The sequence below is a fragment of the Lacerta agilis genome, chromosome 3, assembly GCF_009819535.1.
Source record: "Lacerta agilis isolate rLacAgi1 chromosome 3, rLacAgi1.pri, whole genome shotgun sequence".
Lineage (NCBI taxonomy): Eukaryota > Metazoa > Chordata > Lepidosauria > Squamata > Lacertidae > Lacerta > Lacerta agilis.
In genome coordinates, this window is record NC_046314.1 from 17,241,659 (window position 1) to 17,385,837 (window position 144,179).

Sequence of the window (144,179 nt, forward strand, 5' to 3'; positions counted from 1 at the left end):
AGTCACACTTCTCTCTGAAGTCTCTCAGCCTCACTCACCTCAAAGAGTGTTAGTTGTGGGGGAGGAAGGGAAAAGGAGATTGTTAACCACTTTGAGACTCCTTAGGGTAGCGATAATGTGGGGTATCAAATCCAAACTCCTCCTCCTCTTCATGTGCATATGCTGCGGTAAGCCTTACATACAACAACCCCTAATAGTGCACACCCACCGAGACCTAACTTCTGAGTAGGCTTGTGCTCTTAAGTGATCGTCGTAACAATTTCCATACTGCAGATGGAGAATTAGATAACACAGGCCCTTGAGTAAGATTTTGGAAGAATCATAGAGTTGGAAGAGAGGCAAGGTTTAAGTCAGGAAGGCTTCTCAGCCGACCCTTTTGGCCACTGCACGGCAGACCCAGGATCTTGTCATTTCACACACACACACACACACACACACACACACACACAACTTAAACAACAACAAAAAATAACGTGAAGAAATAAATTGCTAATATGTCAAGACAGCCCACAACCATAGGCATGCAAGGACACTGGCTGGTCCTGGAGGAGGAGGATGGCTGAGGACCTTCCTTAGCTAAGCTGCCAACTTTTTGTTGTTGTTGTTCAGTCGTTCAGTCGTGTCCGACTCTTCGTGACCCCATGGACCAGAGCACGCCAGGCACGCCTATCCTTCACTGCCTCCCGCAGTTTGGCCAAACTCATGTTAGTAGCTTCGAGAACACTGTCCAACCATCTCATCCTCTGTCGTCCCCTTCTCCTTGTGCCCTCCATCTTTCCCAACATCAGGGTCTTTTCCAGGGAGTCTTCCCTTCTCATGAGGTGGCCAAAGTAAAGCTGCCAACTGGTCCCTGTCTATTTTCACTTCCAACATACAAGGGTGGACTTTGGTAATGTGGTGCCCTGAGTGAGGGACAAAATTTGGCAATCCCACCCACCCCATATTTCTTATTTCCACAGCAATTCCTTTTGGTACCCATATAATTTACCGGCTGCTTTGTGCTTTTCATTTTTTTTCCCTACAAGGCACCTGTTTTTGAAAATTGAAGTTAGCATTTATTTATTTTTGGAGGAGAGGGTTCAAGCCTTGCCTAGGGCACAAAATAGACTGGCACTGAATATGAGTTTCCACTTTTCCCTCCAATGATGGCTCTTTGGACAGGTTCCTTGGCTCTTGTTTCCATTGAGGCATCTGCAGAATTGAAGTTCTGTTCATGTATCCATGTGGTGAGATCCATATAGGAATCCTGAGATCAGAGATGGTCGATCGTGCTGTGCTTTTTTGTGTTTGTGTGTATTCGTTCCGAGCTTGAGCTTGTAGCATGTGTGCAAGTGCTATCCCTGATACCTCTTTCAACAATCTTAATCTGTCACCATTCATTTACCCATCCTGTCGCTCCTATATTAGGCTCATCTTGTGCCACCCAGTGGCAGCACTCTTGCATTACTTTTTCCTTTTGGCAGTGGATTGGTACGTTCTCTGCTGGCAAGTCCTGCCAAATGTTCAATTCCCAGCAATTTCCTAAAACGAAAAGCAAAAAAAACAACACCCAATCTATCAGCTTCCCCTGCCCTATCAGCTGTGCATGTTGCGACGAACCTCCACTTCACACTCCCCCCTTGTTACTAAGTGAATTTCTAATCAGGTGTTCTGGGTCAAATTTCAATCCACCCCACCTGTCCCTCTGAGGTCCATCTGTGATGTCAATTCCCTTTTATTAATAATCTGGGAACCTCTTAGTAACGGGAGTTTTCCTGTCCAGCGGCTGTGGCCGTTTATATCCTCCGCTCTGGGCTTCAGGGGTTAAACTCTTCTTTGCCTACAGTTTGGGGTCTCTCTTTCATTAGATCCCTCACTATATCAGTTGGCTAAGACCTCTTAGCAACTCTGTGGCAATGCCAGGGTTTCCGCCCGCTAGCCCCTCCTGAGGGAACTCCAAGACACTCCAAGACACAAGGTCAGTTTTGTCATTTCCCTGAGTTCACCTCCTCATGAGCATACATAACTCGCTGGACCAAATGAACGGCGATATTTTCTTAGCTCAACAATAAGAAGTCTTTATTCCTTTCAGAACATAACGGTTTCAGTAATTCAATCGTTTATAAGCTTAGATTCATAACAGTGTAAACTCTTTCTTTCAGCATCATATACACATCTTCAACCTATCCTAACCTACCCTAACCTACCCACCACTATCCTGGCGCCACACCCTCCTTCTTCCAGTCACCACTCTCTCTCTCTCTCTCTCTCTAACGGCTGCTCCCTCCTTTTAAAGAGCGGAATCTCCCGCCTTCCATGAGATACCTGCCACTCAAACTGGGGTGCCCATTAACTCATAAAACACCATGGGTTTCTGAAAATCCCTTAACTTAGATCCGTTTCGTTACACACATGCAAATATTGATTGACAGGATTATGGCCAAAAACATAAAGAGAACAACACCAATAATCCTTCTGGTCTGCTACTCTTTGTTAAGAATTTCCCCTAGATTTTGGAACGCCGCTGCTGCCAGGCAGAGCCTCGATAGACTAAGGCAGCTTCCTATTTATGGTAGATACTAATGTCACCCCTTATTTTATTACAGCCTTCCCCAGGGGCGTAGCAGGGGAGGGGCATAGGGGGCAGACTGCCCCATGTTCCATAATGGAGGGGGTGACAAATTATCAAGGAACAATTACTGCCCTACTAGGGCGGTTCATAAAAAACATTTTTAAAAAACACGCCTGCTCCGAAGGTCTTATCTTACTATACTAGGGATTATATACCTACATATGAAATTTCATGCATATCGGTTAATATCTTGACCCTCCTCCACCAAAATAGCTGTCTGTTTGGCTGTTTTCCTGTCATGAAGGCTGAAATTTCAGCTCAGTGGAGCACTTACTGTTCCCAACCCTAACCCTGTGGAAAGCCATCGAATTAGACTTCAATTTGATTTTGAGATGTTCTTAGGAGGTAATTTAATTATTGTTTGATTTTTTTATACCAGTGTTATGTATCTGATGTTAGCCACCCTGAGCCCGACTTCGGCCGGGGAGGGCGGGATATAAATAAAAGTTTTTTTATTATTATTACTTGTTATTATTCCTTTGTAAGAAAATATGAAATAACGTAAAACCATTTTTGCAGGGGGGGGGGGGTTGACAAGAAATTTTCCGCACCGGGTACCACCTGACCTTCCTATGCCTCCGGGGGGGGGGGTTTACAAAAAAATTGTTTGCCCCTGAGTACCAATTTACCTTGCTACGCCCCTGGCCTTCCCCAACCTGGTGCCCTCCAGTGGTTTTGCACTGCAGCTCCCATCAGTGCTGGCTGGCTGTTGTAATCCAAAACTGATGGAAGGCACCCAGTTGAAGAAGCCTGTTTCCTTAAGACAATCTCCCCAATGGAGCATCTGCATCAAACAGGGTTTTGCTCTTGTTTCTTCCCTGCTGCTTAGTGCCTTGCCTCTTTCCATGGGGCGTGTATGTGTCTGCTTCCATGCCTGAATCTTCTCTGTGCTGGGAAACTGAACACGTAGGTGGAGACTTGTAGGGCTGCCTGTGGAAATGATCCATATGACAGGCTTGTTGTCTTGTGTTCTCTCTGTGTGTGGGTTTACCTTGGATTCTGTTTGCCAGACTTGCTTATGTTGACATCTACCCTGCATAAATCTAGGTGGGGCAGGGGAAAGTAGGAAGGGTTTTTCTTCTTTGGGGAAAATATTTTGCTTTCTCTGTATATTACACCACCTGTTACAGACTTAAACACTTACTGTCATTTGGAGAAAAGGGGGGCGGATATTCAGAAACTGCTCTGAGAAAAGCAAAATAGAAAATTCTTTCCAGTAGCACCTTAGAGACCAACTGAGTTTGTTCTTGGTATGAGCTTTCGTGTGTATGCACACCTCTTCAGATACACAATTTTCTATTTTGCTTCGACTATGGCAGACGAACACGGCTACCCACCTGTAACTGCTCTGAGAAAGTTACAGGTAGGTAGCCGTGTTGGTCTGCCATAGTCAAAACAAAATATAAAATAAAAAAATCCTTCCAGTAGCACCTTAGAGACCAACTAAGAAAGCTCATACCAAGAAAACACACACACACACACACACACACACACACACACACGACTACAGTACCCCTCAATAGCAGGACTGGGGAGGGGCATTCAGCCAGAGACAAAGCTGTGGATTCCTGTGGAATTGAATGTGGACCAGCAAGACCCCCCAAGTTAACTCTTACATAGGCCACGTGCTAACCTTATAGTCTTGATCAAGCCATTCCCCCCCCCCCAGACTCAGCAAGACCTCTCCTACCTGCAATATAATTACCAAGCTACTTTAAAGTGTCATCATAATATTGCTGAGAATAAAGCACAGATGTACACAGATGGTGCTGGATACATAAATAAGTACGTGGAATACTTTGTCATTCATTATAGCAGGCGTGTTGTTAATAGCAGGTTATGTCAATGAGACAAAAGGCTGGCCACGTGTGGGGTTTCATAACACATTTATGAATTTATGAGGTGCCCACTTAAAGCAAAGGGAGAGGCCATGGCAAGTACCCCCGCCAACCCCCATTGCTGGACCCCTGTGGAAATTATAACTGGATCTTAAATTTGAAATTAAAACAGTGATGCAACCCTAAGCATACTTCCTTAAAGGTTAAAACCACTTAAAAAAACACCCAATAACAATAACAACACCAATAGGCTCTGCTTCCGAGATATTGTGCCTAGGAGTATATTATTATTCTGTAATAAGTAATTCCTTTTTCAAAAATTCAGTGGGTAGGGCAAAAACTCCTATACATCCATTGCACTTTGGTCTTGCTGTCCCAGCCCCTTCTCTCTCTCTCTCTCTCCCCCCCCCCCCCCGCATCATTTTTACTTTTGTTTCTGACACTCTCAAAGTGCTCCGCAGATATTATTCAAGCTGTTCTGTCTTTTGGCCAGGGATGGGGGCAATGGGTGAGGGCGAGAGAGATAACCCAACTCAGCAGTCTTCAGATGTGCTGACTTAATTCGGGCATGAATTATGGTGAAGATGACACCAAGTAATGATTTGCATGTAGGAAATGCTCGCCCAAGACAGAACTTCCCTGTCACCCGATACATCAAACGCAGCATGTTGCAAGAGAGGCTGTGCATGTATCCGGCTGTGAGTCACACTGATTGATGAATCAGCACAACTTCACAAGTCTTCACAGGTATCCACAGGGAGACCTGAATAGCCCTCCAGCTGAGCCTTTAATTGATGGCTGCTTTCGTAATCCAGGGTTCCTGTGGTGAGTCAGCAGCTTCGTACCTGCAAAAGCCATCCTTAGTTTGGGACAGGGATTCTCTGACTTACACACACACACACACACACACACACACACACACACAAGCACTTTAGCAAAGCATTGCACGGTCTCTCTTGAAATCACATATGCAGGAAAGCCCAGAGCTATTAAATACTTTTATCCAAGAGAGGATTCTGCATCTTTAAAGAAGATATTCAAGAAAGTGCTTTGGGGCCATTCCATTGTCACGGGTGGGACACTTTGACCATGTTTTTTTGGTATTCACACATGTGTAACAATGTAAATATACATAAAAATTAACAACCAAAATTTAAACTATGTTCTTAATAAGATACTGAGCATTTTACTAATTTTTTAATTATTTTTATGGATATTTTTGACAATTTTATTAAATGTTAAAAGTGTTGTCACGGGTGGGACAAAAAAAAGGACATGGATCTTGAGATAAGTTTGATTTATGGAAAAACTCTGTGAGTTGGGAGGTGAATCAATGATAAACTCAGCATATCTGTTTAAATCAATGTTTATTGGTTACAACTATGCAATCAGGAATTAAGTTTAAGAAATTTAAGGATACAAAATTAAGGAAAAAATGCTGTCACGGGTGGGACAATCATCAGAAAACTTTTAACTTGAACACTTCTGTGAAGACTACGTGGGTGGACTTTTGAAAAGAAGGTCCATAAAAGAAACTTCTTTTGTCTTTAGCTTTTAAAAAAATGGTTAGACTGCACGTTTGGAATCTTCCACACCAAAGTCCAGTGCTCATTTAGCATTCTTATCAGGCTCATTTTTCATGGAATGGCCCTTTGGCAACAGTAGTGACTGGACCACGTCACATTCTGGCATGAGAGGTAACTGTTCTTAGCATTCCCCACTTCTGAGCAGATGATGTTCTGGAGTCAGTTGTACTGAGTCTAGTGTCATTTGGATGAGAAGGTACAGGAGACTTCTACTGTATTTGCATGCTTTGCTCTATGTACAAATATACCCAAGAAGTGCACACTGAAAGAAAATATACACTGCTTCATAAGGCAGCCAATTTTGGGAGAGCAACACACCTCTGTTGTTCATTACTCAGGCTAGAAACTCTTCTCCCTCTGCTTTAAATTCATCTCTCTCCCCCTCTGCCCAATTTTGTTGTATCTTCTGCTCCTCCGCTCAGCTGGAGGTATGTCATCTCCGACAGGAATCCTGTTCCAAAATATGAAGGGAAACAACAACAACATGAATGAACGAATGAACGAAAATTGTATACTGCTCTTCATCTGAAGATCTCAGGGTGGTTCACAGCATAAAAATACAAGATACATAATAAAAAAACAACAAAACAGTAACACCCTTCACTCCTTCCTATAAACACATTTAAAAGTATATAGGATCCTCAGAAAGCAGCTGCTGCAATAGCTCCAGCACTGGTGAAACATCAGCAAATTGCCAAAGGGTATCAGGCAGCTGAACGAAGGAATGAGCACCCAGCAGCTGCCACAGCGCGAAGCTCACAATTTAAGCAAAGCAATCAAGCAGGGGCATTTACCACTCGATCCTACCCACATTCAGAAATCAGTCCCATTGACTTCAGTTGGTCTTTTCCCACAGATGACATGCTTTGGATTGTATCTTTAAGAGTTTGTTTCATTTAATCAGTCTTCCTCACTGATGGGTCTGGTATTCTGCATCTGTATCACTCCGCTCCCACCTCCAAAATTATCTAGTTAGAGCTCCGCTCCCTACAAAATAAATCTTCCGGTACACATCAGATTTAGAGCACCTGCTGCCTGCTCGATTGCTGGCATCCCCAGGTAAGGCTAGGGATGCCAGCCTAAAGTCCTGGAGAGCTGTTGCCAGTCAATACTGTAGACAATACTGAGCTAGACCCCATATTCTTGCGCTCCAGTGACTGTGAATTGTGCCTGTACTTCTATGTGCCAATGAAGCTTTGACTTTGGGACTTTCAGCCTTTCCACTGGCCACATGGGATGCTTCTGAAATAGAGGGGTACTTCAAAACTGAATGGGAGGATTTGCAATTGAAGGAAAGGGAAAAGGGGAGAAAGAGAAAACCCTGTTGGGGGCAACCATACCCTTTGCCACGTCTCCAGTTGTTTTTTCAGTCACAGCCTGTGTAGTGGTTGATATGAGCATTGTTTAACGGTCTGTCGCTCTAGCCGAGCAAATTTTTGGATTCACTGGAGAATTTAGATGCAACACATCCCTGATCAGACTGTCTCGCCAGAGTGGTGCATGCTCTAGTTATCTCCCTCTTGGACTACTGAAATGCGCTCTACGTGGGGCAACCTTTGAAGGTGACCCGGAAACTGCAATTAATCCAGAATGTGGCAGCTAGACTGGTGACTGGGAGTGGCCGCCAGGACCATATAACACCGGTCCTGAGAGAGCTACATTGGCTGCCAGTACGTTTCCGAGCACAAATCAAAGTGTTGGTGCTGACCTTTAAAGCCCTAAACGGCCTCGGTCCTGTATACCTGAAGGAGCGTCTCCACCCCCATGATTCGGCCCGGACACTGAGATCCAGCGCCGAGGGCCTTCTGTCGGTTCCCTCACTGCGAGAAGCAAAGCTACAGGGAACCAGGCAGAGGGCCTTCTCGGTAGTGGTGCCCGCCCTGTGGAACACCCTCCCAGCAGAGGTCAAAGAGATAAATAACTATCTGACATTCAGAAAATACCTGAAGGCAGCCCTGTTTAGGGAAGTTTTAACCTGTGATATTTTAAATGGTTTTTAATATCTGTTGGAGGCCACCCAGAGTGGCTGGGGGGACCCAGCCAGATGGGCGGGGTAAAATTAATAATAAATTATTATTATTATTATTATTATTATTATTATTATTATTATTATTAGTTCCCCCGGGTACCATTAAGCAAGGCTGAGGAAGACATCTCTCATGGAACACTAGCAAGCTGTTGCCAGTCACTCCTAAGCTAGATGGATTCAACATAAAGTTCCTAGTTAACAGATTAATGTTTAGCTACTAGGACGCATTTGCCAGTCCCCCTTGCGTTCAGTTCTCAAGATGTACCTTTGAATTTTAAAAAATTGCAGCAGGCACTACAACACATTCCAGTGTCCAGCTGCCACAAATATAAGCAACGTAGCCACTCTGCAGAAATCTGAACAGCAAAAATAATCACTGAATTATGACTATGCATGAAGAGTCCACAGTCTTAATAGAAACCACAGAGCCAGCATAAAATCACTAGCAAAGTCTCTGGGAAAAGGGATGGCCCATGGGATAGCCGTAGGATGTTTGGCTATGAAAAACCTCATTAGGTTTCCCTGTTCCCTTGCAGGAGTGGTAATGGAAAGAAACAAGAGCACTCTGAATAAATGCGAGACCTTAAAAGAAAACAAAATAGGTGTGGCTCTGGAGGTGTAACCTGTGACTCAACATTACAGTCCAGAAAAGGGTGGAAAGCCTTGCAGCAAAATGCAAGCAAGAAACTTGCCAGCACACTGTATATGGTCATAAGGAAGTGTGCTGGTGGTTTTCCCATTACTGAGTTAAAGTAACTACTATAAGGCCAGTTAGGAAATCAGAAATCAGAAATCTTTGTGGTTGTTTAGTTGTGTCCGACTCTTCGTGACCCCATGGACCAGAGCACACCAGGCACTCCTGTCTTCCACTGCCTCCCGCAGTTTGGTCAAACTCACGTTGGTAGCTTCGAGAACACTGTCCAACCATCTCGTCCTCTGTCATCCCCTTCTCCTAGTGCCCTCAATCTTTCCCAGCTGGAGCAGTATCCCTGCCAAGAAAACTCCATGGACAAAGACAACAGGCTTGTATCTTATGTCTGCTAAAACTCTGAGCTCCACTACACAACTAAGTGTCATCTAAATAAATAAGTCAGCCAGCCAACCGACCAGCTTGGATCCAAAGGACTAGTTCCACAGGGAGCCCATTTCTCAAACTGCAGCCCTCTGGTGAACTTTGTTTCAATAGCAGCTTGATGCAAAATCAGGCCAGTGCTTCTCAAACGGGAAAACTCCACTGGGTGTCATCGAGTTGGTGCATGTTTAACAGTCTGGCTGAAGAGTCTGCTTCTATAAAGGCTGGCTGACCAGTGGCCTCCTACAACTTGCTTAAGTACCACTCCTGTATGTCTGGCCATTAGCTCTCCTAGTTGAGCCCAACAGCAACTGCAGTTCAACATTTTGAGGTCCACAGGTTAGTCGCCCCGTTCTTATATATTACTGTAATGTATTTGACAATTTCTGCCAAGTCTTACGCAATAGAGCAGTGACTTAAGGATGCCTCTCTGCTCTGGCTTGCAACTAGGGCTCCATTGCTGGAACAAAATAGAAAATTCTTTCCAGTAGCACCTTAGAGACCAACTCAGTTTGTTCTTGGTAGAGACTCAGCTGGTCTCTAAGGTGCTACTGGAAAGAATTTTCTATTTTGTTTCGACTATGGCAGACCAACATGGCTACCCCCCTGTAACTGGATCCATTGCTGGAGTTACTGTTTGACACTACCAAGATAAAACATCTGAAACATCGGAGTCTCTGGAAATGCTGTGGTGTGGATTTAATGGTGAAAATGCTGACAGACACTTCAGGGAAGGGGAACCTGTAGCCCTTGAGATGTGATTGGCCTCCAACTCCCGTTAGAGCCAGCCAGGTAGTTGGAATATGGGTCACAGGTTCTTCAGTATTTATCTAGAGCAGCCTTACATGACGTGGTGCCCCTCTGGTGTCTGGGACTAAAATCCCAGCAACTCTAACTATTAGCCACACTGGCTAATGGGATTCTAACAATGTCTGAAGGGCCAAAGGCTGAGTGGAGGAGAAGACCCAGAAGCTCCTGTGAGCAGGACTGCACGCATGGAACACTCTCACTGAAAAGCAGGCTGGGGACAACAGTATTTTTTGGCACGTCCCACCTTGCTCCTCTGCTGAAAAGCTGCTCTGGAATGTCAAAGGTGGTAGTACTGAGCATTATAGTAGAAAGGGGAAAGTGACAAAAATCACCTTCTGCACTCTTCCTCTCAGGAGGGCCAACTTGAAGAAAATATTGGGTGGGACCCAGATAAGCCCCGTCCCACATAATCAAACACATGACACGGCACGCACCCCCCCCCCCATTGGAATGGCAATGCCCATCAACTTTGGGGGCTCCCAGCCCCCTCAAATATAGATGAAGCCTCTAATAGACACACAAAGGCCCACTTTTACTGTGACTTCTATAAAGATTTGCTCAGTTTCAAATTATTAGGGTTCAAAGTCAGACAGTTAAAATACTGTTAAGTGGATCTTCTAGCAAATGGAAAACTGTAGAGGTGATTAAAAATTCCACAATTTCAACTGATTAAATCCAGGAAGAATATACTGATAGAAACTTCCTTTGGAGACCTGCTAAACCCTGAAATGAAAGTAGTAATTTTAGTCAAGACTAGAGTGTGTAACCCAAGGCTTTTTGATAAGAATCAAAACATAAGACCAAGCATATTGCATAAAGTTATTCACACATTTTCATTTTGTTGTTTTCTTTACAGCATATTACAAGTGAACATTACATTATTCAATATGAACTAAGAGCAGCCTAGAGGCAGAACAGACCTAAACAGACTAGGAAAAAATGTTCCATAACCAAATCTACATTGGGAAGAGACTGTAGGGGGAGAACATCCTCAAACCAAGAAAGCTTATTATGTGGGGAAAGTATGCTTGATTTCCTACACTACTTCTGCAGAAATATACAACTGATTAGAGAAAGTACTGGTCAGATTAACAGAAGATAAAATATTATTAGAGTATAACTATGCCACTTAGGCCAGCCAACAGGTTGCAGAACAGACTTGAAATGTACCAAAGAATACTGAATTATTGTTTGAAGACTGTTTGAGACAAATGGAAGAAATTTTAACTTGGTAGACTAGAGGTGTTACACACCTCCCCTCACATGAAACACCATATCCAATTGCAAAGTCCCTGGAAAGATTACCGGTAGTAGTTTCCTGTATCTACTGGGGAAATGTTCTATAACAGTCATTAAACTTACATTCAAAAGTTAAAAATAGGGAAAGGAGGAAACTACTATATAAATTCAAATTGTGAGATATACTTGAGTTATTTTAAGGTGTAAGTAACTGTTGAGCCGTTGTGTTAAATTATCAACATACTAAATTTTGTTGTAAGCAAATGTCTGTATGCTGTGATTATATTTTTAATAAAAATGAGCATTTTGTAAATGAGATGACATGTTGCTCTCCTATCTTCTCTCTAGACCTCTCCACAAAAGGTTTTAATGCAATCTATAGTCAAATCACTACTTCCAGCAGCTTTGAGACAAAGCACCTATGTTATGACATCAAAATGAAGTGTTTACACAAAATACTGACTTGAACAAAATACAAAGCACTTTATCTTTCCGAAACTGAATATACAAAGTAAGCTTCTTTCCAAAATATTTTCATAGGCAAAGGATTAAAAAGGATTTTAATTATACACATATGGTCACAATTCTGCCTTAAAAAGGAAACTGGGAAATGTACATAAGGCCGCTTGTAAATGTACAGCTTTTATCTTACTGTTACAGTGTCTTGTTCAGAGAAAAATTGACAGTATCATACATATTTGCTTTAGGATGAAGCTGTCCAAAAATACAGTACTCTTCTGTACAAAAACAAATCGTGCCACATTTAAGATGGAAGAAGCACTGGTTTGTGTGGTCAGTATTTCAGTCCATTAATTTGCCTTTATTCTCATTAATGTTTAAACTGATTAAGTTCCCCAAATATCCATATTAACAGAACAACCATGTTAAACAAAAACATTTCCTCGTAATAGATAAAAGAAAGCTGGTTTGTAGTTCTGAAACCATATAAAGATAGAATCTTTTAAAAAATCAGTCTTGATTTGCTGAAATAAATTTACATTATACAACACTATGTCAGGGCAAAAAAGGGACAGGGGTATGAATATACACTAAAATGCAAATTTTCTTCCCAAAAGGGGTAAAACAAATTACATTTACAGCATGGAGGTTTACAAATGTACATCTGTACAACCAAAGTAAGCGTCACTACTCAATTAGCAAGGCCTGTAAAACATTGAAAACAAGAAATCTGCTTACAAACGGTAAACTTACATCTATTAACTATACTTATATAATGCTTATATTTATAAGGAAGCAAAAAGTTATCTGAATATTTAATCATGCTTTAGATGTTGAGCTATCAAAGTCTCAGTAGGCCTTTCCTTCGCCATTAACTGCCTACTGTTTGCAGCTACCTGTGAGAACACAAAGCCTATCAACGCTTTCAAATCCTGTCTTACAATTGTATATGCAAAGCAAAGCACACACCTTATTGCCCACTGACTGCCTATTATTTTAATGCAGGTTTACTCTTTTCCCAGACAGTACATCGCAGGACCAAAGTACCACCTTGATTTTTATTCCCCTATCTTGCACATCAATTAAATATTTAAGTATATACATGGCTTTTATACACTGCTAGAGAAAAGGGCACGTTACATTAAAAGAAGAAGAAAATTGTTTCCAAAGTAAAAAGGTAGAAACTATTCCTCAATGTTCACATTTTATCATTCCTTACTGGTATTCTTCAGTGCCCTGATTGCTATTTGGATTATAAAATTGTGAACCACCAAAATACAGAACTTAACTTTCTGCAGTATGTTAAATAATAATTATGCAATCATCTATTTTCATCTGTTATTTAAAAAAAGGATTCCGCACAAAGGGGTGGGGGAAAGAAATTTAACTTATTTCTATATACAACTATATAAACATGTGCTGTGATGTTGGGGAGACCTACCAGATTGTGAGCCAGTATATTAAAAGAATACTGTACTTTTTTCCCTTTAAAAACTATTTTATTCAATGACTTTACAAGGTAAAAATTTACAAAATGTGAGAGCTATTCGGATAGTTACATCATTTACAGGCATTCTGTGCTTTGTGAGCCACACAATCTGATAGGTCTCTAATAAGAAATGGCAATATGTTGCAATTCATTCCCCCAAAATATACACATGAATAAAAATTTTTACAAATGCATGAAGAGTCAATAAATAGGGTTTTTTATATAAAAAAAATCACAACGTTTTGAGTTAAGTTGTATGTTTTGATAATTCACAATAAAATTCATCTTCAAGATTTTCTGAATGTGTCCTTAAAGCATTCCATTAGGTGGCCCTCCAACTGGGCCCAGGTCAGCACTGTTCTTCAGGTAATACTTTTCCAGCTTGGCAAGGATATGTTTGCCATAGGTGTATTTGCGCAGGGTGGTAATATGGGGGCGAATCTGCAATAAAAAAAATCCAGGTTTTAATCAAAACATCCCTATCACAAAGAGAGAAGATGATAAACTGAAGTAGAATATTCAAGACATCTTTGTTAGTTTTGCGTTAATGTTTATGAACTCCGAGATCAATGATAAAATCTTCAGAGACAAATAATATTTAAGATGGACCCAAGTGAGGACCAGGCGTAAGAAAAATTACAGTAGTACTTTGGTTCCCGAACGGCTTATTTGTCAAACAAATCGGCTCCTGAACACCGCAAACCTGGAAATAAGTGTTCCGGTTTGCAAACATTTATCGGAAGCCGTGCCTTGGTTGTCAAACGGATTCCCGGAATGGATTAACTTTGAGAACCAAGGTACCAATGTACTACATTTTGATCCACTGCTTCCTAGCAAGGAACTCTTATACTGGGGCAGATATGTCCTCCTACAAACCTTCCCTTCACAAGAATTCACAGGCAACGATGTTCACATCCAAGCTGGTGGTTTGCTTCTCCAAACAAACAAAAGTTAAGCCAAGAACAAAATGTGGTTTCTGAACATGGGTTTGTTTGGAGAGGAGGAATGAACCCAGGTTCAGGCATCACAACAAGCCACACTGTGGAATGTTTCTGGGCAGTGCAAGAGCAGCACCTTGGAGACCAGGATCCAAATCCCCACTCAGCACTGATGCTCAATGGTTTGGGTCAGCCACTCACTCTCAGGCCTAACCGACCTCACTGTGAGGATAAAATGGGAGAATCATGTATTACATATAACCAGTGTTGTTGTTTTTCTAAAAGAAATGTTTAGGGGCACTCCCATTTTCCTACTCATACTGAGGCCAAACTTAGATTCACAAAATGTTTAGGGGTATGTGAACCCCTATGTTCCCCCCCAGAAAAAAGCACTGCATATAAGTAATAAATAAAGCATGGAAAGAGTGAAGCAGGCATTACACACAAGCATGCTGCTTGTTCACATTTAGCTATCGTTTATTTTTAACTATAGTTCAACATTATCTGCAACCAGGTGTGTATTTACAGTCTAGTAAAAAAGCATGGTTATTGTTGAATCATAGAGATGGAAGAACGCCTGAGGATCTTCTAGTCCCTGCAACGGAGGAATATGCAGCTGTCTCATACGGGGATCAAACCTGCAATCTTGGCGTTATCAGCACCACGCTCCAACCAACAGAGCTATCCAGGTTGAGTAAATTATCATTTCCATCCATATTTATATGAACCTGAGCCTCTTGGGCTTGCCGATCAGAAGGCCGGCGGTTCGAAACCGCATGACGGGGTGAGCTCCCGTTGCTCTGTCCCAGCTCCTGCCAGCATAGCAGTTCAAAATCACACCAACGCGAGTAGATAAATAGGTACCACTGCAGCGGGAAGGTAAACAGCATTTCCGTGCGCTCTGGTTTCTGTCAGTGTTCCATTGCGCCAGAAGCGGTTTACTCATGCTGGCCACATGACCTGGAAAGCTGTCTGCAGACAAATGCCGACTCTCTCTGCCTGAAGTGAGATGAGTGCTGCATCTCATGGGCAAGTCTGACTGGACTTAACTGTCCAGGGGTCCTTTACCTTTACTTTTTTCATATGAACAACATAGAAATTTTAAAGAACCTACTGTATATTCTGGCGTATAAGACTACTTTTTAATCCAGGAAAATCTTCTCAAAAGTCAGGGGTTGTTTTATATGCCGGGTGGAGAATCTGCAGTCGAGTGTATCTCAAACTCTATATTTTAACTGGAAAAGTTTGGGGTCGTCTTATACGCCCAGTCATCTTATACGCCGGAAAATACGGTATTTGAAATCAGTATCATTAACTTTCATCCTATTTTCAATTATGCTACTTACAAAATGAGGAATTAAAATGGGAGTTATTGGGGTGTGGAGGAGAGAGAGAAACTGTCAGACACAAAAGCAGGAATAAATCACCCAAAGTTTGCAAAAGCTGGGATTTTTTTTAAAAAAAATTAACGAGTTCTTTCAAAGTCTGGAGCAGATATGCACAATTACCTTGTGCATTATAATCTTTCGCTGAGCAGGTTCAGCCATGTCAATCATTTTCTGAACAACGTAGTTTGCATATTGGTCCTTCATCATGGTGTATAAGGCACTGTGAGGACCGTCATTCTGGCAACACACCTCATCAATAAGTAAAGCTCTTTCCGCACGAGATGCGTGAGTGACACATTTTTCTACCACATTGCTGAAAAAGATTACGGAACAGAATACAGGAAAGATTACAGAATGGAATGGAAGAAAGAAAACATAAAGAGACAAATTAGACCCAGCTAAATATATTACTAAGCATATTAAACGCAACATGTTGAAATGAAATGCATGGTACTTAATTTTTTTTTAAAAAAGTATTTTTTATTAAAGATTTTCTTGATTTACAAAGGTAGTGCAATGTTTCACTCGTATTTTTTCCATGTAGCATTTTTATAAGTCAATTTCGTTTGTTGAGACATTAGGAAGGAAAGGGGGAAAGAGGTGGGATGGGGAGATGGGTGGGGTGGGGTGGGGTGACAATGCTTCTATTTTATTTCATATATGTAGGGTTTGGTGTCAGCTTTGTTTGTGCAGGTTCTCTGTTGTTCACTTGTGTTCCTTTGGCGGTGAGAGAGGTCAGGGTTGGTGTAGGATGTGATTGTTCCATTTGTGGTTGGCTGCGGTGGTCTTTGGTTTCCTGTGTGAGTGGGGTGGGTGAGTGTTTTTGATCAGGTTAGCCATATTGATTTGTACAGTGGTGCCTCGCTAGACGAAAATAATTCGTTCTGCGAGTGCTGTCGTATAGCGAATTTTTCGTCTTGCGAAGCACCAACGAGAGAATAGCGGTTTGACGAAAAAAAGAAAAAAAAAAAATCGGAAATTTTTTCGTCTTGCGAGGCAAGCCCATTGAAAAATTCGTCTTGCGAGACAGCCTTCCGCTAGCGAATGCCTTTCGTCTAGCGAGGCATTCGTCTAGCGGGGTACCACTGTATGCTGTCGGTAGATTTTTGTCATTGTCTTGTTGGGCTGTGTGTGTGATGAAGGGGAACCAAACCGGGGTGAAGGTGTCTTCTACTGTTTGTCCCTGTATCAGTTTCAGGTTACTGGTTAGTTTTTCTAGTAGGGCTGTTTCCCATACTACTTGGTACCATTGGTCCATCCTTACTCCTGACAGGTCTTTCCAGTGTCTGGTTATGATGTTTCTGGCTGCTGAGATTAGATGGATTATGAGTTCTTTGTGTTATAAGTGGGCATTGTTGTCTTGGAAGATGTTTAGTAAGACCAATTCTGGGGTGATTTCTAGCACCTGCTTGGTCATATTACCTATTTCTCATATGATTGTTGTCCAGAACAGTTGGATTTTGGGGCACTCCCACCACATGTGGAGGTATGTGCCTGTGGAGGTGCACCCTCTCCAGCATTTTGTTGAGGTTCCTGGGTATATTAGCGCTAATTTTCTTGGCGTTAGGTACCACCTGTAGATTAGTTTCAGGGTGAGTTCTTTTCTTTTCATTGATATGGATTTAAAGGGGGGTTTGGACCACATTCTGGTCCATTGGGTGGGGTTGATTTTATATCCTATGTCATCCTCCCATTGTTTTTTGATTGCGTCTAGGGAGTTTGTGGGGTTTTTTAATAGTATTTTGTATATTGCGGATACCATCCCTTTGCCGTGTCCCTTTGTCATTAAGATGAGGTTTTCGAAGGTTGTCAGGGGTCTAGTTGCTGCTGAATGCATGGTACTTTATGAGACAACACAACATTACTGTATCATGCTGAATCTGAGGTGCAGATTCTGCTGAAATGACTCCTCCTTGTGTCAGAAGAGGTAACACCACATGCTCATATCCATCGGAGAGAAGTACAACCGCTCCCCATGCCAGTGTTGCCCACTTTTGAGGAAAGGCAATGCTTGCAAAGGGAGGAATCCCAGCTTTGGTTCCTATCACGTGGCCCAAGTCTTTTGAGTTATCCCATGGAGCACTTAGGAGTAGCAATGGCTAAACTGACCCTATTATATTTCAGGTCTGGGTTTGGTCAGTGCCTTAAAGGGGTGACTGCCTTGGGTTCCACAATGAAAGAAAGGCAGATATAAAGGCACAAAAAGGAATAATAAAGCAGTCATTTACTGCCCAATATTAAACAGCAATTAGTAATTTACTGTTAACTATACCTGGCAAATTTATGCTGACTCAGAGTTAGAACCTTCCCTCTGATTTCAGACACAATCTTACTCTTGTCTTCAGGGCGTCCATGTTCCAGCACATGTTGAATAACATAGTTCCCATATTGATCCTGAAAGTAACATACTTAAGTTGTCTCAAGCATATTCATTAGTTTAGCATTTTTTAAAGCACCCAAACACCTAAGTTGAGGAGGAGACCACTGTTACACACCCATGTTTTGGAATTGTAGCATTTTCATTATTGTAATGAATTGTAGCATTATATGGGGAAACTGATAATGCCCAACAGATACTACACCAAAAATCTAATAAATGAAAAGGTTGACATGATCTTTTTTAAAAAAAGAATTTACTTCCAATATCCCCAACTCTGATTAATATTTGCTAATAAAAATATAGCTACACAATTTATTTTGTGCTCCCCAAAATATTTCAGTGCACACCAACCTGCACAAGCTGTTCTGTGTGCTGATGCAGTTCTTCTAAAATGGGAAGTGTTTGTTCAGCAGTGCAGTGCTCCAGAATACGTTGAATTACTCTGCAGCCATAAGGATGAGTTGAAAGCACAAACACCTTAAAACGACAGGATTATAATTATTAACACATACTGCATTAAATTTGCTGTATTGCAGATGAAGATGCCTCAGGTGTTCAAAAGGAGAGAATCCCATCTTAAATTACACATTATTGAAAAACATTCGATGTAAACATGGCTTTTGGAAGGAGGGAGAACAAGCGACTTTTACTTTTTAATATACTGTGTAACATTTAACACAGATATTCGTGGTGCCTTTTCCCTTTGGCAACAAGTTACACGGCATCTATAGGAAAATTCTGATCCCGTTGCACAAGACAGGAACTTTTTCTTCACGTCCCATTACAGAGTTTAATATGTGAAGGGGTCTATATTCTGAAGACCACTGTAGTGGGGTAGGACAGCTGAAAAAAATTCATACCTGGGAACCAATGTGCCCTTTGGTTTCAGGTAGTACAAGGGTAAAGGTAAAGGGACCCCTGACTGTTAGGTCCAGTGGTGTCCGACTCTTGGGTTGCGGCGCTCATCTCGCGCTACTGGCCAAGGGAGCTAGCATACAGCTTCCAGGTCATGTGGTCAGAATGACTAAGCCGCTTCTGGAGAACCAGAGCAGCGCACGGCAACGCCGTTTACCTTCCCACCGGAGCGGTACCTATTTATCTACTTGCACTTTGATGTGCTTTCGAACTGCCAGGTGGGCAGGGGCTGGGAACGAGCAACGGGAGCTCACCCCGTCATGGGGATTCAAACCGTCGACCTTCTGATCAGCAAGCCCTAGGCTCTGTGGTTTAACCCACAGCGCCACCCGCGTCCCAGTACAAGGGTAGACGAGTACAAGGGTAGACGAGTCTAAAAAGCCAGGGACACAAATTTTCATGGCCCTCTAGCAGCTATGGTGGCTCATTTACCAGAAGTAATGTATTTAGCATTAACTCTGGAAGTATAGTAGTAGTAGTAGTGATGATGATGATGATGATGATGATAAGGAGAAGAAGGAGAAGAAGGAGAAGGAGAAGAAGAAGAAGAAGAAGAAGAAGAAGAAGAAGAAGAAGAAGAAGAAGAAGATTTATTTATTTAATCCCCAGCCACTCTGGGCAACTCCCAACAGCATATTATTAATAATAACAACAAAGTGTACCTGTACACTCAATTCTGACCAAACTAAGCCTCCTAGAGCAAAACATACACGAGGAGGCTTAGTTTGGTCAGAATTGAGTGTACACGTCCCAAGTTAATGCCAAATACATTACTTCTGTATTTAGGCTAGAGGGTCGTGAAAGTTTGTGTCCCAGGCTTTTTATACTTTTCTACCCATGTAGCATCGGAAACCGAAGGGGTGCATTGGTTGCCAGATGCCAAATATACTGGCATTATTTAAAGCTCTCGGACCCCACTACTAAAAAATAACCAGGAGTCTTCATGAAGCAAAGCCACTTATCTAAACTGAGGTTCTGTATGACAGGGAAGCTCTTCCCTGTTGAGAACAACCTGGCAGGGCAGAGCAATGCATGCAGAGACTCCAAAGCACATGCCACTCTCAACATACATAGGTAAACAAACTTTTCTTTTCTTTCTTTCTTTCTTTGGTGACTTGCTAGAGTAAAAAAGGGGGGGGGGCGACTAGCAAGCTTTTCTTATGGAGAACAGTATACTGCAACCCCAAGAAGCAGCATACATCCCAGGCTGTGTGTACCTCCTGATGCCAGTAACAGCGAGAACCAAAGGCAGCAAGGGGCACAGTGAGCTTCTCACCCTCATCTGCCTGCCACCCCGCTCATTTGCACTGCCGTGGTAAGCACAGAGCCTGCTAGTGGATGCAAGCAACCATATCCCTGTAGCTGATGAAGTTGGTGACCAACCAGAACTTCTGAATATAGGTGGGACATGCTCCCTCTGAGCAGAGGGGCCTGTGCAGGGCTGGCCCACCCATGAGGCTAGGTAAAGCAACTGCCTCAGGTGGCACGATCCACAGGGCAACGGATCCCGATACAGATCTTTATCCCCCCCCTTTATTCCTGACGTCAATCTTCACTCCCCGCCTCTTCCCTGGCCGAGAGGGGGCAGCCATTTTGCAGTTCGCCTCAGGTGCCAAAGTGTCTTGGCCTGGCCCTGTGTGGCAAATTAAGGGTTGCATCTGACCCTGTGTGCACAGAGTTCTGCTCACATGGTGGAGCTTCCCTTCCCCGGCCTGCTGCAGAGGGTCCTCCAACCCCCTGGATCAGATTTTGAGGGTTTGGAGGGGGGGGAGGGTTTCAGGGGGAGTAATGTTCCAATGCACGAGCAGAACAACAGCACTGGATAGGACCCTAAACAAAGGAGACACACTTAGGAAGAGTATATTTGCAACAGTGTGCTAACCAATGTTATCTGAAAAGTTGTGATTATGGATAGTGACCATTCAGTTAAAGAAAGTAAATATAAAAAAAACTAATTACCTGTCCTTTGAAAGCATCAATAATAAATTGGAGTGACTGGGGCTGGACACATTCTATACATTTTTGTACCACATGGTTTCCATTTTGATCCTTCACGCATTTCAGGACGTGCCCATCGAGCTCCTTCACCATTTCATTCTACAGAGGAGTAATTTGGCATTACCAGGTTACACAGGTCCGTAACAAATTACTTTCCCCACAAGTGTGCATTTCCCAATTATGATTTAACAAGAATAGTGCCTTCTATAAAGAATCAGACTACTATATTGTTACAAGCACGAAACATTTTACATTTGTGGGGTTTTTTGTAATGGAATACAAAAATATTGTTCTAACTTACAATTACCTGCTGGTCAGGTGAGATAGACTCGAGGGCTTTCTGAATTACACGGCAACCGTACATCTGCAGAGCTAATGGGAGAACATGCCCACGAATGCGCGTAGCAAGGGCTAACTTCTGGTCTATGCTTCCAAACTACGAGAGAAGGGAAGGCACTGTTAACAAAAACCAAGCACACCTTTCTGCGTGTTGCTATGAAAGCCATCTCACGCCACTTTAAGAAATTTACATCACATATCAGTGGATTATTCAAACCTGTGGAAAGCTGGAAAGAAAAACATGTGAGCAGCCTTCAACACCCCAAACACAGGAATTTGGAATATAGTCTAGGTTTCCCCCCATCTGAACAAACTCAAGAGGTTAAAAACCTTTGAACAGCTTCCTTTACGCACTTACCTCAAAGAATTTCTGTATGACATAGTTGCCGAACACATCCGTCATCAGCTGATATGCTGCTTGCAGAATCTCACTAAATACCATCTGACGTTCAGCTGGAGTGGCTCTTTCTAATTTCTGCTGTATAAATCTGTAAGCACCAGAATTGCACATAAATAAAAACCTCAAGTTGATTAAAGTCGAATAACTACAGCAAAGTACTAAAAAAAAAAGCTGAAAACAACAGAATAATAAATAATAATAATAATAATAATAATAATAATAATAATAATAATAATAATTTATTTTTACCCCCGCCCATCTGGCTGAGTTGCCCCAGCCACTCTAGGCAGCTCCCAATCGAGTGTTAAAAACAATACAGCATTAAATATTAAAAACTTCCCTAAACACGGCTGCCTTCAGATGTCTTTTAAAAATAGGATACCTGCTTATTTCATTGACATCTGTTGGGAGGGTGTTCCACAGGGCAGGCGCCACTACCGAGAAGCCCCTCTGCCTGGTTCCCTGTAACCTCTCTTCTCGCAATGAGGGAACCGCCAGAAGGCCCTCAGTGCTGGATCTAAATGTCTGGGCTGAATTATGGGTGTGGAGACGCTCCTTCAGGTATACAGGACCGAGGCCGTTTAGGGCTTTAAAGGTCAGCACCAACACTTTGAATTGTGCTCGGAAACGTACTGGGAGCCAATGCAGATCTCTCAGGACCGGTGTTATATGGTCTTGGCGGCCACTCTCAGTCACCAGTCTAGCTGCCACATTCTGGATTAATTGCAGTTTCCGGGTCACCTTCAAAGGTAGCCCCACATAGAGTGCATTGCAGTAGTCCAAGCTGGAGATAACTAGAGCATGCACCACTCTGGAGAGACAGTCTGCGGGCAGGTAGGGTCTCAGCCTGCGTACCAGATGGAGCTGGTAGACAGCCACCCTGGACAAAGAATTAACCTGCACCTCCATGGACAGCTGAGAGTCCAAAATGACTCCCAGGCTGCTCACCTGGTCCTTCAGGGGCACAGTTACCCTATTCAGGACCAGGGAGTCCCCCACACCCACCTGCCTTGTCCCCCCAAAACAGTACTTTTGTTTTGTCAGGATTCAACCTCAATCTGTTAGTCGCCATCCATCCTCCAACCACCTCCAGGCACTCACACAGGGCATTCACCGCCTTCACTGGTTCTGATTTAAAAGAGAGGTAGAGCTGGGTATCATCCGCATACTGATGAACACCCAGCCCAAACCCCCTGATGATCTCTCCCATCGGCTTCATATAGATATTAAAAAGCATGGGGGAGAGGACAGAACCCTGAGGCACCCTACAAGTGAGAGCTCAGGGGTCTGAACACTCATCCCCCAACACCACTTTCTGGACACGGCCCAGGAGGATGTTATGGTCAATGGTGTCAAAGGCTGATGAGAGATCCAGCAGAACTAGGAAACAGCTCTCACCTTTGTCCCTAGCCTGCCGGAAATCATCGACCAGCATGACCAAGGCAGTTTCAGGCTTATGGTGAGGCCTGAATACTGATTGGAGGGATCCAAATGGTCCTCCAGGATATTTGGTTTCTTTACAAGTTTATGAAATTTTAGTTAAATAGTAACTGGTAAGCTACTCTGGCATAGTCCTATAAGGGATTACTGTAAATTAATATTTCCATTATTTATTATGATGAAATCATCAACTTCAGTGGAATGAAAATCCGTGTAAATTGCTTGTGATTCATTACAGAGAATGAAGATTTCTCTTATGTTAGCCTTTTTTAAAAAAAGAAGACGGGGCTTGAAAGCCAGATGGTCATGCCTGCTTACTCCTAAAGTTCCCAAGTAACGATGCATTGTCTGAACAGGCCCATTAAGAAGCTCTAGCTCTTTTCACAGAAAATGATGGAAATTCCATGTGTTTCCCCGCAAGACCCAATTAAAGGGAATGTTCTCCAAACCCATCAGCATAAGTTACAAATACTAACCTAGAGCCATGCTGGTCCCGTGAAAACTCAACTATGTGTCCAACTAGGTCTCTTAGTTGAAGATTAGGGAAGCGATTGTTTCGGAAATCTTCCAGTAACCTACTACGTCCAGAAGGCATAATGTCAGACCGACTGTAACGGAGGCGCGAAGGAGGAAACAACTGGCTGCTGGAGCTAAAAAGACTGGAGGTGTTTGCTGCACTGCGATACTTTGCTTCTGCTCCAGGGGCTGCAGAGATATAGCGACCACTACCGTTGGTCAGTCCTCCTACAATGAAGCAGCCGTGTTAGTAAGAAGTCTTAATTATGCCGTAAATACCAAGAATCTAAATTGTACAAGAAATCAGGAAGACTAGAATAATGAGCATCTTCTCACACTTCACTTTTATTTAATTTTGAGTTAAGTAGTTTCTACGACTAGAAAGGAACAAGCAACTCTTTTAAATATATATATATATAATAATAATAATCAAGGTGAAGCAGCAATAAAATTGAGACAGCTCCAACATAAAACAAGAACCCCACAACTAGCTTTCGGACACCAGTGCACTTTGCACAAAAGAAAACTTGAACTTTCAACAATGGGCAGCTAGTATACACGCTATGCCAACCACAGGAACTAAAGCAATTCGCCAGCTACTCTTTCCGGACTCTCACACTTGGCACACCAAGTTGTATCAACTGAAATCATACTTTGATTTAAATCATACACTGATTTAAATGGGCATGACTAATCTAACTTCAATGATTTTGGTGGGTCCGTTCTATGACTTAAATCGAAGCAACCCGCTATGTAAACAGCGGAAGACCTTCATAGAAAAATAATCTGGAAGTCTGATTTTCAGGTTTTCAGAAGAGATACTCAAAGCCCTGCCTTGACTGCTTTGTTATCGCTTCTCTCAAAATAGCCACGTAGCTCCCGCCTCTACAAAGCACAAGATCAACTGCTACTAAGACATCTTTTGAAAAGACATCTTAAGCCACATTGATTAGCCAGCACTCACCATGCCAATTTGGTTCATGTTATTTGAGCACTAGTCTAGAGACTTACAGATAGTCTACAGCAAACATTTGCTGATGTTACTAGCATGGAACCAGCCCTGTAGGGTAACAGATGGAAGGCCAATCCAGCATTCACTGTGTGGGATGTGAAAGTAAAGTATGGAAACTTGTCATCCACACGTAAATTATATTGGTTTAGAATCTTTGATGCAAATATGGAAAAAAAAATTGGGGGAGGGATGAGTAATTAATTTAAATAAAATACGGATCATATTATACATACAAGTCTAACCAGCACAGCTTAATTTAGCTAATCACTTAGGAAAGGTGATAGAACATTTCCAAGCTGACACTGGGATAGAGCCAGTGTCTGTATATGAGTTGAAGACCACTCATGCAACTGGTTTTTCCTCTTAGCATGCGTCTCCACAAAGCCTCTATGGAGGGCTGGGAGTCCTCCTGAACAGCATGAGCTGCGGCTACAATAAAAAGATTGGTTGCATGAGCTGTTTTCTGCTTGTGCAACCTTTGGATTCAATCAATTGTTTTTTTAAAAAAAACCAACAACAACAAACCTATAGCTACATTGTCAATACTGCACACTTACTAGACCCATGTAATGGCGGTGATTTAGCAAAAGACCCCCCAATTAATCAATTTAAGAAAATAGCTCATGCTGAATTATTTCCCCCCAGGAATAGGAGTGAGGAACCTGGATGCGGTCCCCCAGACCTCTACTCGACACTCAGGACTTTCTCCAGACCATTTTTCGTCATTGGCCCCTGATTCACACCCTCCTTGGGAGTTTTTTCCTGTCCGGAACCTGCCCTGGACAACACCTCTGGCTTGCCCAGGTGGGGGTCAGAGGTCAGTAGGTAGGTGCTAGGGCTGGGCGATATATCAATATAACATCCAAAACTGGTTTAAAGTCCGTATCATGATATCGGTTTTAGCAAATCTGAAGAAAGCCAGGGAGACAGATAGTGATACACACAACAGCTTAGAATGTACATATTGAACAAGTACTGCTCGCAGCGAAAGGCCAGCACAAAGGTTTAGTAGCTTGACTACTATGTTAGTTACAAGATGGGGGTAGGGTCCAGAGAGCCCATTGTGGAAACAGATTGCCCCTTTTTGCTACGTCCCATGTTACTGCAGAGGGGCCAGCAAATGCCCTGGCACGGTTCACAGGAAGAAACACAGGCTGCAGTAGCAAAGAGGCAGTGGGGAAAGTCTCTTTTGTAAGCAAGAGTTTCTTGGATCCCACTCATTGGACTTCACTTATATGAGCTACTCAAATGACCAGATCTCTTTAACCATTGCTTTTATATAGATTTTATAAACAGCCCCTGTTTTCAGAGATATAGTGACAGGTAAGTTATGCACAGGTAAAACACAGACAGATCAGTTTTGCATTTCTTAAACATCCACAGAAGAGGAAAGGACAGAATAGTAGTGAAGCAGCTTGGTGTGTTAAGAATAGAACCTGACGTTTCCTTCTGCCCTCTTTTCTGAAGGTACAGAGAAATAAAAATGACCAGTCCTTGTTCTGGAAGTCAGCCTGCATGAAGAGGAAACTTACTTTGCAGTGTTATTAATATGGACACGTGAAGACTAAATGTTGATTTAAATCTGGGAATACAGGCACTAGGTTCAATGCAGTAACAGGGTGAAAGCCACCAGGTGGCAGCAAAGTTAGCTTAATAATCAAGTGAAAAGAATTAGGTACCATTTCCTGTAATTTAAATGCACAGACTCCAAAGTCTGTATTATTGATCTGCATAAAAATTCTTATTCAGAAAAAGAATTTAGTTTGCACCCATTTTGTGGTGTTATTAGCGCACACAATCAAGGCATAACAAATGAGGAATATCTTGCACACAATTTGTTTTTGTTTGTTTTTTAAACAAAAGCCCATGAATTTAAATCGTAACATTTTTCCATTTTAATTTACTTGATAGCCAAAGTTACTAAATATAAATGTGTGATCAGATTTGCATTAAGCATGTGATCCTTCAGGCTATGAACAAGTTGACTTACTAATCTTATTTGGAAAATAGTCCCTGGAAACAATTTTTTCTTTTAGTTATTTAGCAGGTAGTGGCAGATACAAAAGGGGAATAATCTTGTTTTGGTCTCCATCTTCTACAGAAAAGCTTGCCCCAGTCATTTTATAAAATGTGACATGAAATAATCTGTTGGTGTTTTTACCACCAACTCTAAGAAATCAAACTAGCTAGATCAAGACTTCTGCATATATTCAGGTATGTGGAGGGAAGGCAGTGACAAAATGATGGCAGAAATAATAAACAGCAGAGGAGAAAACAGCATCTCTATATCATGGTGAAGATGAGGGCAGGTAAAGAAATAGAGCAAACACATTGGGAAAAACAATTCATAAAAGGGGGCCAAGAAAGAGCAATGCACAAAAGATAAAATGAGATTTTTATTCCGAGACCCTGCTCACTAGTTTGGGCCTCTGAATTTTCTCTAAGACAGAAAATAATAAAATACAAACAGGCTAAGAAATCCTTTTTGTGATATTGAAAAAAGGAGATACCCAATGTTCCACCAGCCTAAGAGACCTCTGCGTGTAGTACAGAACTTTTCCTTCCTCTCCCCTTTCCGGAAGCCACCCATCAAAATCAGATCCACAGGGTTGCGGAATCCCACCACAGCAGATTTTTGAGGCATGCAGGGGAGAGAAAGGGAAAGCCTTGTTGCATGAGTGGAGTTCTGCTCACAAAGCACTGAGTGCAACCCAGACACATTCTGATATTCTTCTTTGTAGAGCTAACAAAGAACTAGAGAGATGACAGTCCTGATTTGAAGCAATTCAAATCTGATTTTTTGTTATGTTTTAATGTTTTGAAAGCTGGAACAATAAGTACAAATACAGATTCTCATGCAGCATGAATTTTGCAGATTAAATAATGGAGCCTATTCTTTCTCTCTCTCTCTGAATAACTAACCCATTTCTGTACAACCCCAAAAGCTAGCACTTATTCTTGAGAAACTCTCCATAAATCTTGATGGTGTATACCATTTTAGGTATAGTGGACGCTCGGGTTGCGAATGCGATCTGTGTGGGAGGCGCATTCACAACCAGCAGCATTCGCAACCCGCGCCGCTGCATCTGTGCACGCGTGACACAATTCAGTGTTTCTGCACATGCACAAAGCACGATTTTGTGTTTCTGTGCATGTGCGAGCACCGTAACCCGGAAGTAACCCGTTCCGTTACTTCCAGGTTCGGCACAGTGCACAACCCAAAATCGCACCACCTGAAGTGGCCGTAACCCAAGGTATGACTGCACTGAGAATTTTGGGGTGAGAAACCCTCATCTACTGTAACTGTAGGTTTGACTTTTTTCTTAACCTGAGCTTTTGGCTTTTAATCTGAAGCATGCCATTATGGCCTCTTTTAGTGGGATGCAATCCCTAAGTCTGCATCTTTTATCTGTATAACTGTGCTTTTAGATGTTTATATAATGTTTTCAATTGCTTTTATTATAGCCATCTTCAAATCTCTTAAGGGCTGTCCCATAGAAGAGGGAACTAGCTTGTTTTCTCCTGCTCTGGAGGGTAGGACTCGGAACCAATGGCTTCAAGTTACAAGAAAGGAGATTCTGACTAAACATCAGGAAAAACTTTCTGGCGGTAAGAGCTGTTTGGCAGTGGAACAGACTCCCACGAGAGGTGGTGGACTCTTCTTCCTTGGAGGTTTTTAAACAGAGGTTGGATAGCCATCTGTCATGGATGCTTTAGCTGAGATTCCTGCATTGCAAGGGGATTGGACTAGATAATCCACAGGGTCCCTTCCAACTCTATGGTTCTATGATTCTATTGTAAGTTACTTTGAGCCACTATGGGAAAAGTGGTATACTGTATATAACAAAGAAAGAAAACAATCTGCAGAAAATTCAACATGTTAGTAGAACTACAAGCTACTTTTTCATCCATTTGCAAGGAATTCTCAGTTTGAAACCTTATTAGCCAAATATGATAACAAGGCATATTAATTCTACACCTCCTGGCAGTGTGCAGAGGTTCCTTAATCAAAGCATTTTTGTCTATTTCAGGGGTAGCCAACTCCCAAGAGGCTGCGATCTACTCACAGAGTTAAAAACTGGCAGTGATCTACCCCCTTTATATGGGGTTCAGCTCAAGGTTGTTGATCTTTTTTTAGGAAGGAGGTAGGCCCATTTTGGGTGGGTTCGGGTCAAAGTTGTTGAGTTTTTTCCAGGGAGGAGGTAAAACGTTGAGCTTTTTTTAGGGGAACTGCAGTTGCTCAGCTTCTTTGGGGGAGCCAGTGATCTACCAGTGATCTACCGCAGACGTCCAGTGATCTACCGGTAGATCAAGATCTACCTGTTGGACATGCCTGGTCCATTTGGATACTAGGGGTGAAATTTGACACTATAGGTTATTTCCGTTCATAAAACAGGGCATCCCCTTTCTCTCCTCTGCTTCGCAGTCCCAAATCTGCTCCATGGGGTGTCCCCGCAATCTCCCCAACCCACAGCAAATTGAGGGGGTGCGTGTCAGGAAAAAAAAGAGAAAGAGGAAGTTCTGTTGCATGAGCAGGTGTCTGTTCTCCAAATGTATGAACACCCCTGGGTACAAAGCACTCTTCTGCATCAAAGACCTGTAAAATTTGTTCAACTATTTAGAAGCAAAATGTGCACGCTTCAAATTGTCACTGAAATTCTGTACAAAGTTATGCTCTAGGAAATTCACACATCATCATCTGAAAAGCTAACATTTTAATTACCTAGATGATGTTTTAAAATTTGATTTTTAATGTAAAAAGCGTCCACAAAAAGCATCCTTCAGAGCACATGGCTAGACAGTCATAGAGGCATATTAAGAGGTTTTTGTTACTGTACAAAAAGACAGAGTGTAATTTGAAAGTTGAAATTATTGTAATTAAAAATGCAGCAGCTTTTACAGCCTGCTTGGATTCAGGGCCTCTATATTAGATTGCCTCCATTTTGAGTCTTTTTGTGTCTGTGCTTCATGTAGCCCACACTGTACCATCAATGCACAAGATGGAAGTCTCAGCAGACTTGAGACTAACCTCAAGGTATACAAAAGCATTAAAAAATCCAACGGAAAACTCTCCTTAAAACCTCAATACAGCACTATAACTCCTCAATGGAATTGACAAGTGGGTGGGAGGAGGGAATTGACTGAACAGGAGAACAGAGAAACAGACGTCTCTAGTATTTTTTGAAAAGCTGTTTGTTTGCCACACATTTGAACACCTTTTAAGATATCATAACTAAATTTTGCATGATCATTACATGTTTTTAGGTGCCAGGCAAGAACATTCCTCTTTAACCAGGCCTTTCACCATTAAATAATATATGGCTTGTTAAAATTTGGGGCGGGGAGGGAGAGACACTATGATTATTTTATGATTATCCTGTCTATTATGTTTCTGTTTTTATGCTCCATAAAATGTGTTCTTAATGTTGTACGCCAACCTCTGAGATCTTTTGATAAAGGGTGGTATATAGTTCCTATTATTATTATTATTATTTCCTGAGAAGAAGCAGGTTGCCTTCTATGTTTGGATACAACTGGCTGTTGTTTGGAATCCAGATGGCAGATTGGACCTTTCAAAACTACTGATTTTAGCCACTGATGTCAAGCTTCACTACAACCAAGTATGAAGTTGCAGGTATATGTATAAAAAGGGTAGAAAGAGCTATCTCATTGGCTGGATAGATCACTTACTGGTTCACACTGAGAAGCTATTTCTCAATATCTTCAAAGGCTGGAAGACAGAGTTGCCCATAGACAACAATGGAGAAAATAATATAGCTGGGATTGGGCATGAGTATCCAGATGACTCCATCTCTTCCCTCCCCACTATCTATATCTATATGGAGGGGAAACTCCAAGAAGCAGCCCAACAAGGAATTTGTAGGCTCAGTGAGCATGGAATGCTGCCTACCTGGATGATGTTGGATACGGACCTTCAGGTCAAGGGAGGAGGAATGGCATTGAACATCTAATCCTAAACAGTAGCACTCCACAGTGTGATATTTGGGTACATGTTTGAACAAGTGGTCATGTTCAAAGCAAAGTGTGTGCCTGCTTTATTTCTGATCAAGTAGAAAAAGGCACAGAAGGTGTACTGGGTGCAGACTTCAAAGTGCTATGAATCTCACCTTTCATTTTTAGACATTTCAGAATTAAATGAAGTGTCTAATGTATGGTAAAATATCAAAAGCCTGAGGAATTGCTAAATTCCAGGCTTCCAGCAGGCAGGGCTTCATAATTATTATTATTAAAAATAATAATACAAAACAAAATAAAAAATTCCTTCCAGTAGCACCTTAGAGACCAACCAAGTTTGTTCTTGGTATGAGCTTTCGTGTGCATGCAGACGAAAGCTCATACCAAGAACAAACTTGGTTGGTCTCTAAGGTGCTACTGGAAGAATTTTTTTTATATTTTGTTTTGACTACAGCAGACCAACACAGCCACCTACCTGTAATAATAATACACACATCTTTTGTGTCTTCCATGAATATTCAGAAGCACAATAAAACAATGCAGCACAAACTATGCAAATTAAGAACCACTTAATTCATAACTTGCACAGCTATAGGGCAGCTTTTGTTGTAGAACTTGGGATTATCCCACTGCAGAATTTTAAAGCTTTAGCCAGAGTACACCTGGCCTAATCATATGTCATTTACAGGAGAGTAATGTCAAACCAAGAAGAGGCTCAGGTCACCTTTGCTCTCGACTACAGAGAACAAATAATGTCTGATTCAGGATGGAATATAAAGAGTGGTGTGCTACTGAGGCAAGTGTTTCTTTTGCAAAAAAAGCAAAAAAGCATCACACTGAATTCCACTCAGGTGAATCTCCCTATACAGTCGTACCATGGTTTTCGAACAGCTTAGTTCTCGAACGTTTTGGTTCCGTGTGCCGCAAACCCGGAAGTAACTGTTCTGGTTTGCAAACTATTTTTGGAAGCCAAACGTCCGGTGGGGCTTCCGATTGGCTTCAGGAGCTTCCTGCAGCCAATCAGAAGCCACACTTGGTTTACAAATGTTTGGAAGTTGAATGGACTTCCGGAACGGATTCTGTTTGACTTCCGAGGTATGACTGAATTTAGTAACAGTGCGAAGCATTTTGGTAGGAAATGGGGTTGGAAAAGCCTGGGTATATGCACCTAAGTCTCTTGTCAACACTGTGCTTACAAGAAGCTGGTATTTTTCCTTGCATTGTGACAGAAAACCTCAGTTCTTCCTGGGGACAGGCCAAAAGGCAAGATGCAAACCCTACTCAAATGCAGAGCTGCAAGAGAACCTGAAACACATTCCAAGTAAAAATGTCTCCAAGTAGAGACAATATTAAAGTACTAGGCTAGACAACCTTATGACGTACACTTGAAACAATCTAAAAACTTTGTTTTACATTTGGTAATCTTCGTTTCAATGCAGTTAGAACCAACTTAACTTCATGAGAATGGGTTAAGTGCTACCTTCATCTTCTAGCTATCTTATTTTAGGAAAAAATGAACAAAGAAAAAACATAGTTTGGATAATAAAATCTATCTTTTCATTTGGGGCCTATTAGTCCAGTCTCCTGTGCTCACAATGGCTGCCTACTGTAAGCTTACAATCAGGACCTGCTTTATAATATAATTTATTATAAATAAAACACCAATATTTTAGACCGAAGCCTGATTTTAATAAGGATACCTTGCACTTTATAATCTACACATCTAACATAAGTTTATTTAGTACTACTTCTAAATGCAGCACATTTTTAGTACTTTATTTTCTAAATGCAGCCAGGCACTCAGTATAAAACAGGGCCAGTAAATATATGCCCAAACTGCCTTTTTTTACAAGTCAATGGGAAGGACCAAAGAGCATTTATTTAGGTACTGTGCCATTATAGCACAAGCAGATTTATAATATGTATGACATTTTGAAACATGTCCGGTTGTCGTATTTTTGGATCTAACTGTGTGGTAGAGAAACCCTTCTCTAGCAAAATTCCCAGTGCCTCTACAGTTCACAAGCGTAAAGCATACAACTTTAGGTTACACAGCTTACACTAACCTGAAGTTATGTGGCTCACAGCATTACTAACAGGAAAGTACAGAATTGCAAACTGCACAAAAAGCCCCCCAAAATGTATGCAATTCAATCTTTTAAAAATAAGCCTAATACCACGCTAAATAAAACATTTATCAGCATAAACAAAACTTGATGAATATATTACTAATACAGTAGGTGTGATGGAGAGGATTTATTCTAGACTACATATCACTGCTGTTCCCCCTCCACCTGGTTTGAAGGCAAGTTCCTAAAAGACTTCCTGCAAAATCATTCTAACCTGTTGGTTCAAAAAGAAGGATTTTTCAGTACTGCAAACTTTGCATGTGCTTTTCTTTAACAAAGGTATAATATTTCATGTCACTACCACGCACCAAACATTAGCCTAAAGCCGACTCCATGAATAGCAGACATATGTTTAACACAGAAACAAGAGGAATATATATACCTTTTCCTGTCGTACAACAACAACAACAAAACAACCCAATCTCGGTTTGTTTTACTCTCTCTAGAAATTGGGCTTTCGTTTTGATGCGGCAAGTCTGCAGGGTGGTTAGGGGAAAACATGTTGCTCCAGGGGGCTGATTTAACTTTCGGTAACGGCACCCGTTAAAAATTTGACTGTGCTGAGCAACATACTGGGACCCGGCCCGTTATGCAACATTTGGTTCCTTTACTGAAGAGGCAAATTGACATTTAACCCAACATAAAATATTTAATATACATAGAAAAATACATATACACACATACATACACAAACAAAAAAGGGCTTTTGTTTTTTTTACCTAAATGCAAACTGGATGAGGATCCATGTGATGAAAGTGAAGGCGGAGGCGTAAGTGAATGTCCAGGAGTTTGGCTTGGCAGAGGCATGCCTATTGGGCTTGGAGAGGAGGAAAATCCCAGACTATTGTAAAATGGCTGCCCTATGGGTGCTAGGCTGCTACTAGATCTTTTGTACAAGTCAGAGCTAGTAGATAGAGACTCTCTCCTTGTGGCACTACTACTTGCAGAACTGCCAACTGAAGGAAGAAATAAAAAGACCCTATTACATACAGCGTCAACCAAGGAAAACCTAGCCCCAACCTACAGCTGGGTCATAACAGATGTGATCACAATCATTATAACAATCAAAATTATTCCAAAGACAAATTACTGTGATAACCACACATGATTTAATATAAATCACAAAATGAGCACAAGCATCATCCCTCAAATCAGGAAGGATTTTTAAGCAATCGCCAAGTCTCAACACACTCAAGACTTAGTAACATTTCTGAGGTTATTTTGATACACTGGAGTCGGGCTTTGGGACCAATAGTCAGGTATGTCGTACTGTGTTAAAATGAACCAATGAAGAGGAGTATTAATTTGAAATAATTTCCGTAAATGATGTCCCCTTTCCCTCCCAGCTGAATTACTATATTGACAGGAGCTCCTTGTGCCCCGCAACAAACCCCAGCTCAGTAGTGCTACGGGATTTGGTTCTGCAGGAGATTCCCTAAAAGACATTTTGTTTCATGCTACTTCACAATTGCTACTAAAAAAAATTTCCCTGAGATTCCACACTTCTCAGAACCATTCAAATTGATCACACTCTCACTAAGTAAGCACTATTTAAAAAAAGAAAAACTCCAATGACATTTTGAAAGCAGATCATTAAAGGGATTTGAACTGCAACAGCAAAATATATGTGGTCACGTTTAAACAAGGAACTGGGATATGCACTTAAAAAGTATGGACTAATAGTTTAATGATGCACTTGAATTTTATAGGATAAATGCCATACCATTTAAAAAAATCTTAATCTGTAACTTTATGTAAAAGTAAGGCAATGGGCAGATGTTGAGATTACCTAAACATACCTGAAGATACTAGGTAAAACTTTGCTTCCCTGTTTAGCAAATGCGAGCAAATATCTTGAACTGCTTCACCTGTTTGTTAAGAAGCAGTCAAAATTATTCTGCTTTTAATTTAGAAATGCAGTGTATGTCCAAATTAACTGCCATTCATCATTGTGTCAAATTAAATACAGAAGCAGGCTGATGTCTGTCAATCATCTAGGGCTCAAGCAACATACAACATTTGCCTGAGAGGATTAACATCCTACCCACCCATAACCTGGAAATGTGTGGCACACATTTTTGCTATATTCCTATTCTGCTTTGTAGAACCGGATTTTAGCACACTACAAAGGAATAGTCGAGTAACAAGAAGAAATAAGTTGCAGCTAATATTTTAATCCTAGTTTAGGAAAGCATTGTTAACGAACATAGTAACTGAGGAAACGATTTATCAATATGAAGAGCTCTTATTAAAATAGTATATGCATAGCATTTTCAAACATAATTGGGGACTTGAATGGACTTATGTTTATATAATCAAGCCAGGATTACAGAATTAAACTTGGAAATGACAAATGGCTGCAATTAACTAGTCCCAGCATACAAGGCGCACAGGACTACAATAAGGTTATTTTTATAAATGGACACATCTGTATCATACTCAGCTATGGAAGTGAAAAACAAAACAAAACTTGGGAAGTCTTAAGGGTACTCTATATAAAAATGACATGGACATAATTCTCCATTTTGCCATTCATAGCTTTCTGTTGAAAGCATTTTAAGATTTGTACAAAGGGCACCTTTTTACACTACATTATATCTACTCATTTAAAAAATGGAATTTACTGGCTAAGATAAAAACAATCCTACAAGACTAAAAAGGGGAACTGCTTATAACGGTCAAAACCAAAGTTTTATTTAAAAAATTGTTTCACATGGGACATTTTCCACTGTCAGGGTGTGCAAGCACACTTCTATTTTGTAACGTGCGCAGAATTGTGTGTGCTTCACACATACCTTCTTCTATGCAATGCAAACAACAAACTACCCATGTGTGCTTCACCATACATTCAACACTTCCTTCAATAATAAACCAATTTCCACAATCTTAACAGGATGACAAATTCTAGAAATGTGTTTAGGTACTTGTGTTACCAAAGCTGTGAATAAAACAGTAAAGATCATTGTCCAATGAAAATAAAAGAAAATGACTATTCCTAAACTTTTATAAACTAAAGCAGGACCAATGGGAAGGGGAGGGTGGGAATTTTGCTTGCCCACTGCTCAGCCATAGTTGCATTTAAGGGGCATAAACTTTGAAAAGCACAAGACAAATCAACCACAATAGAGAATTGGTTTTAAAAGCTCCAAATGTGAGCTGTCTGTCAAAGGCATCAACACACTCAACCCTGTTTCTCGTGTACAAGGCCTAGCATGCTAAACTGCCTTCCGTTGAACTCCAGATGTACCATTTTTGATGCATGTAGGAAATAAATATGCAAAAACAGGATTTTCTTTCAACCACAGCAATTCATACAACCTGTTCAGTTTTCCTTCTTTAAAAATGTAACTTACTAGATGCGCCAAATCCACTGAGTGCAGAGCCAATGGCAGCTCCTAAAGAGCTGCTGTTTCCAAAGCCAAGGGATGTGCTTCCTGGTTGGCCAGGACCATGCGAAAAGAGTGAACTGCTCTGGGAGTTATTGGTCAAAGTACTGTTGCCATAAAATGAATTGGACTGTAGGCTACTGTTTGTTTGCTGCTGCTGCGGCGGCTGTGGCTGGGCACCAAGGGGCCGGAAAAGGCCATTTGTGGCTGCTGTGAGGTTGTTTGCTGTTCCTCCAGCTGAAGCTGCTGCTGCTGCTGCTGTAAAGAGACATGGTTTTCAGTCATCAGATTCTAGAACATTTCGACTTTAGAAAAACGAGACTACTATTTTCATTACTCTCTCCTATAAAGGCAAGTCATCAGCGAACAAAAGAAATATCCAACGTAAAAACGATCCCTGTTGCATAAGGTGTTAAGTAGACGAAATGATTTTCAATGAAAATACAAGAGAAAATTGTGGCGGGACGACGAAAAGGGGTCTACAAATTCAACAACCTTTCCCATGTGGAAAGCTGTCCTGCCTTGGATGCTATCTCCACAAACTGTACAGAGCTTGGAGAAGGATCGGGATCTCCCACTTGTATGCTGGTCTTTCACAGAAAGCTGAAGGATTAAGAGTAGTTCTTGCTTTCTGCGAAAGACAAGCAGCAAGGAATTAAAAATACCTTCCCTCCTTTCCAAGTCTTCCACTGCACATGCCTCAGGTGCTGTCATCTTTCTCACTGCTTTCCCCCTTTCAGTGTTTGCTGTGAGGGTGAATTTGATGGGCCGTCACTTCCCTTCCCTGCTCACTGTTGAGGGAAAATAGTATCTGAAACCAAGTCAGTATCATATACTCTTTTCCCAGTATGGCTATTCAGTTTTCCCCACTTCTACTTCTTGGGTTATTACAGCAATAGGATCCAGGAACCCTTCTGCCTCATCCAAAGCAATCTCTTGAAAACTAAAGGCACCCTTAACCTTATGCCAGATTTTTTTTGGGGGGGGGGGTTGATGCCAAAAATTTCTGAACGCAAAAACGAAACAAAAAGAACCAAATCTTCAAGCCCAGCATTAGAAACCACTCATTTTAGTTCCTTTCTTATTATTCACTCTATAGCTACACCAAGCTTACCTGCAAGGCTTTGAAGCAACTCCCACATTAGGAGAGCAGAACAAAGCAAAACGCTCCTTTAACATCCAGCGATTACCCTTCCTCTCCCCAAACTGCTTCCTGAGCATGGCTTCCTGTGTTATGGTAAAATGTCTGTGTGTACTAGACTGAGCACATAATCATATCAAGATGGAAGGGACCACAAGGGTCATCTAGTCCAAGCCCCTGCAATGCAGGAATCTATTTGCCCAACGTGGGCGAATCTACAACTTAGCAATGGCAGGAGGTCCCTTCTGTAATTGCAGCATGCTGCCAGCACAGAAATTACTACCAACATGTATAGCAGCCGGGGTGGGGGGAGGTAATAGAAACTTGCTAGGTTGCCTTATACAGAGCCCAACTATTGCTACATCTAGCTCATTACTATCCACACAGACTGAAAGCAGTTCCTCAGGGTTTCAAATCAGAAGACCTTCTCATCCCTACCTAGAGATGCCAGGAAATGAGCCTTGGAACTTATGGATGCAAAGCATGCAAGTTACAGCACTGAAGTACGGCAGATTTACTTTTGGGGTTTCTACTTGGGTTTTTAAATACAGCCAAGTACAAAAAAGGGGGGGGGGGGAAACCAAGGTGCCTCTGAGCACATTCTGAGCCTCAGAACTTAATTTCCATATCAGAATTGAACCGAGCTAAGCTCCCAAACCATTCACACAATGGCTTTCTTTATTTCAGCAGCTTAATTCAAGTTGAGAAAGTCATTTTGTGGCTGATTTTTTTTTAAAGAAATGAGATTCAAAAACCCTTGCAGGTCTACTGCAAATCTCCCAGAGCGTTATCAGCAGATCTCAATCTACATTCTGTTCACCTGTGCACAACCTGGTTCATAAAATGTCCATTATCTAAAGAAGACTGCATTTGGTGGTGGTGGTAAAAGGGAATTTCTGAAACAATCCAGGAAATAGTCCTTTTTCCAAGGACTATTTCCCAAGGACTATTATGCTTGGGAAGGGACAGGGGACACAAATCTTGAGAGAAACAACACAAACACAAACTTTCTTGCAAATATGCGGGAGCTACAAGCAAATAATGCTAGCTATAAAGCAACGCTATTTGAAAGAGTGCAAGCAGGGGGGAGAGAACGGATTACTGTTAGAATGTTTCCCCATCAAACTGTGAAAGTGCTGCGAAATATCTACCCACCTGCTTGTGCAGCTGCAGAACTGATGATGACAGGTGTTGAAGCCACCAATCTGACAGGTCCTCCAAGTCCAGTTCTGGCCCCAGGACCCACTACCAATGCACCAGTCTGATCGTAATAGGCAGTGGGGGCTAAGACTTGATAGCCTAATCAATACAAAACAAACACTAGTAAAATTTATTTATTTTGGGAAAGCGCTTTATTTTGGATCTACATGAAGGATTGCTTTTTAAACAATAAGCAAACTGACAGCTTTTTATCTCCTAGAAATCATGAACCAATTCTATTCCAAATCTAGTGGCAAAGGTTTGGCTAGGAGGTACAGTTTGCCACGCACCTGCTTGTCTAAAGACTAGACAGAGCAACGGTCTCCGAGCCACTCCCCCATCTGCCTTCATCTATTTGCTCTCCTAACTGTCTGCCACAACCTTTCCGAGCAAGGAAAAGAAATGCAAAATAACTGCTCTTCTGAGACAGTGGGAACGGATGTAACAAATGCTGCACGGGCCGCCTAACATGACCTGAAAGGGTGCTGCTTATATACAGCCAAGGCAGAGGCATCTGTTTTTAGAGAACTGGTGACATGCCCCCACCCCAAGCAGCAACACTACAGAACCACAGTGGAGGACACCTCAGCATAACAGTTTTTGAAAAAATTAAAGAAACTTATTAAAAAGCACTTTTTGGGAAGGGGGAACAAAAAAAAAACTTAGGGGAGTGGGGCTGATTCACTCTGCAAATCTGTCACCTCTGCAGACATGTAAAAGCTTCCTGCCATTTGATATAACAGTCAATGCACGGTTGTGTATTTATCTACTTGCACTTTGTCATGCTTTCAAACTACTAGGTTGGCAGGAGCAGGGACCGAGCAACGGGAGCTCACCCCGTCATTGCGGGGATTCGAACCGCCAACCTTCTGATCGGCAAGCCCTAGGCTCAGTGGTTTAGACCACAGCGCCACCCGCGTCCCAAAAAATACAAGCAAATAGTGCACATTAAACGGGGAGAAAGAGATACTGGAGATCACATGCATGTTCATAGGCATGTGACTCTATCATTTGAAATCAACAAAGAACTATATATAGTTACAGGGATACTGAAACCTTCTGAGGAACAGGAGAATTGTAGTTTCACATTACAAATGCATATTCAAAACTAGACTGTGCTGTTCTTTTCTACTACCTTCACTACCATTTTCACATGCTAGCAAATGGGTCAGGCTTTCACTGCACTCTGCTTTACTGCTCCTCTGTAAAGAATGCAGAATAGGCCGTTAGAGAATAAATGTTACAAGTAATATAACAAAAACTCTTTCACAGATAAAAACCGCCCTTTATCAAATAGATGGCCCTTCTCTAGAACAAACGGAGCCGAAAACTGCTTTTTTTGCATAAAGAACACTCTTCGGAAAATGTACCTGCTTTTTGAGGTGAAGCATATCACACAATAGTGCAATATATCACTATAAATATGCATGATACTAGAGGCTCAATTTTTTAAATGTATGAGTGCCAATATAAAGGTTGAGAGCAATGTAGGTGTGCTGCAAGTTCCTTTGTATGGTACAAAATAGCATTTGCATTTTGTTTCGTGAAATTTTAATCACTGTACTGCAGCCTGAAAAAACTTAGGTCATTTTGCCTAGTGAAATATTTGTTGAAAATACAGTGGTACCTAGGTTTTCGAATGTAATCTGTTCCGGAAGATCGTTCGTCTTCCGAAATCTTTGAAAGCCAAGGTGCAAAGGGCGACCTGCAATTTCAATGGAGAAAAAACTCAGCGGAAGCCGTTCAACTTCCGAGGTGCGTTTGAAAATGGAAGCATTTACTTCCGGGTTTTTGGCATTCAAAAACTGAAACGTTCAGTTTCCAAGACGCTCGAAACCCGAGGTACCACTATATTTAAAAGATTTAACTTAGGTCAGAGAAGCTACTAAACTCTAGGACAGTGTTATTAAGTCTTGGTCTCCCATCTGTTTTCGGACTCTAACTCCCATCATTCCCAGCCAGTTAGACACTGATCTGGGATGCTGTGAGTTGTGGTCTTGCAACATCCAAGGAACCAAGTTTGAAGGCGGCCACTCTAGAAGACTCCAGGAGTTTTAAAGAACACCGTGTCTGACCATACAGCAGCCTGCCCTCCTCACAGCAACTACAATGGATGATTTAACACCTGTGCTCTGTGCCCCGTCTGATGATGGATGTATGGGTTTTCTCCACGTTTCTTGTAAACTGCGATTCTGAACAAAGCAGCAGCCAATTACAGCATACAGCCGATGAAAACTATGACATGTGGGTCGAGAGGGCAGTGGCTACTCCTAGATAAGGGGTGTGCAGGAGTGCAATCCTGATTCCTCTAATTGCTGCCATTTAAAAATAACAAAAAGATAGAGTACTGACAGAGTGAAGAAGGGAATTTTTGACTTCATAGAATTATTTGTGTAGGCCAGGGGTGGCCAACTCCCAAGAGACTGGCAGTGATATACCCCCTTTTTGAGCTTTTTTTAGGAGAGCCACAGAAGTTCAGCTTCTTTGGGGGAGCCAGTGATCTACCAGTGATCTACCACAGACATCCAGTGATCTACCGGTAGATTACGATCTACCTGTTGGACATGCCTGGTGCAGTCAATTGACTGGCTTTCTGGCCCTAACAGAAAGGTGACCTAATAATCATGTACATCATTATGGTAAGACTTTAATACCAATCATTGCTACATTAATGACAGCAAATTCAAAGGAACACTTGTGCTATGGGTTAAAAATGTTGTTTTGTTTAAAAACTTTATGAATCATGACAGCAGAACAGGCACTGCAGTGATCTTGCACAAAACAGAAATGCTATTTTCATTTATCTGATCTATCACCTCCAATCTTCTGAGCTAATGGACCTTGATCCTTTACCGTTCTATGTGTCAGAGGTTCTCAAACTCTGGTCTGCAGACAGTTGGTGGTATGTAAGTTTCATTCAAGAGGTCTGCAGAAAGGTTACGGAACAATCGAGACTATCTGGCCTTGTTTTTTTCCTTCTTCTGACAGACAGAAGCCGTTTTAACCCAAGCCAGAATTACCAAACAGGCTAATGAAGCCCTGACCTAGGGCATGCGATTTTCATAATATGGCACTTGTGTAGCCTAATTTATTCTAAACATCTACCAGTTAGTTGAAGGTCCCTAGATGGCTAGGGCGCCGTGATTTTCATATCACAGCACTGATTTTGACAAAGCTGGTACTGAAGGAAATAGAAGTTTATTGTGGATCATCAAGACCTCCAGTAATGTTTAAGTGGAAATTTCATTGTAAAAAAGGTGTGAGAATTGCTGCTTTATATGAAACAGAGAAGTTGTTACTATTTCTGTACCATTTATTCTTTTTAAGGTATTTACAAACTGCCCTTCCAGAAACTTTCCAAGGCAGCCTTTGAACCTTTCTTAAATAATTTGGTATATTTTGCTAATATTAATCCATTAGTAAATTACTGTGTCAGTGTTCATTTCATTTACCAAGGGAGTAATTCAACAAAGCGCAATGGCAACTGTTCCATCAGCACAAATATTTCAGCTTACCAGACAAGATAAACCCCCTTCCCAACCCCTATGTGCTATTTAGGGGGTTCTCCCGATCTCTCGAACCAATTTTTGGGGGACACAAAAGTGGAAAGCCCACTGTGTAGCAGAGGTCCTTATGTGGGCTTCTGGTAGCAGGACTCATAAGCTAACTCCTGCCCCATATCCTGAGTTAGGTACAACATGCTTAAACAGTAAATACTGAGCTAGTTTCTGTGACCCTTTCCTACAGCATTGTCATTCGTTGTCATTCGTTGCACTGGTTTCTGCTTTTCCCTAGTACAAAACCTAAGCATTGCCTCCCTAAGACAAATCAGCAACCTCACTCCTATCAACTTTATTAGTCTGGCCTCAGCAGTTACACTGATTCTTGTCCTTGCCCACCATGTCGAGCGGAAATCTGTTCCACTTCTGCAGGAACACCACCGAACGGAACCCGATACAAATTATATATTACATATATAGATAACAAATGGAACAAAAATCAAACCACCTCTACTCCTCTCCAGCTACAGGTGTTTAGTGATTAAGGCTGCAGTCCTATACCCAAATACACAGAAGTAAGTCCCATTGAGAACAGTGGGACACAGAACTGTGCTAAGCCAGAGCTTTCCAAACTGTGTGTCACGACATGTTACTGTGTCGGCTGCACTGTGCAGGTGTGTCACACAAACGCTCCCTGCGCTCCTCCTGGGGCTAGAAAGGGTTGGTTTAACCTCAGGTTTTCTAGTAAAATTGAATTACTGTCACGAAATGCAAAACTGAGTTATTGTGTTGTGAAATGATGCATGTCCTAAGAGTGTGTCACCAACACGAAAAGTTTGGAAAGCTCTGTGCTAAGCAGTGCAATCCTATGCCTCTTTACTTGAATTGTCCAATGGGGGCTACTCCCAAAATACCTTCATGTATGCCAAAAGATGAAGTTGCAACACAACAGAAACAGAGAATGTTCCCATCTTTGAATGTCCATCAGTTCTTTAGATGTTCAATAATTATATAGAATAGAGTCAAAGAAACACTCCAGAGCAAATGATACCAAAACTGTGTTATAATTACACAGTGGCTTAAGTTCAAAGGACTTCCCAGCAAACTTATGCCAGAAAAAAATAGTTAAGCCTGATACTTCAACAATCCTACTTGTAGTGGCCATTTTTTTCCTTCGGTCTTTGAAAGATCATCTACCACATTCACCACCAGCACACGGTGCCATTTTCACATGACACTAAACCCATAACAAGGTAAGTAAGGTCACACAAATATCTAAGTTACAGCTTCAACTCTGGACCAAGTCAGATGACCCATTCACCAGAGAGCTAAAATGTTTAGAAGAATAGTCAAATCAGCAAAGCGCTAAAAGCATCTGTATATACTTAGCACTTCTGAGCTGTCTTAGAGATATTACTGTTGTGCTATTAACCAATCTATAAGTATTAGATATTCTGGACTGCTTGATGACCAGTGACACTTTGTAGTTTGCATAAAAAGCAGACAATAGAGAAAAATTAGTGTAGCTATCCTTAAATGTAATGCATGCAAGTCTAAGTTCTTAATGTAAAAATGCATGTGACAAATTTAAGACATCCATTCGCCAAAGGCGAAGCCCTTCGAAGTAATATTCTAATGTGGAAATATATTATGCACCAATGTAAGGAATGTGGTTTAAAATCTATTTTTCTGAAATTCAAACTTTCCAGAATCAACACCAAAAAACCACTGACAAAGCACCAAGCTGTGTGTTGCATGTACAAATAGTAAATATTACATAGTAACACACACACAAAAATTACAATGCCTTGGATCCAAACAGCTCATTGCACAAAAGGAAAGCATTTCTGTTTGTACAAGGAGATTGTCTCAGACAGCTGGCTTTCCTTCCCAGCTGCAGCTCCCTCACCTCAGCAGATGCCATCCCATTCCACAAGGTCTCATAACTCTCAGCAGTAAATTTTTGGCAGCTGCAAGGGGCTGAAGCACGAAGGAGGGATGGGCAAGTGCCACTGCACAACTGGAATGCCACTCATGTTTCTATACAAGCCATTATTACTCCTGATAATCTGGTGTGATAATTAAGAGATTAACACTGGACAGTTGATTTAATTCTCCCATGGATAGGGCACAGACAGACCACTTCATGTTAAAGGGGCTGGAAGCAGCCTACATTATTCACCCCTATCTGGTACACACATTTCTTCTGCCAGCTGTAAACATGGTTAATGAAAATCACATTTCAAATTTTTACCAAAGCTTTAAAAAACATGTTACAAAGAAACTGCATCTCAGCGGTCTACTACTGTGAACACAGCAGGATTTTTAGGATATTTAGCTTGAACTCATTCTTAGTTTCCTTAACTCATCATTAGATACCTGGCATGCCTGTGGCAAGACCCTGACCAAAAGCCAAAGTTGGATTTGCTGCCGCAGCTGCTGCAAGTGACTCTGCCTGCTGCCCTTGCTGACCCTGATTGGGAGTAAGAGGACGTTGACTTCCTCCAGTACGAAGAACCTACAAAAGACCAATGGCGACACTAATTGCTTAAAATGTGAAGTATAAAAAGGTAATATAGTATAAAAACGCTGCAACATCTGTTGTGCATACTTTGGGGTTGTGTTTTTTTTAAAAAACAACAACGACCCAACAACAGTGTATAAATAAAGTAAAGTAAGCAGGCATAGACTACTTCAATGGAAGAATTATGACACAAGAAAACACAAGTTTAAGGTGCTAGGCCTTCTGTAATTCAATAACACTGAAAAGTCATTTAAAAATAGCAAGGAACCCAAAGTGGAGACTTTTAGTAGGTTAAGCGTGGTGAGCAGGTTATCATTTTAACAGTCTTTCTACCCACTTTCAGCCTGCAAATTTTAAATACTGAACATTTTAAAATGCAATTACACTGTTAAACTGTAATTATGGAGTTTAGTGATATATTTAGAATTCAAACCTTTGCAGACAGCACTTGCTGGTCCTAAAATGTATTTAAGGGATTGTTAGCTGACCATGCAATGACATACTCCATTCACCAGTGCCTCTCCGCTTATGAAAATTCTTACTACCACCCTTAACCATGGCTCCTTGCTGCATTACCAGTATCAAGCATACTCAATGTGAACTAGGCTGTGCTCCTAACCTTCAATTTGAACCTTGTAGTGAACAAGGTGCAGTGGAACCTCTGTTTTTGAACGTAATTCGTTCCATAAGACCGTTCGACCTCTGAAATGTTCGAAAACCGAAAGCAGAAGCCTCAATACAATAGGGAAACTCAAAATGGAAGCTCTGTGGGACTTTGGGCTTCCAAAAATCATTCAAAAACCAAAGCAGTTACTTCTGGGTTTTCGGCGTTCTAAAGCCAAAACGTTCGACTTCTGAGATGCTCGAAAACAGAGGTTCCACTGTATTTCACATTCTGATACTGATTTTGCATAAGCCATCACAGCTATCAAAGGGACACACCCTGCAATTGCCAGTGTTTCGTTCTAAATATCCAAGTCAAATGCAAATTTCACTGGAGTGTATAGCTAAGGTTGTTTTTTAAATTTCATTTCAAATATCCTTAATGAATTTAAATAAGAACAATTTTGCTCATAAGCAAAGCATAGCACTAGTCTCACTATGTTGAAAGTTGAGATAATTTTACTGAACATATTGCAACTCATTGTCCAGAAAGTCATCCAACTCTTATCTCTGCTCACTGAAGCTTCATATGTGCTTCATGAGATATGGGATGGTAAGCAACTGAAGTAACCACTGAAATTAATAAAAATGACTAAGTTAGTTCCATTAATTTTACTGGGTTAACTCTGAGTAAAACTTAGCCAAATACTGCCCAATAATGCTTTTAGCTAGAAATCCACTGCTGTTCAATATGGCAGCTTTCCCACAATCTGGATAGCCCTGCCAAAATAAATACTTGTTATATTGTGTTCTGAAGTTCATAAACATTGTGCCCCTTCTCAAGGCATACATGGGTGGTTTAACAGATTCTTTTTAGCACAGTGGCTCTTGCAACTACTCCATTATCACACCTTTCTTGTTACCGAGGGATCAGGCAACACTGCATATTACTCAAAACTAGGAGACAAGCTAGACTCCATGCCACCTTGTAAAGATAGGCCTGTTTTCATGCTCCAGCCACCCCAATTACACCTAGCAACTGCATACTCTGGGAATGCAGCTTTTAAACAGATAAAGAAAATTGTCTTTCCCTTATGTGGCTTGTGGGTGGAGGAGTGTATTTCTTCACAGGAAATTAATCGTGGTGGTCATCTTGTACCAGCTGGCTGCAGTGACATTGTTGCCAGGGAAGGCGGAGGTGGTTAAGCCCATGTTTATAATTTGCCAAAATTTCTTATCATCTCAGCGTTTGGTGACAGCATCCAGTTCTATCCAGCAAGCTTTTGCGAAAAGTAGTTTCTTATATCTAAGAAGCTGTTTATAGTGTGTGCGGAGTTGGGCGACCTCCTCGATTTTGCTCTTGGTAGGGCCCGATTTCAGGGCTGCCTGGAGATGTCGAAGGTTGCTTCTGCATTGCCTGCATTCTTGGTCGAACCAGGAAGGAGTCCAAGGGGTTGTGGTCGTGCCGGGAGGTTTAGTTAGTATCGGGAGGAGGGATGCGGCGATTTGCTGATATATTGATAGGGAAACGTGGGCCTCGTTTGAACTTATGAGATGGGCTTTTAAGGCCAAGATTGCGGAGGAATTAAGGTGGGCTTTAAGATCATGCTCCAGGTAGGAGTTCCATTTCTTTCTTCTTGGTGCTAGCGACTGTGTCTCCTGGTGGACAGATTGAAAGGGTGGGCTAGAACATGGGGTTCGGAGTATGATGGCAATTGGAAGGTGGTCGCTATCCACCCTGTTGAAGATGTTGAAGCTGCGGACCTGGGATATCATTGTGGAAGAAAGCCAAATGTAGTGTATTACACTTGCTCCTCTGGGGCCTATGAAGGTGAAAAAGCCCTCAGACAAGTCTTTGGTGGTCATCTTGGGTTCCAGATGTGCCTCCCTCTTGGGAACCCAAGCTTTGTCCTCAGGATTCCTTGAAGATGTTACCTAGGATGTCTGCATTGCATTATGCCACTGCATTGCTGACACAGACTGCTTTGTGGTCCTTGCTAGGTGGAGAGACGAGAGCTGCAGTGGCAGAGCACATACAGTTTCTGGTCTACACAGGACATGAAAAAGCAGTGGTGGTACTCATCTGTCCTGAGGGCAATGCTCCTTAACTACATTTCCTTCCTACATATGTGGGTTGAGGCTCCCTTCAGAGCCAGCGCTAACGTTTTAAGCAGGTGGAAGGTTTGAGTAGGAGACATCCTGACAGCTTGTTTCATACTGGCCTCTCCTGTTCCCTTCTCAATTTGGGCTTTGCTGATTCGTTACTGTTATTTTGGAATGCAAACTCGCAACACTGAACTCAGCTGAAGCCTGCCTACCACAATAAAAAAGGAAGCCAACTAAAAAGCAAAAGGAGAGGCCTGTGTTTCTAGTTATAAACTTGAAACTGACCTTTAGTTCAGAAGGTTAACTAAAATTTTAACCTGAATAGAGGCTTTCCCCCAAAACTAGCTGCCCTCATCCCTCAGAGGAGAGAACTGATATCTGCTGATTTGATGAAATACACTGACAAAATTAAGCTTATGGACTGAATAGACTGCTGTCCAGCATGACAAACACATAAACTATGCACTGTTAGATATACCATTATTTTTTATTCAACAATACGCATTGCATTCAATAAAACTGCATGAGCAGACAGATATATTAACTCTTCAGGTGTGTCCACCCAGCTTACCTGTTGCTGGCTTTGTTGTGCCTGTGATGCAGCCTGTTGATTGGCTGTGTTGTTTGCCGCAGCTGCTGCTTGCTGCTGAAACAAGTTGGCTGGATACACTCCCCAAGGAACTCCGTAATACTGAGGAGGGACCACTGCTGGCCCTAACAAAACAAAACAAATGGCTTTACATGCAAATATTTACAGTCTCTCCTCAAAAGCCTGGAGATCAGTGCTAACACGGTTGTGTGAAAACTACACGCATAAACAAACCCAGTATCCTATGCCAAAAAGGGAATCTCTGCACATGTACCTGAAAGCAGAACTACTCCCCCAGGACAGATTTTCCCCCTCCCTCCCTGTAAACATTCAAAGAGGACCATTCTCACCCTCTGATCAGAAGAGGGAGGAAAAGAATTACCCTCCCGCAGAGAAATAAGCAAGCACAGCAAAGAGGCAAATAAGAAGGGGTATACCAATAGTGGAAGAGCTACCATTTAGCTAACACCTTTCTTCCTATATATAAAAAACAATCTACACCACTTAACATATTGGAAATAATGCTCTTCTGCACAGGGGCAGGAGCCCTAAAGAGCCATCCCTGTAAGAACTAACAAACATATTACTTTACTCATCTTCAGTATATCTGAATTGAAAGTACAACACAGTAGCCCAACAATTCAGAGAGCGGCAAGCCTCCCATGATCCTCTCCTGTCAGTTACACAAGCTCCAGAACTCATGTAACATGAGTGAGTAAAGGGGGAGAACAGGATGTGGGATATAGAAGACATGCAAAAACGGTTGACAGGAACAACCTGTGGTCCAAAGATGGTAGTAGTGTACAAACAGAGCTCTACTAAATCCCATATAACCTCTCATATCATTTATGATTATCAGCACAATTTTTAAAAAAACCACTCCTAAACAAGAGCATTTTTAAAATGTTCTCACTTGCTCTCTCATGGCTGTGGTACTATGAAAATTAGCTATTTTATGTATCTTCTAAACTGTCCGGATCATGCATGCATGGACTCAAAGTGCTAGAAAGTACAATCAGCCATGCAATCTGCCACAATGCTTTATTCGCACCCAGGGTGAACAGCATGCCAATTCCCCCAGGCAGCAAAACCATGCCTTAAGGTAGCTATTGAAGCCTCTAAGAAGGGGAAGATCTGCACATCCATGAGTGTATCACAGACTGTTGCCATCACAGTTTGCCATCTCCCCATTCTTTAAGGGCTACTAGCTATTCAAGCCAGAATAAAGTCAGAGCCAAGTGTATAGTATACAGTAGAACCTTGGTTCTCGAACTTAAACCGTTCCAGGAGTCTGTTCAACTCCCAAAACCATTAGAAAACCAAGGCGCAGCTACAAAGAGCTTCCTGCACTCAATTGGAAGCCGTGTCAGACGTTCAGCTTCCAAAAAATGCTCACAAACCAGAACACTTACTTCCGGGTTTGCGGCATTCAGGAGCCAATTTGTTTGACAACTAAGCTGTTTGAGAACCAAGGTACCACTATATATCTATCTAGTCCCACTTCTCTCAGACTCCCAATTCCTCTGCTCCTCTTTACTCAGCTGCAAAAAGCCAAGCTGAACATAGGAATTAATACCCTATGCTTCTCTTCAATCTGCAAGACCCACTGGTGATAAGGTGAATACAAGAAGGATGCATGACCACCCTTGGTCATTAGTTAAAAGGCTGTAGAACATAAGAAAGGCAATTTCCTTAAAATGTTTCAGTAAACAGATGTTTGAATCCCTAGGGTCTGACAACACTCCAGGTAAAGCAGGAGTAATTCTTGGTCCAACATCTTTGTTCCTCACATTTAACATGAAATCCAAGTCTCAGGCAGCAGGAACAAATAGGAAAAGAGTACTGTGATGTTATATCTAAACTAGTTCTCAAGTCATACCTCGGATGTCGAACAGAATCTGTTCCGGAAGTCCGTTCGACTTCCGAAACGTTCAAAAGCCAAAGTGTGGCTTCTGGTTGGCTGCAGGAAGCTCCTGCAGCCAATCGAAACCCACGGAAGCCCCATGTTCGGCTTCCAAAAGAACGTTCGAAAACCGGAATGACCTCAAAGTCGTTCAGGAGCCGAGGTATGCCTGTATTTCAACCTTCTTGTGCGTTTTTGATGGTTTATGCCCAAACACTAAAGTTTTCAAATTTCTAGAGAAACAGAGATTGTAATTAACTTGAGTGATGGTGGTTTCTTACCCGCTAATGTAGCTGCTGCAGCTAAACCTGCTGCCGTGTACGGGTCAGCACCTGGTGGAGCAGCACTTATAATGTATGGGTTTGGCACAAAAGCAGCTGGAGCCAAGCCTGCCGAAAATACACCTGTTACAGTAACAAAAAGTTCAATTTCACCAAAAACAAGACACCACACACACACCCATTACATCATTCAAATTGTAAACGCATTAGCCTTAGAAATTTATGCCGCCTATTCTTGAAGAGGCTTCAAAAGGTAATTGAGACTAAAGTATCTCTCACTTCTCTCATTAACTGTCAGGTTCGTGCTCTACTTTAAGAAACGTTCATACTGTAGTCCCGAGTTACTGCTGCCATTTCTATAAAACTAAATTTATAAAACCAAATACATTTTTAAAATGTATAACACTGCCAGAGCAGCAGCTTTAAAACTTCACTTTTAAGCAATGAAAATTCCAAGTTTGTCAAAAAATCTGCCCAAATTAGCAAGCTTTTAATTAAAAGAAAAACAGCAATCATACATTTCAAGCTTAAAAAACTGTCAATTTAAGTAAATAAACTTGGGGAAATGTCTCACCTATGTGTTGTTGCTGTGCCGCTGCCAATGCGTATTGTTGCTGCTGAGCTGCTGTTAACTGCTGGACAGTGAGAGGGTTAGTCCTCTGAAAAAGCTAAGAACAACAATTTAAACCTTTTAATTTTAGCAACAATCCCAAATCAGAATTTAAAAGCCAACTGTGTGTAGTTGCATTCACAGGACTGTCCAAGATCCATAGCACTATGTACGAAGTTTAAATTCAGGTGTAATTCATTGTTAAGCAATATCACGGCAGAATTACACATTATAATAAGCATGGGGCTAAAGCTAAAAAAATAAAAAATGGCAGCTCTGTGTTGCAAGCTTCTGATCTTTTACTGTTAACATGCAGTCAAATATAGCCATGTCCTAAAGTTATCACATTTTTAGCTTCCCTACCAGCCAATGATGCAGAACTGATGTTGGGAACTAACCACGACTCCAGGACATAGGTAAGAACGTGGGAATAAATCTCTATGAAGCTGTAATTTTCAGTGGCAGCCTGTGATTGCCAAAATGTTGTAGTTCCACTTTTTAATGTGGCTGTATAAAAACACTAACCTGCTGCTGTGAATTGTAATCAAAGAGTCCCACAGTAGCTCCTGAAGAGTCCATTTGTACCTGATTTCCAGGATAATCAAACTGCAGAGAATCAAGACCCACTTGTTCCATAGCATCCAAATTCTGAGATTCAGAGTTAGAAAATTCTTCCACCAGTGGCTTGTGGGTTGCAGGATTAGGAAGGGAAGCCAATCCTTCAGCAGCGCTTGGGTTCGGCCCCAGACGCTCAGTTACTTCAGTTGGGGAGGCTTGCCGACTTCCAGGAGTACGACTGCTTAGGAAAAGAATGCAAAATAGATGTCAGCTTCATTGTTTAAACAACAGCATTTGTGAAAATGTAAAATACTTCTTTAATTAGTATCAGCTGTAGTTACTTGATCTAGGGAAAACAGCATACAGCTGTGCTGAATGGCGTTAACAGAACAGTTTGAAATGCTGGGATTATGTTTGGAAATGAAAAGAATTAGTCTCTATAACAGCAAGCTCAGGTGGTTAACTACAGAAACAGCCCAATGAGGACTGATGGCCTTCAGGAGCCAGAGAATGTTAAAAGTCAACCAGAAAAGAAAGCTGGGAATAGGAGAAAGAGTGAATTGAGCCCATATTGTAGCATTCCTGTTAGAAAGGATACCCTGCAACATTTTGTTGCAGGATGCACTTGTTACTGACTGTATCTGAAGTGAATGGACAAATCTTTTGGACAGAACAGAGTGGAGTGGTCTAATGGGGAAAAAACACCATTTAAGAAGAAGAAGAAGAGAAGAGTTTGGATTTGATATCCCGCTTTTCACTACCCAAAGGAGTCTCAAAGCGGCTAACATTCTCCTTTCCCTTCCTCCCCCACAACAAACACTCTGTGAGGTGAGTGGGGCTGAGAGACTTCAGAGAAGTGTGACTAGCCCAAGGTCACCCAGCAGCTGCATGTGGAGGAGTGGAGACGCGAACCCGGTTCCCCAGATAACGAGTCTACCGCTCTTAACCACTACACCACACTGGCTCTGGAAAGCAAACAGTGCAGATGGTACAGAGAATGTAGAGAGGGAGATTAAGAAGAGCTGTTTTATCAGCTCTGCTGAGAAGTCAATTCCACCCTATTTTTCTTGCTCTTCAACTGTCATCCAGCAACAGCCACTCCACCAGACTGCAGTATATATATAGAGAGAGACTGTAATCAAGGCCTCTTCATCTGTTCACCTGGAAGACCGCTGGCAGGCCTGTTTAGGGAAGTTTTTTTATGTTTGATGTTTTATCATTTTTTTAATATTCTGCTGGGAGCTCCCCAGAGTGGCTGGGGAAACCCAGCCAGATGGGCAGGGTATAAATATTATATTATATTATATTATATTATATTATAATATAATATAATATAATATAATATAATATAATATAATATATTATATTATATTATTTATTTATTTATTTATATTATTATTATTATTATTATTATTATTAAAACTGGTTGTCCCCAGCCGCCCACCCAAAAGAGCTTGCTGAATAGCCCCTTCTTGCCCTTTCCAACATACAGAGGCCAAGAAGACCCTGGCAAAAGCTGTCCCTGCTCCAATAGTTCTCTAGCTGAAGGGAACAGAACTCAAACCTCCTCTATATCACTGCAGATGTGCCTAAACCTCTCATTCATTTCCCCACTGGAGATCAAGAATGTGCTCACCTTGGAGCTAGGATTCTTCGATCCTTACATTGCCCCAGATATATGCAAAGTTTTTGACACTGCTGGTAAAGCTGCCTCACCTGCCTAGAAATTTCCTTCAGCCAGTGCACACACTTCAGAAGGCAACTGAGGCTCTTGGGATATGGTAAAGAATCCTGTCAGTTACATACGAGTGAAGATCTAAGCACATCAAATGCATGAGGAAGGGGAAAGAGAGGCAGGCCAGCAGCAAGAGTGATCCTGGCTGGGGAGCATTAAATAGATGGATCTGGATAGACAACTTGTGTTCCCAAACCAAACCAAAACAGAACAGGGGACCAGTCAAGCATATTGCCACAGAGCAGACATGTTGGAGATATACAGGCAGGGGTCCACGTAGAGGGATCACTGAACAGGGAGCAGCCAAAATCATACCCACAAGCTCCTAATACAGTAGTCAAGGGAGCCAAAGTGAAATACGGAGACAGACTCTCCTATGTCCCCCAGCCATTTAATTGGATCACCAAGCATCTATGATGGCTTTAAAACAACCTTAGAACAGCAAAGCCTTTTGACTTGTTTTATAGCCTACACAAATAGAACTTTAAACTATTTAAAGATGACCTGTCTGTTTAAGGTGAATTTATATACAGAGAGCGCGAGCAAGAGGCTGAGTATTATGCAAAATAGGAAGGTAGGACTTGAATCATCAATATGAAAATGAAAAAGGGGTTAAACCTACTGAACTCAGAATTTTTATTTCTTAAAAAATATACTTGGTATCTTTAGAAAAATGTAAATGCCTACTTAAAATCTTTGCAGTCAGCATCCATTCCATTTGGCAAACCTCTGCCATTTATTTTAGTAACATCATCATCATCATCTCCTTGTTTAAGATCTCTGTTTTTGTCCTCCTCAAATGGAGAAGCCTTGCCTTTCTGGTCTCCTTTCTCAGGTCCATCTGTTTCAGCTTCTCTAGTGCCCTGAAGAAAAGAATGTTTGATTCTGAATCTGACAAAATGCAAGAGCACCACCACAAAACAATCTAATTCTATGTTATACTGCACATTGAATCCTATAACACTCAGTAATATACCTTGATTGAGGAAGTTTCAGTCTTATACAAAACAAGCTGATGCATGGAAACAAACTGCTAGGATAAATAGAAAGAACCGCTGGGCTTACCTGCAAAAGGTATTTTCCTTTGAATGGTTTTTTTTAAAAAAAAATCTCAGGTGGGATGTGAGCTCCCTCTAGTATCTGAGGACAGGATTACAGTTGAATCAAGAGTTTTGCTCCCAATTGGCTAGGCCCCACAAGTTTACACAACTGTCCAATTTGCATCCACCCAACGTAAGAAACAAGTAACATCAAGAAGAAACAAATTATTTTTCTCTGGTTGTATTAGGAAATATTTTCAACTATTTCCTAATGATCCCTGGGATGGAACTTGCCTCTTTCAAGCTGCCACATAATGGGTCAACTTTTTCATCAAGCTATTCCCAGTCAGTTACTGCCAGTCTAGAGTCCAGACCCCATGAGCGTATAGGTGAGATTCTTTGCTCTGACAAAATGTTGTATTCAGGTGCAATCCTGCCTCCAAGCATTAGAGGAAGCTCAAATCCAACCTGAGAGCATCTTCACTCAAAGGAAAAAGTCCAACTTTTGTTAAAGCTGTGTAGCCCTTTTCATCTGTGGAAGAGCTGGTGATCTTAGAGAATCCCGTACACACAGAGGCAAGAAATTTTTTGCTGATTCACCTTCTGCATTCTCCCACCTGTAGCCTCCTCCCACAAGGTTCAATAAGGTCTTCTGCCAAATTTTCAAAACTAATTTGTGAGAGGGGGACATGCAGGAGAAAACTGGTAAAAATCACCTCCCCTCGTGGAATCTCTGTATCTAGCCCACTGTCTAGAAGCTATAGGATGAAACTTATTTTCATACTATCAGGGATTGCCCGGCTCCTCGTGAGGAGAGGGAGAGGAGAGGCCCTACTCGGGAGGAGAGCCAAGGCAAGGGTATTCCTTGGAAGGAACAAGGGGAGAGGTCCTCCTCTCGAGGAAAAGAGGGACAGGAAGACTACTCGAGAGGAGGGGCTGGTTGGAGGTCCTGCTCGAGAGGAGGACTGGGAGAGCAGCTCTTCGCGAGAGGAGGGCTCTCTACGCTACAGGGAACCCCAGCCACTTCTGTCGACAGACTCCTCCTCTTCTAGCCTCTCGTCTGAGCTCTCTCCAAGGGAGGGGGAGCTGCGAAGGCTTGGAGACTCTGGGCAAAGACCCAGCACCACCAGCCAGAGAGGATCTGAGGAAGAACAGCCGCTTCCGGCGCCAGCACAGCATCAGGGATTCAGGGGGCACCGCAGACGTCATTTTAGGGTGCCGAGACTTTGGTGTTAGGCGGCAAACAGGAGAGGGGCACTTCCGGATTCTGCAAGTGACTGAGCGGTCATGTTTTGGACTAGCTCTACACTGTAAATAGTAATGCACAATAAATAGTCTTAGCTACTGAAGGCTCTGTCGTTACTCATGAGCAACACTTGGGAAGATCCTGACACATACCTATTATTTTTTCATTACTAACTGTTTTCCATAAATATGGAAGTGTTAAATAAAATAAAACTTTCAGCTTAATACTAATAAAAATGTCAAATAGTTTAAATTCTGGTGCACACATAGAATCTTATCAAGTTGGAAGGTTCCCCAAGGGTCATCTAGTCCAACCCCCTGCAATGCAGGAATCTCAGCTAAACATCCATGACAGATGGCCATCCAACCTCTGCTTTAAAACCTCCAAGGAAGGAGAGTCCACCACCTCTCGTAGGAGTCTGTTCCATATGTGTAAAGTGTCCGATATGGAGTTTCTAAACACAGCTATTACTTGGAAGTAAATCATACCGATTTCAATGAAACTGAGTTTCATACAAGCAGAGACTCATGCGGTTACGCATACACAATTCTTGTCTACATATATGCTCAAATGCCCTACAGAAAATAATCATGTTAACACAAAACACTGTTTCCCACAGGTCAGAATGGGAACCAAAGTTTGCTAGTCCAACTTCTTATTAATACTGATTGGGAACCAGTGCGGTCTAATGGGGATCCAGCTTAGGATGGTCTAATATTTTGTTGACGTAACCAAGTTACTTACAAAAGCTCCTTTTCTAAATCGGGAGTCCAATTTATCCGCTGGAGAAGAACTTAACACATATTCTACCATGCTCACGCCAAGGCCACCACTCTCTGATCGAGGAGATAAGACAGCATTCACTTCACTGTTTCCATGAAAAACATGTCCAGGCTTTCTCTGAACCATAATAGGCTGAGACATAGAGTGGTCTGTTTAAAAAACAAACAAACTGAAATGTAACTTGCATAAATATATATAGAGTGAAAATACTTAAGTTAATGCACTTTGTTCAGTGCACTTGTTTAAATCACTAAAGCATGAGTGTGATTCTTTCCCCCAGTAATTTCTTTCCCAAGTGATTTCTGACCATAAGTTCACATCACTTACGAGGTGCTCCCCAGGCAGTTTCTCTCCATTCATCACCAAGGAATATGCCTTTTTGTCCATCCTTTGCTGGATCATCTGGTTCCCAAAATTTTTTGGCAGGTAGCAGCTATTTAAAAAGGATATACTGGTTAATTTTCAGTTTATTTGTAAACTGGTGCTTACACAGACCTGTGGAACAGGCATGCTTTGCTTAACAGGAGTTGTTTAGGAGAGTGAAGCAGTGAATCTTGCTAAATTTAGTACTAGCATACATTAGTACCTAAAACTTTAGAATAAGGAATGGGAAATGTGGCCCTCCAGATGTAGCTCAGCTACAACTCCCATCATCTCTGACCTAGTGGCCTAGTCTAATGGGAGTCAAACAGGGTCATAGATTCCCGCTTTACAAAGCTGGTAATTAAGACTCCAACCCTATCTCCAGGTACCTAATTTAATAACATCTAAATTAAACAGGACAAAATGCACATAACTGCAGGCAGAATTGCAACATTACAGATTGGCTGCTTACCTATCCAAACTGAAATACATTTTAATGAAAATCAAACCAGAAACATGTCTAATAGGTATTACACTTCAGCACCAGTATACATGCCTGATACCTGCTACTTTAGGGCCATGGAGAATGTAACACCTATAAAAAAAAACTCCCAAAAAATAAAGATGCACTGGTCCTTTCAGCCAAGGCTGCTTCCGAAGGGTCATTTTCCATTCAGACATAAAACTTGTTTGTACAAAATGACCTAGTACTAAATTTAGCTCTTTGTCAGGTGCAATTATTTTAAAACTCTTGCTACTCTCTGTCTTAAAAATTGTTATACACACATGGCTGCAATTCTCAGCATCCACTCATTAAAAGTATGTAAACTGATTTGGCTTTCAGGCAACATTTGGAAATTTAGTTAGCATCTTTTTCTATATAGACCTGGGGTTTCCAAGTACTGGTAACTAATTCTAAAAAGGGAGGGTGGGTGGGTGGGATGATTTGATTGCCCTGGATGAGTCTAAACTGCTAACACTCAACATGCAGGCATTTCCAAGCAAGTCTCTAAGTTAGAGATATGGGGCAGCAGTAAACTGAGCCCTGTTAGCAGAAGCTGTGCAACAGGACTACGTTTGCACAATGGGGTTTTCTCCCCTCCTTCCCCAAATGTGGCTCGGGGGGGGGGGGGTCAAAACAATCACTTTAGCACAACACTGAATTCCTCCCACAGAGCTTTATTTAGCATTATCATTCTGTATTGACATGAGGTTTCCAAGTTACTAATTCTAAATCCAGGAAAATATGCCAGCTATTTCAATACATTAAAATGTTCCGGCTTAAAGAAAAATACTTGCTGGAACCCTGTGCATGTGTCCGACTGAAACAGATGCCGTTCTCTGTAATATAAGCAATGTTTGCTCTCTCTGAGTGCTTGCCATTATTAAAAGTACCTCATTTAAAACTGATATACCTATACCCCATAATTTTCACATAAGCATTCTAAAGAACTGAGGAAGAGCTCTAAGGTCATTTAAAAGTGTTGAACAGGAAGCAAACGGTGCAGATATTAGAACCCTTTGGTGCATCACCTTCGCCACAAACACCAGAATATTTGGAGACATGTTACTATGATTTCAGACGTTGAAAACTGTGGCTTGAACAACTCAAGCTACTGATAGCTTTGAACACTGTCTTTACACACAGAATCCATCCTTCATTAGCTAATGAGTTTTCTAGCAAAATTCAATCTTGCCAATGTACTGTATTCTCTCCCACAGTGTATGTGCTATTTGTGTTAAGGCTTTCGTGCCAAAAGTACAATGCAAGACTCACTGTGTACTTGCATAAAAGGTGAACTGAAAATTCCTCCAACAACGGAAGAATGCATATCTTAAATTGTGGTTATTTTAAGTGGTGCCAAGTTTAGCAGAGCTGTGATTTATAAACTCTTGCGACAATCCATTCTATACATTTCAACTAAAGTTATTTACCTCTCCCATTCCCCGAGATTCTAGTGCAAGAGCTTGAAACTCATGATTCATTTCATCCACAGAGCGAACCTGGAGAAAATAAAAATAAAAAATTAGATTTCATTTGAAAGCTACATGTTGTATTTTTAGAATTTAAAAAAATAGTTTCCAAATTGTTACACCCTTGTTCACTATGCCCCATTTTTTTAAATTGAACTTCCTTGGTTGAAGAGCAACAGACAATTCTCTTAAATATTCACTTGGTGAATGAAAAGAACTATGAAAAATATTTGAAAGCATATTATTTAGTCACCATGAACTCCTGGTGTAATACCTACATAAGTAAAACTGATGTGATAAACTCCCTAAGTAATTTATTTCAGGCAAAGTTACTAAGGAAAAGCTTACAAGAACAAATAAGAAAGATGAACCTTACAAGAATAAGAAATGCCTCGATAAAAACAAAAAGCACTGAAAACATGATTTATCATCTCTCCCACAACCCAAGCATGCCTTAAATATATTAACTAATATAAATCATCATAGTATATTTTAAATCCCTTGGTTTGCATCCACTTGTATCCTTTCACAACCAGAAGCAGTCATTCAATTTTCAGAAGAGTCTTTGAAACCATCCCTAGCTTTGCAAATATGCTAGCAGTTTTACTACTGCACCACTAGAGTGCAAGAGGAGGGGCAGCAAATTTGCCTGTCCTATTTCCTTTACAGCCCTCCCCATTCCCCAGCACAACCTTCCAGGCTGTTCTGAAGGGTCCTCCCAACACCCTGGAGCAGATTTTCAGAGGGAAAGTAGGGAAAGCTGCTGTAAATTGCCTCCTTCCTATTTCATTAGTACAGGCGTCCACTGGATCAAAAGCTCTTCCACTAACCAAACAGCACAACTGGATTCAACTTACTGGCTACCTCTGTGAAATTCAAATGTTAAGGAACATCAGTGTGCAGATATATATTTTTAAAAAAGCAAGGACCCAAGACTCAATGCTCTGCTGATTAATTTACTACTGGGTTTAAATGTTACACAAATCAAATCAAAGTTTTATAATCAAATTGTTGCATTATTAGTGTATTTTCAAAAGAACGTGCCCCCACCACTATCTTGAAGAACAATGGGAACAGAGAACTTGAATCAAAATCTGAAGGAGACGTGGGCTCTATTGTCCATTTCCAGAGCAGCAACTCCACCTCTTGAGATAAGGAACTTGCTGGATCTCTAGTTGATGTCTCTGGTTGAGCCCCAAAATATGGTGAAGAAGGAAACTGATTTATATTGCTCAACCGGCAAACTCCAAGACATGTAAGGGATTTGCTACAATGATCGAGGAATCAGAACTGAGCTAAAGAAAAGAAAGCATGTGTTCAAAGGGCAACCCTATTTGAGGTGCAAGAGAACAGATCATAAAGTTAGCTCCTGCAACAAAGAAGCTGGAAGGAGGATGACATGACACAAGTAACATTAGGAGAAGTCTTAAAAATATAATCAACACAGAGTGCTGCCTTTTCTCTTCATAAAGAGCAAATCTGAACAGCTGAGATTCACTAGCTGTTTGATCTACCCATCTCTAAACAAGTGCAGGTTGCTGGTTGTGGTTTGTTGATGAATACCATAACACCCTGTTTGCAAGGCACTGAAAGCACCCTTTTCAATATTTACAATTGGGAAATGTAATTTACACGTTGACCTAACGCAAGCAGTATGCTCTTCTTGTTCAACGTTCCAGGCAGCCAGCCATGCCTTCCCCAAGATACACCATTCCACTCTCCCTCCTCCATTGTTTTTCCCTTCTCAGGCAGAAAGATTTAGCATTCTGTGCCAGCCACGCATGCTCCATCCTGCTGTGTTAAGGCTTGTTGTACTTCTGCAAAGTTCAGAGTTCGCCTGAGCATGCCAATACCTCTCTTAGTCACTACTGGTGCTGTCTTGGCTACATAGGCAACAGAACTTGATGAATGAGTTTGGTATTAATATACAGAAACAGGGTTACATACAAAAATATTGCAGTGCAACTGCTGTAGCCCACCTCATGGTGAAGCGTTGATATCTAATCATCATCATCATCTATTGGAAGAAACAATTACAGCACCCTAGTTTGTAACTAAGTAACTTTACACTAATGAGGAACATAATCCAAACTTTCTAGCTGTGCAACCCACATGATTTCTCTCTAGAGTCTGCATAGGTTTAGACACTTGGGAGCAAAATTTGAGATTCAGGATTATTATTTAGAGCCATGCATGCACACTTCATTTCAAGACTTTACAAAGGCACTGGCTATATTACTGGGCAGAATTTTTAATGGTTTTGTTAAAAAAAAAAAAAACTTAAGAGTGGTCGACACTGTCCATACATTCTAATTTTTACTTGATGATGTGTCATTAACACAACTTTCAAAATCAGATTTTTTTATCCTGGTTTTACACAAAAGCATGTTTTAACATAGGGGTTAGATAGAGGTTCATAATTTGCTTTATGGGTGACAGCCAACATTATTCACCCTCACAGAAGACCCACTTAAATCACCAAACTAATGTTGACTTATCACTCTACGTCTACTGCATGCAAGACAGACATGAACAAAACATAACGCTGGAAACGAACTACAGTGGTACCTTGTTTTGCAACCGCTTTGGATTATAAACCATTTTGGATTACAGCCACATCAAACCCGTTAGTGCGTGTCCCTTTTTTTGGATTACAACCCTTTTTATTATTACAACCAATTTTGGGGCAGGAGGCCCCATTGGCTAAAGCACGCCTCGGGTTACAACCTGTTTTGGTTTACAACTGGACCCCTGGAACGGATTATGGTTGTAAACCAAGGTACCACTGTACAATGCTAGGACCTAACTCAATAAAAAAAAAAATTAGGAGCACTAAACAGATCCATGCAAGAAAGTAAATTTTACCCCAGAGTACAATCACCTTTTCATAGTAAAAACGACAATGAATATTAAAAATAATGAACTTTTCTTAACTTTGTTAGGAAAAATCAGAGCTAGACAGAACCTTTTAAAACCAAGGATTCTTAGAAAGACTGCATTCCAAAGGTATGCATCAGTATGCAGAATTTTTTTTTTTGACAAGTCAATTATTTCCCTCTTTGTCTTCTCTTGAAACACTAAATGCAGAATCAACTTTGTGTCCTTGGTTACCATGTCATATTCCAGAAAGCATGGTGCCTTTGCTACTTTTGCACTCTCTTTATTCTAAATATTTCCAGCACTCTGCAAGATACAAACAATTGGCATACCAAAGGAAAAGCCAAAAGCATGTTACAGTAATGAGAATAAATAGGAAGTGTGATCTGCAGGACTATAGAACAGTAATTCATTTTATCTGCTAAGTTTACTTAAGTAACCAGAGAGCTGGTGAGGAACCTTAGGGCCAAGGCTGGAATGTGGCCCCTCTACTTGACCCTTGGAAATCTCCCCAGGAAACCTCACCAGTTCCACTTCACACCAAACATTTCTGCCTAGACAGAATGTGTCCTTGAACTCCAATACTGCCTTTTGCTTCTCTGGATGGAGGACAGAGCAGTGTGTGAAGCAACTTGACTCCTGTGCAAGGGCAAAATGTACATTTATTGCTCTACATACTTTTGCCTCAAGACATGCCCCCCACTGAAAAATGGCCCTCAGAAGTTTGTCTAGAAGGGAATGTGATCCTAGAGAACAATCCATTCTGATCTCTATAAAGCTCTTCATAGGAAATAATTGATATAAGATGTCCTATTTAGAAGTGTAGTTGTTCATGCGGTCATAGATGTTTCTGCAGGAACCACACAATTACAATGGAAAAAACAATTTCCTCTACAGCAAGAAAGTTGAAGGCGAGTACCCCTGAGTTATCCAGCCATTACAGACCTTAGCAAAGAAACTCTTTTATGAGTATAATCCTGAATTTAAAGGAAAACTTACTCACATCTTGAGTAGGTGAACTCAAAGTAGCAGCAGCAAGCTGTGCTTGAATTGTTCCAGAGACTAAAGGAATCTCTCTAAAATGCCAACTACAATAAATGTGGCATGCTGAAACAAAGTACTAGAAAGAGTGGCATTCAACTAAGTATTATGCAGGTAGAGCCAATGAATTTAATGAACATGACTAAAGGTAAATCCAGAGTTCAGTGTACAGATCATGTAGCTGGAGTCTACATGTTATGCTGTACCACAGGGGTGGCGGGCCTGTGGCTCTCCAGACTACATTTCCAACAGCCTCAGTCAGTATACAAAGCTGTCAACCTTCCTTTTTTTTGCATTGGGAAACGGCCATAGCTGTCAACTTTCCAATTTTTTGCAATGGGAAACGGCGCTGGAATAAGGGAATTTCCCACAAAAAAAGGAAAAATTGACAGCTATGCAGTATAGCCAATGGTCAGGGATGATGGGAGTAGGCCCAACAATATGTGTAGGGTTCCCTACCCCTGCTGTACACACAGAACTCTAAATAAAAACACCAGTCCAACTTACAGACAACAGGGTAGGCAGATGCAACCCCAGATGTGGCATCATGAGTCTCCAAAGCATTAGAAAAATAACATTCAACAGGATGCAAGATTGTGTACAATAAGGTGTACAATGTAGGTGTTATTACTAAGATTCAGTAAATCAGCAAAAGTTAGCCATGGCTAAGTTATCATGCAATGGAAATTAATCATGATCAATTTATTCTGTACTGAATGTAGGGTATAAGTGTAACAGGCAAGGTTACATGCAAAATTCATTTTTAATTTCATCCTGTCACTTTTCTTTCGATTTGTCAAGATGAACCACTTGGTACCACCTATCCACCTGCCATGAAATCTAATACTTTAAAGACTACTAAAAGTATCCCTGAGGGGGGAAATACCAGGTACTTTCATATTAATGTGTATCACGCCTTAAGCCAGTTACGCTGAGAGGTTTAACTTCCAATAGCCATGATTAAATGCTGTGCTTATGATAAATTAACCTATACATATCTTTCTGAAAGATATGAGTTAAAGGGGGGAAAACTATAAGCAAAACACAAATAAGCTACCTACCGAATGATCTACATGAATGCTATCTCCTGTGGGCCGACGGTGCTTACTGAAGTAGCCACTCAGTTGCTCACCAGCCTGCCTCTGGAAGACATATCCAACTGTGGCATCATCCTGAGACCATCCACTGAAGGGTACCTGGACACTGGAAGCACCTGACACTGCAGATGTAGGGATGGAGTGAGGATTGGTTCCACCTGAATTGGGCCCTGAAGTTGTTCCACCTACTGTTCCAGCTGAGGTAACCCCTTGTTCAACCCCTCTGGTTTCCTGACCAATGTTCACATGCATCATTCCTCTGGTCTCCTGCCAGGACACTTCATTCATACCTAGGAGGACACATGTAATTTCATACCATGTAGAAACCTAAAAAGAAAAAGGATTGATAACGTAAAAGGCTTTCCACAGAAGGAGTGTAAAATATGCAGTTCTTATAATTAGGATTTCAAAACTAAAAATCCAAACTATAAGGAACAGGGAGTTTGCTCTGAAACACTGGCTTCTCTTTGGAAGCTCAACACGAAAGTCTGACGTTACCCTAGAACAGGTACAGGCAAACTCGGCCCTCCAGATGTTTTGGGACTACAACTCCCATCATCCCTAGCTAACAGGACCAGTGTTCAGGGATGATGAGACTTGTAGTCTCAAAACATCTGAAGGGCCAACTTTGCCTATGCCTGCCCTAGAATATGTAAGGTAATATACTAAACTTTTTCTAATCCAGCTGCCTGTCAAACTTTTAACCAATGCTTTTTGGTGGGGGGTATGCAGTATCAACCTTTTTTCCCCCCTTACAAGCACTAGTTAAAAGTGTGACACTTACTTAACAACTTCATGGTGAGTACCGGTATCTTTTTTCTAAAAGAAAAGCACAGCTTTTAACTATTCTTCCAACAAGCCATACCTTTCAAATCAGGAATTCAAAGTAGTTACTCCTACACCATGTATCAATAAATGAAAATTATGCCTCGCTCTCCTCTCTCTGCACAGGAGCCTAAGAGCACTAAAGGATTGGCATGCCAGTCAACTACTGACCTTGGTTACATAGTTCATAAAGCTGTAACACTAATGAATTGGTCTGCTGCCTACTTAAGTGCAACAGCAAAACAGGCTTCTGCAACAGATGCTGTTGCTTATATTTGTTTCGAATTATTTTCTTTTTAATTTTGTAACTATAGTCTGTTCAAAGATAAAAGTCAAGAAGTGGGCTGTATTCAAAGCAGCAGAGTTTCATTAATGCAGCGGCACTTATATTTCCACTCCCCCCAAAACTACTTTGAAGAGTCCCCAAATCCCCCTGAGCCAATTTTGAGTATGTAGTGGGGTCTGCAGGGGAGATGTGTATGTACTCATACACATCCTTTGCACTAGTGCAATGGGAGCCTTGGATACCGCCCACTGTTCAGTGAAGCATTCACTTTTATACAAATCTTTATTTTAAAGGCTCTAAAATTTTCAGAAATGACTGATTTTTTTTAAGGAGTAATAAATTAGCTTTTTTATTGTATTTTATCTAACAAAAAAGAAATGTGAGAGTAAGAGCATAGGGAAAATGTAAAGCTCCTTTTTCTGGAATTACTAAAAGGGAACCGCGATAGACCAGAATTAATAAAAAAGCACGTATAGAAAAATCTTAGAAGTACATGCTTAGTGATTTAAACCAAGGGTGGGCAACTACCAGCCTGCAGGTCAGATCTGACCTATGGTATACAGTGGAACCTCGGAAGCCGAATGCCTGTCATCTCGAACGTTTCAGCTCCCAAACGATCAAAAAACGGAAGTGATTGTTCCATTTTTCGAATGATTTTAAGAAGCCGAAAGTCCGGTGTGGCTTCTGATTGGCTGCAGGATGCTCCTGCAGCCAACTGGAAGGCGAACCTTGGAAGTTGAATGTTTTGGAAGTTGAATGGACTTCCGGAACAGATTCCTTTCGACTTCCAAGGTAGGTCTGTATATGGATCTGGCCCACAGTCTTTTCTACCAAGTAACCATTAGGATTAACAAAAGCTGTGGAAACTACCAATTTATGACTAATCCCATTGCATGCAAATTATTTCACCACTAAAAGTTCCATCCTATTTCAGCAGGCCTCTTGCCGAGTTGTTCCTACCATCAAGAAATTTCTACTCATGTTAAACTGAAATCTACCCTCCTGTAACTTAAGCCCACTATACTTAGTTCTGTACTATAGGGCAGCAGAAAACAAGGTTCTGCCTCTTGTGCTATCATCATGTTCTCTTCCAAATAAACATACTCTGTTATTTCAACTTTTCTTCAAAGGACATTTTCTGATCTTCCTAACCACCTTCAAGGTCCTCCTCTAAGCCCATTACAATTTGTTTACATCCATCTTCAAATGCAGTGCCCAAGACTGGAGAATTACAAATGAGGTCAGAATAAAGTGCAACCACTTCAAGACTTGGAAATTATAGTTCTATTAAAACAGCCTAAAAATAGCATCAGCCTTTTTTGCAGCCCCACATGTTGACTTGTGTTTAGCTTGTGATCAAATACAACCCTGAAATCCATCTCACATGCATTATCCTCAAGTCTGGTACTCGATATTCTGCACCTGCTTATTTGATCTTCTTTTGTGTAATTGCATTGCTTTCTGTTGGTTTTCATGTGAAGTATCAGTCCAGATTCACATTAATTCTAAATTTTATTCCTGTCTTCTGTGGTGTCACCTGTCCCTAGCAGTAGGGTCATCTGCTGCAAATATGAGCAGGATCCTTCTACCTGTTCATCTAAGTCACTGGTGTTTAAGTTGGTACGCAGGCTGAGACCCTACCTGCCCGGGGACTGTCTTGCCAGAGTGGTGTATGCTCTAGTTATCTCTCACTTGAACTCCTGCAATGTGCTCTATGTGGGGCTACCTTTGAAGGTGACCCAGAAACTGCAGTTAATCCAGAATGTGGCAGCTAGACTGGTGACTGGGAATGGCCGCTGGGACCACATAACACCGGTCTTGAGAGATCTGCATTGGCTCCCAGTAAGTTTCCGAGCACAATTCAAAGTGTTGGTGCTGACCTTTAAAGCCCTAAATGGCCTCGGTCCTGTATACCTGAAGGAGTGTCTCCACCCCCATCATTCAGCCCGGACACTTAGATCCAGAGCTGAGGGCCTTCTGGCGGTTCCCTCATTGCGAGAAGAGAGGTTACAGGGAACCAGACAAGAGGGCCTTCTTGGTAGTGGTGCCTGCCCTGTGGAATGCCCTCCCATCAGATGTCAAGGAAATAAGCAGCTATCCTATTTTTAAAAGACATCTGAAGGCAGCCCTGTTTAGGCAAGTTTTTAATATTTAATGCTGTATTGTTTTTAACACTCGATTGGGAGCCGCCCAAAGTGGCTGGGGTATAAATAAATTTATTATTATTATTATTATTATTATTATTATTATTATTATTATTATATCAGTTTCATAAAATGTTGACGAGTTTCGGTTTCATAAAATGTTTAGGTTTCATTAAAATCTTGATGAGTACCAGGTCCGAGCTCTCACTCAAAATTCTCCCTTCAGTATTTTCTGGCACGGAGAACTCAAGAGACTAGTTTTCCAACAAGCTTGCATCCCTCAACAATATCATTATGTCACCCACATTTACCCAGTTTCCTAACTAAAATGTAAGGAGAAAACTATACATTACATCCACAGTTTTCCAACACCCTTTAAGCTAATAAAGAGACAAATGCAATTTGTGCGGCAGATTTTATTTTTGTTAAACCTATGCCACCTTCTACAAACCACTACATTATTAACAAGGCAGTTGCTGGTTGATGGCTTTATAATTTACTCCAATATCTTCCCTGATATCAAAGTCAGACTGGTTTGTGGTTTCCTAAATTCTCCTCTCCAACCACCCCTTTCTTAAACTGTCTCAATCTCCAGGATTTTGGCAACTCACATGTTATTAGAATTTCTCAAATATGGCAGACAGAAGTTCTAAGAGTGCATCAACACATTATTTTATTAGTCCATGATGCAGTTATCTTACCCAGATCAATGGTTCAACTGGCCCAACATTTTGTCCCCAACAGTGGCCAATCACATGCTCCTGGGAAACTCACAAGCTGGGCATGACAACAAGCAGCTCCTGCAAGCTCAACCCAGCCACTAGCCCCTATTGTTTGTCACCTAGCACTTAAATGTTGGTAGTTATTTTGGGCTAAACCATGTCTTTTCATGCTACATTAACAGGCCTACCCTCCTTCCACTTCCCCACCCTCCTAATGCAAAGCCAAGAGGCACTGGGAAGCTTTTGCTTCCATTTTTAGCTCATTTCAACTGTCAACTACAGTGTCATTCTAACCAGGAAGTGTAGTTACCATTATCTATTGTTGTACTTTAAACAACTCAGCTTCAAAAGTTACAGTGTAAAGTTGGCTTATTTTAACCTAACTCCACATTGTTAAGAGTTTGAAGAAAAAGGAAGAGGAAATGCACACGTGTGGAAGGGGGCTCAGCTTGTTCACATAGCACTAAACTAGAGCTAGTGCTAAATCCATTATTAGCTGGTATCTGAAGAAGTGTGCATGCACACGAAAGCTCATACTAAGAACAAACTTAGTTGGTCTCTAAGGTGCTACTGGAAAGAAATGTTTATTTTGTTTTGACTATGGCAGACCAACACGGCTACCCACCTGTAACTCCATTATTAGGGTCAGGTTACCTGTTGCCCAAAGTTTCTATCACAACTATTTTACTTTCCGTTCAAGTGTTGAAGACTACTTGTTTCTGTTTGTATTGTCTCAAGTTCTTTTCCAGAAGAGAGCAGTGTCACCTACTCAAGGAAAACACTCATTCCCAAATGCAGGTAAGCCTCTCTATTGGCAAAAGCTAGGCACTAGAATCCAACCACTGTTACAGCCGGCCAAACACTCAATCACTTTTGCCTTATCAGATCACAGCACAGATAAATGAAGCTGACTGAACTGTCATTGCACACAAGAGTTCCACTACAATCCAAAGGGGCTTATTGCCAGAGTCACTGAAATCTCTCGCCTCCACAGGGAGTTGGAAAGCCAGGAAAGAGTACTGGCAGAACACTGAACTGGCACCGCTCAGCTTTCTTGTTTCCTCAAAACACCTACTTGTGTGCCCAAGTCAGGGTATTGCAGCTACAGGCAGTTGCCCATTATTCTCTGCCCCCCCCCCCTTTATCTCCACAGGTCCTCTCCCAATAGAACAAGACCTACCCACATACAGTACTTAGCAGACCACAAAGGAGGTCAGCAATAAGCATGATGCTCCCAGCTGTTCCTCTATGATATGTTTTCCAAGCAGGCTCCTTACAGGCTGTGTGTAAAAGTTATGTCAAAGGTGAATATATTCCTAAATGGAGCCAGTGTCATAAAGGTGCTACCCTGTTTCTCCTAAAATAAGACATAGCCATAAAATAAGCCATAGCAGGATTTCTATGCATTTGTGAAATATAAGCCGTTCCCCAAAAATAAGCCATACCCCGAATATAAGCCATAGTGACGTGGTACCTCCCATTAAAACAGCCTGGGGAGGCGTGGCTATGCAGCGTACCGATGCGACACAGTTAAAATAAGACATCCCCTGAAAATAAGCCATACTGTGTTTTTTTGAGCAAAAAGACGGTGTCTTATTTTAGGAGAAACACGGTAGTGCTATGACTTTCCCATGTGCATTGTTCTTTTGTTGTTCGGGATTGGTAGATAGGGACACCTTTTCAATCCCCAGATCTAATCTAGCTTCAGCTTCAGCTGGATTTAGAGTAGGACACATACCGGTAACTTGTTACTACCAGTGGCCAGAGCCAGAGACCCTCTACTCTGATCAATCAGGTTCCCAGCACTGCAAGAGGACATGCCACTCAGGGCACACTGTGGGGTGAGTGCTGATACAAGGGTGTATAGAAGCACCCAGTATAGAGGGGGAAAGCACCAATCAAAAGGTGTACGGGACTATTCAGTGCTCATGCATATTGGTTCAGATGTTCCTGAATGTCAAAGTCCCTTTCCTTTTCTAGTGCGATACCTGGATTTGAACACAGTATCTCCTGCATGTGAAATTTCAGCTGCTTTACCAGGGCTCCTCTTGCAACCTACAGGAACCTGGTGTTCATAACTGGGTCTTGACATTGGCAGCCCAATACAGTGGTACCTTGGGTTAAGTACGTTTCAGGTTAAGAACTCCGCTTAAGAACAGAAATTGTGCTCTGGCGGCGCGGCGGCAGCAGGAGGCCCCATTAGCTAAAGTGGTGCTTCAGGTTAAGTATGCTTCAAGTTAAGAACGGACCTCCGGATCGAATTAAATACTTAACCCAAGGTACCACTGTATCTGTTTCCTGCCTGCTGGCTGACCGGGCAAGCACTGTTCTGTAATTTTTGAAGAATTGTCTCAAGTTGAAGGAGCTTCCTCTTGTGTCTGTAACATGACTGTTGCTAGACAAAGCATGTAAACAGTGAGGGAGCCATTTTCTCCCCTATCCCCACCTGGAGCTACTGCTCCAATCTCCTGTTTCCCAACCCCATGTGGCAGGAGTGAAAAACCTGTGGCCTTCAAGATGATGTTGGACTGCAACTCCAAATAATCCCTGACCACTGATCGCACTGACTGGGTCCGATGGAAGTTGCAGATTTCCCACCACTGCCCAATGCAGTGAATTGCTGCAGGTGTCTGGTATCAGTGTGTGGTTGTAGCATACCATGGCTCCTGTCTTGGTTTCTCCTGTTCTCCTTTTGGCAAATATTTATTTTCTCCTACAGTGTGTCTTGAATCCTGGTAGTGAGGAGGGACACGAGCCCTCTCTGCAGATCTCCTGCCAATGGGACAATGAAGGTACTATACTCAGCAGCCTGTCCTTCATTCCCCTTGTGTGTGATTAAATGCAATTATTTTGAGCAGTATGCAACATAATGAGACCCAAACACCTGCCTGAGGAGGAACGATGACATCAGTGTGTATGGATTGGTAGGAGACTGTCCTGAGGCATGTATCACCATCAGTGCACTTACAGGTGGGTAGCCGTGTTGGTCTGCACACGAAAGCTCATACCAAGAACAAACTCAGTTGGTCTCTAAGGTGCTACTGGAAAGAATTTTCTATTTTGTTTCATCAGTACACTGACTCCCTCAATCATAAGAGTGGTATGGGGGTCAGTACTACAACAACCCATGATTAGTGGATACTGGCAATATTGCCGAAGACAAAATATTGCTCCATTGTATGTTATTCCATGGTGCATTTTCCAGAGCAGTTTTTTCCTCTTTCATGTATGGAGCTGACCCCATATAAGATGCAACAGTAGCTGCACCGTGAGGGCATTTTGCCCAAACCAAACATACCAATTTACATTATTTATGACATCACATAATGGGCAGGGCTAATTTCTAAATCAAAAAGGCGTTTGCTAAAACAAACCTCCATTTTAGCAGAGGATTTCACTGCAAACACCTTGCCTGCTAAAACAAAGGCTCCTCCACTCTCCATTTTTGCAGGAAATTCCTCCTCTGCTGAGAGGGGAGAAAACAGTCCATTGAAGGCATGGCCTGCCCATTTCAAAGTTGCTGCAGCAACAGTAAAATTTTGGGCTCTTGGTGCTGTTTGCTTTGCCCCTGGACAGACAGGCTGCTCCTCAAGTGTGTAGTATCAACTGTTCCCTTTCTTGCTGCTCATTTCTGAATAGTTGCTTTTGCCTTCTGCATACTGTGCATTCCTTGGGGCAGCCAGTCAATTGGCACTCTCTCACTCTTGCCTCTCAGTGTGCACCAGCAGCAGCAGGAAGGACTAAAAAAGTATGCATATGTATTTGGGAAAGAAATTAGAAAAGCGCCCAGGTGAGCTCCTTTCAGTCTCTTCCATTGTTTCCTGTGGCAAAGTAGTGGGCAGAAGGCAGAGAGGTTCCTTCATTCCAGGAGCTGAAATGTCAGAGGCCTTCTGAGAAAGTCTCCTAACAGCCTCCAGTAATTTTTTTTTTTTTTTTTGCATATAGGTCATAAACCCCTTCCTGATTCAGCAGCACCTTGCAAGTTGTTTTGAAGTCTGTACTTCAAAGCACCTTGAACATGACCTCATCATGACATTTGATTGAGAGGTGGGTGGGTGGCCCCACCCACCTGTCAAATTTGGCCTACAGGGTTGATTCTGATAAGGATCTGTCCCACGAAGCCAAAAAGATTCACCACCTGCCAGAGAATCAAGCTATTTATTTATTTTAAAATATTTCTTTTAAACTCTGGAATTTTACCTTCCTATATCACTGAACTGGAATTGGGGGGGGAAAGTATTCTCAAAACTCATTAGTGTTAAATACATTAGAACATATGCTTGTTTATCACGCTTAATAAAAATGAACAAGCTGTCAGTTAGCCCTCCTCAATATACAACAGAAATGTATAAGGTCTGAAAAGTTGCATTCTCCAATATAATTTGCTGCAGAGGAAGTCAACACTTAAACTCACATACCCTACCTAAAAAACTGTTTCCTTAAAGACTAAAAGGGGGGAAATGCTGTATGTGAAACCACATTTACCAGAATGTATAATCAAATGTCAGTTACTCATTTCATGCAAACTGCTTCCTCACACAGATACTATATTTACATTTTTTCCTAAGGCACATTATTCAAACCTTCTACTGAACAAGAGAAAATCTGCCTGTATGACCACCACGTGTCTTGCATATCTGACTCTTTCCCTTTTTTCTACTCAGCATCTTACCATACCTCCAATAACCAAACTTGTTCAGTTCCCCCATACTAGTTCCTGTTTTGCTGACTTCTCTTGCGGCCTTCACCACACTTCTTGCCGCTCCTCCCACAGAGACGTGCTAAGTTTTTCTTCCACAGACACCAAAACAAGTTCACCTCACAAATTCTTCCTAACTAGACTAATTTCCAAGTCACTATGTTCCAGATTCCCTGTGGCATCTCTTTGGCTGGCCTTTCAACAAATCCCAAGGACTCACACTTTATAAGCCGCATGGATGCTTCCAGCAGACCCAAACACTTTCTCAAGTGTCTTCCAATCAAGGGAATCCCATCAATTTGTAACCTATTTCCTCATCTGGAATCATGTGTACACTATACAAGGGGTATCCAGACTCTTTCTTCTAACAGGGGGAACTGACAATAGGAATCAAACAAACAACCCACAGAACCAAGATTACTATGTCAATGAATGTTTTAAGGCATACTGTGCAGTAAGTTACATACTGTATTTCCTTTTCACACCCTCCCCTTGAGCCAGTGTAACCGAAGAATGTTCCTGTTTACCATCTCCACTTCTTTAGTTGCCATTTCCCTTCTGTGCACCCTTTTGTTACATCTCTCCTTTCTCGGGTTACCAATCCATCAAATACAGTCCCCTGGCTAGAAGGGACCAACACCACAACAAGCACCCATCCGTGATACCCACTTTCCGTAAAACACCCCACGACTCTTCGCTAGAAGGCTCACCAAATTAGCCTGAGCATGTCAGACCAGTTTCTGCAGGCAAAGATTTAACCTTTTTGCTTCGCGTTCTTTGCTGTGGTTAACAGTCCTTCGGCTGGCACCTCCAAAAAACCCTCTGGCCTCTTTGCAGCCCCACAATAGCAGGCCTTCAAACACGATTGGGGGGGGGGGGAGAGAACCTACACAAACCCTATTCATTCCCCTAACCCTCTCTGTTAAAAAGGAAAAACTGAAATCCTTCTCCCCCATCCCCCAATACCAAAAACAGGGGGGGGGGAATCCCTCTTAAAATCCCCCCTCTTCCACAACACACTGCCCCACCCACTTCCAAAATTATATTTCTCGGCTCTTCCCTCGCCTGCCCCCCCGCGCTCCTCGCTTGGCAGAGACGAAACAAAACGAGACGTTTTAAAACGGATAGGGCGAAACGGAACAAGGAGGAGACGGAGCTACCCGGATCAGGACACAGCAGCCCTCCCGCCGTGCAGACGTCGTTCCCAGCACCATATTGACTCCTTCCTCTCTTTGCTTTCAAGCAAGCAAGCAAGCACCACACCCACACAGGCGCCCTCCTTTCTTCTTCTCCTCCTCCTCCTCCTCCTCCTCCTCTCTCCCCACCCCGCTTTCCCCTATGGCTTCTCCGCCGCCTCCAGCAGCGAGGGCCTGCCCGACGGGCCTAGTTAGCTCGCCAACACAAAGGGAGGGCCGGAGAAAGAGGTGGGGGGGGGGGTGGAGACAGAGGGCACCGAAGACGTGCGCTCAGGCCCGGAGGAGCAGCAGCTGCAGCAGCAGCAACGGCCGCTTCTCCTTGTCTGTCTCTGTATGTGTGTGTGCTGCTCTCCCCCACCCCCACCCCAAAAAATATTCCAATCCCCGGGTCTGAAACAATAGGACGTGGGTGAGCGACCGTGCGGCGGGCGAGGATAATAATGGAATCGCCCTCCTGCTCCTCCCTCAATCGCGCTCCCCCTCCCTCGCCGTTCCATGGGCCGTTCCATCCTCCCCCCCCCCGCACCTCATCACATCGCCTCGCGCAGCCGAATACTCACGGGCTAGTGTGCCTGTAACGGACACACGGAGGGGGGGGGCGGGCTCCCTCCTCTTCCTCCTCCTTCCTCCGGGTACACCTTCACCTATAATTACCCAGCCACCCCGTCGCCTTCCCGCCGCCTCCCCCTCCTCCTCCTCCTCCCCCCGCCGCCGCCGCCGTCGTGGTCCCTCCCCCCTCCTCCACCCTCGCCGCCGTGAGGGAGACTCACAACAACATGGCGAGCGACTGAGAGAAAGAGAGGGACGGGCATACACAGCAGCAGCGGCGGCGCGGCGGCGGCAACGGCAACGCGCTACGGCGCATGCGCGCCGCCGGCCCGTCCGCGACGCCGGGAGGGAGCAGAGGAGGAAGGGAGCGTATCGGGAGCCGCGTGCGTCGCTGCCCAACGTGCGCGGCGCGCGCTTTGCGCCTGCGCACAAGGTGCGAGGGGGTGGGGGGGAGAAGGGGGGGAGGAACTGCCTCCCAAGCACAAAGGCATTGTAAAACCAAAGAGGTCGTGAAAACGAGCCGATGCTCAATACTTCCGGTTCCCTGTGGGCATGTCCAGAGGGCATTCTCGTCCGCGTTCCTAGGACCCGTTGCAAATCCTAGAGTTAGGAAGGAATCCCCCCCCAGGGTCATCTAGTCTAGCCCCCTGAAATACAGGAATCTCTGCTAAAAGCACGCATGACAGGTGGCCATCCAACCTCTGCTTAAAACCCTCCATGGAAGGAGAGTCCGAGGACGACCGTTCAAATGCGTGGGAACGATTTGGGGGGGGGGCGGGGAGGCGGGGACTCCAGCAAATACAATGCACGTTCTCAGTTGCGGTTCTTTGAAACCGTCATGCTCAAAACCAGCACCGAAACCTCTCATGGGGCAAGGTGAGGCGATTGCCCTTACAGCGGTCCCATGGCGAATAGGAGGCGCAGCTGGTCTCCTCCGTCCCTTGTTCCCATTGTGCAGCAAGCCCACAACTTGCATGAGGGTTCGGTTCCCGGGACCCATGCACAAATGTGAAAGCACATAAAGCAAGGAAAACCTGTTTAAAAAAACCAAATGTAAACAACAACAACAACAACCACCCAGGCATAGCTGTCAAGTTTCGGATTTGAAAATAAGGGATCAGCACCCTCACCTGTCCCGGGGACAGTCTACGGCTCTCAGGGACAATCCACACCGTGGTAATCCCCCCAGGCTACATATTAATTAACACCAGGCTACACACCATCATATTTCCCCACATTCAAATGTGGGATTTGACTGGAGTAACACATGACTGGAAAGGTTCGCAGTTCCACAAACATAGGTGTGCGCTGCCTCGAAATAAAAAGAAGTGAACAAAAGAAGGCTCACTAGGGGGGCATTGCTAAAAAAAAATCAACTTTGTAACCAGAGGTTCAACTGAATAGAATCTTAATCACATGCACCACAAGGCCTATGCAGCCTCAACTTAAGGTGGCTCCCGGCCTGGCTTTTTACAGGCCCCAGCTGACTGCACAACCTGGCCTTTGGAAAGACCATATAGACAGATACCTTTAGCTTCTGCACCCCTCCTTTGCACACCTGTCAACACAATCACATAGGCATTTTCCACAACAGCTCCAAAGCACAAATCCCTTCTGCAGGCAGGCACCCGTGAGCAAGAAATGCGCTCCGCTCCCCACAGCGGACCCATGCTCCCTCGCCCTCTCGAATTTCCCCTCTGCAAGCTGCATCCGTGGATAGAACATCACACCTAAATATTTCCATTCTGCATAACGCGCAACATTTGCACGACCCCCTCCTGACAGCACCCCACACGGAGGGATAATTCCCACACACAGCTTAATGGGCACATATGCAAACCCCCACCCCACCCCAATATATATACAGTGGTGCCCCGCTAGACGAAAATAATTCGTTCTACGAGTTTTTTCGTAGAGCGAATTATTCGTCTAGCGAAGCGGCAATGGAGCGCAGAGGTTTTTGCGCTAAACAAAAAAAAAAATTTCGTCTTGCGAAGCAGCCCCATTGACTTTTTCGTCTTGCGGGGCAGCTTCCGCTAGACGAATGCCATTCGTCTACCGAGTTTTTCGTCTAGCGAGGCATTCGTCTAGCGGGGCACCACTGTATATCAGATCTGCATCAGAGGGAATGGCACATGCCTCTTTGTCAATTTGAGCATAGTTGCGCTCCGTGGGCGACAATGTACGGGAATAGAAAGAGATGGGCCTGGGCAGGCCAAGGGGGGAAGTTTGGGAAGCGTGGCCTCTTTCCCTAGCATGGTCCTCCAGCTGCGCGGGCGGGGAGGTGGGTGGGTGGTGGACTCTCCTCCTCCTCCAGCTCCTCCTCCTCCCTCAGCGGCGCTCTAGGATTGCAGAGGGGGAGAAGCTCTGCTCTCCCCGGACTCCAACTCTCCTTCCCGGACACTCAGCTTGCCGCCCGGCCCTGGTTCCCCATGCCACTGGCGCCACAGGGTAGAGACGTGCCTGGGGAGAGGAATATTCCCTTTGAAATAAGGGAAATTTAAGGGCTATAAAAAATCAGGAATAGCAGCGGGAAACGGTTTGGAATAAGGGAGTTTCCCGCAAAAAAGGGAGACTTGACAGCTATGCACCCAGGGCGACTGCATTATTAAGACTTCCTCTTCCAAACTACTTTTTCAGCAACTGGTGTTCAAATATATGCTTCCTCTGAACATTTAACTCTCATGGTTCTTTGGAGACGTTTCCATGGATGGAGCTGATGTAGACAGAATGACTTTAGCAGGGCAGGGGTGTGTGGCCTGAAGCACACACACACACTTTCCATAGGCAACAGACACCGCTGTTTCCATACAGCTGTGATACATAGGTCACAGTCAAGGTCACAACCCACCTCTGTTTCCTTGATGAGATCTGTTATGTACAGCCGCTTCCTTTTCATTAACAAATGAAGTCGGGGGGTTTGTGGTTGGTGCAAATCGTAAACTGCTGTCAATTCTTCAGATACGTTTCAGTGTATCTGAAGAAGTGTGCATGCACACGAAAGCTCATACCAAGAACAAACTTAGTAGGTCTCTAAGGTGCTACTGGAAGGAATTTTTTATTTTATTTTGCTGACAAACATCGTAGCAAATGGATTCTTTCTCATCCGGTTGTCTGCAGCAAGTAGCAAACTTTGTAATACAAATCATATCGGTCTGGCTGGCCTATCCTCTCTACATTGAATGAGCCAATGCTGTTCCGATCCCATAAAAAAAAAAAAAATCATTGCATATTACAGCCAGCTCTTTATCAGATGGATAGCGCAACAGCTTCTGGGGTCTGCAATAAATTCTTAGAGAGAGCTCAGGTGCATTTTCTAGAGAAGCTGCTCAGTGCTGCTTCAAGCAAGCAAGAGGGATTGTTGTTAAGTTAGGCAAAAATTTGCTGCAATGATTGCTGTAGCAACTCCACAGAGGCTTTCCGCTGAGGTGCGTTCTTAGGCACAGGAACTACCTTAATTCATAGTATCAAAGAGTTGGAAGAGACCCTGAGGATCATCTAGCCCAACCCCCTCAATATAGGACTATGCAGCTGTCCAATGCCGGGGATCAAACCTGAAACGTTGGCATTATCAGCATCACGCTGTAACCAACTGAGCTTGCTTTTATTTTGTACATCACAGGGTGTAATCCATGTGCCTTTGCTGTATATTCCCAGAATGTCATTGTGGCGGTCCGCTCAACCTGCACAGGTCCCCCAGACGTTTAACGGTCCGTTGATACCTGCACTCACCACTTTATTAATTAACCGCTGCCACCAACCAGTCTGTCTGGTATTTACTTCACTCAGTTCAGGCAAGGAGAATATTGGAACAAAACTGTTTTATTTGAAGTTTAGTACATAACATTTGGTTTCTGAATAAACAGTACTTTCTTGGTTGTGTTCTTGTTAACAACAGTGCCCAATGATTTCTCCCATCCCCTGTTCCTACTCCTTCCCTTGCCACCCTTCTTCCAACCTCTCAATATCCACAACAAGCCCCAAAGACTCAAGACTAAAGAACCAACGAACTACGAACCAAAGAACTAAAGAACCCCAGACCAAAGAACCCCTTTCCTTCCCCGGGAGGGGTTTATATAGCCCACATAACTCCGCCCCCTCAAGGTTCTTACTGGTTATTCCCTTTTAACACCTTCTATGCCAATCCGAAGTTTGGGTGAACGCCACAGTCATTTCTGCTAGGAAAAAAAAGAGCACTTATTCAACCCCTGGAATCACCAGGTAGGGGTGGCAAAAGATTCTATGTCTGAAACCCAAGAGAGCTGCTACCAATGAATACTGAGCTAGACAAACTGTTCCTCGGTGTCCCTCCAGCATTGCTTTACTCAAACGTCTGCTTTGTTTAAAGCAGACACTTCCCCCCCCTCTTTCAATGTCCTCTTTTCTTACTTTACTCAAAGTTCTCCATCTTCCATTTCTCAGCCACATCGTGTGAGAGAGATAAAGGATGCTGAGCACTCTTATGTTCCATAGTGCCTTGCTCAAACCTCTGCCATTGTTTAAAACTGTCATTTACCTCCCTCCCTGCAGATATTTTAAAACATGTCTTTCCCCCCTCTTAGTACCCCACCCTCCTAACTCCCATGTCATTGTGCAACCTGCCTTCTCTTTTCCTCCCGTCTCTCCAGCCCTGACTGGGGAGAGTTGCGATGCAGCGCTTCAGAACTTCCAATGGGAGCTTGCGTGGCGACAGCCTTGCATTTTTAAGTATGTAGGGAAATAAGTCATATCATTATCTATGAAATAGCAAGTCAGCATTTCACAGGACAAATTGTCATATGTGGTGTTGTTGATTAAATGGTGGAGGAGTTCCTAACGTGGCTGCCGTTATCTCTCAGCAGCTGTCTTTATCTGGGTCACAGCGAGAGCAAACGTGCATTCCTTATTCCAGGACTCTACAGAAGAAACGCAAGAGGACAAAATTAAAAAATGCGAAACCAAACCTTATGTCATATGAGAATAGAAGGAAAGGCGTAGAGCTGCAGGAGCACAAGGGGCTGACAGCAGACGAACTGTGGGCAAGGTGGAATGAACAAAGAAAGTCAGAAAGGTAGAAAGCCTTACATGTAAGGGGAAAGCATTGGAGACAATAGAGAAGCCAACATTGGGGCAATGAAACCTCATAAATAAAAGCAGACCTATATCCTCACTCAGGTATGAAACTTAATGGGTGAAGGGGGAATCCCTTTTTCAGCCTAACCTACCTTGCAGGCTGTTCCAAATATAAAAATCATGCATTGTACACTATTTACTATTACCTTTATATCCCACCTTACCTCCAAGGAGCTCAAAGAGGTGCACATGGTTTTCCACCAAATTCATCCTTACAACAATCCTGTGAAAGACTGTAACTGGCCCAGTAAACTTCAGGGCTGACTGGGGATTTGAACTCTGGTCTCCCAGGTCTTGCCGACAAAGGTCCGTATACTTAAAGCTATGGTTTTCCCAGTAGTAATGCACGGAAGTGAGAGCTGGACCATCAAGAAGACTGATTGCCAAAGAATTGATGCTTTTGAATTATGGTGCTGGAGGAGACTCTTGAGAGTCTCATGGACTGCAAGAAGATCAAACCTATCCATTCTCAAGGAAATCGGCCCTGAGTGCTCACTAGAAGGACAGATCCTGAAGTTGAGGCTCCAGTACTTTGGCCACCTCATGAGAAGAGAAGACTCCCTGGAAAAGACCCTGATGTTGGGAAAGATGGAGGGCACAAGGAGAAGGGGACGACAGAGGATGAGATGGTTGGACAGTGTTCTCGAAGCTACTAACATGAGTTTGGCCAAACTGCGAGAGGCAGTGAAGGATAGGCGTGCCTGACGTGCTCTGGTCCATGGGGTCACGAAGAGTCGGACACAACTGAACGACTGAACAACAACAACAACAACAACTCCCAGGTCTTAATCCAGTGCTCTAAGCACTACACCGCAGTGGCTCTTTTGGAAAAATATTTTTTTGGCAAGAAAATACTGCTGAGCAACAGGCCCAGAAGGGGATTCTTCTCTCTCCTCAGAGTCTACGGCTGCTTGGGAGGAGTCCAGAAGGAGAGGGGCTTGAGACGGGTGGAGGGGCCAGGTGCTACTCCCAAAAACATCTAGGGCAGATTAGCCTAGATGAACTTTGTTGTGCTTTGACTTTTGTGAGTAAAAGCTGATTGCACTTCGAGCCTTGAGTCCGTTCCCTGACCTATGGATGTATCTGCATTCCTGAGAGCCCCTTGACACTGATAGCGGAGAAGGCACAGGGGCGTAGCAAGGTAAATTGGTACCCGGGGGCAAACAATTTTTGTCAAACCCCCCCCCCCCCAGGCATGGGAAGGTCAGTTGGTACCTAATGAGGAAAATTTCTTGTCAACCCCCCCCCATTGATTCCCCCTCCCCAAAATGGTTTTACATTATTTCATATTTTCTTACAAAGGAATAATAACAAGTAATAATAATTAAAAACTTTTATTATTATCCCACCCTCCCCGGCCAAAGTCGGGCTCAGGGTGGCTAACATCAGATACATAACATTGGTATAAAATCAAACAATAATTAAATTACCTCCTAAAAACATCTCAAAATCAACTTAGTGTCTAATTAGATGGCTTTCCACAGGGTTAGGGTTGGGAACAGTAAGTGTCCTCTGAACTGAAATTTCAGCCTTCATGACATAGGAAAACAGCCAAGTGAACAGCTATTTTGGTGGAGGAGGGTCAAGATATTAACCGATATGTATGAAATTTCATATATAGCTATATAATCCCTAGTATAGTAAGATAAGACCTTCAGAGCAGCCATTTAAAAAATTTAAAAAAAAAATTGTTCCTTGATAATTTGTCACCCCCTCCGTTATGGAACCCGGGGTGACCCGCCCCCACCCCCCCTTGCAACGCCCCTGCATAAGCAACATGGCTAGGAGTCATTGATAGCCTTATCCTCCAGGAATTTGTCTAATCCTCCTTGGATGCCTTCCAAGCTGGTGGCCATCACTATTTATTGTAGAAGCCATCCGGTTGGTGACCATTATTCCCTGACCTCTGGCTAGGGCTGATGGGCGTTGGGAGTCCAGTAACGTATGAAAGGCCATGAGTTCTGTTTTAATCAAAGGGACATGCCTGTGCGCCTTTAATTTGAAGCTATATATGACACACACATAGGGACACGGGTGGCACTGTGGTCTAAACCACAGAGCCTAGGGCTTGCCAATCGGAAGGTCGGCAGTTTGAATCCCCGTGATGGGGTGATCGCCCATTATTTGGTCCCGGCTCCTGCCCACCTAGCAGTTCGAAAGCATGTCAAGTGCAAGTAGATAAATAGGTACCGCTCCGATGGGAAGGTAAAATGGTGTTTCCGTGCTCTGCTCTGGTTCGCCACATGACCCGGAAGCTGTCTGCGGACAAACACCGGCTCCTTTGGCCTTTGGAGCAAGATGAGCGCACAACCCCAGAGTCGTCTGTGACTGGACCTAATGGTCAGGGGTACCTTTACCTTTATGACACACACATACCGTGTTTCTCCTAAAATAAGACACCGTCTTATATATTTTTTTGCTCAAAAAAACACAGTATGGCTTATTTTCAGGGGATGTCTTATTTTAACTGTGTCGCATCGGTACGCTGCATAGCCACGCCTCCCCAAGCTGTTTTAATGGGAGGTACCACGTCACTATGGCTTATTTTCGGGTTTTGGCTTATTTTTGGGGAACGGCTTTTATTTCGCAAATGCATAGAAATCCTGCTATGGCTTATTTTATGGCTATGTCTTATTTTAGGAGAAACAGGGTAGTAGTCACATTTTGTAAAATCTGGTTGCTTTACTGGTTAAAGACCAGTAGATGGCAACAGGTGGTTGGTACAAATGGAGTTTAGCTGCAACCACAGAATCTCTATGGGATGTACTGATGCTTTTTTAAAAACAACAACCAAAACAGAAATAGCTGTTTTTAAAATGTGGGACACCCAACCCTTTAGGTTTTGGCCATGCCTTCATTAAAAGGTGCAAAAGGTCATAAACAGATAAAGATCACATGCAAGTCACTGACTTCATTCAGAGCCACCATGACATTCAAATAATCCCCATGCAAAATGATAAGCTCACATTCTTCCCACTCTCCAGAAACATGAAAATAGGATAGGACAGAGATGTCCAACCGGTTGACCGCGATCGACAGATAGATCCCCATGAAATCATGGTCAATCGCGGTCAATCGCAGGATCGTTATCGATCGTTGCTTAAAAAACCTGTGGAATAAATGTCTCCGCCCCCGCCCCCCTCTCTCTGTCCTTCCATTGCGTAAAGTGGACAGTCATTTGCCATCTGCTGCTGGCACTTGGTGAGACGATATTTTGCTTTAGTGCTAGATGCGTTTTTTAGCGGTGGATTTATACGTTAGCGAATTATGTCATTCCCCCTAAGAAAAGCAGGGTAGTAGTAACAACAACAACAACAACAACAGGGTATGAGGTTGCACAACTCCGTTGTACATAAATAAACAAATTTCTTGACTGCGTTGTGTTCGTTTTTTGGTTGCTTCTTATTTGTCCAGTTGATAAGCGTCTTTCATTCACATGATCAGGTGTAAAACGGTGTTTGAAAACATAGTCGAAAATGTTCTTTTATTTTAATGTTATTTATTTTACGAAGTACCGATATTTTAGATTTTTTTTAATGTATGTTTTTCTAATCAAAAGTTGCTTTGAGACATTTTTGTAGTAAGTGACAAACAAAGGTAATTAATACTAACAAAATAACAATAATTTATATCTACGGCAGTGTTTTTCAACCACTGTTCCGCGGCACACTAGTGTGCCGCAAGATGTTGCCTGGTGTGCCGTGGGGAAAATTTGTTTATTTGATTCCTATTCAAGAGAATTACTTTATATATAGTCAATATAGGCACAGAGTTAAATTTTTTAACATTTTCTAATGGTGGTGTGCCTCGTGATTTTTTTCATGAAACAAGTGTGCCTTTGCCCAAAAAAGGTTGAAAAACACTGATCTACGGTCACATCCACGCAGCGCATTTAAAGCATTTTGAAAGCACAAAGTTTTCCCCAAAGCAACCTGGGAACTGCCATTTGTTAAGGGTGCTGGGAACTCTAGCACTGCGAGGGATAAACTCCCCTTCCCAGAATTCTTTGTGGGAAGCAATGTGCTTTGATGTATGGTGTTGTAGTGAACACAACCAACGACAGAGCTGGCTGTGAACTATCCTCAAACGGCTTTTATTAATCAGTCACAAAGAATAAAGTACAGGAAGGGTGGCAGCTTATCTGTCGCCAATCTCACCAGAAGCAGGAAGCACAAAACTCACCAGCCTGAGAGACCCAAAAGAGAGAAACCCTCTTGCTTTTTCTTGCTTGCACGGAAAGGCTCAAGATGAAGATGTCAGCAGGGCCTGTGTCAAAACTAAACAAGCACCCTTGTCTCCTGCCTCCTTGTAATTCTCAGCAATTCCTAAAACAAGCCAATACGAGAAAATGCTTCAAGGAACTCAATTGCCAGAGTCGCACATGGCAAGACACTTTTTTTTTGCTGGCTGCATATAATCATTAACTTAGAAGGGAAAGCTCTCTTTTTTATTATTTCACTGCTGTCACGTGCTGGTTCTCAAGAAGCAAGTTCTACTAGTTCCATCATGGGAAAGGGAAGACCAAGCCGACCAGGCTCAGCCAACGCTCAGCCGAGCACAGCAACGGAGATGTTGAAACTGAAGCGAGAGATTGGGCTGGCCAGCGCAGTGTCATTAATTGCTGGCACTATGATCGGCTCGGGGATTTTCATGTCCCCGGAGTGGGTGCTGCGTAACATAGGCAGCCTGGCCGGCAGCCTCATCATTTGGGCATCATGTGGCTTACTGTCCACTTTTGGGGCCCTGTCCTATGCTGAGCTGGGAACTTTGATTAAAGAGTCAGGAGGTGAATATATCTACATCCTGCGGACCTTTGGCTCCCTCCCCGCTTTTCTCTTTGCCTTTACCTCTGTCATTGTCGTGAGACCCGCCGGCGTGGCGGCCATCTCCTTGAGCTTTGCTGAATACACTGTGGCCGCCTTTCATCCTGGGTGCCCTTCGCCCCAGGTAGCGGTCAAATGCACAGCTGTGGCCTGCATCCTGCTTTTAACTCTCATCAACTGCCTCAGCGTCAGGCTGGCCACCTCTGTCATGAACGTCTTCACGGTGGCCAAGCTGCTGGCGTTGCTGGTCATCGTGGCGGGAGGCGTGGTGCTGCTCGTTCAGGGGGAAACACACCGTTTCCAGAATGCCTTTCAAAACACAAGGTTGGAAGCCGGGGTTATCGGGATTGCGTTCTATCAAGGGCTTTGGTCTTTCGATGGCTGGAACAACTTGAACTATGTGACTGAGGAGATTAAGAAGCCGGAGGTGAGTGGAGAATAGATAATAGGTAAACGTAATATGGGATGCGGGTGGCGCTGTGGGTTAAACCACAGAGCCTATGGCTTGTCAATCAGAAGGTCGGCGGTTCGAATCCCCGTGATGGGGTGAGCTCCCGTTGCTCAGTCCCAGCTCCTGCCAACCTAGCAGTTCGAAAGCATGTCAAAGTGCAAGTAGATAAATAGGTACTGCTCTGGCGGGAAGGTAAACGGCATTTCCGTGCGCTGCTCTGGTTCGCCAGAAGCGGCTTAGTCATGCTGGCCACATGACCCAGAAGCTGTACGCCAGCTCCCTTGGCCAATAAAGCAAGATGAGTGCTGCAACCCCAGAGTCTTCTGCGACTGGACCTAACGGTCAGGGGTCCCTTTACCCTTTACCTTTAATAGATAATAGATAATAGATAGATAGATGATAGATAACGATGATAGATGATAGATAGATATAGAACACTGAATTATATGTATTTTATATTATTTGTATTTTATATTGTGTATATGTGTCACGAAGAGTCGGACACGAGTAAACAACAACAACAACAAATGTGTGTATTTGTACTTAGATTGGCAGATTTCACACATAGAGTTGCCATATAGCCCACGTATCTGAGTTTTGCTTGCATTCTGGACATGCCAGTCGGTAGCTGGTTGGCCTATTTGTGGGCCTGGCTTCATTTTTTAAAAAAACAAAACAGCAAGTAACTAGCCCTTATGAAGCAAGATCAAGGAGCGGGCATGTCCCCTTGCATCTCCCAACTTAACTTGAACTAGAAACCCTTTACTATCTAAGCATGTATTTCCTATAATAAACTTAGCCTTCTTATTTTTTATATCAAGAGATTCGGTGTGATTGCTTTATAGTTAAGGAGGGTCAGCATAGACAAAGGACTGAGACACTTTAGGAAGTTTGGATGTCCCTCTCTCTGTCTCCTCTTTCCCCATGCAAACCAATACAATCTGAGCTGCATCCCAACACTTCCAACAATGAGAGAGAGAGAGAGAGAGAGAGAGAGAGAGAGAGAGAGAGAGAGAGAGAGATTTAATAATAATAATAATATCTGTAATATTGAAGACAAGGGGGAGGAATGGTGCTTCATTTTTCCAAATCAGGATTCAGATGCAGACCAGAAGCAAAATGGACAACCATCCGACTGAATCAAGCTGCTTCCATAGTGCCAAACTGGGATCTGGACCACGGAAGGTGCACAGTTCTAGTATATATACCGATCGTTGTGAGATTGTGAATATATAAGAGCCATGCATACCTAGGCTAGAAAAGCATCATAGGCAGTGAGTTTCTACACATACACATGGCAAAATGCTCACCAGTAATCTTGCATAATGTTGTACTCTGGCATACTGTATTTGAAATTTCACTGACACCCAATGTGCCTGTAGAAATAAAAGCGTGAAGTCACTCTAGCTAAAACTCTTTTATCCACTCAATTCAGTTGGAATTCTCACTTACCTGGATGGATTCTCTGAGTCATAGATTACTGTACTTGCTTTTCAGACAAGTGTGGCAGCATTCGATTCAATTATGTCACCTTGATGGCTTTAATTTGTAATGCATCACTTGCATATCTCTGTGCTGGGCACATTCTCATGAGTGGTTATTTTGGGGTTGTATTATTCGACTCGCGCATAAGATTTCCGCTTTTGCCTGGCAACTTTCCACTCCCCTCTTTTTCCGTACAGCTCCATGTACCCACAAAAATCAGCTCCAGAAGGTTGGGGGAGACAAGCAAATATTGGAGTCATGCAGAGATGAGGACAGTGAAGTTGCACGAGTGGAACTCCGTTCACACAGAGCTGACTACAGCTCTTCGTTTTTTACATGCCATCATTTTCAAACATTGCAAATTGTTTACTTTCAGCCCTGGGCTGATAACTTTGCTCCCTTGTTATCTGGTTTTTGCTGTTTAGAGGGATGTGACGGGAGCCTCCTTAAATGAGACAAATGGTTGGCAAACTATGGGATTCCTTAAATTTTGCATTTATGGCATGAGATGGCAGCACTCAGTCGCAAGGCATACAATTATCATCACAAAAAAATCTGAGTTCACAAATCGTGAATCTACGAATTGCGGCTTTCCAAATGGTGCACAATAGCAGGGGTCAACAACCCAAGCTCTCAGCTGGGATTTGAAGTTCAAACTAGTAAATTGCGGTTTACAGCTCTGATACGTGTGCAAACTGAACATTGATACTTTTTACCACTTATAGCTTGAATAGTAAGCAAAGTCTAAGGTTATAGAATGCCTGCGTTTTTAGTCAATCAGTGTCAGCTTTCACTATTCATTTCCTAAAGATGTGCAGATTATACCATCAGCTAAGTAAGTGACGATGCAGATGAATTTGCACTAAAGGAGAGAGTGGAGGAGTGAGGAAATAACTATGATCTGTTCAGGAAAACAGGTACTAGTCCTACGAATCCAAAATTGGGCAATACAATAAAAAATGTCCCAGAATAGTGAGCAAGCTTTTGAATTATCCTGAGCTCTTAACTAGGTTAGATTTTAAGCCAAGTGGGTGCATCTGCATGGTACTTTTAAACCAGTATGATACTACTTTATACAGTTGTGCTTTCCCCAGATAATCATGGAAACTGTGGCTTGATAAGGGTGCTGAGAGTAGCTGGGAGATTCCTATTCCCTTCACAGACCTACAGTTCCCAGAATTGACTGCTAGAAGTCCTCCTGTCATCATTGAGATTTATATAAACGTAAGTGTGTCTAGGCATGTCTGCTCAAAAGTAAGTCCAACTGAATGCATTAAGACTTACTCCCTGGTAAGCATACTTGGGACTGCAGCCTTACAGTAATTATGCAGTCCACCTATCTCTCTATAGCATTATAGAAGTATGACCTCCAACTAGTGAAAATGAGCAGCGTAGAAAGTACTGAACTGTTGGAAGCTTTCTAGTACCATCACTAGTTTGTATATGCTTCTTGGTTCCCTGGATCCTGCAATCTGCTGACTTGTATCAAGTGTGTACCATGCTCAGACCCATTGAAATTAATGAACACAACTTACTGATGTTCACTAATTTCAATGGGTTTACTCTGAGATTAAAACTTGTTGGATACAGCTCTTTGTTTGGGGGCTTTTTGGGGAGAAACAACTCTCTCTCTGTGTGTGTGTGTGTGTGTGTGTGTTCAGTAAAAAGTTCAAATATAGAGGTTCATATCAGGCCTTGTTTGCTTTTCTTTACTCTTTCTCCAGGTGAACCTTCCAAGGGCCATGATGATTGCTATTCCTCTAGTAACGTGCTTCTATTTGCTGGTAATGTGAGCTATTTTGTAGCCATGACTCCTGCTGAACTTCTGTCTTCAGGTGCTGTGGCCATTACGTGGGGGGTGAGTGATGCTCCAGAGCTCTGAAGACATACCTACATTATATTCACCAAAAGCAACCCCAATGTTATTCATTCTGCAGTTCCTGCAAATATACGTTCAGCTGCAGGCGGGATGGAAGTGGCTTTTCTGTACCGCTGCACACCATTCCACGTGTTCCAACTGATCAGGGAATAGTATTTTCCCCTGAGTGTGTCAAGTGCTGTACTTTTCCATCTATTAGATGCCCCCGTGTATAAGGACCCCCCTATTTTGGAGGGCTCAATTTTAAGAAAATGAGGGGAGATGGCCCAAAGTTGTTGAGCCTCTCCCCCCATGCAGCTGCGGGCAGGAAACACTAGATCATTTCCTGTGCGCAGGTAGGGAGTGTTTTCCTCGCGCAGCAGCATCGAGGGAAGTTGAGCTCCAGCCAGCCAGCTGGTTGGCCGGAGGGCACCTTCCCCCGTGCCGCTGCACGCGGGAAGTGATCTGGGGAGTGCTTCCCACGCCCAGTGGCATCGGGAGAAGCTGTGCGCCACTAGCCAGCACCCCCCAGATCGCTCCCTGCACGCAGCAGCATCTCCCCCCCATGCCACTATCCGTGTATTGGACGGCCCCCAGATTTTTGACATGATTTTTGTCTCAAAAAACCTCGTCCAATACACGGGGAAATACGGTATCTACTCTCTAGTATAGAATCCTAGAAGAAATGCAGAAATGGGTGCAGAAGTGACGGAACTACTTCGCTAGCTTCCCAGCAGATGAGATGCTGTTGCATACCAGGAGGGGGAGCAGCAATGTGGCGGGGAATGTTGGCATGGTGCGAACATGCTAGCAGGAGCCCTCGGTTGTCTCTGCCATTGTGTTTGCAATGCATCGACCTCTCCTCCACTTTATGCTTCTCCCTCAGGATAAGTGACCCACTTGCTAGTAACCCTACCCTAGCAACTGAGAATGTAACAACAACTGGAATTATTAGGTATGAGATCACACATGGGTGAAGGGAAGCAGAGGGGGGAGTAGGAGGGAGGGAAAATATATATGGTACAAGAAAATGATATATCATGATGAATATGTATGAATTCTGGAATTCTTATTTGGAATATGTAATATTTTATTTGTTGTTATTTGTGTCTGGAAATAAATTTCTACAAAAAAGAACTGTATCTCCTAGAGCAGATTAGGGTGACCACTTACACATCAAAAAGAGAGGAAACTCGTCACCCCAAAGAGGAAAACAAAAGAGGACACAAGATTTGCACATAATTTGTCTATGCTAATTTATAAGCATAGATGAAAAATCATAACTATAATTTCAGTTAGAATGAAATACATCTAACTGCATCAAGGGAGACAGCTCAGGTGAGCTATGTGCCCTTGAAGGCTGCTGTCCTGGTGCTGCTAATGATGGACAACCTCCAAAGCCTCTGTCTTCCTCCTTAAGGTTCTCAAGTGGAGCTGGACCAGACAGCTCTCCAAACAGAAGACTCATCGTTTATGAATTTTGCACTAATATGTGCGTTTTCATTCTCATCTTACCCTAATATATGCATTTTGTGCGCATATTTGTTTGCGAAATTGCGTTGTGAAGTGCAGGGATGTGCAAATCTTAAAGGTTAGCTGTGTTTTTATTTGCTGACTGTTCCAGGAAGTGCAAACTAGGGAGCTTCACATTAAAATTGCCTCCACTCCTACTGGCTTGCCTTTCCGGTAATACCTACTGTTGAGTGTGTGATTTAACAAACCACTGTTGAGTGTGTGGTTTAACAAAACAAGGCTGCTGCTTTCCCTTTTAACCATATTGTCATAATCCCTTCTCCACCCCCCTCTTTAGGAACAAGGTCCTTGGGAGCTGGGTCTGGCTGATGTCATTGTCCGTTGCACTGTCTTCATTTGGATCAGCGAACGGAACATTCTTCAGCGGAGGCCGCATGTGTTATATTGCGGCAAGAGAAGGCCACATGGTAAGAGCTGTGAACCCACTGATATTCCTGTGTGTGTGTGTGTGAGAGAGAGAGAAACAATGGTTTAGTCTCTTACATCCATTGCAATGCAAGCCAAGGCGAAACCCCTCTCTTACCTATTACATGTATGTTTGACTCGTCTGTGTAATGTTCTGGTCTGATGCCAGGCCCCACAGAGAAGGCAGGTCAGGAGTAGAAGCACCATGGACAGCTCAGAGTGAACAGACGTGAGCCCTTTTAAGCTTCTGCCTCCAGACAACTCTCCCAGGCTTTGCCCTCTTGTGACTAACTTTATATTCTTAAAGGGGCAACCGAAAGATGGGTGCTCCTCCTCCTTTCTCTAGCCTCCTGTGTGGTGTACTTCCTGTTTCGCTGGATTGGGAGATTCTGTGGAAGGCATTATGGTAAGGTTACCAGACGTCCCCGGATTTACAAATCAGTCCCCATACAAAATCCATTGAAGTTGAAAAGTGTCCCCGGATATTGGGAAAAAAATATGGTAACCTTACATTATGATCCATAGGCTCAGGTGAAGGTGCCTGTAAGGGTCTGAGCTCTGCCCTGCAAATACAGGAGTTTTCTTCTGATGGCTCATGTTTGTCAGCCTCGGGCTCAGGCAGGCTCAAAGCCTTGCACTTGGTCTTACTATTTAGCTAGAGCCTCTGGCTCCTAGCCTTGATAGTCGCTGGACTCCTGGGCACATGACAATACTCTGTGGACTAATGTGGGCTGTCTACCATCCAGCTAGGACAGCAGTTGCAATTCTTTTTGTGTGGGGGAGGGGAGGGACCTATATAGTAGGCTAAAAATATGAGACATTTATGAGGTGAGGAATTCTATACTCTGATTTTCCTTCCCTTTTATGTGATTGCTCACACTCTTTTCTCTTTGCAAGAGAATTATCACTGTGGTAGACGACCTTTGCTAACAGTCAAGTATTATTATTATTATTATTATTATTATTATTATATGCATGAGTTTGGCCCAAACTGCGGGAGGCAGTGAAAGATAGGCGTGTCTGGCGTGCTCTGGTCCATGGGGTCACGACGGGTCGGACATGACTGAATGACTGAACAACAACAAATAATAATCATAATCTACCCCATCTGACTGACTGCACCAGCCACTCTAGGCGATTCCAACAAATATAAAAGCAAAATAAAATATAACATTGTGGTTCTCTTGTGCGCACACATGACATCACTGGTGCCCTTGATGTGGTTTCTCCTCTGATCTGACTACATGGTCTTCAGGATCCATTCCAACTCTATGATTATTTGGGCTTCCATTCAAGTTAATTTTCCGGAGAACCGGGATTTTTTTATATTAGGCCTGACTTCAAGTTTGCAGGCTGTTGGGGTAAAACAGTGGACATTCAAATGAAACAAATGTATTGCAACAGAAATCACCTGGTAGGGGATTTTCTGTTTATTTCTCAAAGTTCAACAGCCATGTTGACTGCTCTTTTCCTAATCAGAGTCTTGTGTTTGATCTTTGAGAAGCTCCACTGAAGTGAAGGAGAGAGAAAAAACGATGTTTCCAACGTGTTGATGATTGTCTTGTTCTTTGTGTCTTCATTTTCAGCCAGACATTCTATCTATGGCTCATGTAAGATACCTCACACCTTCTCCTGCTCTCATATTCACTTCTGCTTGTGTCAATAATTATGGTTATGGCCGGAAGCTTCAGTCAGATTGTGAACCTTTTTCAGGTATGTATGTTTAGCATTCTCATCACTCCATGGGTTTCTCAGCATCATGTTCATTCTATTTTTGCTTCCACCACGGTCTCTCCTCCCACCCTTTTGTTTTTAAAAGCGATGAAAGAATGGATAGCAACATTTTAGCCATTTCTTAATTTCATTAAGCATGCCAATGCAATAACCATTAAAAGCAACAGCAGTAAAAAGGACAAGAAAAGTAAAAGTAAAAACAGTTTCAAAAAATCTCCTCTGAAAAGCCTTGTGGGAAAAGGACGGTCTTCAAAAGGTAGCAAAAAGGATAACAGAGGCAGGGCCTGTCAGAGATATAATGTGCATCTGTATAAAAGTTCTTCACAGACACTGTCTACATGTAGAGATCAACAAAGTTCAAAGTGACGTAATAGCAAAATGAATAAAAGTCCCAATGAACGATATTGATCACAAAGTGTGTGTGTGTGTGTGTGTGTGTGTGTGTGTGTGTGTGTCTGTGTGTGTGTGTCTGTGTGTGTGTTTTACTGGGCCCCACTTGACTCTGTTGGCCATACTGGCTGGGGCTGAACTGCATTGGAGCCCCTACAATGCCAGAAAGGCTCACGTTAGAGTAAATGCTACTAACATTATTTCTGCACAGTTTCACAGCTTGGCTTTTTTACGGGGACAACTGTCGCTGGTCTCCTGTACTTAAGATTAAGAAACCAGAATTGCCAAGATCTTATAAGTGAGACTCTAAAAAGAAGAAAACTGAAACACACTGTGTTCTTGATTAAAGAGAGAAATGGCCCTCCAGATTTTGTTGGACTGCCTGTGATTAAAAAAAATATTGCTACCTTGAGGGGGTTCCTTCTAAAAGATATGACTATAATATTTTATTTTATTTATTTTAAATCTTTTACACAGGTACCAATATTCATACAGTACTTTTTCGATGGCGTCTATATACCTTGTGTTGGCACCCATCATGACCAGCCCCAAATGGAGTTCCTTTACGTCATCCTATTCATTTCCAGCGGGTCATCTTTTATTTCCCCCGATTCACTACAAGTACCACCCCAACTATTAATGAAATTTACTATGCATTTTCAGCTGTTTCTGGAGGTGCCCCAACTGAAAAGAATGTGGATGATTCAGTAGTCACAGCCTGCTTTGAGAGACTCATGGCAACGTCTGGTATGAACTGTCAGTCTGAACATTTGGGATCAAGCCACCAGAAGCTACCACCGCTTCCAAAACTGGGAGCAATTATTTAAGTGACCTGGGTGTTCTGAAACAGCTTTTTAAATTATGGCGTGTGCATGTGCATGTTCGTGTGTTTCTGAGTGTGTGCACATGCACACGCACACACTTTTTCCCTATCCACTATAGCCCAGTGCTGTCAAGTAATTCCGTTTCCCCGGGATTCTCCCTTATTTCAAGCAGTTTCCCACTGCTCTCCCCTTATTTTTGATTTCCCTTAAATTCCCGTTTTTAATGGAAGCAGCTCCTCCCTGCTGGCCAGGGACTGGGTGGGAAGACCTCGCTACTTGGAGAGAAAAGCCTCAGCCCTCAAAGCAAGTGGGAGCCGTTTCCTGTGCTTACAGGGGGGTGTATTCCTCCCCCTGCATCAGCCCCTATCCGTTGCCGCCGAGCCCTCAGCCGGCCAATAGGGTTAGCTGGCGGGCGGAGCCTGGCTGCCTTGAGCAGCTGCTGCTTCCTGTCCTGTTCTGATGGGATCAGACAAGAAGACGATGGGGCTCCATCACATGGAGCCCATGGCTGCCCTCCTCTTTGCTGGCTGCCGCCCTCTTTGCTCCACTCCGAGCATGAGCCGCTTGTAGTTTACCATGCTGCTCCGCCCACTTTTGCTTCTGGCTCACCCACCACTGACATGTGACTGTCCCCGGGATAGGTGAGACTACTGATCCCTTATTTTCAAATCCGAAACTTGACAGCTAAGCTATAGCCATGATATTTAATACAGTTAAAAGCACATAGAAATCAAGGGGAGGTTTCGTGTTTAATGGATTGATTAGTTTTCTGCTGGGAAGATGCAGATCTTACCATAGAAACGTACCATTTGTAACTAATAAAAAGAAACTTTCTAATCATATGCCGGCTGTTCTTGAATCTGTAAACAGGAATTGATAAGGTTGACGTCCATAGAGGGTGTTTGTAACAGCTCCCGTTTCACACTTTTGTACAGATTTTGGCCTAACTCCTGCCACTACCTACACATGCATCTGTCGCCCTGAAAAGCTTCTTCATGTGAGTTTTCTTCTGCAAACTGGCATGACACGGGTGCTTGTGGGTAGCTTGGGCTTATGCCAAGGCTACGGTGGCAGCATGCCTGCTCTTTGCTAAACATATGGTCCCAGGAGAACAGTTGGGAGGCGCATTAGCTACAGCAGAGAAGGTAGGCAGGTGTGTAGGAGGGTGAAGTTGCAGAGTGTTGGGAAATGTCCTGGGAACTTCAAAACATCAGAAATGAAATCAGCAAATGAGGGCTGAGGAGCAAGCCAAGGAGAGGTAAGCTGGCGGCAGAGGGAGAAGACAAGGCGTTAGATTAATGGTGCGGAAGGCGTGTTGGGGGTTTTGCAAAGGCATGGAGGGAAGACATTGGGACAAAGAGGATTAGAGGTGCCAGGATGGTTACAGTCAAATAAAAACAACAAAATGAATTTGGAAGGGCAACTAACGCAACCGAGTCCTCTGTGAGGAGACCGTAACGTGATTTGAAGTCACTGATATATTCCTTTCAGCCACCTGAATTAATGAAGAAGCTCTAGTGTTTCTTTAACCGAGTCATTATACTCTCTGTGTAGAATAAAACTCAAGAATCTTGGCTCCCTTTTATGGGGGCAACAGAGGCTGGTTGCATAGATTGCTGTTACCCTGTGGCTGATATATTAATATGCACTGCTAGAAAGCATTTTGAGAAGACCTACTAATCCTTGTCTTTGAATCAGAAGTCATGTGCTGAAGGGACTGCTGCTATCCTTAACATGCGCACAGTAACCTAGTGAGTTTTCACACACCAGGAGGAGAAGCCTAGTGGTTGTAGATGTAGGGTAAGGTAAAGGTAAAGGACCCCTGGATGGTTAAGTACAGTTGAATTCAACTATGGGGTGCTGTGCTCATCTCTGCTCTCAGGCCGAGGGAACTGGCATTTGTCCGCAGACAGCTTTTCCGGGTCATGTGGCCAGCATGACTGAACTACTTCTGGTGCATGGAGGACTGTGATGAGCAGTGCATACCCCTAAACATTTTGCAAATCTAAATTTGGCCTCATTGAGTGGAAGTATTTCAATATGAGTAGGAAAACGAGAGTACCGCTAAACACTTTTTTTATAGGAAAAAAAAGCACTGGGTAAGAGATTCCGGTTGTCTGGCCAGTATAGGATTTTGAGGGAAGAGCTTCATTCTCATGAAGACAGAGGTATGAGATCCCTGACTTTCTGTACCATCAGTAACACTGAGTTTGGAATAGGGGAAATTTCAGACCCCCCAAGTGCCCCTATTTCCCAGGGACTGTCCCAGATTTACAGAAGCTGTCCCAGTTTCTGATTTGATCCTGGAATGTCCTGCTTTTCCTTAGGACCTCCCTATTTTAAATGTTCCCTAAGACTGTCATGGAGCAATACCAACACAGAATGCAGATGCTGATGAGAAAGTCTACTTACATCTCCATCCACTTTCTCTTTCTCTCTCTCTCTCTCTCCTCTCTCTCTCTCTCTCTCTTCTCTCTGATCAAACCATAGGAGATGCCTCTACAGCCCTAGTGACCAAGGAGCCAGCAGAGGGAGGTGTCACAATGAAGGGCGTGTCACAAGGACCTCCGCAACCTAGCAACCACCAGCACTGAACTGACACTACTCACAACTGACACTACTAAGTTTGCTTATACGGCTTTAATCCATGTTCAGCTTTTTACAAGTACAGTGGTACCTCAGGTTACATACGCTTCAGGTTACATACTAACTCCGCTAACCCGGAAATAACGCTTCAAGTTAAGAACTTTGCTTCAGGATAAGAACAGAAATTGTGCTCTGGCGGCGCAGCAGCAGCGGGAGGCCCCATTAGCTAAAGTGGTGCTTCGGGTTAAGAACAGTTTCATGTTAAGAACGGACCTTCAGAACGAATTAAGTTCTTAACCCGAGGTACCACTGTATGTAAAATTTATCCCTTTATATTCAAGCTTCTGTTGTTCCTGCACCTACTGAGCATTAGCTATCTAATCCAGTGTTTTTCAACCTTTTTTGGGCAAAGGCACACTTGTTTCATGAAAAAAATCACGAGGCACACCACCATTAGAAAATGTTAAAAAATTTAACTCTGTGCCTACATTGACTATATATAAAGTAATTCTCTTGAATTTTTCAATTTTTCCCATGGCACACCAGGCAACATCTTGCGGCACACTAGTGTGCCGCGGAACAGTGGTTGAAAAACACTGATCTAATCTACCTATCTGCCTCTTTGGTCCTATATTGCTGAACAGGGGAAAACCAAAAATCACCCCTTGCTTGTTTATTCATTTTATTACCCTCCTTCACCATCAGGTCCCAGGGCAGGTTACAACCATCTAAAATTATTATTGCTGTTGTTGTTATAAATTAAATTTGTATACTGCCCTATACCCACTGGTTTCAAGGCAGTTCACAGGATAAGATCACAATATAAAAATACAAAATACATAATAAAAATAAAAAACAACCCAATTTAACCCACCCACCCCCAACACAAAAGGGCATTGGATGTCAACACGGCGAGTCTTGAAAATACAACTTCTCTGGTGTCAAAGGCCAGGTAGCAGACAGACCTCCCCCCAAATGCCCCTATTTCCCAGGGACAGTCCCAGATTTACAGAAGCTGTCCCAGTTTCTGATTTGATCCTGGAATGTCCTGCTGTTCCTTAGGACCTCCCTATTTTAAATGTTCCCTAAGACTGTCATGGAGTGTTATCAGCACAGAGTGCAGATGCTGATGAGAAAGTCTACTTACATCTCCATCCACTTTCTCTCTCACTGGCTGAATGATCAACCCAAAGGAGATCTCTATGCCTCTAGAGCCCTAGCGACCAAGGAGCCAGCAGAGGGAGGTGTCACAATGAAGGGCGTGTCACAAGGACCTCTGCAACCTAGCAACCAGCAGCACTGAACTGACACTGCTCTCAACTGACACTACCAAGTTTGCTTATATGGCTTTTAATCCATGTTCAGCTTTTGACAAGTATGTAAAATGAATGAATGACAGGGTGGTGCTGTGGGTTAAACCACAGATCCTAGGGCTTGTCGGTCAGAAGGTCAGCGGTTCGAATCCCCACGACTGGGTGAGCTCCCGTTGCTCGGTCCCTGCTCCTGCGAACCTAGCAGTTTGAAAGCATGAAGTGCAAGTAAATAAATAAATAGGTACTGCTGTGACAGGAAGGAAAACGACATTTCCATGCACTATTTGGTTCTCCAGAAGCGGCTTAGTCATGCTGGCCACATGTACGCCAGCTCCTTCGGCCAGTAAAGCGAGATGAGCGCCGCAACCCCAGAGTTGTCCGCAACTGGACCTAATGGTCAGGGGTCCCTTTACCTTTAACATGAAATTTATTCCTTTATATTCAAGCTTTTGTTGTTCCTGCACCTACTGAGCATTAGCTAGCGAATCTATCTACAGGTATCTGCCTCTTTGGTCCTATATCATAGCTGTCAACTTTTCCCTTTTTTAAAGGGAAATTCTCTTATTCCAAATAGGATTCCTCGCAAGAAAAGGGAAAAGTTGACAGCTATGTCCTATATTGCTGAACGGTGGAAAACCAGAAAACACCCCTTGTGATTTCTATGGGGTGTGGTGCTCATCTCTGCTCTCAGGCCAAGGGAACTGGCATTTGTCCGCAGACAGCTTTTCTGGGTCATGTGGCCAGCATGACTAAACCACTTCTGGTGCATGGAGGACTGTGATGAACAGTGCTTTTTTTCAGGGGGTACGCAGGTGTATGCATACCCCTAAACATTTTGTGAATCTAAGTTTAGCCTCATTGAGGGGCAGTATTTCAATATGAGTAGGAAAATGAGAGTACCCCTAACTTTTTTTTTTAGCACTGGTGGTGAGACCCAGAGCACACAGAAATGCCGTTTCCCTTCCCACCACAGGGGTACCTATTTATCTACTCAAGCTGATATGCTTTTGAACTGCTAGGTTGGCAGGAGCTTGGACCGAGCAATGGGAAGCTCACCCCATCGCAGGGATTTGAACCACCGACCTTCTGATCGGCCAGCCCTAGGCTCTGTGGTTTAACCCACAGCGCCACCCAGCTTATCGGGTTGTTCGCACTGTACTGTAGATGGTCTCTCTCTTGCTTCCCCTCCCCACCCCACCCCACCCCACCCCACCGCCTGCTGATGTAGACAAAACTGAGTTAGATGGACCAATGGTCTGATTCAATTATAAGGTAGCTTCCAATGTTCCTGTAATTTCTCACATCAGGCCACACATTATCATTATTATCATTATCATCATCATCATATTTGTACCCAGCTTATCCGACTGGGTTGCCCCAGCCACTCTGGGCGGTTTCCAAAATATACTGTATATAAAATCATAAGACCACAAGATGGCAGTAAACTCCAACAAAAAATCAGCAGTATTAACTCCTCTTGTATACTTCTTGCTTACGGTAAGTAAGACTACATGAAAACATGTTGGATCACAGAATCGTAGAATAATGGAATTGCAGATTTGGAAGGAACCCCAAGGATCATCTAGTCCAACCCCCAGCAATGCAGGAATCTTCTGTCCAATGTGAGATTAAGAGTCTCATCCTGCTGTCCAAACTGAGCTACGATTGGTGGTTTCCCATAACCAGGCAAAATTATCTTTGAAAATGAGGCATGATCTGTGATGGTCTTAATAATAATATCTGTGCAGTAAACGTTCTACAGATCAGCTGGTTGATTTCTTAGGAACGGAAGAATCTTTACAGGTAGGTTCGCTGATTCTCTCTCCCCCCCCCCCCCAACCATGCCCCTGTGTCTTTATCTGCAGACTGACACACAGAAATTCAGCAGGGGACCCTTTTTATTTTTTTGCTGCAAAGAGAAAGTGGAAGGGAAGGCTTCACCTGAGTTCCGGTTGCTGGTAAGAGTGCAGCTAAAGGCAGGAGACAGCTGGGCCCTTTATTGCTTTGTAGTAAGAAAAGAAGTGGTTTTCTCCCTATATATTCCCAAAACTATGCCTTGGAAGCAAGGAGATGAAAGAACTTTCAGACTGCTACATTTCAAAATGCTGCTTTTATTTACACGAGCCTCGGAAGCTGGGGGGTCTATATTAAAACAGCTGTATAACAGGAGAAACCTGTGCTTGCAGACGTTGGACTCCAACTCCCATCAGCTCCAGCCAGCACGACCAATTGTCAGGGATGATGGGAGTTGCAGGAAGAAGAAGAAGAAGAAGAAGAAGAAGAAGAAGAAGAAGAAGAAGAAGAAGAAGTTATTATTTATACCCTGCCCATCTGGCTGGGTTTCCCCAGCCACTCTGGGCAGCTCCCAACATAATATTAAACACAATAAAACATCAAACATTAAAAAATTCGTTAAACAGGGTTGCCTTCGGATGTCTTCAAAAAGTCAGATATTTCATTGACATCTGATGGGAGGGCATTCCACAGGATGGGCGCCACCACCGAGAAGGCCCTCTGGGCCTGGTTCCCTGTAACCTCACTTCTCACAGTGAGAGGGAATCACCAGAAGGCCCTCGGAGCTGGACCTCAGTATCCGGGCTGCACAATGGTGGTGGAGACACTCCTTCAGGTATACTGGACTGAGGCCATTTAGGGCTTTAAAGGTCAGCACCAACATTTTGAATTGTGCTCGGAAACGTATTGGGAGTCAATCCAGCAACATCTAGAGCTCTCCCGCGCGCCCCCCACTCTCCTGTACAGCAGATGTACCTGGGAGAAAATCCCATTTATTCCAACTTTGCGATGTCAGAACACATTTGAGGACTTTACAACGATGCCCTTTAGGCTAGTAAATGAGCTCCATTAGAAAGAGATGGACGACTGATCCATTTCAATGGAGCTCTGGACAGTATCTTTTGGTTTTTAAAATTAATTTTTATTTTATGCTTAGTGTATTATATGAGATAAATAACTTTCAACACACTGTGGCTTTATGTATCAGTTAGGGTTTTTGGTGATTTGCAAACCTGTAAGCTGCTTGAAAGCTTATGGAGACAACACACACACACACACACACACACAAAACTGAATCACACAATTTCATCAATTGTTTAGTAGAACTGCCCTGAGATCTATGAGTATAAGGCGGTATAAAAAACCAACCAACTAACTAAATATAAATTTCCTGCTAAATAAATAAAAAGTAATGCTGACTAACTGTAAAAAAGTGGGGGTGGGGGTTTTCAGATTGTTTGTTTGTTTGTTTGTTTGTTTTAAGGCTTAGTCATTCTTCAAGAAACATATTCTTTTCTGGCACTGTAAAAAAATAAAATTAAAATTTGGAAACTCCTTTTCTCAGCTGACCTCTCTGGAAATAAGAAGCAAACAGCTGAGTTTCATTTTGTCACATCTTTCATGGTTATCTCTGCTCTGCGGTTTGCCCCTGCTGCCCCAGGTTTTTGCTGCTCAAGCAGGCAGAGAAATGGGGGGGGGGATGTTCCATTGCCATTCCGTGTTCTAAATAAAGCCACATGGGATGCAATTCGATGGATTTAATCCTATCGTGGGAGGGATATTTTGTTGCTCTTGTAGGTTTAGGTTCTTATTGGGACACAATCGCTTTCCTGGAAATGCTGCTTCTCTCCCGCCCCCTTGCCATCAGCTCTGACACTTGCAGAACAAAAGAAAATGACAGGGCAAGATTATGATGAAGTTGTGTGTGTTGGGCAGGGAGCAGAACCTATGAGCGATTCACCAACCTGTCAAACGGCTCACTAAATCCTAGTTTGCCAGCGCACCACTTATGCTACAGCAGTTTCATTCCCTTCCACTGGGCAGTTTCAGGGCCACCTCCTTGACTTCGGCGGCGTTGTGCCTGGCAACAAGTGACCAGTTGCAGCTTGTATACATACACACACACACAGCGAGAGCGAGAGATGTTTGGAAAACAGCTAATGGAGCAGCATTTCACGACCCTTTTTCTGAATGACTGAGCAACAGCTGCTGCGCACCTCTCAAGCAAAGAATAATAGAATTGGAAGGGAACCCGAACCCCTGCAATGTCAGAATCTAAACACACAGCCCCCCCCCAATCCGATTTGAAACCACACCGTGCCCTACTTCAGCTTTGCAAATGTGTTAGCAGTTTCATTGCTGCATCAGAGGGGCAAAGATGTCTTTACCGTGGAGAAAAGTTGGAAGAAAACTCTCCAGCCCTACGGAGAGCTCGTCGGAACTGGGGGGGGGGCGCTTCCTACGGGACTGGGGAGGTTAGAAACACAAAGGTGGAAGCTGCCTCCGCTTCTAGCTCTGCCGGATCCCTCCCCATCCTGTGCAAAAACCCCTCCTTGCAAATCTCAGCGCCTCACTCCAGAGCAGAAAGGGCTCCGCCCTCTTCCCATGGTTGGCTGTCAGTCACTCGGCACTTGGCCCCGCCCCAGCGCCTGCAGTCCCCGTCGCCAATCGCGGGCTTCCAGGGAAAGGATGACCTCACCCTCTCCGTCGCCATTGGCCAGCTATATTAAGAAAGTAGCCGGCGCCTTTAAATACCACAGCCCGAGTTGCCGCGGCGCTATGGAATAAAGTCGACGGGAGGAGTCGCTTGTTGGAAGGCGTAGAGGGCGAGGCGCGCGTCGTTGTTGCAGAACAGATCGCGGCCCATAGGCTCGGCAAAGCAAAGCTGCGTCGGATTCCTTCTTGCGAGGCTTTGCCTGCCGCCATTGATCCCTTTCTCCGGAGCCGTCGAGCAACAGGCGGCGACGAAAAGGGCCGCCGGTCCAGATTTGGAGCGGAAAAGAGCAGCTGGACGGCGCGTCGGAAGAAGCAGCCGATCGAGGAGAGCCGCCGACAGACCTGCCCCGCCTGGACGTGGCGAAGTGGGCGGTTCCCGCGGCAAGGCCGGAGCCCGCAGGCGAGACTCTCCCGGCCCTGTCGGCCTCTCTCCCGGCGTCGGTTCGCGACGGTGCCCCGCAGAAGGCGCGAGCAGACGGCTGCTGCCGATCGCGGGGAAGGGGTCGCCGCGGTTTCCCTGCTGGAGCAGTATAACCGCGCGGGCTTGGCGCAGCTAGCCATGGCGGCGATCCGCAAGAAGCTGGTGGTGGTGGGCGACGGCGCGTGCGGCAAGACGTGCCTGCTGATCGTCTTCAGCAAGGACGAGTTCCCCGAGGTGTACGTGCCCACCGTCTTCGAGAACTACGTGGCCGACATCGAGGTGGACGGCAAGCAGGTGGAGCTGGCGCTGTGGGACACGGCCGGCCAGGAAGACTACGACCGCCTGCGCCCGCTCTCCTACCCGGACACGGACGTTATCCTCATGTGCTTCTCCGTTGACAGCCCCGACTCCCTGGAGAACATCCCGGAGAAGTGGGTGCCCGAGGTGAAGCACTTCTGCCCCAACGTGCCCATCATCCTGGTGGCCAACAAGAAGGACCTGCGCAACGACGAGCACGTGCGCAACGAGCTGGCGCGCATGAAGCAGGAGCCCGTGCGCACCGACGACGGCCGCGCCATGGCCATCCGCATTCAAGCCTACGATTACCTCGAATGCTCGGCCAAGACCAAGGAAGGCGTGCGGGAGGTTTTCGAGACGGCCACGCGAGCCGCCTTGCAGAAGCGCTACGGCACCCAGAACGGCTGCATCAATTGCTGTAAGGTGCTATAATGGCGCGCAAAAACGCGCAAAGAAGGGGCAGTTTTCTGGAGGGACGCGCTGGAAAGCCGAGAGCCGCGCGCAGGACAAACCATGGGTGGGTGTCGTCGGAATGCATGCTTCTAGAGGAGGCGCGGGAGCATGTGTGAACCCCCCACGGGACACGGGGAGGCCTTGATTATCTTCGCAGAGGGCGGACCCCTCGCCAAGGCATCGCCCTGTTTGCTGACACTGAGAGGCAACGACTCTCCCCGCCTTCCAAAAGGGCTACTGTGAGACTTGAATGTACCGGGCTCCTTTCTTCTTTCTTTCTTTCCTTGCTGGGGAGGACTGCAGACCCATCGCCAAGCCAAATATGGGAATCCCATTTCTCGAGCTATTGTGATGGAGGCTATAGTAAGACTATTGAGGTGTCTCCCCACCCAGGACTGAACGGATACACTTAACTCTGCAAAGAGACATTGTGCTGGACAGACTTGTTCTCTCTCCTCTCTCCCACCCCCAGTATCTCCTGCTGTGAATTCGTATTTTCCTTGGGGCTTTGAAAAGGGGAGGAGGGTGGTGGTTTTCCGAGGGGAGGGATCTCCGCTGTGTGTACATATAAAATATTCTCTCGTTTAAACCGGAATACTGAAATAGTGTGACTTATTTAACACTGGACTGGGCCGCAGTCTCACTGGAGACTTGTTATATTTCAGTTTTGGGAAATTGTGGCCTATTCTCTCGCCTGCCTCTGTTCCCTCAGTGTTTGTTCTTGTGATGGTTTTTTTAAAAAAGGAGTTTGGAGGTATGGAGAGGGCAGTAGAATGAGTTTGGGGGTGGAGCAGGGGAAGAGGGAAATGGGTTGGCAATTTTCCTAAGCCTGGTGCCTGCTCTCCCTCTTGCTTCCCCTCCCCCCTCCCCTTACTTTTTGAGTCAGCAAATGCTTCCCTGTGGTTTATTTAAATAAATTATCTTCCTTTGCAAAAAAGAAAAGAAAAAAGAACATACTTTGCACAAACCAGGATTTTTTTTGTTTTGTTATTAAATTTTGGACACTTAATGCACTTGGTGATCTTCTATCTGAACACTGTAGCATTGCAGAACACTTCCTTGGAACGTCAAACCTCATTCTGAGCACAAATCAACTAAGCACTTTCCAGCAAAACACTTTGAAAACACCCCTGGCGATGTCATGATTTCAGCACCTAAATCACTTTCGCCAGTTGATGATCAAGAGGGGGCTTGGAAATGTTCAATTTGGGCTCGATTGTGCCAACTTTGTTTTCTGTGTTACTGATTTACAAAGAAGTAAAACCACTGTAACTTCCTTTTGGTTGCCTTGAAAAAAACAAGCAGGAACAACTTCTTGTGACATTTACTTGTTTCTTTAAAAGTTTTTTTTTAAATATAGTACTAAGTCCACTCTTTTGGGCTCATTTGAAACTACACTTATTTTCACAGGGCAACTTGTAGGCCTGTGTGAGAATCTGTCCTGTTTCGGAGAACACATTTAGTTTTCCCTTCCCCTTTACAATTTTTTTTTACAGTGGTACTAAAGACTCTTTTTAAAAAAACACACACTACTAAATCAACCTGGTAAAAAGAGAAGACCTGTGTAGTTTACATTAAAATTATATAAGCTGTGTATGCAGGTGGTTTTTAATGTAAAGCATTAAAAAAAATTCTATGACTACACTCACAAATGCTCTTTGCACTTTTTTGAGGTGTAATGAATCTTGGTGCTGGATCTAAAAAAAACATTAAAAGGCTTAAAAATGAACCTGATGATGATCCCTGAGACAATATTTATAATTCTAGCTGCAGAACTCTGTCCCAGCTGTAATAGACGGGCACCCTTAGAAGAAGCATTTATTCCCATTTATTCTCTTGGACAGATTGAAATGCTGTGCGGAGTGAATTGTTTTAAATCCCATTGACTTTGTGGATTTAAACAGCCTAAATGCATGCAGGGTTGCAGTTTTGTAGGCTGTGCTAAGCTTATGAGTATCTTGCACTAAAGGAGAGTTTTCTTTTATGGGGGGAGGGGAAAGCTGCTTTTTTTTAAAAAAGAAAGAGTATTCCAGGCTGATCTCTAGTTCCATAACAAGCAGCTGAAAAGCATAAAAAGCCTTTGTCCTGCTGGGGTGAAGTCGGCGCTTCTTTTTCTTCTGGGTCCTAAAGCCCGCTGGCTTTTGTTTACATGCCCTAAATGGTAAATTAAAAGTGCTATGGGAGCTGCAGACATTGATTTGAGACCAGGACTGAGTCTGCAAGTGTTTCTGTCTTGATACAGGGCTCTTGCCAACCAGGCAAAATTCTTGTTCAGACAAAGATTTTCGAGTTTTGACATGACCCGCTTTGCTGTTCTGCATATGTTCCTGGCAACTAGAGCTTAACTGAAAAGTAGTGTGTGAATGTGAGTTTCACTGGCGTGGGCTTTTGCTACGCTTTATCCTCCCTGTAAATCCCAGGCAACGCTGGCATAACCTGCTGATTTACCTTCATTTACAATACTAGTGGGAAGAAGCAAACCAAAACAACCAAGAAGATGCCATCTCACCAGAGCAACACCTGGAAATGGCCTTCCAAGTTGTTCCCATTTTAAAAAAAAAGTGAACCCAAATGACTTCCATCTGAATTCATCCCGATTGTAGCAATTCAAATCACTTGCAGATTGTTCCTGTAGGTTGCAGGTGGCTAACCGCAGTTTGGGAGCCTGGTCTGGCCCCATGAGCAATTTTTTCTGACCTCCAATGCCCCACCAATTTCGGTGGTGGGGCAGGGGAAAAGTCGACCCAGCAGTAAGGGGCAGAATCCAACACGAGGCTGCAAATTGCCTTGTCCCCAGTCATCACATCAACTAGCTCACATCAGCTGGGAGAAGGGTCATAACCTCAGCTGATGTGCATGGTGGGGGGTTATGTTAATGCAAGAGTGTGTGAGGTAAAGGTAAAGGGACCCCTGAAAATTAGGTCCAGTTTTGGACAGCTCTGGTTGCGGCGCTCATCTCGCTTTACTGGCCGAGGCAACCGGCGTACAGTTTTCAAGTCATGTGGCCAGCATGACTAAGCCGCTTCTGGCGAACCAGAGCAGCGCACAGAAACACTGTTTACCTTCCCGCTGGAGTGGTACCTAATTTATCTACTTGCACTTTGACGTGCTTTCGAACTGCTAAGCTGGGGCAGGACCGAGCAACGGGAGCTCACCCCATCGCGGGGATTCGGACTGCCAACCTTCTGATCGGCAAGCCCTAGGCTCAGTGGTTTAACCCACATAGCCACCCGCGCCCATGTGGGGTAGTCACACCCAAGTGTGAGGTTATGAGGCTCTGTGTGTCTCCTCCGCAAGAGACCCAGAGGGTGGCAACATGAGAACAGGCCTTTGTGGGATACTCTTCCCAGGGGGGTTCGCCTGGCACCTTCATTATGCACCTTTAGGTGCAGGCAAAACGTTCCGCTTTAACCAGGCCTTTGGTTGATCTGATTGACATCCTATGCCCTTTTTAAAAAGATGGTTCTTATTGGGGGGGTATTATTGGGTTGTTTTATTTTGATCATATATATTGTGGTTTATATGTTGATCTTTTCTTTGAACTGCCCTGAGACCTCTGGGTATAGGGCAGTATAAATTCTAGTAGTAGTAATAATAATAATAAAAGAGGCATGTGTGTCCCTGAATCATAGAATCATAGAGTTGGAAGAGACCACAAGCAGGAAACACCATCAAAGCATTCCTGACAGACGGCTGTCAAGCCTCTGCTTAAAGACCTCCAAAGAAGGTTGGTCAACCCTGAAGGTTGGTCAAGGCTGCCTGAAGTTCTCAGATCCTAGCCCCCCCTTTAAAAAAAAGTTAACTACCCCTTGTTTTAGGTACAGAACTGTCTTGCAATGTTGATAATGTACATGAAAGTTTGATTTTACAGAGCTGCTAAAACAAGGTCCATTCTGTGTGATCACACAAGCAACTGGGAGCTTTTATTTAGGGGAGAAAGAAGGGGTAGAGCAGCCCCTTCCCCTAACCCGGTACCTTCCGAATGTTCAGTTCCCTTCAGCTCCAGCCGGAATGGCCAGTGTTTAGGGGAGATGGAAGTTGTAGTCCGGCAACACCAGAAGGTTGGCAAAGAATCTCAAGAGAAGTTGACATTGACTGCTCTTCTTAATATTTGCAGGAATTTGGAAACCTCCCAGCCAATCACATGCATCTCTTGATATGAGTTAATTATACAACTTACAGAGGGTTCCCCCCCTTTCTTTCTGGCAAGGGCAAGGGGGATTTTGTCATTTGGAAGACAAAGGGGTTGGCAGATGGTTCTATAAAAGGGCATTGCTGCAGATGTGATACAAAGGAAGCCTTTAGCACTGCCAACATAAGCTCAGATGACTTTATCCTACAACCTAAATGAATACTGTACACATAACTCTTCAGAGTGATACTCTGAATTTAACATTCATGTATCTCTGGGTATGACTCGGGTCATGTTGGGATACCAAATCCTGCTAGATATGCATGGATCTGGACAAGAAAGCACAGAAGGCCAAGAGAATTTGGGAGGTGATGCCGCCAGAATAGGTTTCTAATGGGCAGCTTGTGTTGTTAATTTAAAATAGGATCTGTTTTTCTGTTGCCTTTAGCCTCAGCCCATAATGAACCCTTGAAGCTGATATGTTGGACTTGAGCTGTGTTCACTTAATGATCTCAGTGAAATTTCAACTAAATGAAATCCTTGAGTGGTTTGATGAAACCAACATGCTCCCACACAATATTCTCCCCAGGGTCCATGGTGAAAAAACTACAGGTGGTGTTTTATTGGTGACAAGGTCTACAGACCTTATCAGCTGCTTGATTTTACCCTTATACCCTGTATGGACTTTCCTCAACTGCCATGAAATTAGCTGAGCAAGCCCATAAACTACTATTTAGGTATGCAACCAACGCAGGCTATAAATTGAATAAATAACAATAAGTAATGCCCACTCTGGGACGTGGGCTTGCCGATTGGAAGGTTGGCAGTTCGAATCCCCATGACGGGGTGAGCTCCCGTTGTTCGGTCCCTGCTCCTGCCAACCTAGCAGTTCGAAAGCATGTCAAACTGCAAGTAGATAAATAGGTACCACTCTGGCGGGAAGGTAAATGGCATTTCCGTGCGCTGCTCTGGTTCGCCAGAAGCGGCTTAGTCACACTGGCCACATGACCTGGAAGCTGTACGCTGGCTCCCTCGGCCAATAAAGTGAGATGAGCACCGCAACCCCAGAGTTGTCCACAACTGGACCTAATGGTCAGGGGCCCCTTTACCTTTAACTCCCACTCAACAACAACAACAACAACAACAAGGAAGATTTGTATGCATCACTGCTGTGTATCTGGATGGTTTTTCTGCATCCCCATCGCAGGACTCTTTGGGACCCCATTAAGCTAGCTGTGTGTATTCGCAATGCTCTTTTCCATTCAGGGCCAATAGTTCCTTTGCAAGATTAGAACTGAGTTGGGACAATCGTTATTAATCCTGGCCTGGCCACTTAATACACATTGCCCACAGAGAAAAGGAGCTCTCCCCCTGCCCTCCTGCCAACACATGTGCTAGTCTAGTTTAAATGAAGAAGACTTGTCGTAATGTTCATCACTCCATGAAGCAATAGAGGGATTGGGGCACATTATGGTTGAGCGTGTTGCGGTGGATAGATTTGCTCAGCTTTGCAGAAGGGCCGGGTTCAGGTCTTTTCTTGGCCTTTGGTAGGGCAAATGCTCGCACCCCCTCAGTTGAACCTGCTTTGCAAGGTTGCTTCAGCGACATGAAATAAGAATTGTGAAATGCTTTTTGTACCATGCAAAAAGTGGCATTGCTCCTCCCTCCCCCTGTGTAAATTCAGTATTTCAAGATACGATGCTAATACGGCGGCAATGGATTACCAGTTGAAAGCTAAAAACTGTGTGTATTCTTTGCAGCTCTCCCATAAGTCTTGCTGTCTATATTGTGAGGAGCAAGCAAAGGCATTTCTGGATGTGTTTTGTAAAAACCCTGTGCATACTCTGAAAATGGCCTTCAGTGTTTCCATGAATAAAGTTTCCCTTCAAATACAATTGTGCTGAACTAGGAAAGTAATTAGGCCTTGGATTTGACAAGTGTACATTTAACACACTATTTCTTTCAAACACATTGTCTTTTTCTCATTTTACATTTGCAGTGGCTCTGGCTCACAAAGGTTACATAACTGAACTGATACATTAATCACCTTATACCAAACCCGATATTTGTTTCCAGCGAAATTCTCTCAGGCAAGTTTTATGACCCTTGCACTCTAGTGATTTGAAGTTGTTGAGTAGCTTAAAGAAGAGTCATAGTTTGCCCTCTGCTGGGGGGTGGGGGTGGGGAGAGGGAGGATACACTTTATCTCCATTGCCAGAGGCATTGTGCCTCTGAATACGAGCTGCTGAGAATCACAGGTGGGCGGAGGCTTCCCAAGGCATCCGGTTTGGCCACTGTGAAGACAGGGTGGCCATTGGCCGGATCCAGCAGGCCTGTCTTATGTTCTCATGAGCATGGGTGGATGGCTTCTGCCTCAGGTGGTGCAATTTCTTGTACTCATCCTCCCTTCTAGAGAGAAGCAGAAACATTTTTATGTGATGTGGAAGCAAGCAGGTGTACTGGAACAACCGGCCGGAGAAGGCATCTCCTTTCCTTTATGAAGGTCTTGGTTGCCATTTGTTCGGCCAGAAGAAATAAAGGAAGGGTCTATGTTTTCAGAAGCCAAGTAGATCATGCCAATGGTCACATGCTGAAGCCATGTGTGTCCCTGAAAATTTTATGGAGAGCAGACTTGGGTCTTCAAGGGACATAGTAAGACACTTGTCCTTGTCTCTAACTGTTTCCTTCCAGGAATATCCACATTCCAGTACAGGGACAACCCTCTGTATATTCCTGGGTGGGTGACGCTGGGATCTTGGTCAGAATATGGCAGTGTCTCTAACCCGATTCAGAGATGCATGTGGAACTTAAGGAGCAGAGGGGTGGAGCTCAAATAGAGCCAGTGTGGTGTAGTGGTTAAGAGCAGTAGACTCGTTATCTGGGGAACCGGGTTCGCGTCTCCACTCCTCCACATGCAGCTGCTGGGTGACCTTGGGCTAGTCACACTTCTCTGAAGTTTCTCAGCCCCACTCACCTCACAGAGTGTTTGTTGTGGGGGAGGAAGGGAAAGGAGAATGTTAGCCGCTTTGAGACTCCTTCGGGTAGTGATGAAGCGGGATATCAAATCCAAACTCTTCTTCCTCTTCTTCAGAGCAGTTTGCTTACTACCTGGAATTACAGGTGTGTTTTGGTGTAACCTCCAGACTGAGCATCAAGATGCTAATACATTTTGGTGCATTTTAAGCAGGATTCTTTTAAATGAGGTGGGGTTTTTTAAAAAAAAGAAAAGAAAAGAAAAACCCAAGAAGCTTTAAAATACTGGTTAGCTCAAACAGGCACATCACACTCACTGAACAAAATCTGCAGTTTCTCCCCAAAGCAGTAGCTCTTAGCATTTGGCTGCCTTAAACAATCTAGACATTTGGCTTTATAGAACTCATGCAACTTTAGCGCTGTTAAGTTTGATGTAGCCACAAAATCCATTTTTTCCCCAGTAGCTGGCAAGCAAACCACTTCCGATCTGCCCACGTAGCCTGATATTACTCGACTTCTTCTAGTCACCAGGAAGATAAGAGCCAACAGAGGCTTGTCTAATGTTGGAGGACTACTGTTCTTCTTGTAATAACTCATTATAAAGTTAAGCGTAAGCAGAACATGAACTGTAGTTTGACAATTTCTTCCTCATCAATGAAGGCGGCTTCTGTTTTCCTGCCTCTTTTGAAGGGCACTTTAGAATTTCATTATTCTTTTGCTGGGAGCAAGATTGAGCTTTCTTTATCATTGCAAAGAGCCAGTGGCTTGTGCGAGTGGTTTCTCTTCCCGGTAAGCGTTTTCCAATACTGTGTAGCCTCCCCATCTGCTTGCACTTCCTGACTTCAGTGAATTCCCAGGGGAGGAGTTAACTCACACAGTCGTTCTCCAGGGTTTAACTGAAGCATGAGAATCCTGGGCGGGTAGCTGCCAAACACTTGAGGTCAGTGCGCTCAGTGATACTGGTTTTTTAAGGAAAGTCAGTCTGTTAAAAAAAGAAAAAAAAAGGGCTGATTTGTTTTAAAGTAAAGATATTTCACTTAATGCATATGCAGGGTGCACACCAGTGAAGATATGATTTGTAGAACGAAAGAAGGGACATTTGCAAACCACCTCTTGGCTAAAAACTTCTCAAAAGGTATTTAACTGTTACCAAAAGGACAATAAGTTGGCTTCCAGGTGTATGTTCTCTGGGCACAGCATTCCTGCAAGTGGAATGCCACCATCATCACAAAGACCCTGTTCTCTGGTAGTCCCACATCCTCACCACAATTGCGGTAAGATCTTCAGTGGAAGGTCTCTTATGGGTGGCCCTGAAAGGTGAGGGGATCCGGGTGGTGCTGTGGTCTAAACCACTGAGCCTCTCTTGGGCTTGCTGATCAGAAGGTCGGCAGTTCAAATCCCCGTGACTGGGTGAGCTCCTGTTGCTCTGTCCCAGCTCCTGCCAACCTAGCAGTTCGAAAGCACGCCAGTGCAAGTAGACAAATAGGTATTGCTGTGGCAGGAAGGTAAATGATGTTTCCATGCACTCTGGTTTCCGTCATGATGTCCTGTTGCGCCAGAAGTGGTTTAGTCACGACCTGGAAAGCTGTCTGTGGACAAACGCCAGCTTCCTCGGCCTAAAAGCAAGATGAGCGCTGCAACCTCATAGTCGCCTTTGACTGGACTTCACTGCCCAGGGGTCCTTTACATTTTTTTACCTTATGGATGGCCCTGTCATCTGTGGTGAGGATGTGGGACTACCAGAGAACATTGTGTTATGGGACTACCAGAGAACATTGTGTTATGGAGGCATTATGCCACGGTCCTGAGCTATCATGAGTGTGAAAGACCAAAACCAAGACCTTAATTTGTGGCCAGAAACCATGCACATATATAATGAGATCATGATGCCCAATCCCAGTGCTGGCAGCTATATTCTGCATTGTCTGGACCCTTAAGTCTCTGAGAAGTCTTCAGAGGCTGTCCCCAGACATAGTGCACTAACGGGGCAGAAATATAAACACGAGTTAACTAAGAGCAGACTACTAAATTTTGCTCTCTCTCTTCCCCACTTCCCCTTCCAGGATAGAAGCAGTGGTTCTTAATACAAACAATAGCTCTCTTCGTGCCAAACTGGATGTGGTGGTAAAAACTCCCCGCTGCTAGAGACCCCCCAGCTGAGTACATAATTATTTTGCTCATTGTGAGTTCCTCTAGTTCAGGGTTTCCCAAGCATGTTTTTGGACTACAGTTCCCATAATCCCTGACTACTGGTACTGCTAGCAAGGGATGATGGGATTTGTATTACAAAAACAGCTGGGAAACTCTATAGCTTAAAGCGTACTTGTGTCTGAAACAAGGGCATGGATTGGAACCTGTAGCCAAGATGTTGTGGGACTTCAACTCTCATCAGCCCCCAACAAGCATAATCAGTAGTCAAGGAAGATGAGAGTCAAAGCTCAACAACATCTGGAGGGCCACAAACATCCCCACGCTTGGACACACACCCTTGGAGTGTGGTCACCCAATGAGTATATGTACTAGATCCCAACTCACCCTTTCCATGGTATTACTACGGTAATAGTACCAATGCGTTCTGGTTTTCAGCCAGAAAGGTTTAGCGGAACAATCGGGACACCCCCCCCCCCCACTACTGGTCTCCCAGCGATCAGACAATGCCTGGCAGAATTTCAGTTCCCATAACTGAAGCCTTATTTTTCCTGTTACACAATGGATTTTATTGTCTTCTAAACAGGTTTGTCAAAACACAATGGCTGAATTCCCCCCAGAATTTTGTTTATCAGAGCGTTTAAGCAGTTCCTCATTTTTGTTATGGAGAAGCCCTGGTCATAGAGTTGGTTAAAATCCCCGCCCCCCGCCGCTGAAGAGACCACTGGTTTCTTAAATTATTAATTAATTTGTTGTTTTTGGAATCTTGGTTGCTCTTTGGCTAATCTTTATTAATGTTTGGATTTTTAAAGTTTTTTTAAAAAAAATGAATTTATTTAGTTTTTCAAATTTTGAAATTTACAAACAATTGTCAAACAACCAAAAAAAAAGAGAATTCTGTAGATTCCCCTGGACTTCCCTTCTCCCCTTTGTGGGTCCTTAGTTAACTATTTCCTCCTGCATCTTCTCTGTTAATCCAAATCAATTAAATCTCCATTACAGCCATAATTTAACGTTAAACTACAAGTATTATTCCAATCCTACTAATAATTTTAATTGTTTACAATGATTTTTAAGGTAAAATATATTTTCCCCTGGATTCTTTTATATTTGAATCGATTTTTCAATAATATCCTGCTGTTCTTATAATACGGTACATGTAGAAATTAGAGTTCTTGGTGACATCCAGAAGTCAAAAATAAAAAATCCAAGAACTCTGGCCAGGCGGGAGATCAGTTTTATTCTTCAAACAGTTTTCTTATTAAGGTATTGGAACAAATTCCAGTTGAAATAAATTCCAGGACAAGGCCCTGTTTTGATAATTCTTCATCAGCTAGATTTTCATGGTCAATGTTCTTTTGCTGGAATCCCTAGAAGGGATTTCTTTGATCCATTGTGTGATTGTTTACTCAGAAGGTAAATGCTACTGAGTTTCATGGGGGATTATTCCTGGGCAGGAATGTCTAAGACTGCTGCCCAAACCTGGGAAATTGATGGTTGGGAGGGAGAGGAGGAGGAGAAGATGGCAGGAACTCTGGGACTTGGGTTTAAAACAGCTTGCTTAGTGTGTGGAGTGTTGTAGAACAATAATCTAAAATGGTGCAAAAGTGTTTCAAACCAGAACATGATCCTGGTCAGCTGTTGACAGATTTTTGGAAGTGATGCTGCAGTTGGGAGTTTGGCAGAGGAACAATCAGCTAAGAAACAGACTTGAGATGTGGGAGTTTGAAACAAAAGCCTGCCTGCACTATGAAAAGAAACTTACCGCTGGCTATCTTTCTGTTTAGTTGTGTACTTATCCCTGCCATGTGGGTGACACATCAGCCCCTGAGTGGCTTTGTAAACAGCTCCATTCTCATTGAAAATTGCAAGGAAAGGGAATGAGTTTGGCTTCTGCGATACTGTTTTGAAATCCCGAGAGTCACCTGAAGTCACAGCTACTTTCTGGGAGGGTAGTATGGAAACTCAACATCCTGTGTGTGTGTGTGTGTGTGTGTGTGTGTGTGTGTGTGTGACACCTTTGTGTGTTTTCATTTACTGCATATAACCTAAGTAAGCATCTTGTCTATGAAAGTAAAAAGTAAAGGTGTTCATTATTGTAAATCGCCAGTATTTGTGTGTGTGTGTGTGTTTGTGTGTGTGTGTGTGTGTGTGAGAGAGAGAGAGACCTTTGTGTGTTTTCATTTACTGCATATAAGCTAAGTAAGCATCTTGTCTATGAAAGTAAAGGTGTTCATTATTGTAAATCGCCAATATTGTGTGGTGGTGTTGTTGTTGTTGTTGTTCAGTCATCTCCGACTATTCATAACTCGACAATTATATATGAGACAAAGCAGTAAGGGTTGGTGTAGAAGTGCAGGTGGGGCAGCGTTGCTCACCTGGCTTGCCAATGCCAGTTACCAAGGGGGAGGTGTGAGTTTCAGGGAGCTCAGTGTAGTGCGAACGTGGCCGTGGCAATATGCAGGTCCTGCCACTGAACCCACACCATACTGCTGCAACTCCCTGTCTCTATAACCACCAGTGATGCTTGATGTTGAGAAGCCAGGGGAGCAACAAAAGGTTAAAAAAAAGACCCCCCTGGAGGGTTAAGTCCAGTCAAAGGCGACTATGAGGTGCGGCACTCATCTCGCTTTCAGGCTGAGGGAGCCGGCGTTTGTCCACAGTCAGCTTTCTGGGTCATGTAGCCAGCATGACTCAACCCCTTCTAGCGCATGTGATGAGTGCCAGAGCACACGGAAATGCTGTTTACCTTCCCGTCACAGTGGTACCTATTTATCTACTTGTGCTGGTATGCTTTCGAACTGCTAGGTCGACAGGAGCTGGGACAAGACAATGGGAGCTCACCCAGTCACGTGGATTCGAACCGCCAACCTTCCGATTGGCAAGCCCAAGAGGCTCAGTGGTTTAGACCACCGTGCCAGCCACTGAGCAATACCACCCTGCTTGTATGTCTCATCACTGACCAGTACTGCAAGAAGACCGTTGTAAACTCTTCACCATCTGCTGTGCAGTTTAACAGTATAGGAGGCTGATTTAGCTTGATTGTTGGTGGTAACAGAAGCCAATACCAATACCTCGGGTTACAAATGCTTCGGGTTACAAACACTTCAGGTTACAAACTCCGCTAACCTGGAAGTAGTACCTCGGGTTACGAACTTGGCCCCAGGATGAGAATGGAAGTCGCGCGCTGGGGGCGTCAGGCCCCATTAAGTGAAAGTGTGCCTCAGGTTAAGAATTGTTTCGGGTTAAGAACGGACCTCCAGAACAAATTAAATTCGTAACCCAACGTACCACTGTATATCTTTCCTTTGTACCTAAAGTGGAGATAGAAGCCCTCTGGAGCCGGTCTCGTTTCTAGCTCATTTCGCCTACTTGTTTATCAGCAGTCATGATTCAGCATTTTCCTCTTTTTGTTTAGATTATTTTGCTGCTACCCCACCCAAGCCTTCTCCTTTGGTAATCTTGGCACATGCTCTGAAATTTATTTCAGGCTCATTTCACTTCTGCACTTCCTGCTGCTAGCCTTTTCGTGCTGTGTATCTGCGGATAATCAGCCTCTGAGGATGTCTGGTCATGTAAAATTGGGGTGGGGGTGGGGTGGATGGACTATCTTTGTAGCTTGCTTGTGGGGCTTCCTGGAAGCACCTGGAAATGGAAAACAGGATGCTGGTCTAGATAGACCCTCAGTCAATCCAGCGGGGTTGTTTCCACTTCATTCCACAGCCTTTCTGGCTAGAAGACAGAAGATGACCTTCCTCACAAATGACCACTTAGCTTAAGACCTGAATATAACTCTATGGAGGAAGGGAGGAGCAGGGAGAGTGACATCACATGATATCGTATTACACTGGGCAGCTAGGAATATCCCGAGCGAGCATCATTGGCACCAGATCTCGAGAGTAGATCAATGGAGGGAATAAAAAAATCCCCTCTAACATGCCACTGCTGAAAATTTGGATGCGCATCTTTCAGAGCCACGATCCTCAGCAAGTCGTGTGAGATCACATCCCCAAAAGACGTGCATGGGGTGGGGTGGGGTGGGGGCTGTGATCTCATACGAGTCACACAACTTGCTCAGGGTTGTGGCCCTGAAAGTTGCCCATCCCAATTTTCGGCAGTGACTCGCGTGAGAACACAGCCCCCAAAATGCAAGAGCTCAGACAGTTCATCCTGGGAGCCAATCAGAAGCCAGGATGGCTTTTGCGATTCTGGGATGCCCCGCTTAAAGCTGGACAGTTTAGGGGTATGCAACAGATTGACACATTTGCCCGACTGTCACTCTAGCCATGGGCTCACAGTGGTGTCTAGGACAAGTTGCTTTCCCCCCCATCTGTGACGCAGGATTTCCAGCAACTGACCTCACAAAATTGTTCTGAGGATGAGGACCACTGAACACTTTGTACACTAACAAGTTTTTCAGCCAGGTCTTCCAGTCTTTTTAGCACAATAAGGATAGTTTTATCTATAGAGGTTTCCCACATAATACAATCAAATTTGCATAAAACAAACTCATAGGAAGGAGTGTTATTTATTTCGTACTGGAAAGATTAATGTATGGTGGGTGAGCACATATACTAAAAACTGGAACGATGAGGAGAAGATTACCGCGCGGTATCAAAACCCTTCAGCCATCCCGATTTGTGGGTATTGCTGTGCAATTATTGGAGAAAGTCACCATGCAATTGAAGGAATCAAGTAAGGTCAATGCAGACAACCCTTTAAAACAAAATAAAAAATTCTTTCCAGTAGCACCTTAGAGACCAACTAAGTTTGTTCTTGGTATGAGCTTTCGTGTGCATGCACACTTCTTCAGATACCCTTTAAAAGTTAGCTTTAGTCCATTGTGCATGTAACCGCTCAGCAGAATTATGGAGGAAGGACATTTCTGTGCATGTTCAGTAGAGAGTTGAAGCATGGAGTAGCCACCTTTATGGTAGTGAGTCTATAGTGAGAAAATGAGATTTTTGTTCTCTCTCAGCACAATTAGGAACTGGTTGTTAAGCAAGAGAGATGCCTTCTTATGTCCTCTCTGAAAAGCCCTGAACCCATAGGAAAAGCTTGCTACCGAGGTTTTCTTTACAGGCTTTCAAAATAGTTGTGAAATACCCTAACAACACTGCAAGTTCCTTGCCTGTCTATGTTCCTTTGTGTTATAAGGGGCTTGTAAGTTTCCTTTTCTTCCTGAATCTGTTGGCGACTGGCAGCCATTTTAAGGAGACTGCTTTGTAACGGCAGCGAGTGAAATTGAGCCAATTTCCCCTCTTTGTTACCAGCAAAGACCAAGCTTCAAAAGAGAACGTCTGGTACTGTTGGGGGGTGAACCAATTAAATACATGATGTGGCAACAGTCTGAAGAAAGAACTTTAAAAGGACAGCAGTCCAATTTTTCTTTTTGTTTTATTACGGCCTTTATGTGAAATCCATATTTACACCTACATGCGATTAAGGCTGCCCACACGTTATGCCTTTACAGCACATTCAAAGCACATCCTTTCCCTCAAAGAATTCTGGGCACTGTAGTTAACTCCTCACAGAGTTACAATTCCCAGAAATCCTTAATAATACTGATGACCAGTTTGCCGTGGCTATATGCATGCTGTTCTATGTTACTACTTGGTAAACGACCTGTCATGTAATTCATCTTATACCTGTATATCTGAACCTCCTCAGTGTCCAGATTAGTCATAGGAATCCATGCTTTCTGCCTCCACTGAGACAAACTCTCTGCTTGTTTATATTTTTGAGGTTACTGCACCAGTTGCTTAGCTGGAATTTATTTTTTCTATAGTGACATTAACAGACATTGTCATGTATAATGAGATTAAGTATCCAATGTCTTTTGTTCAGACCAGGTCTCTCCATGGTTTTAAGTTTGGTGATTAGTTGCAATTCAGCAACTTCTCTTTCCAGTCTATTTCTGAAATTCCTTTGTATTAAGACAGCTACTTTGTATAGAATGTCCTGGGAGACTGAAGTGTTCTCCTACTGGTTTCTCTGCCTTGTGATTCCGTGTACAGACCGACACATTATATATTTAATAAATTCAAACTACCTGTACATAAAAGAGATTTTTTTCTTGCTTTCTTTTACATCCTTGTGTGTAAATTTAGTTTGTCTGGTTCTGGCCATGTCAGGAAATCTCTGATGAAGGAAGGATAACGCCAGTCTACAGTGCGGACTGTGCAGCTGCATTAATGCCTTTTCCACTGTGCAGTGAATCCACGCAATGGTGAACCTAAGAGGAGCCCTGCAGACCAAAGGTCAATCTAGTCCACATCCTGTTTCCTACAACGACTAATCAAACGCCTCCAGGAAGCCCACAAGTAGGCTGTGAAGGCAATAGCCCTCTCCTGCTGGTGCTCTTCAGCGACTGATACCCTGTCTCTGGTGCAGATCACACAAATCAGTTCTACAATGGCATGCAACCAATTGGAAAACTGACCGTATGGATGGTGATGGCCCCGAGGTTCTCATCTTAGGCTCCTATAAGGCAGCCTTAAAAAAAAAACAAAAAAAACCCCAACTTCCAATGCTAATAATATTAGGCAAACTATTTTCCTAACTCTTCCTCGCATCTCCTCTTAAGTCAAAGCTCAGTTACTGTTCTTCCCACTGTTATCTGAAGAAGCTTATTTTTTCAAATCCCGCCTGGCAACAGATATCCAAGTCGCATTGGAGAACAAATGAGCAGTCAGCCTAGTTTTTAGTTAGCAATAAGCAATAAGCCTCCTCACTTAGCAATAATCACTATTGGGGGAACTTCAGAGGCTGTGGTATTGCTACCATACCTTAACAAAGGAAAGATTGGGGAGTGTTAACCTTGATCTATATCGGTTTTTGGCCAGGGGGTGGGGCAGAATACTGTCTCTATAATGACGTTGTTGTTCATGCTATTGCAACTTTGATAATGACCAGTTCATACATTTTCCCTCTGTCTGAGGCACTTTGTTGGACAGATCTCAAATCAGAGGCTGGAGTGTTTTATAGAAGACAGATGCCTTGCTTTTTCTCCTGGGAAATCACATCCCTATAATTCTTCATTTCTGCTGACATTCCAATTTGCAGCTTCGGTGATGCCACAAGAAAGGCTTTGAATTTTAGCTCCTGTTAATAAAACCCAGGATGGGAAAGAAAATAAAAAAAGAAAGAAAGAATTGGAGAAGGTTTCTCTTCTTCTTTGCTTAGCTACAACACCAATATGCAAATCAAGGACCTGATCCTAGCCAATATTGCCTCTGAACCAAGGCAAAAACACAATGGTGAAATATGGCAATCAGAAACACATACTGGTTGCCTTAAAATATATATTATGGAGTCTTGAAGAAACATTGCATCCAGTCTTCTGGTCGTTCTAATACTATACATGCAAGCAGCTATCTACGTTCATTGGAAAGGTTTCCCAGGTTAAGAAGCTCAGTGGTTTAGACCACAGCACTGTTGTGTATTGATTCAAGGGTTATCATATCTGATTACTATTGTCTGTATTCACATTAGGGGAAAGTAACTGCCTTCCTGTTCAGAAGGAACAGTTACTATTTGGTTCATTCAAGTTGCTGCATTGGATCCTCAGTCTTATTGGTTCCCACCAAAAGGCAGCTTGTGATTGCTTGAGATTGTTCCCTCCAAAATGTATCCTCTACTGTCCCTATAAATGTAGCATCCCTCTCCTCAGTCCCCCAGTCTTGTTTGTCTGAATAAAGAGTGTTACGTGAAGAAGCTGTCTCCTGCCTGCTCTGTCAGAGCTGAAATCACTTGCTGAATCACGATCCCCACGTCACAACAAGCACCACCTACATCCCTTACTCTCCACTTCTTAAGATTGTCAACTTAGTAGGTGGGCCCGGTGGTGGGATCTTCAGATTGCTGGGTTTGTCTGTCTCCCCCCCCCCTTCCTGAGTCCAGCCAGCAAAAATAGTTTGTGGGGCATAAGCCTCCTTGCCTTCTGAAACGCAAAAGAGAAAAAGGATACACATGTCCCAAAGCTGAAATGGGACAAAACAGGAAAGACATTCAGCTCATGCATATTTGTCTATCTCTGTGTGGTTCCTTGAACTTCACAGCCAGGTCTGAGCCCCCGAAGCACAACTAGCTCTAAAACATTCCTTTGGCACCTCTGTGAGAAATGATAGCAATGCACGATTTTGTCATAGTTTCTTTAAAAAATGCGGCACACGGAAATACCACATCCCCCAGGGGCTTTCAGTTCATTTCTCAGTGGAATAATTCTGTATCGTTTGCAAGGAGAAAGACCTTACTGGGAACAGGGTATAAATGTGTGCATCCTGTTTTGTGTCGGGGGAGGACATTGTCCCTAAAGGCTTTTCTGTTCTTTTTCCAGCTATTTTGTGTCGGGCAGTTTCACTTCCATTGACGTTTTGCTGGACGTGGACAAAGGAGTGCATGAGGATTATTTTAGGGACTCTTGATATTTGTGCAACGCTTCCTGCGCCATCCCTTATTTACTATCCACAAATACATACAGGATATTGCAGTGTCTTTGGAGTTTGGGGACGATTTCTAGCATATTGTTCACCGTCAAATACGATATCCGAGGAAGTTCTTAGGAACACGACAGACGTACAGTTTAGAAACCAAAGCCCAGTGCAACAGCGGCAAGGAGGTTGGCTGGATGTATGGGGAAATGAGAGATTTTTACATTCCAAGCATAAGTGAGAGAGGAATTATGAGGCAGGTGTTTTGTGGGAGTCACTCTCAGAGCTAAAATCTTTCCTGCTCTTTTGCAGCAAGAGGAGAGTGGAAATAATGGCTGCGGGCGGGCGGCTGATGCGGCCCGTCGCCCCTCGGGAGCAACACTGGGGTAGGTAGTCAGCTGTTGGGTAACCCCCAGGCCGGCCACTGGAGATTGGTGGGCTTTCCTGCCCCCTGTGATTTGAATCCTGGCCAATCCGGCTGGAGCAAGTGGGCAGGGCTTGGGGCCAAATAAAGGCCCTGTCCTCAACCTCAGGGGCAGAAGTCGGCTGAAGATCAACCTTTCCTACCCCCTCCTATTAAATGACGCAGTGGGTTTATATATGGTAGCATTTTCCTTCTAGGGACTGCGTTCAGTGACAGGAAGCGTTTTCTGTGGTTCAGTAATGGTTGCCATTTTCAGAGCCGGAAGGAATTTTCCTCCAAACAGATTGGCCTGGTTTGGAGGTTTTGCCTTCCCCACAGCAATAGTCACAAATTTGGTGCATAAGGAATTGGGTGGAATCCTTCTCGTCTAACGACATTCGGGTGAACTTATGCATCACCCTCCACCTCAGCAAGGTAAAGGGGCACCCTGGATGGTTAAGTCCAGTCAAAGGTGACTATGGGGTTGCGGTGCTCATCTCGCTTTCAGGCCAAGGGAGCCGGCGTTTGTCCACAGACAGCTTTCCGGGTCATGTGGCCTGCAGGACTAAACCGCTTCTGGTGCAACGAAACACTGTGGTGGAAACCAGAGCGCCAGAAAACACCGTTTACCTTCCCGCCACAGTGGTACCTATTTATCTACTTGCACTGGCGTGCTTTGGAACTGCTAGGTTGGCAGGAGCTGGGACAGAGCAACGGGAGCTCACTCCGTCGCAGGGATTCGAACTGCCGACCTTCTAATCAGCAAGCCCAAGAGGCTCAGTGGTTTAGACCACAGCGCCACCCACGTCCTTCAGTACTGTGCGATAGCAGGGTACCCTATTAGAGGGGCCTAGTAGGAAGTTTCTGTCCCAAAGCCAAGGTGTACGGCAGAAGGGTCATACAGCCTCCTTCAGAAGCTTGGGAGGGTCATATGTGTAGACTTGCGGCTTGCGGATAACCTGTTAATCCTGGGCTTGACCCTGCATTGCGACAGCCCTCTCTCTACCCGCAGGGCTGTGAGGGATATGCACACAAGCCAAGTCCAACCTACATCTGGAGTCAATAAAGTTGAGGCCAGTTTTTAAATCCCATAATGTCATCCTGTCCAGCTTGTTCCCCTTCTTGCTCCCGGTGTACTGGGGGTGGGCATCACAGCAAGTGGGTCCACAATGGTTGTGTTTTGTTAGCAGCCTTTCTTTTTGTAGCTTAGCTGTTTTGTTCAGTTTGACTACATCTGCAAAGTTATGAAATGATAATATTTTTTAGTCCTCTGCATGCATAGAGCCTACGCAGAGACAAATTGTACCCTCACAGCCTCTGTTCACAGAGGACTTATCAGTGTGTGTAGGTTGCGGGGAGGTGGAGGCAGCAGGTGCGATCCTGCTCCCCTACTATGTGCACCAATTTGCAAAGATCTGAAATGGAAATCTTGCCATTAAACTGAATATGTGGGAGGAACTCAATTGACAGGCACTTTGGCTACCTAGGATAATACTAGCAGACAGTATTTCAAAGAACCAGACAGGGATTTATTATATCTCAGTTGAGCCGGAAACTACACTCTCAGAGAGACTCATATTACATATGGTTTCCTATAGAGCAGGGGTCAGAAAACTTTTTCAGCAGGGGGTTGGTCCACTGTCCCTCAGACCTTGTGGTCCACTGTCCCTCAGACCTTGAGGTCCACTGTCCCTCAGACCCCTATATTTGGAGGGGGGGAATGAATGGAATTCCTATGCCCCACAAATAACCCAGAGATGCATTTTAAATAAAAGCACACATTCTACTCATGTAAAAACACACTGATTCCTGGACTGTCCACGGGCCACATTGAGAATGCGATTGGGCTGGATCCGGTCCCCGGGCCTTAGTTTGCCTACCCATGCTATAGAGTTACAGGAGTGGACTGGTTTCAGGGCTCTTCTGGAAGCAAATTTACACTTTGACTGCTCTACCAAATTTCAGCATACAGTGCACAGTGGACCAATAAAATTCTTTACCACGAACGGTAGCATCGTATGATACTGCATGCTGCAATAAATAGTTGGTTAAGAAAATTCTCAAAATGGGATTTATACCAGAAACGGCTTGGCAGAAGTTCTGATCATCCGGACTTATGTTTTTGCAGCTGAACTTCACACTTTTAGAGACTCGGAACAAAAAAGTATTCTCTTATTACTAGAGTAGCTACCATCAAAGCAGTAATGGGGGCAGAAAGCCAACATGGCAGCCTCCAGATGTGCAGTGCAACTCCTGTCACTTCTGACTGTTGGCCATGGTGGCTAAGCTGAAGGGATTTGGAGTCCACAATATCTGGAAGGTACTAGGTTGGTTACCCCTGTTGTAATGGATAGCCCATTGATCTTGCTGTTCTTATGGATTAGCCCAAGAAGAAATCTCACAATCCATCCAAGAACTGTGCATAAATTCTAGATGACAAACAGAAAAAGGCCAGGGCTTCTACACCTTTAATAGGAATTTATGACAAGCTACACCTAGTGAAATTTCTTCTACACAATTATTAAAGGTACGGGACCCCTGACCACTTTTCATCTGGTTAGCCTAGTAAGTAAGGATCCTTCACTGCTGATTTCTTGTTTGGCCTATGGATGTGGACAAACTATTTGGAGCAGTGAGGCCAACCACCTATCTGTTTGGTTCTTGCTCTTCATGGCTTTTGAGATCCCCAAGACTGGGGTTGGGTGTTGGATCTTAGAGGTAGTTAATGCTATTAACCTTGAGGCATTAGTAAGACCACTCCTTGAAATGCCAAAAATAGATCCTTTAGTCATGAACAGCTACCACCCACAATGTAGTTTGTCTTTTTTTGGAAAAAGAGCAGGTAGTAATCTTTCCACTCCAGGCAATTTTGGATTATATTGACTACTTGGGTCCATTCTAGTTTGGGTTTAGCCTCAGTTATGGGACATAATCCACATTGGTCACCCTAGTGGAGGACTTAAACTGGAGGATGGATATGAGAGCCCCACCCGGTTAGTCTTCCTGTACCATCTGCCAGCTTTCGGTGCCATCAACCATGGTATCCTTCTGGGTTCACTATCAGGATTGGGTTTAGGAGGTCCTGTACAGTGGTCCTGATCCTTCTTGGGTGGTTGTACTTAGAAGGTGGTGCAGGGGGACTTTTGCTCTGTCCCCTGGCCATTGGCTTGCAGGTTGTGTGTGTGTTTCTGTTTTGTTCCCCATGCCAAATAACAGCTACACGAAACTCCAAAAGTTTGGGCTGCAATGCCAACAATACGCTGAGAACACTCAGTTCTACCTTTTGTCTCCACCCTCAAATTCCAGGGAGGCTTTCAAAACCCTAAACTGGTGCCCGGAGGCAGCTGTGGGATGAATGTGAGCAAACAAATTGAGGTTGAATCTGAGCAAGACAGTGGCTGTGTGTGGGTAGGGAGATCTCTAGCTCCAGAAGATGGTTTGCATCTAGTGTTGTTGGTTGTGGGGGAGGGACAACTTTCCCACTGAAAGACAAAGCACACAATTTGGGAATGCTCCTGCACTTGGCATTAACCGAGGAAGCCCAGGTGGCATCAGTGAATAGCAGTGCCTTTTACCAACTTTGACCACTATGCCTACTGTGTCCCTATTTGGGCAGGACTGACCTTTCCCCGTGCTCTCTGGTCACATCTAGCCTAGACTACTACAATGCACTTTACATGGGGCTGCCTTCATAAATTTCAGCTGGTCCAGAATGCAGCTGCTGCTGCTGGACTCCTGTTGGAGGCGAAACAGTCAGCATCTGTAACACTTCTAGTATAGCAATTGCACTGGTTATTGCTGCATTTCTAGGCTCAATTTAAAGTGCTGGTTTCTTGTGACCTTTGAATCCCTAAATTGTTTGGACCCAAGCTATTCAGAGGAATGGCAGCACTTGTCCTATCCTGCCCATACTTTCAGATTCTTCGTAGGCTTTCCTGGCATGCTCATTCCCTAGGTAAGTGATACAGGTGGCCCACGGTGATGAGGTCATTCTCTATTGATTTATGTTTTTATGAAAATACATATATACTGCAATTTCATTTCTGTATAAAAACACACTGATTACACAAGTTATACACACACAATAAGAGCACATGAGATTGAAATAACAACCCAGCAGCTAACTACATATTATAGACAATACTTGCTCAATTATCTACATAAGCTTGGTAGCATAATTCCTCACCAGCCCCAGAAAACACTTAGAAGTTGATACAGAATACATCTCCTGAATCTCTAATGCAAGACCATTCTACAGGGTTGGTTTGTGTCGATGTCCAATGAGCCTCACCAACTCAGTGGATAACAAGTGACATTCCGACAGATGATCTAAGTCAGGGGTGGTCAACTCCCAAGAGACTGCGATCTACTCACAAAGTTAAAAACTGGCAGTTGAGTTTTTTCAGGGAGGAGGTAAAATGTTGAGCTTTTATTAGGGGAACCACAGTTGTTCAGCTTCTTTGGGGGGAGCCAATGATCTACCAGTGATCTACTGCACATGTCCAGTGATCTACCGGTAGATCAAGATCTACCTGTTGGACATGCCTGATCTAAGTCATCAAGCTAGGATATATAGGTTTACCCTGGACCTAAATTTGGTTATGGACCTGAGTTGGTAATAACTTAGGTACCATTGACCTAAGTGCTCTCTGTGGTGGTCCAACAGGTTTGGAATTCCCTTCCATTGGACCTGAGTCAAGTTTCTACCTTCTAGGCTTTTCAGAAGACTCTGAATACTTACTTTTCTTCCCCAATCGGCCTTCCAGGCGTTATTTTTATTAGACAGATGATTGAATTATGATTGAATTATGTTCTTTCTGGCTCTGTTACTTTTTTGGCTTTAGTGGTAGTTTCAAGTTTTAAAAATTGTAATTATTGTTGTTTTATCTTTTGTTGTTTTTGGATGGGCCTTTGCCCAGGAAAGCAGCCTAGTTTTTAAATAAGCAAATATCGGCAAAGCTATGTCTCATGTTTGCACATCTACAATGCTGCTATCTGACTTTATATTGTCAACGAGCCAGCAACAGCAAACATTAAACAGGACAGGGAGCGTTTCTGAGACTGATCTCAAAGAGCCATTGCATCATAAGTTAGGTCAGGTTAGCAAGATTTGACTTCTTGGTTGGAAAATATTGCCTGGAATAAGAGCACAAAATCAAGTGCTCAAAACATGTTGACAACTGGAGATAAGTTTTTGAAAACGGCTGTTATATAGCCGTAGTCCTACATTCACTTCCCTGGAACTTTCTTTTGAGCAGACATGCATGCGATTACACACTGTAAAACTATAATCCTAAGTATATATATTCACAGATGTAAATGCCACTGAAATCAATGGGCCTACTTCGCAGTAAGCAAAGTAAAGAAAGGAAAGAAAGCTCACGTTGTAATTCACTTTTTCCAGATGTAAATGTGGAACAGGGTACAGGTAGCCAGAGTCTTGCACACTTCAGAGCCTTATTTTAGATCTATGAGAGACGGTTAGGTACTCGCAACTCAAGAGATTTACAGTTTAATCGTGTAGTCGTCTGCTCAGCAGAAAGCCCCATTGAATTTAAAGGAGCTTACTCTCAGTTAGTGTGTATAGGACTGCAGCCTTAAATAGGACATCACACTTCAAACACAGTAAACCTATGTCTGCTAGCACCCAGAATGAGATAAAACCCCTTTTTTAAAATTCCATTCCTATAATTCTCTTAAACATTTCAAGCAAGCATCTCTGGGTGTGTAGCCTAAGGTGAGTGATTATAGCAGAATTATGTGTCAGATAGAATATGCACCCAGCTTGCTGTATTAAAAAAGAGCACACATTTCAGAGACCCAGAGTTCATGTTTATGGCACTTTAAGATGTTTTTGGAGTGCCATTCCTATCATCTCTGACCATTTGGTCATGTTTGTTGGGACTGATGGGAGTTGGAGTCCAGCAACCCTGAGGGGCACCGTGTTGACTACCCATTCAACATACTGTACTGTCATGCACGATACTCAAAAAAAGCTATTTTTAAAATAAAATTCTACATGGTGAGTATTTCCTAACTGCATTGTTATGTGACAAGATATCATATTCTGCAGACACACTGAAAGCCAGCATTCTCAAGGACGTGGTAAATCTCGCATTTCACCAGATGGGATATATTCGCGAGAAGCATGTGTGAAAAACAGGAGATGAAAGTTACTTTGGTGATCACTTCTGCCATGGCAAATAATAAATGGGAGAATGAGATTGTGGGTCTTGCGAAAACATAATGCATTGCAATAGGTGTATAGTGGTACCCCGGGTTACAAACACCTCGAGTTACAAACACTTCGGGTTACAGACTCCGCTAACCCGGAAGTAGTACCTCGGGTTAAGAACTTTACCTCAGGATGAGAACAAAAATCGCGTGGCGGCGGTGTGGTGGCAGTGGGAGGCCCCATTAGCTAAAGTGGTACCTCAGGTTAAGAACGGTTTCAGGTTAAGAATGGACCTCTGGAACGAATTAAGTTTGTAACCAGAGGTACCTATTTGTATTCAATTACAAAATGACTCCTGCAAAAAGTAACATTATTTGGTGATTGTTGGGATTCAGTTTAGAGATGCTTATCTATCTATCTGAGAGTTGTTAGGAAACTCTTAACTGGCAACGGTTCCCAAGATTCTTTGGGGAAAGCCATGGTATAGGGGTGCTTTAAATAGATGGTGTGGGTGAACCCTTTGCTTTCATCTCAGGGCACAAAATATCTTGAGCTGACCCTGATAATCATGTAGAGTAAGTCAGTATTCTTACACCCCTTTCCCAATGGAGGAGGGTTTGATGCCTTGCCTTCCATTCATATCAGAAAGGATGGGTCTCTGCCCGCACATGTATGTCTGTAACTGAGTGCATACGTATATTTGCGCAGTAGTGTAGCATGGGTTGCCTGTGTCCGGGATAACCACGCTCGTGTAGGGGGGCAGGCACAGAGCCTGCTGCAGCAGCCTACCCTTCACTGCTGATGCCGCTGGAGTGACCGAGCTGTGGCGGTCTGACAGGCCACACATGTCACCAAGAATGCCACTTTTCACTGTGACCGTGTGCCTTTATTTCGATGCAAGCGAAAGTAAACATGTATGTCTGTAACTGAGTGCATACGTATATTTGCGCAGTAGTGTAGCATGGGTTGCCTGTGTCCGGGATAACCACGCTCGTGTAGGGGGGCAGGCACAGAGCCTGCTGCAGCAGCCTACCCTTCACTGCTGATGCCGCTGGAGTGACCGAGCTGTGGCGGTCTGACAGGCCACACATGTCACCAAGAATGCCACTTTTCACTGTGACCGTGTGCCTTTATTTCGATGCAAGCGAAAGTAAACATGTATGTCTGTAACTGAGTGCATACGTATATTTGCGCAGTAGTGTAGCATGGGTTGCCTGTGTCCAGGATAAGCATGGGAGAATGAGACTGTGGGTCTTGCGAAAACATAATGCATTGCAATTGGTGTACAGTCGCACCTCGGGTTACAAGGAGGGCGCCAAAACCCGGCGTCTGCAGGAAACGATCAGCTCAGCCTGTGCACCTTCATATTCTTACGCTTTGAGACTGCTTTCCCAAATCCGTGTCTCGGGTAGAAATAGGGACAACACTCTTCAGAGATCCCTGCTGGTCTCGCTGCCAGAGCCGCCTTTCCCATAGGGCTTAGTGGTGCGTCATGCCAGGGCGCCAGCCTTTTGGGGGCGCACCAGCAAGTGGGGGAGATGTGCAGCTTTGCCGGCGGCCTCCCCTTTCCCTGCACACCCGCCAGCTGTGCCCCGCCAATCATAAGGCTGGCGGGCGTGCAGCTTCCCTCCCAAGCCTCCCAAGCCTCTGCAGGGATCGCTCTCCTCCCGAGAAGGCTTGGGAGGGAAGCTGCACTCTCCTCTAGTGGAGGCTTGGGAGGAGTGCAACTTCACTCTCAAGCCTCTGCGAGGATCGCTCTCTGCAGCGGCATGTGGGAGAGTTGCCCCCCCCCCCGATGGCTGGCAGTGCGCAGCTATGGCCACCGCAACACTATCCATGGTAGTTTGGGGGCGATGGGCGGATATTTGCACCCCGGCGCCGCATCTGCTAAAGACGGCCCTGCTTGCTGCAAATCTCGCTGCCTCTTCTCTCACTTGCCCTTTGCTTGCTTCCCTTGCCCTCCTGCATGGGGGTGCCTGGTTGCGAAACCCTCAAAATTATACGCCCAGCACCACGGCCCCCCTGCCAACCCCCACTACGCCCCTGTGGTTGTGTGGACTTTCCATCTGATACCCATAGTGACTACAAACCAGCCCGCTCTCTCCCATCACCTTCCCATAATGCAACGAAGAAATGAAACGTAACAGCGCAGACTTTAATGAAGGGAAAAACAGGATGCCAGTAAAGGAAAGGAAAGGTGCCAGACATGAGTGTCACGCCGTATCTTTTGTTTTGCAGGAAGCGATATGTTGTGCTACTCAGTTTAGCTGGAGACACGACCTCCTTGCCTCTTATTTGTGGGCTAACAGCTCAAGGCAGAGTGTCTGAATTGACAATATGGGCAAGCATTCAGTAAGGAGAATTTTGCCTAGTTACTGGAAGGGAGAACAAATCAAGCTGTTCTTTTGACGCTGGTCAATCCCGGACTCCCTGCAACATGGGCTTCCCCCTGTCTCCATACAAATGCCCACTCTGCTGTGTCTTGTGCCAGACGAAAGCGTGTGCCCAAAGAATGTACGTTGTTCACATAAAGTACATTAAAAACAAAACAAAACAAGGAAGTTGGCTATATAACATAACGGGAGCCAACACAGAGTCCAGATGATTTATTCAAATCTTTAAATTGGTCCAAGAGACTCTGATCTGTTAGAGGGAAAAGGTCTCTGAAACTATTTTGAGCAATTACCAACCAACCTGATAGTGAAAACACACATTCAGATAAAACGAGAAATGGTTGCAAAGCAGCAAATTTATCTCAAAACAACATAGGTTGTTTTTTAAAACCAGTTTTGGCTTGGCTTTACATTCCACAGCATGATTTTTATTTTTTTTTGATAATTCGGCTATTTCTAGAATACTTTTGAGCAAACATCAAATCTGAACATAATTTTGCAGAGGTGCGCTTCAACAAAGGGCTGATCTATGAAGATTTTTAAACTCTTGATATCAGCATTTTTTTAAAAAAAATATTTCTCATGAGGAACATAAGGAAGCTTTCTCTTTGTTCTGAATTCAGGGAAAGACTTGTCTTTTTTGCTGCTTTGAATAAACTGATAGCTCTGCAAAAGACACAGAGAGAGAGAGAAAGAGAAGGAGGGAGGGAGGGGGAGAGAGAGAGAGAGGAGAATGGATTAAAAGGTAAAAATGTAGGTAAGAAGTTCAGAATAAAATCCATTTTGAGTAATATTTATTGTTAACTACTAATAGCTGCAGAGCCAGAGCACACCTTACAGCTTCTACATGTGATGGTGACTAAAATGTCCCTCTGCTTGGCAAGTCGAACTAATCCTAGCTATAATAACTAGGGCTGTGTGTAGACTCCTCAATCCACCCTGTGGCCCCAATCTGTGGCCCCCAAATAAGGGTGATTCTCCTGATGCAACACAGGGGTACCCACCCCACCCCCTGGATCCATCCCCCAAACAATTCAGGGATGAGACTAATAGTTGTTTTTAAAATGGGTTTTTAAAATAGGGTTTAAAAACAGGGGTAGGCAACCTAAGGCCCATGAGCCACAAGCAGCCCATGGGGGTTGTTTAATCACTCTACATGCCACCCACAAACTGAACTGCCCGCTCGGCGAATCCCCACGCGCTGCACTAAAGTGGCGCAGCGCGGGGACTCGCTTCTGAGGTGCCAGAAATTGCGTCTGCGCATGCTCAGACGCCGGAAATCATGTCTGAGCAGACGCAGACACCGGAAATCGTGGCTGCGCGCGTTCACACATGCGTGCGATCCAGCCCACGGAGGGATCTCCGCTGGAGTGAACCAGCCCAGGTGAGGTAAACCTTGCCAACCCCTGTTTTAAGAGGTTTGGGGAATGTGCAGGAGGGACTGATTCTGCATGGAGCTGCTTCCCAAGCAGCATCTCCAACCCACAGGAAAAATGGCTGCCCTCAACAGCAGTTGTACTTCATGCCGTGTAGCTTAAAAATGGGTTTCAGCACTATTTTGAGGTCCCTCTTCCCCACCCGCTTTTAAGACCGCAACCTGACAAAGGGATAGGCCTCGTTTGGTGGTACCTGTTTCCTGAGCCAAATAATTCCTCTCAGCCTTAAACTGAACGGAGTAACTGGGAAGCAGGGTAAAGATTCCTCAGAGACCGCGAAATGGCAGGCATGTGAGCTGAGCCATTAGCTTTAGCCATTAATCCAAACAGTTATTAATTAAATGTCCAAATGATGTAGTCCTTCCATAGATGACTCAGCCAGGATTTATACTTGTAGTAATAATACATTGGAGGGGGAAGTGGAGCAAAATACAAGTCTAGCCTTTCAAGCTGGCGGAATGCGGCCTTGCTTTATAAATGAGGGCATTAGAAATCACAGCACCAAGATAGGAAACTGACATTTTCATGGCACAACAGGGCTTAGCGTTTTGTGAACAACAACAAAAAAGAGGACTGAAATAAGAAAGAAAGAAAGAAAGAAAGAAAGAAAGCCAGTAGTTTATGCATTTGAAATATTACAGAAAGTGGAAAATGTGAATCATTGTCTACGTTTATATTTTGGAAAGCAGATTGTCTGCCTGTATGTGTCTGCCACCTCTTGAGAGATCATTGCCAAATTTGCCACAATGGTTCCTGAGAAGGAGGTGGAGATGGCTGATGATGTTTGGACACCGTCCGCCATTTTGAATCAAGTTAGTAGACCAACGCACCACCCTTGCATTGCTTTGTCTATCTTTTTGGCATAGGTTCAGCTTCTTCTTGAGATATTTTCACCAAACTTCACCCCAACAAATTGGTCATGTCTGGACCAGGGGAAGTGAAGAATGACCCTACTTGCTGCCCAGCACACTAACTATTGGTGAACCAGTCGCTACGGGGCAGTTTTTGAGGACATCTAACCTGAACCTGAGGCTCCAGTACTTTGGCCACCTCATGAGATGAGAAGACTCCCTAGAAAAGACCCTGATGTTGGGAAAGATGGAGGGCACAAGGAGAAGGGGACGACAGAGGATGAGATGGTTGGACAGTGTTCTCGAAGCTACTAACATGAGTTTGGCCAAACTGCAAGAGGAAGTGGAGGATAGGCGTGCCTGGTGTGCTCTCGTCCATGGGGTCACGAAGAGTCGGACACGACTGAACGACTGAACAACAACAACAACAACAACACCCCGATCTGCTCCAGGATGAGCAACCTGGATATAGATTACAGTTTCTTCACAGAGCTGAAAGTCAAGTGAGAGTCATGATCATTGTGGTGTATACTCTCATTTCTTTTCTTCCACCATTGCAGTGCTTTAAAATCCAGCAAAACTTTTTGAACAGAGGCAATAATGGTCTAAAAGCAATTAAGGTGTTTACTTCAGGGAACAATGGCATCATCGAACTATCTTCAACTCTTGGGTTGGTGGTGTGGGGGGAGATCAACTGTCTCTTCTCAAAGTTTCCTGTTATACATGCATCCAGCCTATATTTATTTTAGCAACACCCACACTGGCATAAATTAAATCAAAACAAGGAACATCCATAAGAGAACAGATTGTTAGTGGGTGTTACAGTGTTTTCTTTCTTTCTAGAATGGTTGTGAACTATTTGGAAATTAAATAGAACACTGTGTAGGTGAAAGATAAATGCTAAAAATGTCGACTGACCACAAGATTTGTTTCAGACCCCTGATTAAGTGCTTCAGAAAACAGCCCACCTTGGTTTGAGGCATTTCATAGACTGCTTGATTTGACTCAGGCTCTATCCAAGTCTGCTTTGTTATTCTCCTCCCACCCCCATTTACTATCGGGACATCAAATGCTGCTGTATATATACCAGTATATATATTTTTTTACAGAAGTGGATGAAATTTGCAAGCATATTAGTCCCTCAGAGTGGATAAAGCTTGCCAAATCATGCACAAATGGATCCAGGAGCTTTCGGGCTGAACATCTTTAAAGTGTGATTATTATTTCCCCTGAAAGGAAATAATAATAATAATAATAATAATAATAATAATAATAATAATAATAATTATTATTATTATTATTATTATTATTATTTATACCCCGCCCTTCCCCGCCAAACCGGGCTCAGGGCGGCTAACACCAATAAAATCACAACAAAAAACATAAAACAATTTATTAAAATACAGATTTAAAATACAATTTAAAATTAAATCTAAACTGCAGCCTAATTTTTAAGTAGCCCACCGATCACACCAAAAGAACGAAACATCAGGGTTAAACAGGGTTAAAATGTCTCTAATCTGTTGCATTTTGGGGTAGTATTCAGTTGTGGCACCTACCCCGTAGAATCCCTTGCTAAGTGATGTGTACCAAACTCCATTACTGTACTGTTTTAGTTGGGTGACAAAAACGTGGCTGTTAAAATGCCTTTGGTTCATTGTTCTCCTTTCTGTGTTTTATCTTTGATGTTAGTTTCAATAGCTGTTTTGGATTTTGTTGCAAGCACTTGGCTTTATATTCAATTGTTGTGATGTTAACGAGGATTGTTATATAATTTGCTGCTGTTTTGTGTTCTGAATTGTAAGTCACCTTATGTTTCTTTGACTTTTAAATAAATAAATATTAAATGTTTCTGTTCGGTTTTTTTTGTTTTTGTTTTTTTGCATTCTAGCTGGGAGGCCTCATACAAACCATAGTCTACCAGTTTGGTTGTAATGGCTAACTATGGTTTGATTGTACCAAGAAGTCTTTCATTAAACTTAGTGTGAGAGCGGAAGAAGAAATATATGAGCACAGAGCTTATTTCCAACTCTCCAAACTATGGTTTGCAGGAACAGCAACATTACATCTGAACCGAATAAGCTGCAGTACTAAGACTAGCCAATTTTGCTCCATTGACTTAAATCCAAGGACATAAACTTAACAATAGGTGGACGAGATACTATATTTGGCCATATAGAACGACTCGCAGTTTAAACAACCATTGTTGAAATAAGAAGCTTTAAACAAAGAATTGCTCATAAAAAGACAGTTATTTTTTCAAATGATATGTGCGGAGAAGAATATCTACTTGTGAATGATTCATCAGTGAGGGTGTTCTGACATTCTGACTTGTTAGTCATTTACCTTGCTCCTGTATGTCAATACATCCAGTCACTTACACTGTCTCCAGTACTTTCTGTGTTTATAACACTCTAGAGGTAACCGAACAAGCTGTACGAGCTGAAATTAAACCACACAGGGAGCTGAACGTTCTTTGTGCTGAGCACAGCAGGGTGGTTCCAAGGAGTGTTTGGAAGTGCTTGCAAACTACCAGATCTAATCCTGATCTGGGCAAGGATTGCATAGAAAGCCATAACTTTTGCATTTTGCTCCAGCCTCTGGCCTGCTCTGCTTTATCCAGTTCCAGGTGTCACAGTTTAGAAAAGGTTGCAGGCAAATTAGAACGGGCTCCAAGGTATGGAAGACGAGTCATATCAGGGAAGGAGTGGAGCAAATGGCACTGGGAAAGGAAAAAATATAAAGGAAAAATCCTTCTCCACTGGAGCATCAATTTTGCCTAAAATCCAGCAGCTGAGTCACAAGACTTACAGATAGCTGCCTGTACTTCACCTGAGGAAAACTCAGCTATGGGACTCCTTGACACAAGGGAAATGCTGTGGCAAAGGATTTAGCCATTTCCAAAGAGGGATAGATATCTGTAGAACATGATAGCAGTGATTGCCAACTGATTGTGCCAATCTCTGCCTCTGTCTGCCACCATCATGTGACTGGTTCTAGCATTGCACCACCATTTTGTGACCGTTGGGCCTCAGTAGGCCTAATTATCAACAGACCCTGATGTTGGGAAAGATGGAGGGCACAAGGAGAAGCGACTGGCATGAGTTTGGCCAAACTGCAGGAGGCAGTGAAAGATAGGCGTGCCTGGCGTGCTCTGGTCCATGGGGTCACGAAGAGTCGGACACAACTGAACGACTGAACAACAACAACAACAATTATCAACAGGAAGTTCAAGAACCCGGGCCCTACAACACCCTCCACAGTGCCACAGCCTCACCTCTTAAATCCTACCCCATTTGCACCTTCCTCCTTGTGTATTTCATTTCGTTGCAACTAAACATACCTGTCTGACTTCGGAATGACTCAAGAGTGGTGGATGGGGACTAAGAGTGGAAGAGATTATTTTAGGTGCTAAGGGTGAATGGAAGCAGACCTAAAGATTATGATTAACCTTTGATAACCTCCTCGGGGAAAGGAATTTCACTCAGGAAAATATATCCTTTTCCTGGAAGCAAGTGTCTGGAACCAAGTTGCAGCTTTCCTCTTTCTTATCTATATGAATCACCACCGTTCGAGAGGTCAGAGTTATGCCAAGCGGGACATGGCATCTGTCTTCCGAGGCTGTTTATATATGAGACTTAAGGCATCTCTTGCCTCAGCTAAGCTTATAATGCAGAATGTAACGCTACAGTGGCCTCTTCTGATTTCTCTTCCACATCATCAGCAACCAGATGTTAACATACACAGTGTGAGATTCAGGCACAACTGCTTTGCTCCTCTCTTCAGAGAGCCAGTGTGGTGTAGTGGTTAAGAGCAGTAGACTCGTAATCTGGGGAACCGGGTTCGTGTCTCCACTCCTCCACATGCAGCTGCTGGGTGACCTTGGGCTAGTCACACTTCTTTGAAGTCTCTCAGCCCCATCACCTCACAGAGTGTTTGTTGTGGGGGAGGAAGGGAAAGGAGAATGTTAGCCGCTTTGAGACTCCTTCGGGTAGTGAAAAGCGGGATATCAAATCCAAAACTCTTCTTCTTCTCTTCTTCATGCAAGCGATGAAACAAACCAGGAAGCTGCAGTAAACCATAACTTCCTGCATGTCCAAACTTGGAACTATGGCTACTGGTTTCTCAGCAACCCACGATACAGATGTCAGCTTTAAATCATGATTTCATATTATGGCTTGTCTGAAAGCCATGAACCAGAGTTTCCCTGTTGACACTTAACGTGATGAGTTATTATTTCTGACTTCCTGGCTTGTTCACTCATTTACGTGGAAAGAGGAACACAGTTGCTGCATGTGGGTGCCTGAAACCAGTGCATTTATCAATGAAGCCACTGTTGGATGTCTGAATCAAAGCCTCTGCAAAGGATGGGTGCTGCGCCAGCAGAGTTGGAGAGTAGGCTACAGATTGTGTAGGAAGCATATTGCATTTGAAGTACATCCACACCTTGAAAAATGCTGGTGTGCCCTTATTGTTCAGTAGAAATCTAGTTTCCGGCAGCACATCAAAATCAACAGGCGCGACAAATTCTTGCAGTTGTACAAAAATCCCATGGAAGAACCCAGAATTCCCCACTGTACTTCTTGACTGCACTTGTTAAAGGAAACGGCTCATTAAAGTAATTCAGTTGGCAAGGGACTTTGTAAACACAGTGTAAAAAAAAACAACCTTGGCTAGTGGAAACAGTCATTTTGGCTATCGTTTAGGTTTACTCTCCTTGGTTCAAAAGGATTCATGTGCAGGGTTGCTCTCTTCCTATCTTATTTAATGCAATTGTAAAACATGTCAGCTAACAATCTATGACCCAGGAAACAATAATTGATTACTACAGACAATTGTGCATCGTTTGTTAGGATTTATTTTTAAAAAGGGGAAAGGGAAAACAGAGCAGAGGAAAGCCACACCAACACAGTTGCTTGTTCTTCCTCTGCTCTGTTTTCACTTTCCCCCTTTTTAAAATTAATCCTAACAAACAACACACAATACAGGCGAGAGGGCAGTGGTTTGAAGTCAGTGGAATAGGGGGACTAGGCTAGTCTTCTAAATGTTCCCCGGATGTCTCCATCCCAAAGCCTGGGAGGCTTCTGCCTGACTTAGGGAGGGAAGTGGGATGCTCTGACAGGTCCAAGAGCCCTCCTGCCACCTTCCCCAAGCCTGCCCGGCTTTTGGAAGGAGGCAGGAGGGCTCCAGCATCCCCTCAGAGGCCTGGCACCTCCTTCCCAAAGCCCAGGAGGCTTCTACCCAGCTTAGGGAGGGAGGCATGATGCTCATATGTGCAACGACGTCCCCCACCACACCCTCTCAAACTGGCACCTCTGGCCCCAGTGGCGGAAGAAGGGGGAAGGGTGGGCAGTCCGCCCCAGGGGCCGTCTCTCAGGGGGTGACAAAAAGGCACCCCGCAGGGGGTTTTCCCCGCCGCCCCTGGGCACGGTGGTGCAAACCCCCGCCATTGTGCCACTGCAGCCATGAGTGGAGGACTGTGTTGCTGCCGCTGCAGCTATGAGCAGAGGATCCCTTCGCCGCCACTGCAGCCATGAGCAGAGGATCCTGCCACCATCCGTGTGGCGCTCGAGCAGCAGCGTCGGTATCAGCCATACGTAGAAATGCCATGCATGCACCACCGGGCGGTTCACACCGCCCCTGTGGGTGGTTCACCCCGTCCCTCAACACCCCGCCCCAGGTGCCGGAGAGCCTTCCTTCGCCCCTGTCCGGCCCCTACAAAAAATTGCACCACATGCCACTGCAAGAGGTCTATTGCCCTTACATGCTATTTGTGGTCTTCTCACTCTAAGGATTGATTGGCCACTCTGGAAAATGGCATGCTAGACGAGATCCAGCAGGGCTCTCCATTAAAAACTTACACTAGTGGCCAAAATTGTGGAAACCTTTTGGGGAAAGTGTATTTCCGAGATTTGATGGCTCTTAACACCCGATTGGCTCTCTAAACACTCATGCTCATGGGCTACATTCAAATGAAGGATAGCGTACTGCATACCAACCTAGGCAAGTTGTGCTTCCTTATTCTGGTTATTTGGCTATAACTTTTGATAGAATACTGATAACAGAACGAACTTTGTTGCATTACAGTCGTACCTCTTGTTACGTCAGTCTCCGGTTGCATTTTTTCAGAATACGAACGCGGCAAACCCGGAAGTGTATACTTCCGGGTTTCGCTGTGCATGTGTGCACAGAAGTGGAGCTATAGTTGTGGACTTTTTTGGGGTGCGAACGGCACCCCAGAATGGATTGAGTCCTTAACTAGAGGTACCACTGTATCTTCTTCATTAAATTATCCTTCCATTAATATATAATGTTATAGTATTACTCAAAAATAAGTGGTCTTATGAGCCATCAAACCTCAGAAACACACTTTCCCCAAAAGGCTCTCACAATTTTGGCCACTAGTGTAAATGGCAGTTAGGTTTCTCTTTTGGTCAATTCATATTGAAGCTGGTTTGGTGGGAAATGCATAAAAACACACTGTTTACGCTGTTTCCAGGGTGCTCCCACCTCTGGTTTGGGAAGTGGCGTACAGACAATGTTCACCGCAATCCTATTCTGTCATTTCCTATGAAATGCTGAATTTTGATGCATTCTCTCCCAAACCAGTTTCAATCTGAATTGACCAAAAGAGCAACCGAGCCGCATTTTAAGCTGGTAATGTTTACGCAGCCACAGTATTTCATAAGAAACAACCGGATAGATATGGATTGTAACGACTGTTGCATTTAAACTGTTTCCCAAACAAGCAGTGGGGACACACTGGGTGTGGAGTGAACAGAAGTACCCAACCTTATTTTACAAATAAGCCGGATGTGGTCAACCAACACCTTGCAAAATTGTAGTAACTAGCATGCAATACAGGCATGTCGGTAAGGGCGGGGGGACGGACTTTTTTTTTTACTTTTATGTTGCTGGAGGTTCATAAGAGTGCAATCTGTTGAATCCAGCCATTCCTGCTAAACTTTCTGACGAAGGAGCACAGAGATCCAGTCCATCCCATAACTGTCTGTTGCTTTATAAAGGGAAGCTGAGCTTTTTCGGTCCTTTCAAGTAGGTAGCGTTGGATTTGTATGGTGACTGTGTGGCTCTTTCAGAGTCCTCAGTGACAGAAAGCAGAACTGATGATTATCTCAATACTGACTACACACAAAATTTGTTAGCCTTCTTTGGATTTCACAATATTGACATCACTTGTTTCCTGCTCAGAAAGGTCACATTAAGTTCCCCTCTGAAGTTTAAAAGTGAACCCTGCATGTTCTTTTTTTTTTTTTTACAAAATGCAATGACCACCCACCCACCCACAAAAAAAACTTATCCTAAAACGATAACTATAGGACTAATTGTTACAAGGCCTGATTTTTACATTTTTTTTAAAAAAACACAAGTTTCATAACTTTTCTGCTCTTCCCCCCCCGCGCGCCCTCATCTGAAGATGACACATGGTACTTCTCTGATTGGTGAACCAATTAGATTGTATTTCCGAGATTGTTGAAAGAACCTATTGGTTAATTGGCAGGGAAGCATACATTAAAAAATAACTGTTTGCGAAAGTTATTGTGCCGTTTCAATTTTTCAGTCAAGCGATACATCTGTTAAAAAAACAAACTATAATTCAAACATATAGACAGAATTTGTTTCCATGTAAACATACCCAAGACCATACTATTAGGCTGTAATCCTACATGCATTTACCTGAGAGTAAACACCACAGAACTCAATGAGATCTACTATTGAGTAGATATGCGTAAGACTGCACTGTTAGGCTGCTTCCACAAGAGATACTGCACAATCCCATACATCTCTACTCAGAAGTAAGTCCCAATGAATTCAGCGGGCCTTACTCCCAGGTAAGTGGGCATGGGTAGGTGTATACATACCATTTCTCTCTATGGCAGTGTCAGATTAACCTGCCTTATATTTTCCTCAAGAATGTATATTTTCCTATACGTTGAAAACAAAGCACCTATGAAGTGTTTTCAGGGCCAATTTGCAACCGGCACACAAACAATAACAAGAGCTTCCTACCTCTTCCTGCTAAGCCCTTCAGTTTATTTACTTCCTTACTTGAATTTCTATCCTGCAGTCTTCCCCAAGTGAGTAACCGCATGTTGTAAAGAGCAAAATAAAACAAGGCCAATTGAAATAACCTGCTACAACAAAGACCGCATCTCATCATAAATAACTGGGGGCCCGAGGGGAATTAAGGAGGAGAGAGCAGCTCACGGTGGTGTTTATGGTATCGAAATGCCTGATCCTCTTCTTTCATCTTGCACACAGTCCCAGAAGTCAGGAGAATCTGCTTATTTCTTCTTCTTTCAGTTGTGAATTCTCCTTGCTTCAGAGAGCAGCTAGTCACTTTGAAAGGAGCACCACACTAGCAAACAAAAAATACTTGGGATGCTAACAGGGGCATGGCTGGTGTGAAAGCGGGCAATAGGAAGATGGCGCTTTTAACCTTCTGCACTGAACAAATGAGAAAAGTTTTCTGAAGTTAGAAGAGAAGTAGGTGGAAGACACACCACAAAGCATGTTGCCAAAATTAGATACAAGGAAAGGGCTGTTATTATCTGTGTAGTGATGGATAAAGCTTGCTGCCTGCTCTCATTTGTCTTACTGTAGTCATCCCTACTCCCATCCCAGTCGTTCACTGCTCTTTATCTTAATGGGCTGGAGATGGGCAAGTAATAGATTTTGCAAATGGGTGCTGCCAATCTTAAACTCCATTTTTTTATTAGTTGACAGGCAGTATTCAGTTTTAAGCAGGACTCTCTCTCTCCTCTCCTCCTTGCAATCACCGAGCTCTGGCATCAGTCAACTGGATTGCTGAGGTTTGTAACTCAGCTCCTTCCAGGGTGCATAGATTCTGCGGTCTGTTCACACCACCCTGTTAGGGCAACAACATAAAATTATCACCTCTGCTGATTGGGAGGAAGATGAATAGAAAGCAAGAACCTGGAGAATACTAGAGACACTTGCAGTGACATGCAAAGGAGCAAATGGAAGTTTAAAGCCATTGGACTCAGTTATACAGCCGCATATAAAATGTTGTAAAGTGCAGTATAAAAATGTGGCACTAGATGGTGATGGTGAGCTATGGTAAATTCACTATATTTTTCAAAATGTGTTTTTAAGCATTTTCACCGCAAATAAAATGTTGTAAAGTGCAGTAAAAAAATGTGGCACTAGATGGTGATGGTGAGCTATGGTAAATTCACTATATTTTTCAAAATGTTTTTTTTAAAAGCATTTTCACTGGTTTTTTTTAATATGTGTGTAGATTCCGCCATTGTTTCCTAGCCTTCTGTATGGCAACACATTTATGGGCCCTTAGCATCACGGCTGTTTCTTGGCATACCTATCTTCCCCCTTCCAGCTGACAACTATTCACCTGCTACCTCTCCCTCTCCCTGCCTTTGTCAAAGGCTGTGAAGAGCTGTAAATTAAGGGGCAAAAGCCGAGAGGCTCTTTGTGTCATCTTCTAACAACTAATTCATTGAGAATGGGCAGGACCCATAGCAGTTACTCACTCATGGCATCATATCATATACCCTTTTATTTGAAGTGGCATCATAGAATCATAGAATCTTTGAGTTGGGACCCAAGGGTCATCTAGTCCAACCCAATGTAATGCAGGAATCTCAGCTAAAGCATCCTTCATCTCATAGGGCAACCCATGACCTGGAATATCATGACACCTTTTATTGTGGGATGTAAACACAGAGCAGCCAAACACAACACTCCTAGAGAGGACATGAAGGTAACTCAGTCCTCCAGGCTTAACTTCCTGTTTACCTGGACTGAGTTACAGGAACCAGAAGTAGGTGTGGTCTTACCTGGGAACAACATCCCAAAGATCACTCTCCATTTTGCCTCATCCTTTGAAGAAGCAGCATGCTATCTCTCAGCCTGCAGCTGAGAGAAGCAGGGGTGAAGGCTGTTCCCTTATGGAAGCAGCTTCACTGCATGTAAATACATTTATCTAAGTTTGTCTGCCTCCTTGTAGCCTGTACTGTGACTCTTGGATGTACGTGAGTAAACACTTTTATATCTAATAATCAGTGCTGTTTTGTATCCTTGCTTTTAAGAGGGAACAAGGGGAATATACCAGGAATATAGCTGGCTTAAGCAAGCCTATGCAAACGTTTTCTGCTGTGTAATGTAAACTGCTAAGGGAATGTAAACTGCTAAGTTTGGAGCTTGCTCACACAAGCTGGGATTGAGATATATAAATAATATATACTCATCCACATTCCTAAACATTCCCACAAAGGGTTATTGGCCCCAGTATTGCATATTTTTGTGTATTTTTGAAGGATTGCGTTGGATTGTATTTTTGAGTTGAGTTAGATTTTTTTGAAAGTACTTCCTGGTGAGCACATGTTTCTTTGTCTTTGTTCTTTGTGCTGAAAAGGGATTAACCCCCCTCCCCTCCCTCAGAGTTTACAGTACTCAGAGGCAGTGAAGATTTATTTGAGGTTTTTGTATTTTTGAGCATTTTTGAGTTTTTGTTTTTGGAATTTTTGACAAATTTTTGGATTTTTGAAATTTTTTCAACTTTTTGAATTTTAAGATGGCTAGTGTAGCTTTTGATAGTGATGCAGGGCTAGGAATGCCCATGCTGAATGAACGTGATTTTGTTTCATGGAAGAAACGCTTGATCGCATTTCTGGATTCAAAAGGAGTCCTGAATGCAATTAAAAATCCTAAGCCTACTGGCTCAAGTGAAGAGGATTTTGCAAAGATTAAGTTATGGAAGCTACAAAACCATAATGCCAAGACCATTATTTTCAGACTACTTCAAGAGAAGCAGCTATCAATGATAGATATTGAGAGTGATGCGTCTCAAATTTTAAAGGATTTAGAGCGCATTTACAAAGGGAGATCTGAATCTCCAGGAAGGAATGCTAGAAGCAAAGATAGCAACAATACAAGGAATGGCAAGGCTTCTAAAGCAAAGAATTCCCAGACCTTTCAGCAAAAGGCGGAAAGGAAGGAAAGATTTAAGTGCTCCATGCTGTTACAAGAGAGGAGTTTAGCTGTCCAGAATTATGAAAATGTGCATAATACGTGGATTTTAGATTCTGGAGCGAGCTCCCATTACTGTTTTGTAAAAGGATATTTTAATGAATTAAATGATCAAGAATCTGAGATCGAAATAGCTGATGGCCGCATTTTGAAGTCGGAAGGTGCAGGTTCTGTGCATTTGGAATTCAATGTAGATAATGAGTCTTTTAGAACCAGAGTGTCTGATGTTCAGTATGTGCCAGAATTGAACTGCAATTTACTCAGTGTGTCCGCTTTGGACAAGAAAGGCTTCAAGATCACATTTGAGAATGGACAATGTAGTGTAACCAAAGATGGTGAAGTGTATGCTGAAGCCAGACTAACAAATGGGGTTTATGAGCTTAATGTTTCAGAAAAGCAGTCTGCAAAAGTCGCCCATTCCAGCCAGAAGGATGAAGCAGATTTAACGCTGTGGCACCGAAGATTGGGACACAGAGACAGAAACGTCATTCTGGATCTACAAAAGAAGGATCTTGTAAGAGGTTTGCAGGTAAAAGGGAGCAACAACCAGGCTCCAACAAAATGCATAAGTTGTATAACTGAAAAGGCTGTAAAACCTTCTTTTCCACGTTGTGCAGAGCAAAGAAGTACTAAAGTTTTGGACATTGTGCATTCAGATCTATGTGGACCAATCAATGTTCCATCACTTGGAAACAACAAATATATATTGATATTTCTTGATGATTTTTCGAGATATTGTGTTGCATATTTCATCAGAGAGAAATGTGAGACAGTAGAAATGTTCAGAGACTACATTGCCATGGTCAAGAACAAGTTCCAGAGAGCTCCAGGTGTGTTGATGAGTGACAATGGAGGTGAGTACTGCTCACGTGAAATGCAAGATCTCATGTCCAAGGAAGGTATCATACATGTAACCACAGTCGCATATACCCCACAACAGAATTCGATAGCCGAAAGGAAATTCAGATCCATTATGGAAATGACAAGATGCATGCTAAAGGAAGCATCCTTGCCCCAAAGGCTATGGGGAAATGCAGCCCATACAGCCGTTTATCTCCAGAATAGATTGCCCACCAAGGGGGCAGAGCGCACACCATTTGAACTTTGGCATGGAAGAACGCCTAATTTGTCACACATACGTGTGTTTGGTAGTCTGTGTTACTATCACGTGCCCAAGGAACACAGACACAAGCTAGACTCCAGAGCACAGGCAGGTATCCTGGTTGGGTACGCCTCTGGAGGAAAAGGATACAGAGTGATGGACTTACGAACTGGTAAGGTCAGCGCACAACATGCAATCTATTTTGATGAGCATGCAAAGGTTGACACAAGGAAGACTGTCATTGACTGTTCCAAGGAGTCAGAATGGACTCAAGAACTTATACACTTTCCTTCTGTAACCCCACAAAGTACTAATCTGCCTTCTAGTGTCATAGCGCCCCCTACAGGTGATGCACCAGAAGACGCAGAGGACCAGAATCCTGGCGGCTCCAGAGACGAAGAGGATCCAGAAGGGGACATGCCAGCGTTGGAGGATGATGAAGAAGCTGATGTGGTTCAGGAACCAGAACCAGAGGTCAGACGCTCATCCAGAACCAACAGAGGTGTTCCACCGGTAAGGTTGTCCTACCTTGCAGGGTCGGCGTCACCACAGGAACCTTCCACATGGGAAGAGATTCAGCGGATGCCAACTGCAGAAGCCAGTCTCTGGAAGAAGGCCGCGCAGGAGGAGATAGATGCACTGCATCAAAATAAGACTTGGACCCTCACAGAACTACCTCCGGGTAAGAAAGCCATTGGCTGCAAGTGGGTTTTCAAGGTTAAGAAGGGGTCAGAAGGGGAAGTGCAACGCTACAAAGCAAGACTAGTAGCACAAGGCTTTTCACAGAAATATGGTGAAGATTATGATGAAACGTTTGCACCAACTGTAAGATACAGTAGCGTGAGAATGCTTTTGAGCATAGCAGCCTCTAAGCAAATGGACGTACGTCACATCGATGTTTCGACTGCGTTTTTGCATGGGGAGATTACAGAACAGATTTATATGAAACAGCCTAAGGGTTTTATAAAACCGAATGAGGCTCATCTAGTCTGCAAATTAGAAAAAGGACTTTATGGATTAAGGCAGGCTGCTAGAGCTTGGAATCAGAAATTACACAGTATGCTGGTGCAACTTGGATACAAGCAAGGAAACGCTGACAAGTGCTTGTACAGTAAGTCAAGTAATGGACAATTTTCTTATATATTGGCTTTTGTTGATGACTTGATTATCGCAACATCTAATAACAGAGACTATGTGCAAATTGTGAAACACCTCAGCAAAGAGGTGGGAGTCAAAGAACTAGGAGACGTCAAGTACTACCTAGGAATCCAAGTGGAAAGAGAAGAAGACGGATCATTTCTTCTCAGCCAGCGACAGAAAATAAATGAACTGATTGAATGCATGCAGTTGCAAGATGCAAACACAGTTGC

The 144,179-nt window shown here is 43.4% G+C and overlaps 3 protein-coding genes across 25 annotated transcripts; 2 read left to right on the plus strand and 1 right to left on the minus strand.

The window, feature by feature from the left end:
- Positions 1-11,716: 11,716 nt before the first annotated feature.
- On the minus strand, positions 11,717-73,782 carry PUM2 (pumilio RNA binding family member 2). Of its 23 annotated transcripts, XM_033142931.1 has the most exons (23): positions 73,554-73,652; positions 63,086-63,448; positions 58,068-58,136; positions 56,097-56,202; positions 55,731-55,918; positions 53,388-53,563; positions 50,933-51,206; positions 50,372-50,465; positions 49,798-49,920; positions 47,596-47,738; positions 44,171-44,309; positions 39,919-39,996; positions 38,247-38,390; positions 35,918-36,208; positions 33,284-33,520; positions 23,408-23,675; positions 21,450-21,579; positions 21,054-21,188; positions 20,714-20,851; positions 18,191-18,316; positions 17,732-17,853; positions 15,580-15,772; positions 11,717-13,574 (listed from the first exon to the last, which is right to left on the minus strand). In XM_033142931.1, exons 2-23 carry the CDS (start codon positions 63,407-63,409, stop codon positions 13,443-13,445), a joined length of 3,630 nt encoding a protein of 1,209 aa, XP_032998822.1. In that variant the 5' UTR covers positions 63,410-63,448; positions 73,554-73,652; the 3' UTR covers positions 11,717-13,442. The 23 variants fall into 23 exon arrangements, with proteins under 23 accessions (XP_032998822.1, XP_032998836.1, XP_032998837.1 ...); XM_033142945.1 differs by lacking the exons at positions 63,086-63,448; positions 73,554-73,652 and adding an exon at positions 73,764-73,782; XM_033142946.1 differs by lacking the exon at positions 63,086-63,448 and having other exon boundaries at positions 73,554-73,672.
- A 9,240-nt stretch (positions 73,783-83,022) lies between these two features.
- On the plus strand, positions 83,023-87,271 carry LOC117043359 (b(0,+)-type amino acid transporter 1-like). Its single transcript, XM_033142949.1, has 2 exons — positions 83,023-83,904; positions 87,138-87,271. Exons 1-2 carry the CDS (start codon positions 83,161-83,163, stop codon positions 87,204-87,206), a joined length of 813 nt encoding a protein of 270 aa, XP_032998840.1. The 5' UTR covers positions 83,023-83,160; the 3' UTR covers positions 87,207-87,271.
- A 13,348-nt stretch (positions 87,272-100,619) lies between these two features.
- On the plus strand, positions 100,620-102,331 carry RHOB (ras homolog family member B). Its single transcript, XM_033142950.1, has one exon. It carries the CDS (start codon positions 101,125-101,127, stop codon positions 101,713-101,715), a length of 591 nt encoding a protein of 196 aa, XP_032998841.1. The 5' UTR covers positions 100,620-101,124; the 3' UTR covers positions 101,716-102,331.
- Positions 102,332-144,179: the final 41,848 nt, after the last annotated feature.

Coding starts and splice junctions, on each gene's coding strand:
- PUM2 (XM_033142931.1), bottom strand. CDS start 63,409: ATGAATGAAGTGTCCTGGCAGGAGACCAGAGGAATGATGCATGTGAAC. Junction 36,209..38,246: donor TTCTGCAGCTGCACAAGCAG/GTGGGTAGATAT, acceptor GTCTCTTTACAG/CAGCAGCAGCAGCAGCTTCA. Junction 13,575..15,579: donor GAAAGATTATAATGCACAAG/GTAATTGTGCAT, acceptor TTTTTATTGCAG/ATTCGCCCCCATATTACCAC.
- LOC117043359 (XM_033142949.1), top strand. CDS start 83,161: ATGGGAAAGGGAAGACCAAGCCGACCAGGCTCAGCCAACGCTCAGCCG. Junction 83,905..87,137: donor AGGAGATTAAGAAGCCGGAG/GTGAGTGGAGAA, acceptor CTCTTTCTCCAG/GTGAACCTTCCAAGGGCCAT.
- RHOB (XM_033142950.1), top strand. CDS start 101,125: ATGGCGGCGATCCGCAAGAAGCTGGTGGTGGTGGGCGACGGCGCGTGC.